At 47.9% G+C, this 144,179-nt stretch overlaps 3 protein-coding genes and 2 long non-coding RNA genes across 5 annotated transcripts; 1 reads left to right on the forward strand and 4 right to left on the reverse strand.

Moving 5' to 3' along the window:
• Nucleotides 1-5,744: 5,744 nt before the first annotated feature.
• LOC142908592 (uncharacterized) lies at nucleotides 5,745-10,457 on the reverse strand. Its single transcript, XR_012931879.1, has 3 exons — nucleotides 9,921-10,457; nucleotides 9,207-9,288; nucleotides 5,745-8,375 (listed from the first exon to the last, which is right to left on the reverse strand). It is a non-coding gene; the product is annotated as an uncharacterized LOC142908592 (long non-coding RNA).
• Nucleotides 10,458-14,971: 4,514 nt separating this feature from the next.
• On the reverse strand, nucleotides 14,972-18,561 carry LOC142908593 (gap junction gamma-1 protein-like). The gene is made up of 3 exons (XM_076059360.1): nucleotides 18,161-18,561; nucleotides 17,671-18,012; nucleotides 14,972-15,734 (listed from the first exon to the last, which is right to left on the reverse strand). Exons 1-3 carry the CDS (start codon nucleotides 18,361-18,363, stop codon nucleotides 15,299-15,301), a joined length of 981 nt encoding a protein of 326 aa, XP_075915475.1. The 5' UTR covers nucleotides 18,364-18,561; the 3' UTR covers nucleotides 14,972-15,298.
• Nucleotides 18,562-21,179: 2,618 nt separating this feature from the next.
• On the forward strand, nucleotides 21,180-27,743 carry LOC142908642 (uncharacterized). The gene is made up of 3 exons (XR_012931892.1): nucleotides 21,180-21,283; nucleotides 24,551-24,615; nucleotides 27,367-27,743. It is a non-coding gene; the product is annotated as an uncharacterized LOC142908642 (long non-coding RNA).
• Nucleotides 27,744-34,130: 6,387 nt separating this feature from the next.
• Nucleotides 34,131-47,690, reverse strand: LOC142908624 (E3 ubiquitin-protein ligase COP1-like). The gene is made up of 10 exons (XM_076059392.1): nucleotides 47,611-47,690; nucleotides 46,554-46,697; nucleotides 45,947-46,055; nucleotides 44,280-44,361; nucleotides 39,996-40,112; nucleotides 38,545-38,662; nucleotides 37,786-37,910; nucleotides 36,925-37,082; nucleotides 35,370-35,414; nucleotides 34,131-34,359 (listed from the first exon to the last, which is right to left on the reverse strand). The coding sequence occupies exons 1-10, from the start codon at nucleotides 47,688-47,690 to the stop codon at nucleotides 34,342-34,344; spliced, it is 996 nt and encodes a 331-aa protein (XP_075915507.1). The 3' UTR covers nucleotides 34,131-34,341.
• A 1,455-nt stretch (nucleotides 47,691-49,145) lies between these two features.
• Nucleotides 49,146-99,285, reverse strand: LOC142908625 (E3 ubiquitin-protein ligase COP1-like). Its single transcript, XM_076059393.1, has 12 exons — nucleotides 99,222-99,285; nucleotides 90,564-90,775; nucleotides 86,455-86,514; nucleotides 81,521-81,618; nucleotides 81,015-81,079; nucleotides 58,200-58,319; nucleotides 56,645-56,713; nucleotides 54,703-54,762; nucleotides 52,513-52,583; nucleotides 51,933-51,987; nucleotides 51,155-51,272; nucleotides 49,146-49,282 (listed from the first exon to the last, which is right to left on the reverse strand). The coding sequence occupies exons 2-12, from the start codon at nucleotides 90,764-90,766 to the stop codon at nucleotides 49,146-49,148; spliced, it is 1,056 nt and encodes a 351-aa protein (XP_075915508.1). The 5' UTR covers nucleotides 90,767-90,775; nucleotides 99,222-99,285.
• Nucleotides 99,286-144,179: the final 44,894 nt, after the last annotated feature.

Raw genomic sequence — 144,179 nt, forward strand, 5'->3', positions numbered from 1 at the left:
CCCAGTTGTGTGTCTATCCATTCCCAGTTGTGTGTCCATCCATTCCCTATTATGTGTCCATCCATTCCTGGTTGTGTGTCTATCCATTCCTTGTTGTGTGTCTGTCCATTCCCAGTTGTGTGTCTATCCATTCCCAGTTGTGTGTCTATCCATTCCCAGTTGTGTGTCTATCCATTCCCAGTTGTGTGTCCATCCATTCCCCATTATGTGTCCATCCATTCCTGGTTGTCTGTCTATCCATTCCCGTTTCTCGACCTACTTCACCGCCAAACAACACAACGTGGCAACTGAACTCCCCTCCACACCGCAACCTCTTTCTCTCTCTCTCCCCACCACCACCACTAGCCTCATCCCTCTAATTCCCAGCTCCCCATCACTACATCCCCTCAGCCCCACCTCCCCATCACTACATCTCCCCAGCACCCCCCCCCCCCCACAACTCACCCCCACAAATAGTACCGCAGCCGCTTTCTCCCATACAGCCAGACCTGCTGCAATGGGAACTCGTGGGGTTACCGCGAGGTCAGGCTGGGTGGCAGAGTAACCTTTCTCAATCCAGAAACGTTTCACTACAAGCTCTATCGGAGGCTGGCTTGGAGAATTTGCGATATTTAAGGCGGGCTTCGTGCCACAATATTTACTGCAAAGACGTCTCGAGGAATCATCTCTGGAATGGTTGTACGCACCAACCAGATTGATATTTTGATTTAAAGCTTTCGTGACTGCAGTAATTCGTATTCTTAGCTCTTTCGGTAAAGTCACGTTGAAGGGAAACAATAAAATATATATAAAACAATAAAAATTCTCACGACGTTTCGACCATAACACAAACGATCGTCACCTGATGACGTTTCGACCATAACACAAACGGTCGTCACCTGATGACGACCGTTTGTGTTATGGTCGAAACGTCGTGAGAATTTTTATTGTTTTATATATATTTTATTATTTATTGTTTCCCTTCAACGTGACTTTACCGAAAGAGCTAAGAATACAGATTGATATCATTCCAATTTATATCACCTCTGGCACACGGAATAGTGCCAAATGATAAAAATGCGTTGTGTAAAAATGGTTTTCAAAATAAAATGTCTAATTCCAGAGATTTGACAGGGTGAACGACGGCGCATTTGTTCTCATATTTGATCCATTTTTAAAGCGCAATATTACATTCTTTGGACAAGCAGTTCCACCGTATAAACCTGGGATAAAGTCAGAGGTAAATAATATCCTCTATCCCACCCCATCATTGTGGACTCTTCCAAGCTACAAGCAGTGCATCCGTCTTAATCATGATGCAGGGGCTTCGGTACACTGTTTATATTGAGGCAAATCAAAAGTACGGGGAGTTCTGAATCTCTGGCAATTGCATTTTCGAACAGTTTAACCCCTGTGTAGAATAATACAGCCAATTTATTCCGTTGGTTTATTATTATTTTTATTTTGCACACCGTTAAGACAACACACGAGAGCAGGATTGGAGTGCTTTTGGAAAACCGACAACGAAAAGCAACCGTAATCGACGCGTGTCCCCGAAGAAGAAACCATTCAATCGGCGAACGTTGCCCACTACAATGAAGGGCCCTGCCTCACGTGCCGGAGTGAGACGCGTTGCGGTGTCGTCGCAACGACGACGGCACGGGGAAGAGACCTTCGTCTTCTTTGGTTCTTTCGGTAAAGTCACGTAGAATGAGAATAAAATAATAAATTGATAAAATACAATAACACAATAATATTCTCACGACGTTTCGCCCACAACGCAAGCGGCCTTCAGCACTGTCCTACCAGACATTCTCGTCCCCTTCACCTGATGAAGGCCGCTTGTGTTGTGGCCGAAACGTCGTGAGAATATTATTGTGTTATTTTATTTTATCAATTTATTATTTTATTCTCATTCTACGTGACTTTACCGAAAGAACCAAAGAAGATGAATCATTGCAGTCACGAAAGCTTTAAATCGAAATTTAAGAGACCTTCAACCCAGCGGTGGATAGACGCCAATGCGTAAACCGCGGCATCGACGGAGCAGGTTGTACGGTCACAGGTTAAATTTCGATTTAAAGCTTTCGTGACTGCAAGGATTCATCTTCTTTGGTTCTTTCGGTAAAGTCACCGCGTAGAATGAGAATAAAATAATAAATTGATAAAATAAAATAACACAGTAATATTCTCACGACGATGAAGGCCGCTTGTGTTGGTTTTATTATTTTATTCTCATTCTATGTGACTTTACCGAAGGTCACAGGTTACTCATCAAGCAGTCTTTTTTGTTTGCACTTTGACTGCTTGTGTTGTGTTTATTGCAGACACGATGCCTTGAATAAAGGTGTCAGTTTTTGTGCCAGTTAAAAGGGTAAAACCTGTTCCTAATGGCAGCGGCCTTTGCAAACAAAAGGGCATTTTGCTACTCTTTGCATGGCAACAAGTTGGAACGCGTCTGGCGGAGTGGGTTAAGTGTTTTTTTTTTAAGCTGCGCCACCGTTCACGCTGCTGCGGGGTCAACTCTCGACCTCTGAACTTCTGAGTCGAAAAGCAGGCCCTTCATAAAACATCGCCATCGCGGCCCGTTCTCGGTTGTAGTTGATGCGGGAAGATCACCGAATCCGTTCAAGAGGCTTCTGACCCATCCTGCCGCATATCGAAGCCACCTATGGAGGCCCGCCACTTCCCCCACAATCCCCCTGGGTCTTTCCACACGGCGTCAGCCACAGAAAAAAACGAGGATTTGCTTCTGCAATTACAAACGGCATGCTCCAAAGTGCTGCCCCCCCCCCCCTTTTATATTGACTCGTGATGTGCACCTATGGAGCAATGGTTAGTTGGCACACTGTGTTATAAACCTGGCGATCCGAGTTCGGATCGCCAGGTCAGCGGTGGTCGGGTGATATATGAAACCAGTCTTGGACACGGCCCCCACTTCCTTCACCAACCCGCACTGCCCAGCGTGGTGAAGTATGTTCATGAACAACCACCCTCACGACCGAAACAGTCGTGGGCTGACACAGGTAAAAGATGAATTCGGATTAAGGCTCCGCTATTTGATGTGTCCACAAACGAGACAGACTCGATGAGCATTCGGCAATATTCCTCAGTTGGAGGTTGACCAGCAGCGACCGATTGCCGCTGTGATTGACAAAGAATGCGGTACATTTATTTTGGAGACCTTTCTCAACCCGCTGCTGGACGGAGACCTTCCCACTCTCGTGTTCCCTGCTACACTTACGAACGTGCCTCATCAGTGTTGTACCATGTAAATGCCAGAAGCGTAGACATCTCTGGAACACATGCATCCAATCCATCCACCTTCTTAAACCATTTTCACCGCTGAAGTGTACACCCTAACCTCCCCATACATTTCAGCTCCCTTCAAAGTTTTATTCACCAGAACCATAATCGCACAACGCTGCTATCCCAACGATGCAAGACACTGCTATTGCCGCCATATTGCAATTACCCAGACTGTTTTGCGCAGCTGTGATGCCACTCCACCAAGGATTTGCCAAATTTTGGCCACTGCCACTTACACACAAATTTGAAGCAGTGCTCTATCGACCGTTATTTTAAGACTGTCTACGCCCAAAGTGTACGGGTTAACCTTGAAAGAACATTGTTGGTTATGTTACCATTAAAGCTCCCACATTTCTAATTAAGTAAAAAGAGGCATGAAAAGCACATCAAAACATAACAATTGAGCGTCTAAGAGTCCGTACGGGACCTATCAGCAATGCGGAACATTAATGGGCCCACCACGGAAGTCTTTGATGGAGTGTAAAGATGTTAACCTTTTGCCGAGAAATCTTTTGCGGGTCAACCTTGGCCAACAATCCCCGCAAATGCTGTTGCAAACATGAATTATCCTGGTTATTGGCACACACGCACGTAATCCGCAACGTAAAGTTCTCCTTATTTTAAATACGTTGCAATATTTACTCCCCGAAAAACAATTTGAGAGGATTTTTTTGCTAAGTTGGTTTGGGTTAATGAGTCAACTCCTGCTTGGCGCACTGAGCCGCTGCATGACCTCCACTTCCGCTTTGTAATGAGCGTAAGTACGTGGCTGGAACGCGTAAAAATATATATGATAATAATTACAACAGAGTAACAAAAAAATGTAATTCAAAAAAATTCCAGGATTTGAAATTTAAACTTTTTCTGACCTTTTAAATATTCGTGCTCGAGCTAATTAGCACTGCCACGAAAAACCAAGATGACCGATTGGTGGGATTATAAGCTGTGTTGTAATAAGAGCGAACTTTTTCTCTACCCCCTCTTCTTCCACTCCACCCTTTTCAAACGAATTCAATGTCACTGCAGAAGCACTCGAAGCCTGTCTGCAAATAGTAATGGTACCGGGTTACTTTTGTACACAATGTTCCCGCTGTTACCTGCAGCGCAAACACACCTAATATAACTCCATGTTAATAGACACACGGTATGTAACTATGTTCGCAGTACGTAACTGCAGTGCGTTTGTATACACATACACAAACAGCGGGGGAAAAAAAACGCATCTGCGTAATCACTTACACGAGTTATTTTATTTTTTTACCATCAGAATTGACCCTGAATGCAGGTCAGCTGTAACAAAAAGGCAACCTGTGACCTGCACGGTTGGCGTTATTTATTTACTTTAAAAAAATGTTCTCTTTAAACATTCGGTGAGCGTGGAGGGAATGGTTTGGGTGGTGGTGTAAGAAATAGCGGTAGTTATTTCGCTCAGCGATGGAAATCGGCGCGAGCACCTTGGCGTTTCCGTGGCAGCATCAAAACCTCACCACTGTGATTTGTCAAAGTGATCCCGGCAGTCTGACTGCGGTTACCATGAAAATGTGGAAACGTGCGCCTCCGATCTGGGATGCAATGACTGCGATGCCGTGGGGAATTCGTGTTTAAAATTTGCAACATCAAACCCCTACTCTCCTCTCTTCCTAGCCCGCCCACCCCCACCTCCACCACAATTCCTTGATTCGCTATTCCCGTGCAAGCCCCCGCATAGCAAATTCCACCAAGTAGGGCGCTGAATCGCAAAATTGCCACAAATTGAGATGCGCCCCTGCAGGTTACAAAAGCAACAAATATTTATGAATACATGGGAATTATTTACTTGGCCGCTATGTCAGTTAAGCGGAGGTTGTTTGAACATACTTCACCACGCTGGTCATTGTGGGTAGGTGAAGAGAAGGGCCTAGCAGCGGTTCAGACATCGAATGCCACCGATTTTAACTGGGTTTTTTTTACAATATACTAAATATCAGAGTGCTGCACTGCAAATTCTATTGTTTTATTTAACTTCCATGCTCTCACAGCTATGCTTCCTGATTTCAACAACCTGTACTGACCAGTGTGGTGAAGTATGGTCAAACGACCCCACCCACGGCCGACCGAAACATAAAAAAGGTGTGGATTTATTTTCTCGGCTCCGATGCCACCGCCGCCCGAGCGCCCCGTCTGAATGAGCATCTGTGGACTCGTTCCGGCGTCTTCGCCGATCTTGAGCTGTGTGTAGGCGAGCTCTCGACTCACTCGTTCGTCCACTGCGCAAAGATCCCCCCCCCCCCCCCCCCCGTATAGCCTTAACAGACAGGTGGGACAAGTGCTGTTAGCGAGCAGCACACGCGAGGGGGTGGGTGGCCAGCACCACACCTGGCCGCTTTAGTCTCTTCAGTGCTGATTTATATACAGTGAGGGAAAAAAGTATTTGATCCCCTGCTGATTTTGTACGTTTGCCCACTGACAAGGAAATGATCAGTCTAAAATTTTAATGGTAGGTTTATTTGAACAGTGAGAGACAGAATAACAACAAAAATCCAGAAAAACGTATGTCAAAAATGTTATAAATTTATTTGCATTTTAATGAGGGAAATAATTATTTGACCCCTCTGCAAAACATGACTTAGTACTTGGTGGCAAAATCCTTGTTGGCAATCACAGAGGTCAGACGTTTCTTGTAGTTGGCCACCAGGTTTGCACACATCTCAGGAGGGATTTTGTCCCACTCCTCTTTGCAGAGCTTCTCCAAGTCATGAAGGTTTCGAGGCTGACGTTTGGCAACTCAAACCTTCAGCTCCCTCCACAGATTTTCTATGGGATTAAGGTCTGGAGACTGGCTAGGCCACTCCAGAACCTTTGATGTGCTTCTTCTTGAGCCACTCCTTTGTTGCCTTGGCCATGTGTTTTGGGTCCTTGTCATGCTGGAATACCCATCCACGACCCATTTTCAATGCCCTGGCTGAGGGAAGGTTCTCACCCAAAATTTGACGGTACATGGCGCCGTCCATCGTCCCTTTGATGCAGTGAAGTTGTTCTGTCCCCTTAGCAGAAAAACACCCCCAAAGCATGTTTCCACCTCCATGTTTGACGGTGGGGATGGCGTTCTTGGGGTCATAGGCAGTATTCTTCCTCCTCCAAACACGGCGAGTTGAGTTGATGCCAAAGAGCTCTATTTTGGTCTCATCTGACCACAACACTTTCACCCAGTTGTCCTCTGAATCATTCAGATGTTCATTGGCAAACTTCAGACGGGCATGTATATGTGCTTTCTTGAGCAGGGGGACCTTGCGGGCGCTGCAGGATTTCAGTCCTTTACGGCGTAGTGTGTTACCAATTGTTCTCTTGGTGACTATGGTCCCAGCTGCCTTGAGATCATTGACAAGATCCTCCCGTGTAGTTCTGGGCTGATTCCTCACCGTTCTCATGATCATTGCAACTCCACGAAGTATGGTCAAACTAGCCACGCGACTGAAAAGAACGAGAAGGCCTCCATCGTAGCAGTGGATTGACAAAGAGCTTCAAATTATAATTATTACCAATACACTTATATTTATATAACTCCATGTTAATAGACATACGGGTGAACTCTGGTTATCCGTCTCTCATTTGGGGAATGTTGAGTTTATCCACTTCTAATTTGGGGAATGTGGCATTGCAACACCAAGCCCTGAACAGAGACGGCTAATTTATTGTCACGCACAGCGATGTTAGTGTACAAATTACCGTGAAAAAACACGGCGACAGTCAGAGGAACAGTGGCAACACAAGCCAACAATCTTGTCAGAACTATAAAATTGTACATTTACACGCGATAACAAGTGCATGTTCAAAACTTTGTGACGTAGGGGTTGGAATTCAAGCATACTTTCATGGTGACACTGCAACACACATGCTAACAGACTATACAATTGTTTAAAATGCAAACGTAATTGCAATACTCAGGCATGTTTTTTTAACAGTTTGAATGTGTCTCAGGGGAAACATTCAAACTGAGGCCATTCGATATCGCAACGAAATCCACGCAAACATTACTGGGATTGAGTAAAATTGCATTACAATTTCGATTTAAAGCTTTCGTGACTGCAAGGATTCATCTTCTATGGTTCTTTCGGTAAAGTCATGTAGAATGAGAATAAAATAATAAATTAATAAAATATTATTGTGTTATTTTATTTTATCAATTTATTATTTTATTCTCATTCTATGTGACTTTACCGAAAGAACCAAAGAAGATGCCTTAGAATCATTACGTAGAGAACACAATCATCTCCACGCTCGTACTCCAATGTGGGAATCACAGCCTTAGGGCAAAGGTATTGCCTCGGGGATTTTACCACGGGGCCTAGGGGATTTTACCATGGGGCCTAGGGGATTTTACCACGGGGCCTCGGGGATTTTACCGCTGGGCCAAGGGGATTTTACCGCTGGGCCTCGGGGATTTTACCGCTGGGCCAAGGGGATTTTACCGCTGGGCCAAGTGGATTTTACCACGGGGCCAAGGGGATTTTACCACGGGGCCAAGTGGATTTTACCACGGGGCCTCGGGAATTTTACCACTGGGCCTTAGGGATTTTACCACGGGGCCTCGGGGATTTTACCACGGGGCCTAGGGGATTTTACCACGGGGCCTAGGGGATTTTTTGCGCGGTTTCTGCTCCGATGGCAGCCAATGGTATGGGCCCCCGCTCAGGGTGATCCTACATCACTCCCTGAGGGGGACCCTTCGCCGTCTCTCTCTGGGTTCCAGCACCGCCATCGTGCCAACCGCGGAGCCTTCAACGGAGCCCCCCCACCACCACCGCCGCCGCCGCCGCCGACCCGGCGAAGATGAAGCCCGCGTTGATCGCCGTGCCCGGGGGCTCGGCGCCCGTCAGCGGCGCCGGCTCTTCCGGCGGCGTCCCCAAAGCGTGGGGGGCGCTTCCTGGTCGGGTGAGAAGAGACGCCTCTGCAGACGCCGCCATGGGCGTCCGGACTGGCGGCCACCTTGTACTCGCTCGACTGCCACGGGAGTGTAGCGTGACAACCTCCGTCAGCTGGGCGTCCCGGCCCACCCGAGGCCTCCTCCTCCTCCTCCTCCTCTCACGGAGTCGTGGGCTCTCTCGGACCTGTGGATGGGTGAGTGGGTGAGTGAGTGGGTGAGTGGGTAGGTGAGTGGGTGGGTGAGTGAGTGGGTGAGTGGGTGGGTGAGTGAGTGGGTGAGTGAGTGGTTGGGTGAGTGGGTGAGTGAGTGGTGGTTGAGTGGGTGGGTGAGTGAGTGGTTGAGTGGTTGAGTGGGTGAGTGAGTGGGTGAGTGGTTGAGTGAGTGGGTGAGTGGGTGGGTGAGTGGGTGAGTGGGTGAGTGAGTGGGTGGTTGACTGGGTGAGTGAGTGGGTGATTGTGGGTGTGTGGATAAGTGGGTGGGTGAGTGGATAAGTGGGTGAGTGGTTGAGTGGGTGGTTGACTGGGTGAGTGGGTGGGTGTGTGGATGAGTGGGTGGGTGAGTGAGTGGGTGAGTGGTTGAGTGAGTGGGTGAGTGGTTGAGTGAGTGGGTGAGTGAGTGGTTGACTGGGTGAGTAAGTGGGTGAGTGAGTGGGTGAGTGGGTGAGTGGGTGGGTGAGTGGGTGAGTGAGTGGGTGGTTGACTGGGTGAGTGAGTGGGTGATTGTGGGTGTGTGGATAAGTGGGTGGGTGAGTGGATGAGTGGGTGAGTGGTTGAGTGGGTGGTTGACTGGGTGAGTGGGTGGGTGTGTGGATGAGTGGGTGGGTGAGTGAGTGGGTGAGTGGTTGAGTGAGTGGGTGAGTGGGTGAGTGAGTGGGTGAGTGAGTGGTTGACTGGGTGAGTGAGTGGTTGACTGGGTGAGTGGGTGAGTGAGTGAGTGAGTGGTTGACTGGGTGAGTAAGTGGGTGAGTGGGTGAGTGAGTGGGTGAGTGGTTGACTGGGTGAGTGGGTGAGTGAACCAGAGAATCAACCCCCTCCTACGGGGGGAGGGCGTTCCGACGGCGTCTGCAGGCCGCCTCTACCGGTGACTCCACCTGCACACTAGAACATCGGATCATGGTGTAAGTATTTGTACTACAATATACACTGCACCATAGACTCAACACTGCACCATAGACTCAACACTGCACCATAGACTCAACACTGCACCATAGACTCAACATTGCACCATAGACTCAACATTGCACCATAGACTCAACACTACACCATAGACTCAACATTGCACCATAGACTCAACACTACCCATAGACTAAACATTGCACCATAGACTCAACACTGCACCATAGACTCAACATTGCACCATAGACTCAACACTGCCCATAGACTCAACACTACCCATAGACTCAACACTGCACCATAGACTCAACACTGCCCATAGACTCAACACTGCACCATAAACTCAACATTGCACCATAGACTCAACACTGCACCACAGACTCAACACTGCACCATAGACTCAACACTGCACCATAGACTTAACATTGCACCAAAGACTCAGCACTGCACCATAGACTCAACACTGCACCATAAACTCAACACTGCCCACAGACTCAACACTGCACCACAGACTCAACATTGCACCATAAACTCAACACTGCACCATAGACTCGACACTGCCCACAGACTCAAAACTACCCATATGCTCAACATTGCCCATAGACTCAAGACCTCACCTCCGATTGAGTTGTAGTGGTAGTAGTAGTAATTGATGAGTAGTTATAGTGGTAGTAGTATTTTTCGTAGATATAGTGGCAGTAGTAGCAGTGGTAGTTGTAGTCGTAGTAGTACCGGTGCTAATGGTTGTAGTAGTACTGGTAGTAGCGGTAGTAGTACCAGTAGTAGTACTGGTAGTAGTAGTACTGGTAGTAGTACTGGTAGTAGTAGTACTGGTAGTAGTAGTAGTACTGGTAGTAGCGGTAGTAGTACCAGTTGTACTGGTAGTAGTAGTAGTAGTACTGGTAGTAGTAGTACTGGTAGTAGTACTGGTAGTAGTAGTACCAGTAGTAGTACTGGTAGTAGTTGTAGTTGTAGTACTGGTAGTAGTTGTAGTACTGGTAGTAGTAGTTGTAGTACTGGTAGTAGTACTGGTAGTAGTAGTACTGGTAGTAGTACTAGTAGTAGAAGTACTGGTAGTAGTACTGGTAGTAGTAGTTGTAGTACTGGTAGTAGTAGTACTGGTAGAAGTAGTAGTACTGGTAGTAGTACTGGTAGTAGTAGCAGTGGTAGTAGTAGTACCGGTGCTACTGGTTGTAGTAGTACTGGTAGTAGCGGTAGTAGTACCAGTAGTACTGGTAGTAGTAGTACTGGTAGTAGTAGTACTGGTAGTAGTAGCAGTGGTAGTAGTAGACCCGGTGCTACTGGTTGTAGTAGTACTGGCAGTAGCGGTAGTAGTACCAGTAGTAGTACTGGTAGTAGCGGTAGTAGTACTGGTAGTAGTAGTACTGGTAGTAGCGGTAGTAGTACCAGTAGTACTGGTAGTAGTAGTACTGGTAGTAGTACTGGTAGTAGTAGTTGTAGTACTGGTAGTAGTAGAACTGGTAGTAGTACTGGTAGTAGTAGCAGTGGTAGTAGTAGTACCGGTGCTACTGGTTGTAGTAGTACTGGTAGTAGCGGTAGTAGTACCAGTAGTACCAGTACTGGTAGCAGTAGTACTGGTAAGTACTGGTAGCAGTAGTACTGGTAGTAGTAATAGTGGTAGTAGTATTAGTAGTACTGGTAGTAGTACTGGTAGTAGTAGTACTGGTAGTAGTAGTACCGGTGCTACTGGTTGTAGTAGTACTGGTAGTAGTGGTAGTAGTACCAGTAGTAGTACTGGTAGTAGTACTGGTAGTAGTAGCAGTAGTACTGGTAGTAGTACTGGTAGTAGTAGTACTGGTAGTAGTAGCAGTTGGTAGTAGTAGTAGTACCGGTGCTACTGGTTGTAGTAGTACTGGTAGTAGCGGTAGTAGTACCAGTAGTACCAGTACTGGTAGCAGTAGTACTGGTAGTGGTAATAGTGGTAGTAGTACTGGTAGTAGTACTGGTAGTAGTAGTAGTACCGGTGCTACTGGTTGTAGTAGTACTGGTAGTAGCGGTAGTAGTACCAGTAGTAGTACCGGTAGTAGTACTGGTAGTAGTACTGGTAGTAGTAGCAGTAGTACTGGTAGTAGTAGTACTGGTAGTAGTACTGGTAGTAGTAGCAGTGGTAGTAGTAGTACCAGTGCTACTGGTTGTAGTAGTACTGGTAGTAGCGGTAGTAGTACCAGTAGTACCAGTACTGGTAGCAGTAGTACTGGTAGTGGTAATAGTGGTAGTAGTATTAGTAGTACTGGTAGTAGTACTGGTAGTAGTAGTACCGGTGCTACTGGTTGTAGTAGTACTGGTAGTAGCGGTAGTAGTACCAGTAGTAGTACTGGTAGTAGTACTGGTAGTAGTAGCAGTAGTACTGGTAGTAGTAGTACTGGTAGTAGTGCTGGTAGTAGTAGCAGTGGTAGTAGTAGTACCGGTGCTACTGGTTGTAGTAGTACTGGTAGTAGCGGTAGTAGTACCAGTACTGGTAGCAGTAGTACTGGTAGTGGTAATAGTGGTAGTAGTAGTTGTAGTACTGGTAGTAGTACTGGTAGTAGTAGTACTGGTAGTAGTAGTACTGGTAGTAATACTGGTAGTGGTAGTACAGTAGTAGTACTAGTTGTCATAGGCCTTGTAGTAGTACCGCTAGTACTAATACCACAACTAGTAGTATTAGTGGCACTACTACTAGTACTACTAGTAGTAGTGCCAGTACTAGTAGTACTGGTACTACTACTACTCGTGGTAGTAGTAGTACCAGTACTAGTAGTACTGGTACTACTACTCGTGGTACTCGTGGTAGTAGTACCGCTAGTACTAATACAACTAGTAGTATTAGTGGTACTACTACTACCAGTACTAGTAGTACTGGTACTAGTAGTACTGGTACTAGTAGCCGCATCTTCACTGCCCTACTGGAGGTGATCAGTCTGCAGCTGGAGACGTCAACGTGGGCACAGGAGCAGCGCCGCCATTGCGGATCGCGAATCGTGGTTTTTATCGTCGATTCCCTCTTGTCGAGTCGATCCGGAATTGCCGCAGGCATTAAACGTCGATTCTTCGGCAGGCGAATCGTTTGGTAAACGATTCATTCGACAAGCAATTCCTTTTTCTTCTTTGGTTCTTTCGGTAAAGTCACGTAGAATGAGAATAAAATAATAAATTGATAAAATAAAATAACACAATAATATTCTCACGACGTTTCGGCCACAACACAAGCGGCCTTATTTTATCAATTTATTATTTTATTCTCATTCTACGTGACTTTACCGAAAGAACCAAAGAAGATGAATCATTGCAGTCACGAAAGCTTTAAATCGAAAAAAGCAATTCCTTTGTTCACGTGACACGCACACCCCCTGATTGGCTCACATCGCCTCCCTCCTCAAAGCCCCCTCAGCACGAGACAGCCCCTCCCCCCCACCCATAGCAGAGTGTATAGTAGTGTATAGTGGTGTAGTGTATAGTGTAGTGTATAGTAGTGTATAGTGTAGTGTAGAGTAGTGTATAGTGGTGTAGTGTATAGTAGTGTATAGTCGTGTAGTGTATAATAGTGTATATTACTATAGTGTATAGTCATGTATAGTAGTGTATAGTGGTGTAGTGTATAGTAGTGTATAGTGTAGTGTATAGTGATGTATAGTGGTGTAGTGTATAGTAGTGTATAGTGGTCTAGTGTATAGCAACATATAGTGTAGTGTATAGTAGTGTATATTACTATAGTGTATAGTCATGTATAGTAGTGTATAGTGGTGTAGTGTATAGTGTGTATAGTGGTGTATAGTGGTGTAGTGTATTGTAGTGTATAGTATAGTAGTGTATATTACTATAGTGTATAGTAGTGTAGTGTATAGTGGTGTAGTATATAGTGGTGTAGTGTATATTACTAGTGTATAGTCATGTATAGTAGTGTATATTACTATAGTGTATAGTAGTGTAGTGTATAGTGGTGTAGTGTATAGTGGGGTAGTGTATAGTAGTGTATATTACTAAAGTGTATAGTCATGTATAGTAGTGTATAGTGTAGTGTATAGCGGTGTAGTGTATAGTAGTGTAGTGTATAGTGATGTATAGTGGTGTAGTGTATAGTAGTGTATAGTGTAGTGTATAGTAGTGTATAGTGGTCTAGTGTATAGCAGCATATAGTGTAGTGTATAGTAGTGTATATTACTATAGTGTATAGTAGTGTATAGTGTAGTGTATAGTGGTGTAGTGTATAGTAATGTATAGTGGTGTATAGTGGTGTTGTGTATAGTAGTGTATAGTGTAGTGTATAGTAGTGTATATTACTATAGTGTATAGTGATGTATAGTGGTGTAGTGTATAGTAGTGTATAGTGTAGTGTGTAGCAGTGTATTTTACTATAGTGTATAGTGATGTATAGTGGTGTAGTGTATAGTAGTGTATAGTAGTGTATAGCAGTGTATATTACTATAGTGTATAGTGATGTATAGTGGTGTAGTGTATAGTAGTGTAGTGTATAGTGGTGTATGGTAGTGTAGTATACAGTATTGTGTGTAGTGTATAGTGTAGTGTATAGTAGTGTAGCCTATATTACTGTGTATAGCAGCGTATAGTGTAGTGTATAGCAAGGTATATTCCTATAGTGTATAGTGATGTATAGTAGTGTATAGTAGTGTATAGTGGTCTAGTGTATAGCAGCATATAGTGTAGTGTATAGTAGTGTATATTACTATAGTGTATAGTCATGTATAGTAGTGTATAGTGTAGTGTATAGTAGTGTATAGTGTGTATAGTGGTGTTGTGTATAGTAGTGTATAGTGCAGTGTATAGTAGTGTATATTACTATAGTGTATAGTGATGTATAGTGGTGTAGTGTATAGTGTAGTGTATAGTAGTGTATAGTAGTGTATAGCAGTGTATATTACTATAGTGTATAGTGATGTATAATGGTGTAGTGTATAGTAGTGTAGTGTATAGTGGTGTATGGTAGTGTAGTATACAGTATTGTGTGTAGTGTATAGTAGTGTAGCCTATATTACTGTGGTGTATAGCAGGGTATAGTGTAGTGTATAGCAGTGTATATTACTAGTGTATAGTGATGTATAGTAGTGTATATTGGTGTATGGTAGTGTAGTGTACAGTATTGTGTGTAGTGTATAGTGTAGTGTATAGTAGTGTAGCCTATATTACTGTGTATAGCAGCATATAGTGTAGTGTATAGCAAGGTGTATTCCTATAGTGTATAGTGATGTATAGTAGTGTATAGTGCAGTGTACAGTGTAGTGTATAGTAGTGTAGCCTATATTACTGTGGTGTATAGCAGCGTATAGTGTAGTGTATAGTAGTGAATATTACTAAAGTGTATAGTGATGTAGAGTAGTGTATAATAGTGTAGTGCATAGTGGTGTATGGTAGTGTAATGTACAGTATTGTGTGTAGTGTATAGTAGTGTAATGTATAGTAGTGATGTGTATAGTAGTATAGTGTATAGTCAGGTAAAGCATAGTGCCGTGTGTAGTGTATAGTGTAGTGTATAGTAGTGCAGTGTATAGTGTTGGGAGAATAAATCCATGCTCACAATTGTTCTCTCAAACACACTGGTGGGCTGCAGTAGTAACCACCCGGCACGAGGTTTCGTCTACGTGACACAACCTTGCTGGCTGATGCCGGGTGGTGGAGTGCTCAACGACATATCTACAACTCACAGGCGAGATCTGACCCCCCCAAAAGAGAAAACCTTTATTCGTGAATAACTCGGCGTTCAACTCAAAACAGGAAACTTAAATCTCGACTTGAAGCTTTCGCGACTGCAGGGATTCACACTCTTTGGTTCTTTTGGTAAAGTCACCACGTAGAAGGGAAACAATAAAATAAAAAAATAAAAAATATAAAACAATAAGATAATTCTATTGCTTTATATTTTTATTATTTTATAGTTTCCCTTCTACGTGGTGACTTTACCGAAAGAACCAAGAATAAAAAGTAAAATGTTTATTTCTACCGACGTGACTTTACCGAAAGGACCAAAGAGTAAGGAAACTTAAACTGAGATGGTTGGATATTTCTTCGTTCGGACGGCCCTTCCCTTCCTAGAGGCGGCCTTGACCTCTCCTTGTTCTTCTCCGGAATCTCCTACTTCGTCTGCCGCCGCCGCCACTTCGTATTTCTTGCCGAGCTGCACTTGGGGGTTTTTGCTCACGGCCACCGCGGCCGAGCGTAAGGCCGGAGTCTCCCGCCGTCCTCCCTCTCCGCCTCCCCCACCTCTCCCTGCTCCGCTCTCCCCGTATCCCCGCGTTGCCCTGGCCCGTCGGGGTGGTGGGGAAACCGTCAGCTCCAGCCGCCGCTGTATCGCGCGCAGGTAACCTTGCAGCTGCGACGCAGCCGCCGGCGTTATCGCCACCTGCCGGGGGGCGGCCTCCTCCGTCTCGGCCGCGCGACGAGGAGGAGGCGGAGGAGGAGGATCGCCGTTCGCAATCCTGTTCATGGCAACGACAGTAGCAGCGGGAACGGCACGTTTTGAGCGTCAGGGAGGAAGCCCGTACCCTTTCTGGCAATAAAGCACGAGTTGTGTTCAGATGTTGGAACGCCAAATAGAAACCTTTTGCATGGAATCAAGTTCACATTAACCACACGCAGCACTTGTGTGGTGGGTTCCATTTAGGCGCACACTAGAACTGGAGGCAACAGGTAACTCTCAACAGGATGACGACATAGGGCGGTAACCACCGCTCCCAACTTAGCTAATTATATTACCGGACCAGGACAGCTCAACACGCTGCCTGGTCCACTAGCGGAGACCGGAGACCGAGGACCTTAGATGGCGGCTTCATTCCCAGAGTTGACCCAGCAGCCCCGCTCCCACCCGGGACTTGGTTTATAACTGTGTGGCCGGCTCTGCCCTTGGCCACGCCCCCTTCCAGATCCTTCCGGGAGGGGGCGTGGCCGGCTCTGCCCTTGGCCACGCCCCCTTCCAGATCCTTCCGGGATGGACCCTGGGTCCTTATCACGTAACCCTCACGTCCCCCCTTGCCCCCTCGTCCAGTCACGTGCCCTCTCGGGTTCACCCAGGATATCATGTCCTGACCCGACCTCAGCGACACCCGGACCCTGCCCTCTAGTGAGCCATTCCGTGCCGTGCTCACTCTGGTACCATAGAGCGGCACCACGCATACAGCACCACTCTTCACTCGCTACTGTCGCTACAGAGTAGTGACACCATTTATGTCGCTACACTTGTGGTGAACATGCAAACAAACATGCTCTGGTAGTATATGATGCATTGTCTTTGAAACTGATTGGTCCACACCAGGGAGAGCTATCTTTAGAGCCTAGCCTCAAACAGTGTTAGACCAGAGGATGCCAAAAGGCGAACAGCACAGACACAATGCCACTATCAGCACATTGAGAGCTCGTTGTGAGCAGCTACATCATGTGCAGCTACATCATGGGAGGTCCCATGGTGACGTCGAATTTGTTATCGGTGAAAACAAACGGCATCCCACGCGATAGCCGCGGTCAAAAAATAAATAGCGGAAGACATTTCCGCGTTCGATATTTCGAGGCTTACCTCGCGTGATATATTTTTGCTCCTCTCCCCAATGACTTCAAGTAGGAATCTGCAGAAGTGCGGGCACGCAGCGCGCCCTCCCGTCGAACGAGGGCACTGGCTAAGTAATGAACGTGTCAGCAGCGACGACGCACGTCCAGTTTCAAGTACCGCGTGAAGGAAGCCGAGTGACAGCGGAGGGAGTTAGTGACATGGGTTAGCAGCAGTAGCAGCTGTAGAACATTACCGCTGAAGGCCTACGAGATAGAAGTGTCTAGGGCCTACAAGAACCTTAATCTGGCCCTGACTGAAGGCCTACGAGATAGAAGTATCTAGGGCCTACAAGAACCTTAATCCAGCCCTTACTGAAGGCCTATGAGACAGAAGTGTCTAGGGCCTACAATAAACCTCAATCCGGCCCTGACTGAAGGCCTACGAGATATAAGTGTCTAGGGCCTACAAGAACCTTAATCCAGCCGTGACTGAAGGCCTACGAGATAGAAGTGTCTAGGGCCTACAAGAACCTTAATCCGGCCCTGACTGAAGGCCTACGAAATATAAGTGTCTAGGGCCTACAATAAACCTCAATCCAGCCCTGACTGAAGGCCTACGAGATATAAGTGTCTAGGGCCTACAAGAACCTTAATCTGGCCCTGACTGAAGGCCTACGAGATAGAAGTGTCAAGGCCCTACAAGAACCTTAATCTGGCCCTGACTGAAGGCCTACGAGACAGAAGTGTCTAGGGCCTACAAGAACCTTAATCCAGCCCTGACCGTTGCTGGCGCTTGGCTCGGCTGCCTGGCAACAAGTCAGCTCGGCCAGGTCGAGAGCCAGGCTGAGGCCGCCCACGGCGTACATCACGTACAGGAAGACGGTCTTCTCCGTGGGCCTCGACACGAAGCAGTCGACGCGGTGGCGGCAAGGGTGGCGGCGGGGGCACTCGAAGCGGGGGATCACCTCCAAGCCGTACATCACGTACTGGCCCAGAAGGAAGCCCACTTCGGCCACCGTGCGCAGGACGAGCTGCAGCGTGTATGCCCACATGAGGCCGTCGGCCGGGATCGCGCGGCGCCCGTCGTGCCATCTGTGGTCGTTCTTCTTGACCTCGCCAGCCTCGTCGGCAAACTCCCCTCCTTTCTCCGCTTGGACATTCTCCTCGGCTTGCTCGGTCCGTCGGTGCTTTTTGTGGCCGGTCGAGCCTTCTGACCTGCGGATAACGACGCGGGAATGAAAGTTTAAAAATATCCTTCTCACCAAAACAAAGAGTGGAATTAAGGTTTTTTTTTTTGGGGGGGGGGGCCTTCATCGTCATTATCATCATCACGATTATCGTCATCGTCGTAACTCTACTAGACCTCTGTATCCTGTGTATGGCGAAGGCGAGGTAGAGAATGCTGGGCGCCGCCACGGTGATAATCTGAAAAATCCAGAAGCGCACGTAGGAGAGGGGAGCGAAGGAGTCGTAGCAGACGTTTGTGCAGCCCGGCTGTTGCGAGTTGCACATGAACGAGCTCTGCTCGTCGTGGTAGATGGATTCGCCCGCCGCGATAGTCAGCATGATGCGCAAGATCAGGAACGTGGTGAGCCAGAGCTTGCCCAGGTACGTTGAGTGCAGAGATATCTCCTCCAACAGACGGGTCAGGAAGCTCCAGCTAATTGCGACCGCCGGCTCACCAAAAGCGTTGCCCGCCTGAGAATTCCAGAAGAGAGACGCGGATTTAGACGGCGCGTTGGCCGGCCGCGCGTCAACCAATGTCGCACGTTGGGCACCGCATTCAGCTCGAGACACCGTCGATCGTCATCGATTATCCGTCACCACACGATTATCATCCGACATTATCCAGCGGTCCTGGGCCGATCTGGCGAAACTGGCAAAGCCGCTCCAAAGGCCGTAGTAAACCAGTCCCGGCGATCGGCACCATTGTGCAGCGTGACCAAAAAAAAGCGTAGCCGCACTTGTGTTAGAGGATGTCTCACCCGTCCTCACACACTCTGGTGTTAAACCGGAGCCGGTCATGAGCACACTGGGCAGATGTGAGAAACTCTGCACTCTCGCCACAACTGAGCACTATTAATTCAGCAGTGCATAGTGACTGTGGTGGTCCGTGCTATTACTACAGCAGTGCATAGTGTGGTGGTACCTGCTTTCCCTGCAGCAGTGCATGCATACTGTGGTGTAAGCTGCTATGATTAGAGCAGGGCAAGCGAAAGTGGTGGTACCTGCTATGATTAGAGTAGTACATGCTGACTCTATAGCAGTATTAATGGACTGTACAGTAGTACATGCTGACTCTATAGCATTAGATATCGACTCTACAGTAGTACATGCTGACTGTATAGCAGTATTAATGGACTGTACAGTAGTACATGCTGACTGTATAGCAGTAGATATCGACTCTACAGTATTAATAGTGATTCTATAGCAGTATTAATAGTGACTCTATAGCAGTATTAATAGTGACTCTATAGCAGTATTAATAGTGACTCTATAGCAGTATTAATAGTGACTCGATAACAGTATTAATAGTCACTCTATCGCATTATTAATAGTGACTCTATAACAGTATTAATAGTCACTCTATAGCAGTATTAATAGTCCCTCTATAGCGGTATTTATAGTGACTCTATAACAGTATTAATAGTGACTCTATAGCAGTATCAATAGTCACTCTACAGCAGTATTAATAGTGACTCTATAGCAGTATTAATAGTGACTCTATAGCAGTATTAATAGTGACTCTATAGCAGTATTAATAGTCACTCTATAGCAGTATCAATAGTCACTCTATAGCAGTATTAATAGTGACTCTATAGCAGTATTAATAGTGACTCTATAGCAGTATTAATAGTGACTCTATAGCAGTATTAATAGTGACTCTATAACAGTATTAATAGTGACTCTATAACAGTATTAATAGTGACTCTATAACAGTATTAATAGTGACTCTATAGCAGTATTAATAGTGACTCTATAACAGCATTAATAGTGACTCTATAGCAGTATTAATAGTCACTGTATAACAGTATTAATAGTGACTCTATAACAGTATTAATAGTCACTCTATAGCAGTAATAATAGTAACTCTATAACAGTATTAATAGTGACTATAACAGCATTAATAGTGACTCTATAACAGTATTAATAGTGACTCTATAACAGTATTATTAGTGACTATAGCAGTATTAATAGTGACTATAACAGTATCAATAGGGACTCTATAGCAGTATTAATAGTGACTCTATAACAGTATTAATAGTGACTCTATAACAGTATTAATAGTGACTCTATAACAGTATATTTAGTGACTCTATAACAGTATATTTAGTGACTCTATAGCACAAAGTACTCACGTGACACAGTGACGCGATGTGGCCGTGAGGTCGACCGAACGCGCATCACGTGGCAGGGTCCGCCCCTCCCCACGTGGCAGGGTCCTCCCCCACGTGGCAGGGTCCGCCCCCACGTGGCAGGGTCCGCCCCCCGCCCCACGTGACAGGGTCCGCCCCGCCACGTGGCAGGGTCCGCCCCCACGTGGCAGGGTCGTGTGCCCATAGGTGGTAGTGGATGTGAAAGACCCAACGCAGAAGATCTCCGGGTTTGATAATCCGTGGGGTTACTCGCCCCCACCATAGTAATGTGGAGTTTCCACCACTGGTTCAGGGCTGTTTACAGCCCCCCCCGCCTCGCCCATACCTCCCCCCCCCACAAAACCAAGACCCCAATGAACCCCTCCCCCACACTGTCCACTCGCTCCAATTCCCACCTCCCCGTCCTACCAGACCCATCCTCACCACCTCCCTGTGATCCTTCCTAATGACCCCACAATCTTTTCATTAATCAGTCGCGACCCAGTCGCTAGGGTCCACGGTGTCTGCTCGCCACGAGCTACAATTTGCCCGGGGCTTCGATTCTCTCTGCATGCGTCGATGATCCGGCATCATAATTGTTCACCCGGCATAAAACATCCAGCCCGCATCTTTCTATGGCCCTGGTGGCTACTAGTCACGTGCCACCTAATTGGTACCTATTTTATCGACCACTCCCACCGAGGCATGATGATGATGGGCTGAGTCAACACCACCCCCTCTCCAGAGCAGGACTTGAACCTGGCCAGGCTTACGATTTTAATGACGCAGCAGAGTGGCGGCAGTCGACCTGGGCACTGAGTCACTTAGCCAGGAGCTGAACTCACCGTATCCGATACAAAGTGGAGGGGGTGCGGCGTGGGCGGTGGGGGGTGGGGGGGAAGCCGAACTTGGCCGATCCCATCTCTCAATGTAACTCGTGACCACCGAGACCCATTGTCGGGCAGGGCACTGCCCCCCCCCCCACAACGTCCAGCGGGGTGGTACAGTCCGGGTGGGTCACCAAGCCCCGCCCACGCGCCGCCAGTCGCTCGCTCCGACCGCGCGCGCGGTCGGTAATTGTCGCGGGGCGCTCCACCTGGAGTTGCCACCTGTCCCGGTTTCTCTTCCTGGTAAGTTCGCGTTTGTCGACGTCCGGGGAAGTCTCGAATCCTTTCCCGGGAAATTGAAAGTCCAGGGTCAGCTGTATCAGCAACAATAATAATAATCTCGACTTGAAGTTTTCGTGACTGCAGGGATCCACACTCTTAGTTTCTTTCAGTAAAGTGACGTAGCAGGTATAAGATAAAATGTTGTTTTAATTTAAATTATTTTATTACCTACTTGACTTTACCGAGATACCCATAGAGCGGCTCTCTGTTGATTGGTTGATGAACACGATTGTACTGTTCAGAATAAAACCTCAACCAAAATCTTCAAAAATTTAAACTACCGTATTCAACCAACCTTCACTTGATGTACTTGCAGTGTATAATAGTTTAAAACTTACAGGAATTGTAACTATTGATATATTGATAGATTTGAGCCGATTTCATAACTAAACATTAAATGTATCAGAGACCGAATGGTTAAACACTGTGTTTTGATCTTTTTTCCTTTGCATTCATTAACATTAAAAGGCATTAATCTTATAATTTGTTTTATGCAGTGTTTAAATTGGCCATACTATATATACTTCAAATTGTATTTGTACAAAAAAACGCCTTTGCACTGGCTGCTGTGTGCATTTAATCCACGTAAAAACAAATCAGCATTAGCCACTCATAACAGATTTGTAACTCGTACAGCAAGCGTAGTCATTACCTGGACCTTAATGAACCACATTAAACCAATCTATTTCGAGCAATATTAAATCACCGAGGGAGTACTCCCAAAGAAATTAAGATGCCTGGCAATGTCATTATTATTCTTGGTTCTTTCGGTAAAAGTCACGTAGAAGGGAAACACCTGATGATGACTGCTCGTGTTGCAGTCGAAACTTCGTGAGAATTTTATTGTTTTATATTTTTATTATTTTATTGTTTCCCTTCTACGTGCAGGTGACTTTACCGAAAGAACCAAGAATATGAATCCCTGCAGTCACGAAAGCTTTAAATCAAAATGTCATTATTGTTAAGTACTCACCTTTAACCTTTGCGAGTGGCGTGGCATAGCGCTGCCTACGACGCCACTACTGACGCCTGCAGGCCACGGTAGAAACTTGAGAGGGGGACATCTCGGCTAAAAGTCACAGAGGGTGCCAATCGGGAAGGGCGCTCGCAGGTTCCAGAAGGAGGGCGTGGCCGGGGAGGGGCGTGGCCTCGCTGAGAGTCCAGGAGGGGCCCCTGTGTGGGACCTCGTGGCTGTTGCTGGGAAGTGGGATGATTGCCCGTCGTGCTACTCACGTCCATCGTCGTCACCATCTCGCCGTCGCCTCCGAGAGAGAGACACAGGGATAGAGAAAGGGACAGACAGAGAGAGAGACACACAGGGATAGAGAAAGAGACAGACAGAGAGAGAGACACAGGGATAGAGAAAGGGACAGACAGAGACACAGAGAGACACAGGGATAGAGAAAGAGACAGACAGAGATAGACACAGAGAGAGACACAGGGATAGAGAAAGAGACAGAGAGAGAGAGAGAGACAGGGGTAGAGAAAGGGACAGACAGAGAGAGAGACACAGGGATAGAGAAAGGGACAGACAGAGAGAGAGACACAGAGAGAGACACAGGGATAGAGAAAAGGACAGACAGAGAGAGACACAGAGAGAGACACAGAGATAGAGAAAGAGACATACAGAGAGAGACACAGGGATAGAGAAAGAGACAGACAGAGAGACACAGAGAGAGACACAGGGATAGAGAAAGAGACAGACAGAGAGAGACACAGGGATAGAGAAAGAGACAGACAGAGAGAGACACAGGGATAGAGAAAGAGACAGACAGAGAGAGAGACACAGAGAGAGACACAGGGATAGAGAAAGAGACAGAGAGAGACACAGAGAGAGACACAGGGATAGAGAAAGAGACAGACAGAGAGACACAGAGAGAGAGAGAGGCAGACACATAGAGAGACAGAGAGAGACAGAAACAGAGACTCAGCAGGCCAAGTGTTACTAAGTAGACGTCACGAGCTGGCGTGTGTAGTAGTAGTAGTACTGTGTAGTAGTAGTACTGTGTAGTAGTGCTGTGTAGTAGTACTGTGTAGTAATAGTACTGTGTAGTAGTACTGTGTAATAGCACTGTGTAGTAGTACTGTGTAGTAGTAGTACTGTGTAGTAGTAGTACTGTGTAGTAGTACTGTGTAATAGTACTGTGTAGTAGTACTGTGTAGTAGTAGTACTGTGTAGTAGTACTGTGTAATAGTACTGTGTAGTAGTACTGTGTAGTAGTAGTACTGTGTAATAGTACTGTGTAGTAGTACTGTGTAGTAATAGTACTGTGTAGTAGTAGTACTGTGTAGTAGTAGTACTGTGTAGTAGTAGTACTGTGTAGTAGTACTGTGTAGTAATAGTACTGTGTAATAGTACTGTGTAGTAGTACTGTGTAGTAGTAGTACTGTGTAGTAATACTGTGTAGTAGTAGTACTGTGTAGTAGTACTCTGTAGTAATAGTACTGTGTAGTAGTACTGTGTAGTAGTAGTACTGTGTAGTAATCGTACTGTGTAGTAGTAGTACTGTGTTGTAGTACTGTGTAGTAGTACTGTGTAGTAATAGTACTATGTAGTAGTAGTACTGGGTAGTAGCACTGTGTAGTAGTAGTACTGTGTAGTAGTACTGTGTAGTAGTAGTACTGTGTAGTAATAGTACTGTGTAGTAGTAGTACTGTGTAGTAGTAGTACTGTGTAGTAGTACTGTGTAGTAGTGCTGTGTAGTAATAGTACTGTGTAGTAGTAGTACTGTGTAGTAGTACTGTGTAATAGTAGTACTGTGTAGTAGTACTGTGTAGTAGTAGTACTGTGTAGTAGTACTGTGTAGTAGTAGTACTGTGTAGTAGTAGTACTGTGTAGTAATAGTACTGTGTAGTAGTACTGTGTAGTAGTAGTAGTACTGTGTAGTAGTAGTACTGTGTAGTAGTGATGTGTAGTTGCACTGTGTAGTAGTAGTACTGTGTAATAGTACTGTGTAGTAGTAGTACTGTGTAATAGTACTGTGTAGTAGTAGTACTGTGTAGTAGTACTGTGTAATAGTACTGTGTAGTAGTAGTACTGTGTAGTAGTAGTACTGTGTCCTACTACCACTATAATGTAAAGTCTCCTGTATGAGTTTAAGGGGAGACGCAGCAAAAGTAGCAGCAGGAGATGTTTCATCTCTCTCTTTCGATGTCCCTCTCTCTCTCATCTCTTCCCATCTCACCCCCTCTCTCGCCACGGCTCTCCGTCGCTGAATCAACGCCAAGAAGGCCCCAGCGTGCTCCTCACTCCTCGCTTGGAGCTGTCCCTGGTGCGGACAGTTTATATACACGTAATATACAGTTTATATATACATAATATACAGTTCATATGTACATAATATACACTTTATATATACATAATATACAGTTTATGTATACACACAAAAAACAGTTTAGATTACGCATAATCATCATACATCGCCTCACAATAATTTTAATTTCACCACGTAAGGCCCCACACTCACAGAGACCCATGCTTACAAAGACCCACGGAGACTCATACCCACAGAAACCCACACTCATAGAGACCCACTGCTACCCACAGAGACCCATACCCACAGAAACCCACACTCATAGAGACCCACTGCTACCCACAGAGACCCATGCTCACAAATGCCCACACTCATAGAGACCCACTGCTACCCACAGAGGCCCATACCCACAGAAACCCACACTCATAGAGACCCACTGCTACCCACAGAGACCCATACCCACAGAAACCCACACTCATAGAGACCCACTGCTACCCACAGAGACCCATACCCACAGAAACCCACACTCATAGAGACCCACTGCTACCCACAGAGACCCATACCCACAGAAACCCACACTCATAGAGACCCACTGCTACCCACAGAGACCCATACCCACAGAAACCCACACTCATAGAGACCCACTGCTACCCACAGAGACCCATACCCACAGAGACGCACACTCATAGAGACCCACTGCTACCCACAGAGACCCATACCCACAGAAACCCACACTCATAGAGACCCACTGCTACCCACAGAGACCCATACCCACAGAGACCCACACTCATAGAGACCCACTGCGACCCACAGAGACTCATACCCACAGAAACCCACACTCATAGAGACCCACTTCTACCCACAGAGACCCATACCCACAGAAACCCACACTCATAGAGACCCACTGCTACCCACAGAGACCCATACCCACAGAAACCCACACTCATTGAGACCCACTGCTACCCACAGAGACCCATACCCACAGAAACCCACACTCATAGAGACCCACTGCTACCCACAGAGACCCATACCCACAGAAACCCACACTCATAGAGACCCACTGCAACCCACAGAGACCCATTCCCACAGAAACCCACACTCATAGAGACCCACTGCTACCCACAGAGACTCATACCCACAGAAACCCACACTCATAGAGACCCACTGCTACCCACAGAGACCCATACCCACAGAAACCCACACTCATAGAGACCCACTGCTACCCAGAGACCCATACCCACAGAAACCCACACTCATAGAGACCCACTGCTACCCACAGAGACCCATACCCACAGAAACCCACACTCATAGAGACCCACTGCTACCCACAGAGACAGATACCCACAGAAACCCACACTCATAGAGACCCACTGCTACCCACAGAGACCCATGCTCACAAATGCCCACACTCATAGAGACCCACTGCTACCCACAGAGACCCATATCCACAGAAACCCACACTCATAGAGACCCACTGCTACCCACAGAGACCCATTCCCACAGAAACCCACACTCATAGAGACCCACTGCTACCCACAGAGACCCATATCCACAGAAACCCACACTCATAGAGACCCACTGCTACCCACAGAGACCCATACCCACAGAAACCCACACTCATAGAGACACACTGCTACCCACAGAGACCCATGCTCACAAATGTCCACACTCATAGAGACCCACTGCTACCCACAGAGACCCATATCCACAGAAACCCACACTCATAGACACCCACTGCTACCTACAGAGACCCATACCCACAGAAACCCACACTCATAGACACCCACTGCTACCCACAGAGACCCATACCCACAGAAACCCACACTCATAAAGACCCACTGCTACCCACAGAGACGCATTCCCACAGAAACCCACACTCATAGAGACCAATTACTACCCACAGAGACCCATATCCACAGAAACCCACACTCATAGAGACCCATTACTACCCACAGAGACCCATACCCACAGAAACCCACACTCATAGAGACCCACTGCTACCCACAGAGACTCATTCCCACAGAAACTCACACTCATAGAGACCAGGGACGTGCGGTCAGGGGAGGCAAGGGAGGCAGAGCCTCACCTGTGATACTCCAATGAAAACAGCTGTTACGAAAAGTAAAAATAAAGAATAATCCAATAAAATAAATATTAAGATTTTTCCACTGATGTGTGTTATGAATGTAATTTCTGTACGATTCCAATCATTTTTAGAGTCAAAATCGCCAAATTTGCGGAGCTCCGCTGCAAATACAGGAAGAGACGAGAGGTGAGACAGCGACGAGCTCAGCCTCCCCTCTGATTGCGCAACCCCTCAGTAACTGGATGGAGCGTGGGCAAAAAGCACGTGCTTGTTACTATCTCAGTATGTCACCAATGTAATGTTTGTAGACCCCTTCATTTCATGTCCTCGCCTTCCATACTCCAGGTAACTTATTTCACGTGTATGTATAAAGATATGTAGGGCCGCTGGTCTCGTCGTGAAACTGCAATGAAAAAGCACCAGGGGAGGCAGCTCTCACATCTGCCTCACTGAGGGGGACGTGTCTAACACGCCCCCTCAGTGAGGCCACGCCCACATCAGTGAGGCCACGCCCCCCTCAGTGTGTGAATCTGGCTCTGACACCAGCCAGTGCCTCCCCCAGCCATTGACCTCACCGCACGTCACTGATAGAGACCCACGGAGAGCCACAGAAACCAGCACACTCACAGAGACCTACAGAGACCCACGCAGAGGTGACGGTGTTGGAGGCGATGACGGCCGCGATGGTTGCTGTGACGGCACAGGAGGGGCCGAGCAAGAATCCGACCGGTGACAACCGCCGGCCATGGAGAGGGGCCGAGGTCGAGGAGGAGAAGTCAACCGCGGGAGGATCTCCGACATCTCGGACAGGCTAAGGCAGCTGATTGACGCCGACAGGGGGCAGCAGCGGCCGCCGGACAGGGAGGGCCGGGGGCGGGGGGTCAGCAGCGGGGCCGGAGGCGACAGGGAGTCGAGGAGGGACTCACGGGTGAGGCAGAGGGAGGCGGTGGAGCAGGCGAGGGTTGCGATGGAGCGCGAGGTGTTCTTGAGGGAGCAGTTCTCGCGGCATCGGAGTTCTGTCGAGAGGCGACGGGAGCTACAGGAGCTCGCCAGCCGGGGGCGGAACGTCCACTTCAACCCGACGGAGGAGGCGTGGAGACACGCCGGGGGGGGCACGGCGGGGCGCGGGGGGAGAGGTGGAGGGAGCAGAGTTGGGGGAGGGGGGGTTATAGAGGAGGCGGAGGGAGGAGGGGTGGGTGGAGCGGGGGGAGGGGTGGAGAGAGGGGGAGGAGGAGGGAGGGCGGAGGGAAGGGGTGCAGGGGGGGGCGGGGAGAGGGGTCGGAGGGGGCGTGAGTGGATGGAGCGACTGCGACAGGCAATGACGCTGAGATGGAACCCGTATCATCAGTTTGGGAGGGGGGGGTCAGGAGGGACGAGCAGTGGGTGAGGGAGATAGGGAGGGAAGAGAGGGGTGGGAGGGAGGGGAGGGGTGGAAGGGAGGGAGGGGAGGAGGGAGGGGAGAGAGGGGTGGGAGGGAAGGGGGGAGGGAGGAAGGGGAGGATGGAGGGGGGTGTGTGCGGCCTGCTCCAAGCGTCTCAGCATCGCACCGTGCGGGGGTGGTGGGTGGTGTCAAAATGCCTCCAAGTGTCCCCAGGTCTCCACGTGGAACCCTGGGGAGGTTTCCGTCTTTTTGCGTTCGGGCCTCGGACGTGGAGTTGTTGTAGACATGTTGGGCTGAGTCGGCCCCCAACCAGGGATTGAACTGGTGTCCTTCCTCGTTTGATGGTTATCGTTTGTTTGTGGACGTTAATTATTTTGACATTAGGTTTAAAGTTACCTTTGCCGAATGCCACAATTGACACTGGGCGTGCGTTCATTAAAAGCGGTTCGAAATGTGTGGAGGATCGAACTGAATTACCTTATACAGGCTGTGTTTATCTATAGTGGGTATTACATCTGGGTGAAAGGATCCACCAGGGAAGCCTCTGAAACGTTCCCGAAGGTTCCAAGAGGGGCGTGGCCAGAGGCGGGGCTTAGCCTCCACGGAGCGAATATAAGCCGGGGGCACAGCAACGTTAGGGGTCGGTGTTGAAGATCGAGAGGAGCTCCCCATCGCTGCTGCTGCCCCGCCATCTCCGCCGGCCACGTGGCGGCGAGACCTCCAGCCGCTCAGCCGCTCCCCAGCGCGCCGTCAGCCGGCGGCGTGTTGGTGAGCGGGGTGAGCGCGGGTGGACATCCGCAGAGAGAGAGAGTGATAGAGGAACAAGTCTGTGCCGAATATTTATTAATAAACAAACTTCAAGTCTTTACCGTGTCGGAGCCAGTCATTACATGATTATAAAAATTACGTGCAGTGCAAGGGGCATGTCCCCGCAGCTGTATGAAATACACTACACTACACACTACTACACTATACACTACACTATACACTACACTATACTACTCTACACTATACACTACACTACACACTAGTGCTGTGCTAGTACACTATACACCACACTATACACTACACTACACACGAGTGCTGTGCTAGTACACTACACTATACACTACACTACACGCTAGTGCTGTGCTAGTACACTACACTATACATTACACTACTCTACACTACACACTAGTGCTGTGCTAGTACACTACACTATACACTACACACTACACTACACACCAGTGCTGTGCTAGTACACTATACACTACACTACACACTAGTGCTGTGCTAGTACACTACACTATACACTACACTACACACTAGTGCTGTGCTAGTACACTACACTATACACTAAACTACTCTACACTATACTATACACTACACTACACACTAGTGCTGTGCTATTACACTACACTATAAACTACTATACACTACACTACACACTAGTGCTGTGGTAGTACACTACACTATACACTAAACTACTCTACACTACACTATACACTACACTAGTGCTGTGCTAGTACACTACACTATATACTACACTATACACTACACACTAGTGCTGTGCTAGTACACTGCACTATACACTACACTACCCTACACTATACACTATTATACACTACACTACTATACACTACACTATACACTACACTATACACCACACTACACACTCGTGCTGTGCTAGTACACTATACTATACACTACTCTACACTACACATGCTGTGCTAGTACACTACACTATACTCTACACTATACACTACACTATACACTGCACTATACACTACACTACTCTACACTACAGACTAGTGCTGTGCTAGTACACTACACTATACACTACACACTAGTGCTGTGTTAGTACACTACACTATACACTAAACTATACATTACACTATACACTACACTACACACTAGTGCTGTGCTAGTACACTACACTATACACTACACTACTCTACACTACCCTATACACTACGCTATACACTACACTAGTGCTGTGCTAGTACACTACACTATACACTACACAATACACTACACTACACACTAGTGCTGTGCGAGTACACTACACTATACACTACACTACACACTAGTGCTGTGCTAGTACACTACACTATACACTACACTACTCTACACTACACTATACACTACACAATACACTACACTGCACACTAGTGCTGTGCTAGTACAATATACTATACACTGCACTATACACTACACTACACACTAGTGCTGTGCTAGAACACTACACTATACACTACACTACACACTAGTGCTATGCTAGTACACTACACTATACACTAAACTACTCTACACTACACTATGCACTACTATACACTACACTATACACTACACTACACACTAGTGCTGTGCTAGTACACTACACTATACACTACACTATACACTACACACTAGTGCTGTGCTAGTACACTACACTATACACTACACTATACACTACACACTAGTGCTGTGCTAGTACCATAAACTATACACTACACTACACACTACTATACACTACACTATACACTACACGCTAGTGCTGTGCTAGTACACTACTATATACACTACACTATACACTACTATATACTACACTATACACTACTATATACACTACACTATACACTACACTATACACTCGTGCTGTGCTAGTGACGAATTGGCACGTTCTGTTTACGTGACAACCCTTACTAGTTGGCTGTGTCGGGTGGTGGCGGGTTTTAACGACACAACATTTATATATTTATGCGATGAAACCCAAAAACTTCTATTATGGATTCACTACGTTATAAGCAACATATTTGCACTCATAAGTCGCTTGCCTACTCGGTGTTTCGTATCGAATCTCATCTCAAACAATCGAAGGGTGCCCCTAAGTGGCAGCTGCCCCTGTGTGGCACAAGGTGGCCCTACACCGGCCTGCACGTGGGCATGAGTCTGTCGGTAAGGAGGCGATCATTGACGCGTCATCTCCCTTGTGGAGATTCTGGATAATGTTACTGGAATTACCACAATTTTGACCGTGACACCAACACGCAATATGACCTGTGCGTTTTGAGTGACACAATACTATGTTTGACATCCGCTGTTAAGCAGACTGCGCATATTGTGGTGAATGTTACTGGGGTGGGCAGGTGTGCCTGTCAGCTTTGAACCTTAAACCTCTGCAACAAATTTGAGAATGCGCTACCATATTCCTGGTTCTTTCGGTAAAGTCACGTAGGTAGAAAACAAAAAATAAACAGAATTAAAGATAAAAATAATAAATTAACATTTTAATAAAATTCGTAACAAGTAAAAATAATAAATTGAAAATAATAAATTGATGAAAAGATGCCATGGGTCGACTGACTGAGATGACTGGCCAATGCACCACCTGTGCCCCCCACTACACACACACAGTGTACACACACACAGTGTACACACACACAGTGTACACACACACACAGTGTACACACAGTGTACACACACACACACAGAGTGGACACACACACAGAGTGTACACACACACAGTGTACACACACAGTGTACACACACACACAGTGTACACACACACAGAGTGGACACACAGACACAGTGTATACACACACAGTGTACACAGAGTGGACACACACACAGTATACACACACACAGTGTACACACACAGAGTGTACACACACACAGTGTACACACACACAGACTGTTGGGGCAAGTGCTGTTAGCGAGCACCTAACACATAGACAAAGATCTCCCGTGTAGCCTTGAACAGAATGTTGGGGCAAGTGCTGTTAGCACCCAACACAAAGACAAAGATCCCCCGTGTAGCCTTGAACAGACTGTGAATAAAAAAATATTTAAAATATCACGAAGTCGTGATTTTTTTTATATATCACGAAGTCGTTTCACATATAAGCAAGGACAAAGGATCATGCAACTTAGTCTTGCAGAGGAGAGGGGTGATGTGTTGCTAGGTGCTGACCGACAGCGTCGCTGAAAGTTTCATTCTACATTTACCCTGATATTTTGAGTCGCTTTGCAGAGTCAAGGATTTCGATGAGCGATAAGAGTTGCGAGAAGCTAAGAGCCGCGCGAATACAATTGATGAGTTCTGAGAGTGAGTGAGGAGCTGCGAGCAGAATCGTGCGCCGCCCGGAGAGAAAGACAAAGGCGGTCGGGCGTGGTGCTGGCCACCCACCCCTTCGTGTGCCGTGCCGGTCTTCATTGGTGCTGCTCGCTAACAGCACTTGCCCCTACAGTCTGTTAAGGCTACACGGGGGATCTTTTGTCTTTTGTGTGTGTGACTGCCGCGCGCCAAAGCACTTGCTCGGATGATGCCAAAAACAAACACCCCACTCACCCACCCAACCAGCCGTGTATATATGTGTGTGTATATGTGTGTGTGTATACAGTGAGGAAAAAAGTATTTGATGCCCTGCTGATTTTGTAGGTTTGCCCACTGACAAAGAAATGATCAGTCTATAATTTTAATGGTAGGTTTATTTGAACAGTGAGAGACAGAACCAAGTTCACTTTGTTGCGAGGAGTCTGCTTCAATACGCGCCTCCGAGAAAGCGCACGCGCCCAAAGGCCAACGTGGGCTCCTCCACCAGCACCAGCACCACCACCAAACTATTTGATTTTGAAAACATTGCGAAGTTTGGGGAAGGCGTGTTTAACGCATCTTGAGTCGCGTCGTATTTCAGTGACGGAAGTTATTTTTGACCGATACGGGTCAAGGAATTCTAGATTTGAAGCTTTCGTGACTGCAAGGATCCATACTCTTTGGTTCTATTCGGTAAAGTTACGTAGGTCAAAAAATAAAACAACAAAAATCACGACGTTTCGGCCACAACACCACAAGCAGCCTTCATCAGGTGAAGGGACCTTTAAGCCTCGATTACATTTTCAATTTCAAACAGCGCACGTATTGGTGTGTGTGCGTGCGTGTGTCTAATGTACTTATGCGGACACAGCGCCAATCGTACGGAATGATAGAGTAAAACCAGGAATTACAGTGCACAGCAGTGCCTCCTAACCCGGGGTGCACGGACTCCCTGTTGGGGGGGTTCGTTGGGCAGATTTCTTTTTCAGAAGGCAAAATAGAATCGAAAACACAAATTAAGCCGCGGGCACGTGTAAGTGGCAACTTGTCTCATCAAACTCTACGTATTTGTTAACAATTGTAAATATATATAAAACAAAAAAATTAACGATTGGATTCCTCCCGTGTATAAATAATCATCCTGATGAACGAATCTGATTCTCTTCTTTGGTTATTTCGGTTAAAGTCACCACCACGTAGAATGAGAATAAAATAATAGAATTTATCAAATAAAATAACACAATAAAATCTCACGACGTTTCGGCCACAACACAAGCGGCCTTCATCAGGTGAGCGTGGCTATGTTCGCTCCAGCGCTATCCTCCAGACAGTCTCGTCCCTTCACCTGATGAAGGCCGCTTGTGTTGTGGCCGAAACGTCGTGAGAATTTTATCGTGTTATTTTATTTTATCAATTTATTATTTTATTCTCATTCTACGTGGTGGTGACTTTACCGAGAGAACCAAAGAAGATGAATCCTTGCAGTCACGAAAGCTTTAAATCGGAATCTGATTCTGTGGGGCATGCGCCCGTCCGGAGGGCTCGCTGCGTCGTAAAGCGCTCGGTCCATCGCTGCCCTCTGCGTTTCCGCTTACCCGTGGTTTACAATAAAAATGTCCATCTTGACCGCATTGTAGACGTCAGCTGCGTAGACACGACACGGAAAGAAACCGACGTCCCAATGTCTAGGGCGAGATCCCGCTGTGTTTCGCGGAAACGTCTTCGTGTGATGCGGTGGGGCGGGGGGGGGGGCTTGGTTTGTGCCGGTGGTCGAGCGGTCGGGCGGTGGGCGGTGCCCACCGCCTGACCGCGGAGGGGTTTCAATTTGAAGCTTTCGTGACTGCAAGGATTCATCTTCCTTGGTTCTTTCGGTAAAGTCACCACCACGTAGAATGAGAATAAAATAATAAATTGATCAAATAAAATAACACAATAAAATTCTCACGACGTTTCGGCCACAACACAAGCGGCCTTCTTCAGGTGAAAGGAACAAACCTGTCGGGACGACAGAGCTTCAATGAATGTGTCGTCCCGACAGGTCTGTTCCTTTCACCTGAAGAAGGCCACTTGTGTTGTGGCCGAAACGTCGTGAGAATTTTATTGTGTTATTTTATTTTATTATTTTATTCTCATTCTACGTGGTGGTGACTTTACCAAAAGAACCAAAGAACCACGGCGGGGTTGTGCGTCGTACGGTACCGCGGGCCGGTCCCCGCGCAAAGTGCCGTTGCAGCGGGCGGCCCCTCACACCAGCTCCAGCACCTGAGGACAAAGAGAGTGAGGTTGGTGGTGAAAGACGGCGATGACGACGATGATGACGATGATGATGGGTACAAGCAACGGACAAGCGAAGCGCGACTGGCGAGCGCCTATTGAGACCGCCACACCGTGGCGGTGGTGGCGATGTGGCCCCGGGGTACACCCCTGGCCTGCTTTTGTCTTCCCCAGTGCCGATGTTTTACACACCGCAGCAGTCAGTGATTTCAGCTCGGGCGAGCTCAAGGGGAGGTTCCTTGAATCGGTTCAATATCACTCGTCCCCGATGTTGGCCGTGGCCGGAAATCGAACCGGGGCTCCTGCGGTTATTCAGAGCACAGCTACACCACCGCTACCCAAGTAACCACACTTACACACACAAGAAAATCCCACCCTTTAGTTATTGTAGCAGCAAGTGTTAACAAGCACCTATTAAATTTTGATTTAAAGCTTTCGTGACTGCAGTAATTCATATTCTTAGCTCTTTCGGTAAAGTCACGTTGAAGGTGACTTTACCGAAAGAGCTAAGAATAAGCACCGATTAAAGCCAACAAGACAAAAAATCAAAGGCAGATATGACCACTACGAAGATCGGAATGATTTCGTCTCCCCGATGCTGGTGTTCACGCACCACACGACATACTTATTTAAGGCGTAGCTTGACCTAGAAGGATGCCCGCTAACGTTTGATACATCGTCTCGTCTGTGACGTGAGCCGTGGCAGGGAAGTGAACCTCTCTCAATGGGCTCACAGGACAATGCACACATCACCGCACCAACATTCCCCCACCATACACACACACACCTGGACGAGCGATCGCAATTGAGCAAACAAAATAAAATCAGCGGGTCACTGCACATCTCATCATCAGCAACAGGCAATGAACAAAGTTCCCCACGAAGGTTATACCGAGTAACGATTCTACCACGCCAACACAACCAATCTTACAGATAGTGCATGGCGCATCGCCTTCCCTTCAAAAAAGCAATTGCAGTCAGTGCCACGGTACCCTTACCTTGATGGTTCCTTGATTGTTGGCTGCTACAAGTACATTGGAGTCCTGCAAGGGCGAGAATCACTTTAAGCAAAGCGATAGCAACGTCACGAATTCGAACTTTTCCACACTGATCCTGCCACACGACAGCGATGCAAACCAACGGTATACCTTTTTTATTTTCCGTACGAATAACGTATAAAGGTGAAGGTGCAGTTTCGCAATTGCTAGCACGCGTGTGCACGTTTAACTTATTTCGCTCCGCACGTAGCCAGCCATGCCACTGCTGACAAGGGGCCGCAACTAGCAATGTGCGGGCAGTCCCCTCTAGAGGATGCAATATTTGGGCCTACTCCTCCACACTGGCCAGATGTCTTTCGAAGAGCTGGGAACACCGACACACTTTCCCCCACCACGCCCACCGTGCCGATCGTACATCGACCGCGGCGCAGCCATTCGCGCCGTCGTGTGCGTGGACAGAGGAGGCGGTGGTTGAAATTCCAGATAGCTGCTGCCACGTCATTTCAAGCTGTCACGCCGGGAGATCCAACGTAACCGGTGAGCCGCTCATTTACAGCGCAGAGCAGCAGCAGCGGCAGCAGTAGCAACGTAAACCGCCGTTGAATCTTAACCCCACGGGGACAGACGCGTCAGGCACCGAAATCGTGCCGGGAAGCAAGCCAACAATACGCAGCGGGCAGCATGGAGACTCGCAACACCAGCAGGTGGCTCAACGCCGCCCTTGGCACATTAAACGTTCAATGACGCGAGAAGTCTTCTGTCCACCCCGGACCCCCGCTACCACCACCCGCTCCGTCCTCCTCGGCGGAACCGAGATTCGCCTCCTAAATATTCCCCGACCGTTGAGGTGAGCGTCGTCCTTCTCCGAGGTGGCGATGAAAGAACAACAGCAAAACAAAAACATTCTTAAATTTCCATTTGAAGCTTTCGTGACTGCAAGGATTCATCTTCTTTGGTTCTTTCGGTTAAAGTCACCACCACGTACAATGAGAATAAAATAATAAAATAAAATAACACAATAAAATTCTCACGACGTTTCGGCCACAACACAAGTGGCCTTATTCATATTCTTGTGTTGTGGCCGAAACGTCGTGATTTTTGTTGTTTGATTTTTTACCTACGTGGTGACTTTACCGAATAGAACCAAAGAGTGTGGATGCCGTTGTGCACGCGCCCGGGACAACACCGGGTTGCTTGAGGAATCTGAATATAGGAAGCCGTGAGGGTTCCACGCTTGCTCTTAAAAAAAGGCCCTCTTTGGTCGAGTGGATTTTGTGGGCGAGTAACCTTCGGCGAGTGGATTCCGCACCTTCAATTAGCACGGTTGGCCACGTACGGTACAAAAGAAGCTCAGCGTGCATACGTACGTACGTCTTGCGGGGGCGGGTGACCCCCGGGGGGGCCGAGGGGAATTTTGCGGCTGAGTAACTCCGAGGGAGCGAGCGAATCAGACGGGCGAGCATCCGCGTGTGAGGGAGCGAGCGAGTGAGCAAGCGTGAAGGGCGGCGGGCGACCGGCCCGGGCCCGCGGGCCAGGCTGCAGGGCGTGCGCTCACCCCGTCCGGCAGCAGCCGCCAGCACACGGCGCTCACAAACTCTCTCCCGTCCCCTTCACTCTCCTTCCCCAGCGCACCCGTCGCCACGTCGAACTTGAACGTGAGCGACACCTCGGAGAGGCCCTTGTAGTAGACGTACAGCGAGTTGTCCTCACTCCCTGCGTACGGAGAGGGCGGAGAGAGAGAGAGAGCGGAGCGACCGGCGGCACGGTCAGAAGGGGGGGGGGGGGGGGACACGTGAGAGACCGGCGAAGCATCACCGGTTCAAAAACGAGCGATGCCATCATCCACCCCGCCGCCGCCGCCGCCCGCCTCCACCACGCGCACGCCACGCGCAACCGACGAGACGCGAGCCAAACGCGTGTCCCGGGAAATCATCCGCGCGCATCAATTAGCCGACGCTTTCCAGCAGGCGGCCGTTCGTCATCGCAAGCGTTCAAATTGGCAATTTTGTGGGCGATTTTTTTTAAAATTCGGTACATTTCGACCGCGCGCAAAGTGACCCAACCGCTGCTTTCCCCGACGATGACTCCAACACGCGAAGCTGACCACGGGAAACGCCGCCGTTGACACGACGGCCCCCCCCCCCCCTAGGGGGGTCGCCCCCCTGGAGGGGGGGCCCTCGCCCGGCTTCAAAGGCGACAAACCCCACGGCAAGCGCCACCACCGCTCGGCCCAAAAACAAAACAAAAAATAAAAATAAAGACAGAGGTAAATCGGGGGATTGTCACGATTGAAACATGATCGCGCGCGCGTGTGTGTGTGTGTATCTGTGCACGCGATAAGCAGGGGGTGTGGGGGGGGCAGGCAAGGGTTGGGTGGGTGGGGGGGTGGGGGTCAGCGTGCGGAGGCTGCGCTCACCGCAAGCGACGTAGTCCCCGTTGGTGGCCAGCCCCCCAAAGGTCCTTTCGTTGACGTGGCCTCTGAAGGAGCGCGTGCAGCGGGGCTTGTTCACGCTCCACAGCTTCAGCTGGCCGTCTATCGAGCTGCCCCCGAACGAAACAACGTGAGCGAATGAGGCCCTCGATTTTGTAAGCGGACGCGGGCACCGGCGATTAAACAGGGCCAGTCTCGCAAGGGCGCACGCAGCAGCAGCAAAAGGCACGGCACAAGCTCAATTCGACGGCCTTTCGCGGTTTCTTGACTCCGCAGGTAAATACATTTTGAGAAAAGAAAATTCTTAGCGAACCATTTTAGATTTTTTCTTTCACAGAAATAAATAACTTTTTATATGCTTAGCTCTTTCTGTAAAGTCACGTTGAAGGTAAACAATAAAATAATAAAATATATATAAAACAATAAAAACTCTCACGACGTTTCGACCATAACACAAACGGTCATCATCAGGTGTGTTATGGTGTTATGGTCGAAACGTCGTGAGAATTTTTATTGTTTTATATATATTTTATTATTTTATTGTTTCCCTTCAACGTGGTGACTTTACCGAAAGAGCTAAGAATATGAATTGCTGCAGTCACGAAAGCTCTAAATAAAAAAATAACTTTTAATTCAAGCACAACTTTCATAACTGGCGAGCCGCGCGTGATTGGGTGGGCATTCCGAGTTGATCTGGCCCCCTGCCACTTTAAACGGCCGCGCCTTTCAATGGGCACTACTCACGCAGAGACGATCTCCTCGCCGCTCACGAACTTGGCGTACGAGACGGCTCTCCGGTGGCCCTTGAACACCGTGACGGGCAGCTCGGTGTTGCGCAGGTCGTAATAGTGGACGCAGTGGTCTGCCGAGCACAATCGGAAGGGGTCACTTCACGCTCGCGCGAGTCCCGTGCCCCCCGCCTCTCCCCGCGCCTTTCAAAGACGGCGGACGAATCGCCCGGCTCAGATTAAGCTGGCCCAATCAACCGTGCGGTGGAAAAATCACACCCAACGAGGGCTCTTGTGAAACGTTAGCCGGAAAGGAAGTGGAATAATGCCCCCAAAAGGAGGTCCATTACCGTCATTTGCTTATCATTCTCACAGTCTTAGTTCTTTATTCACAAAGTCTTATTTTTCGCCAATTAAATGTAAGGGAGGGTATAAAAGCTTACTACGCCCGCGGCAATGTCACGGAGGGTAGCGAGGACAGCTCGGCACTCTTCAGTGAGTAACGCGTTAATAGCCTGTCCACAGGAGAATACGAACAAAAAATAATGCTTCCACCGATGATTCACAATGCCCACCTTGTTGTAAAACACAACCGCCGCCGCCGCCGCTGCTACGTTCCCCATTTAATTGAAGCGTGTAGCCGTGCACATCGAGATCTGTCTGCATAACCTCTACGGCGATGAATTTTTAACCGCAGCGAGTACTCGTCACACAACGATTCACCGCCATTCCTCGTCCCCGCCGCAACAATTCAACGAACAGAGACTATTCGGGACAACGATTTGATTTAAAAATGTTTTCCCTTCTTTCTTATTTGCATCGTCTATCTCGTATGTTCCGTCTTGTTCCACATCGTTAAATCAATTAGCCCAATGGTTCGAGAGGACCCAGCGTGCATGGATTGTAAATAGATTCTTAACACGTGTGCATTTTTGCGCAGAGATCTTCCAACGGTTGCTGTTGGGGGGGCGGCACTGAGCAACACCGGGCACAGAAACGCCACGGCCCGCAAGCCGTACCCCCACACCGTAACCCCACACCGTACCCACCAATATACCTGCACACCGTACCCCCACACCGTAACCCCACACCGTACCCACCAATATACCCCCACACCGTACCCCCACACCGTAACCCCACACCGTACCCACCAATATACCCCCACACCGTACCCCCACACCGTACCCCCACACTGTAACCCCACACCGTACCCACCAATATACCCCCACACCGTACCCCCACACCGTACCCACCAATATACCCCCACACCGTACCCCCACACCGTACCCCCACACTGTAACCCCACACCGTACCCACCAATATACCCCCACACCGTACCCCCACACCGTAACCCCCCACCGTACCCCCACCGTACCCGCCGCTCGCCAAATCCCCTCTCCCCCCAAAACGAGCGCGCGATCATCAGGCGAGCGAGGTAAAACGCGCGGTGCGGACTCGAGCGCCCACCTGCGCAAGCCAACGCTAGGTGGTAGCGTGACGTGGGGCTGAACTTGACGCAGCAGACGTTGGTGTTCGCTTCGATGCACGCGACGGAAGCGTCCATGTGCGTGGACCACAGCTTGACTGGGCGGGGGGCGGGGGGGGATGGGTTTAGGTTAAGGGATGGAGGTACAGTTGTCCCTCACTATAACGCAGTTCACCTTGCGTGGCCTCGCTGTTTCGCGGATTTTTGTTTAGTGTAATTTTGCACGCTTTCTTTTCCTGCGTACAGTATGAACGCGCATTGTGTTCTGCGTCCTGATTAGCTAAGGGAGTACAGAATGCGTTCGGCTAGCCAGATTCACAAAAATGTTTTGGGCTTGAAAACAGGTTTTGATCTTTGGTTTCATTTACTAATATTGCACTTATTTTTTTAAATCTGCGAAAGTTTGAACTTTGAGAGTGTTTAAATAAGAGAGAAATGTGAGAAAATGCTAATGCCTGTCTGAGAAAAGTGTATAAAAGTGTGTGGTTAGGGGTTTCGCGGCCTTAAAATATGTATAACAATTGTAAAAAATAAAGCTGATTACTTCGCGGATTTCGTCTATTGCGGGTTATTTTTACGAGGGACCACTGTATAAGGAACAGACGGGGGTCACGTGCTGCTGCTGCTGAAGCAAAAAGGAATTGAGCGGGAAAGGGAGCGGCACACGTCATGCAAAAACCGACCGCGGGGTTGACGACGGAGGAGCGTGAAAGGAGCGGAGGAAGGCAGCGGAAGGAAGAGACGGCGCCGGCGAGATGGAGATGAGGAGGAGCAGCTGAGAGAGAGCGGCAATGGAGCCCTTCGTCGCTGAGCAGGAAGTTACGGGCCGGCAGCGACGAAGCACCGAGGGGTGGCGGGGAAGTTGGCGCGGAGTGCGACTGACGGGACGCAAATCGAATTGCGAGACCCTGGGGAAAGTGGGGGGGTCAATTTAGGGGCATGACATTTCACACCCCTATCGCCGCCACCACCACCACAACCACGACATAAAACGCAGTTTGCCAGGAAGAAAAGAGAGGCTGAGGCAAGAGATAAGAAGCTTCCAGATGCCCGCAACTCTCTCCGGCTCAATTATCGTCCAGGTTTGCGGAATTTAAAAGCTAAGCAGCCTAGCCATAGGGGGTAGGGAAGGAACCCCAAAACTGTGGAACCGACTTCAAAAGGAACGAGTCCGCCCGAACAGCTGGAAACCAAAGTGAGAAAAATAATCACTTTTAAAGAGCCCTTGGGCCCAGAAGGAACGCTGGTCATCCCTGGTGCCTCTGTGGATGTGTAAGCTTTGACTTTAACATAGCTGTTTCAGTGACCAGTCACAAGCTAATCCCTCAGTTATTTCGAAGCTAAATTCTCCTGTTTAATTTGTACTAGGTGCCTCTGTGGATGTGTAAGCTTTGACTTTAACACAGCTATTTATATGACCAGTCACAAGCTAATCACTCAGCTATTTCAATGCTAAATTCTCCTCTTTGATTTGTACTAGGTGCCTCTGTGGATGTGTAAGCTTTGACTTTAAAATAGCTATTTCTATGACCAGTCACAAAGCTAATCACTCAGCTATTTCAATGCTAAATTCTCCTGTTTGATTTGTACGAGGTGCCTCTGTGGATGTGTAGGCTTTGACTTTAACATAGCTATTTCTATGACCAGTCACAAAGCTAATCACTCAGCTGTTCCAATGCTAAATTCTCCTGTTTGATTTGTACTAGGTGCCTCTGTGGATGTGTAAGCTTTGACTTTAACATAGCTATTTCTATGACCAGTCACAAGCTAATCACTCAGCTATTTCAATGCTAAATTCTCCTGTTTGATTTGTACTAGGTGCCTCTGTGGATGTGTAAGCTTTGACTTTAACATAGCTATTTCTATGACCAGTCAAAAAACTAATCACTCAGCTATTTCAATGATAAATTATCCTGTTTGATTTGTACTAGGTGCCTCTGTGGATGTGTAAGCTTTGACTTTAACATAGCTATTTCTATGACCAGTCACAAGCTAATCCCTCAGTTATTTCAATGCTAAATTCTCCTGTTTGATTTATACTAGGTGCCTCTGTGGATGTGTAAGCTTTGACTTTAACATAGCTATTTCTATTACCAGTCACAAGCTAATCACTCAGCTATTTCAATGCTAAATTCTCCTGTTTGATTTGTACTAGGTGCCTCTGTGCATGTGTAAGCTTTGACTTTAACATAGCTATTTCTATGACCAGTCACAAGCTAATCACTCAGCTATTTCAATGCTAAATTCTCCTGTTTGATTTGTACTAGGTGCCTCTGTGCATGTGTAAGCTTTGACTTTAACATAGCTATTTCTATTACCAGTCACAAGCTAATCGCTCAGCTATTTCAATGCTAAATTCTCCTGTTTGATTTGTACTAGGTGCCTCTGTGCATGTGTAAGCTTTGACTTTAACATAGCTATTTCTATGACCAGTCACAAGCTAATCACTCAGCTATTTCAATGATAAATTCTCCTGTTTGATTTGTAGTAGGTGCCTCTGTGGATGTGTAAGCTTTGACTTTAACATAGCTATTTCTATGACCAGTCACAAGCTAATCACTCAGCTATTTCAATGATAAATTCTCCTGTTTGATTTGTAGTAGGTGCCTCTGTGGATGTGTAAGCTTTGACTTTAACATAGCTATTTCTATGACCAGTCACAAGCTAATCCCTCAGTTATTTCAATGCTACATTCTCCTGTTTGATTTGTACTAGGTGCCTCTGTGGATGTGTAAGCTTTGACTTTAACATAGCTATTTCTATGACCAGTCACAAGCTAATCACTTAGCTATTTCAATGCTAAATTCTCCTGTTTGATATGTACTAGGTGCCTCTGTGGATGTGTAAGCTTTGACTTTAACATAGCTATTTCTATGACCAGTCACAAGCTAATCACTCAGCTATTTCAATGCTAAATTCTCCTGTTTGAGTTGTACTAGGTGCCTCTGTGGATGTGTAGGCTTTGACTTTAACATAGCTATTTCTATGACCAGTCACAAGCTAATCACTCAGCTATTCCAATGCTAAATTCTCCTGTTTGATATGTACTAGGTGCCTCTGTGGATGTGTAAGCTTTGACTTTAACATAGCTATTTCTATGACCAGTCACAAGCTAATCACTCAGCTATTTCAATGCTAAATTCTCCTGTTTGATTTGTACTAGGTGCCTCTGTGGATGTGTAGGCTTTGACTTTAACATAGCTATTTCTATGACCAGTCACAAAGCTAATCACTCAGCTATTCCAATGCTAAATTCTCCTGTTTGATATGTACTAGGTGCCTCTGTGGATGTGTAAGCTTTGACTTTAACATAGCTATTTCTATGACCAGTCACAAGCTAATCACTCAGCTATTTCAATGCTAAATTCTCCTGTTTGATTTGTACTAGGTGCCTCTGTGGATGTGTAGGCTTTGACTTTAACATAGCTATTTCTATGACCAGTCACAAAGCTAATCACTCAGCTATTCCAATGCTAAATTCTCCTGTTTGATATGTACTAGGTGCCTCTGTGGATGTGTAAGCTTTGACTTTAACATAGCTATTTCTATGACCAGTCACAAGCTAATCACTCAGCTATTTCAATGCTAAATTCTCCTGTTTGATTTGTACTAGGTGCCTCTGTGTATGTGTAGGCTTTGACTTTAACATAGCTATTTCTATGACCAGTCACAAAGCTAATCACTCAGCTATTCCAATGCTAAATTCTCCTGTTTGATATGTACTAGGTGCCTCTGTGGATGTGTAAGCTTTGACTTTAACATAGCTATTTCTATGACCAGTCACAAGCTAATCACTCAGCTATTTCAATGCTAAATTCTCCTGTTTGATTTGTACTAGGTGCCTCTGTGGATGTGTAGGCTTTGACTTTGACATAGCTATTTCAATGACCAGTCACAAAGCTAATCACTCAGCTATTTCAATGCTAAATTCTCCTGTTTGATATGTAAACCCCTTTGTCAAGGTGCCTCAATTCTCTGAACCAGCTTAAAAAGACGCTACGAATCTTAACAGCGTTCATTGCAGCTCTGTCGTCCCGACAGGCCTGTTCCTTTCACCTGAAGAAGGCCGCTTGTGTTGTGGCCGAAACGTCGTGAGATATTTTATTGTGTTATTTTACTTAATTAATTTATTATTTTATTCTCATTCTACGTGGTGACTTTACCGAAAGAACCAAAAAAGATTCATCCTTGCAGTACGAAAGCTTCAATCGAAAATTAAATCCCTGATGATGTCACGCCGACAGAGTGCGGCCTTGCCATTTTACCTTTGGTGTCATCGGATCCAGACGCTAGGATCTCGGGGTCCATCAGGTTGAAGTCCACGCTCCAACATCGCTGCTCGTGTTCCTAAGGGAGCGGACATTCCGAAAGAATACAATTTCACCATGCGATCATCGCACTGCTGAGCACATCAACACCGCATGTGGACAAAGACAAAGTTTCCGCCCCGCCCACCCCCCCCCACCCTTCCAAAGGCACACAGACTGTTGGGACAAGCGCCATGTGAGAGCATCTACGAAGGCCGGAACGGTGCACGAGGGCGTGGTGTGGCTAGCAGCACGCGCAGCCACCTTTGTCTCTCTGGTACTCATGTTTAAACTCATTAAAAGCTGACCCAGAACCGGTTCAGATGTATCACCGATGATGGCCAGAGCTGGGGAATCGAACTCAGGTCATTAATCCATTCATCCAAACCTTCCAATTGATATCCCCTGCTTTATCTTTTCTGGGCATTCAAGTTTCCTTCCACATGCTCAGCACTCCTTAAAAAGATAATGAAAATATCTCAATGCAGAAGTGAGGTTTTTTCCTGGATAACAAATAACGGTATGACTATTACTAATACCATAAACATTACAAACTGCGAGACTTGAAACAAACTCTGTGCAAAGTGAACCAGTGGCAAGGGCACTGACCGATAGATTACCTTCCCGGAACATTGAAATTAATGACAAATTCAACCGAGAAGATGGTTTCAAATTAAGCAACCATTGGAAAGATGTTCTAAATTGAACCAAACATTAAACTAATTTTCAAGCTACAGTATATTTTTCAAGTAGTGGTACCCCAAACTTTCGCAGCTCTTAAATTCCCTTTTCACACCATCAATAGGTAAACTCCCCCTCCACCCCCCTCCCGCGCCAACCGGCATGTTCACCCGCACGTACACCACCTCTATGCTAAGTCGGCCTATCAAATACTAATTTTTTATGCTAATTCCTTTGTCAAGGCGCCTTGTTTCCTCGCACACAGCTTAAAGGTCGCGGTCTGAGCATGGCTGTGTTTCACTCCAGCACTGTCCTCGAGACAGCCCGGTCCCTTCACCTGATGAAGGCCGCTTGTGTTGTTCGCCGAAACGTCGTGATTTTTGTCGTTTTATTTTTTTACCTACGTGGTGACTTTACCGAATAGAACCAAAGAGTATGTTTGTCTTGGGTGTCTCGCAAAAGGCATCGCACGATTTTTTTTAATTTCCCCACCAATATTTTTTTTTCGTGGAAATGTTTCTTCTTATCATGATGGCATCACGTCACGAGGCAAGGCGTCCAATCACATCCGTCCCAGAGCAATGACGCAACCCTACGTGTTCAGCAACGGCCCAGGGAAGCGGATGTTACAGAGCCACCTCTGGGATCCCTTAAAGGTGACCTCTAATCCACACAAAGAGAAAAGGGGCAACACTTCCCTATCCCGCTCTGCTATCGAGAGAGTAATGTTCGACGCGCGGCGAGCCAAACCGACGTTGACTTCTTAAGGGCTGGAATTTAGCAAAAATTAGTTTCAGGACCGACTTTAACGTGACTGCTTTTTTTTGTGCGTACAGTCACTGGTGACCAGGCTGAGACTATCAACGGGTGGTTAAAACCTGGATTTCAACCGCCCAGGATCTCGGCGACACCAGAACAATGCTTAAGAGAACGACGCTCCACACCTGGAAAACCTTTGTCCTCTGTCCCGTGAAGCCATCCCAGAGGATCACGCTGCCCTCGTAGTCACTGCTGGCCAGGATGCCCTTGTGGTACTTGCTCCAGCTGATGCAGCTGCAGCAGCACCGGGCAGGGAAGCAATGTTTGATAATAAAAAATATATAAGGAAATAAATTAATAATAAAGTTTATTTTTTCACAAATGTACATCGGTTGATACAGCTGCTCTTGCCAGTCCTCCCCCACGCCGGTCAATGCGGGTTGACGGGGCGCCTTTTTGCCAGGACCGTTTCAGAAGCAGTTTAATCTGCATACAAGCACACCCCTCCGGGGTAAGGCCGTGTGCGCTTAGGTGCCCTGAGACATTAGCGGAAGGCACCTTACGTATAAATGTAAACTATTATAACATCCGAAGCAGTATGCTTGCAATGGAAAGGTTGCCTCCACTCTCCCCCCTCACCACTGCGTTACGTCGGCACGCTTTGCTCATACGAGGACTACCCTGGTGACAACGACGACCGTGAGCAGGGAGTAGTGGCCCCTGCGGACCGGTGCAAAGGCGTAGGCAGCGTGGGTGGACTTGGCAGTGGATTGCGGAGTGGTGGAAGCGCACCTGATCTTGGAGTCGCAGGTCATCTCGATCACGGGGTAGTGAATGTCCACCGCATCTCGGATCAGCGTGCCGTACTCAAACACCTTGATCTTCTTGGTCACTCCTGCGACGGCGAAGTAATCGCAGTCCCGATCGAAGTCGATGCTGTCGAATTAAAAGGCATCGTCATTATTATTATTAATACTTAAACAGTTATGGGGTAAAAAAAATCGTGCACGCACGCGGATTATGCAACGCCAACCGAAGCACGTTTTTGCCTTCGGAGGTAAAATGTGCTCACCTTCGATTAGCAGGTCTCAGTACGCCTTTTGGCGTCTTCTGGTCCAATACCAGTGGAGACTAGGCTCTAAGAAAAGCCGTCTCGGGTGTGGACCAATCAAATTCAAGGACAGTGCCAATATTATTATTATTATCAGAGTTGTCTTTTTTGTTTGCATTTTGACTGCTTGTGTTGTGGTTATTGCAAACACGATGCCTTGAATAAAGGTGTCAGTTTTTGTGCCAGTTAAAAGGGTAAAACCTATTCCTATATCTTGTTACTGGCAAAGGAGGTCTCATAATGTAATTGCTCACCCCGAGCCCTCAATACTCTGATAGTGCGCTGTTTTTGAGTTGTACACCTTTTGGCGTCTTCTGGTCCAACACCAGTGGAGACTAAGGGCTCTAAGAAAAGCCGTCTCGGGTGTGGACCAATCAAATTCAAGGACAGTGCCAATATTATTATCAGAGTTGTCTCTTTTGTTTGGATTTTGACTGCTTGTGTTGTGGTTATTGCAAACACGATGCCTTGAATAAAGGTGTCAGTTTTTGTGCCAGTTAAAAGGGTAAAACCTATTACTTCAATCACGGTTCTCTACGTACGGTGCAAAAGAAGTCACACAAAATTACATACGTACAATTAGCGGTATGCAACAATGCATTCGCATATTTACAAGAAGTAATTTTGTTTCCCTCTTTGCACTGCAGAGCTTTCCAGAGACAACTGGGAAGCATAACCACAGTAGTTCTGACATTTCCCCTGTCGGGAACGAGTCAACGCGCCGACTTGAACACGAACCAGACCCCACGGCCAATGACGCAGCGTGGCAAACACGAAGCCGCGTCGCCGCTATCAGGTGCCACTTGGGGACCAGCCATTGTGTCCCTTCACGTCACTCTCGGGCTTCCGAATTAGGCGTCCAAGCGTCTCTCAATGGTGCTTGTGTAGCCCAGGTCTTGCGCATTAGGCTTCATCCCAAACTCGCACTTAGCCTCGCTTTGTCAACGCAGCTTTTGCGGCACGACCGTGGAACAAAGCGCGCGGCCCGAGTTGAGTTAAATTAACTCTTTGGAAAATAAAAATAAAACTCCCCCCTCTGTCTGTGCGCGTCCGCGACTACTACAAAGCCGGCGGGTGGCAGCATCAATTCACCAACTCAGACAAAACAACTGAATTGCTACGTCACTTACAACCGAGTCTATAAAAGTTGCCCTTCAAAGGCCAGTTTGAGAGAAACTAAATTAAGTTATTTGAACCAATGTCTTTCCAGACATCAGAGACGATTTCAAGGGCAATCAATGCAGCATTTACCAAGACGTTACACGGTGTCACTGAATGTCATCAATTTACGTACTAATGACAAATTTATGTTGTTAATATTTCTCGACAAACTTTGAATATCAGGGGGGGTGTAATGGTTAATCCCTCCTGCCCCCATACAGATTTGATTAATAATCCCAATCATTGCCATTCAAAAGCAGCTTTTTTTTTCCACGATGTGACAAATGCAACGGCTACTAGTGGCTGGGGTCGGTATTACATACAAGGCGCACACATCTAAACCCACTGGCTCCTACGCAAGCAGTTCAATGAATGCATCGCGAGCTCAAGAATCAACATTAAATCGGTGAATCATTACACACACGTACTAATTTGCCCTAATTACAGGTTCATATGTTTGTTACACATCAAATTGCAAAATGGCACTCTTCAGAGTCCTGAACATCCGATTATGATGTAGATGCTCACCCCGAGCCCTCATTACTTTGATAGTGGCATTGTCTTTGAGCTGTGTGACGCCTTTTGGCGTCATCTGGTCGAGCACTAATTGGGTCGAGGCTCAAAAGAAAGCCGTCCCTTGGTGTGGACCAATCAGTTTCAAGGACAATGACACATATATTATCATAGTATGTTTTTTGTTTGCATTTTGACTGCAGGTATTGTGGTTAATGCAGTAGACATGAATCCTTGTAAAAAAGGTTTCAGTTTTGTTGCCAGAAAAAAGGGGAAAAACCACTATTATTATCCGATTACAAGGTTAAGATATTCCTGAATATAGAGAAGAAAAACATCGGTCGGGGGGGGGGTGGAAGAGACAGAGGGACATCATTACGAACCACATTCATGGAGATGATCCAAATATAGGACCACAACGCTTGGGGGCAATTGTTGCCGTGCATTCAGGCCGCCTTCCCTGCTTCTCTGTGGTTTCCCACACACCTCCGAATTATTCTCTCTCTCCGAGGGTAAACGGACGCGGGGAGACTTTATAAAATTTATTAATTCTTCCCCTCCTCATGATCAAAATGAAACGGGGGACACGAGGAGACGGGTCACCTGGACACGATGCTGGAGCCATTGTAGATGTCGCTGGTGTAGGAGAGCGTGGCGAGCGGGCGTACGGAGCTGTAGCGCGTGAACTTCGCCAGGCAGTCCTGGAACTCCTCCAGCTCTCCGCGCTTGTCCTCATCTGAGCCCCGACGGCACCGCAGAGACACGCACCGGCAGGGTTGAACGCAAAGCGGTCGGGTTTGTCAACGATTCAGACCCCCGCGAATTCACCCTCGCCACTTGCTCACCGGTGTTCCACAGACGCCTCCTTGTCACTGCCGCAGAACTTCGCTCATTGATTCACCCGCCCACGCCGAGGGCTCGGTCTACCAGGCGGGTTTGTGTCACCCATACTGTGTTCAACCACCACGATGCAGGTCACAAAACTTCTCCACAATATAGATTTTTTGGGTGAGATTGCGATATTGTCTTCTTTGGTTCTTTCGGTAAAGTCACCACCACGTAGAATGAGAATAAAATAATAAAATAACATGATAAAATTCTCACGACGTTTTGGCCACAACGCGAGCGGCCATCTTCAGGTGAAAGGTACAGAACTGTCGGGACGACAGAGCTTCAATGAATTGCGTTATTTTATTATTTTATTCTCATTCTACGTGGTGGTGACTTTACCGAAAGAACCAAAGAAGATGAATCCTTGCAGTCACGAAAGCTTCAAATCGAAATTGCGATGTTGGTCGCGAAAGCCTACGTGGTAAACTCACAAAACGTATGTTTCTCTCCTCGCTACTGCTCGACTTTGGAATTCCCTACAATCGTCTCTTTCTCAAGCTCCTGCTCAAATCCAGACAAGTGTTAACTCTATCGCAACTCCGATAGTGCCGTCCGTTGCCAGTTTATTGACGTGTTGGGTCTTAGGCCTGTGGATCACTGCCACCGGCACGGCAGACGCGAATGCCTGGGTCTTCCCGGCCACGCCGTAAGAGCCCCATGACGTATTTTTGCATTGCACCTAACCCCAGTGATTACCCACCTCCGATTAGAACGTTTGGCTATGTACGGTGACAAATAAATTTAATATACATGCACACAGAGTCTGTGAAATATACATCTGCAATTACAGAACTGCGCTGAAAAGACTGCGCAAGTCAAGGCAAAATCCAGAGTCCGCCTGCTTCAACTAATGCTGCTGCTGCTGGCAGAAACTGGTCCAAAAGGCTCATGAGATTGTGGGGCTAAATTTGTTTTATTTCACTCGGTCAAACGAATCCTCGTCTTTACTTTTAGTATTCTCCACAAACGGCAAACTTTCTCGGAATAACGTTCAGCCTCCCCGGCGTCATTTCACACCATGGTACTGCAGTTCCCCGAAGGGCTTACGAACTTGCGTTGATAAGCAGGCACTGGCCGCGTCAATGCAGTCATTTCAGACTGGAGCAAGAGCAGAGCCCTCTGCTGGTGACTGGATGATATCGCCAGGCGCGGTTAAGACCCACCGCGGCAAAGTCATCGCGTTAATGCGCTGTGTTCACACTAACGCGTTTTTGCTTTAAATGCAAGTTATTCCATCAGGGAAGACTTTTTTGCGTAACGTTGCACCGTTAAAAAGGGGAACGCGCCCGTTAAAACGCGGAATGCGCACCACTATAACGCGGTTTCTGAGAGATCTACAATGGGCGACTTTCCTGAGCCGCGTGGCTGGGTGGTACAATGCAGTACGCGAAATAACACAATAGCGTGGCGGCGTACCCCGAGTGATTTGTCCCGCCGTCTGTGTGTGCGTACATTGCATCCCACCAAACTTCATCATCGCGTTCTATTACGGCAATTTACGTTTTTTAAAAGGAACGCATCCACCGCGTCAAAGGAGGACTCGCTGTTCCACAGCACCGTTTCTTGTTCGTTGTCCTTCCCCCCCAGCACCTCCGATTAACGCGCAAGAAGTTCAACATACATAATGGACCTCGGAAAGGCGTAACACCTTTCCCCAGGTGCAACAACGGGCGGAACGGCGTTGGGGCCGGCCGCCACGCAGGGGGGATGTACCAACCCGGGGGCGACGACAGGCGGCGGGCGGAGTAGCACCGCTCCAGGCCGTCGAAATGCGCCGACAGTTTCCGCCTCCTTGCCGCCATTGAGTCAGTCCCGTGGCACGGCAACCGCTTCGCCTGCAAGCCAGCACGGAGAGAGAGAGAGGAGAGAGACGTGCTCGCCATCGGCGGCGGGGGTGGCGGCGAGGGGGGAAGTCGTCCTCGTTGGGTATTTAACGTTCCAATAGCCGATGAACAAAATGGCCGGCGACACTCCCGGCCTTGTCAGATCTTAGAGAAGCCAAGTAGAATAGTTCCTGGGCGGGAAGACCGGCCATGCACAACCGGTGTTCTAGGCCACAGCGCAGGGCCACCCCACACGGGGGGGGGGGGGGGGGGGGTGTGGCCAGTACCATGCACGGCCGCCTTTGTCTCCCCAGTGGCGATGGTTACGCACTGAAACAAGTACTAGATTGAGACTGAGTCGACCTAGGGGAGGGGACCGAGTGTTGGCCGTGAGCGGGAATCCAACTCGGGTAGGCCGGGTTTGCAGCGCAGGGCGCTAACCACTACGCTACAACAGTGCACCTATTCTCACACATGTAATCCTTGCCTTCGACATGCGCCGTGGTCAAAAAACGTCCACGACGTATTGGGGGGGGGGGGGGGGGGGGCTTTACCGCTCGTAAACATGACAAAACGAGCCGATAGAGCCGTACGTTACATATCACGATGTTACAACGAAGCTCAGGTGCCGGGTAAATCTCGCACGTGGGAGACGCTGGCATGCCGGCTCACCCGAGCGCTGTCCGTGAATGCAGGGAAGGGGTGATCCGAGTCCACCAGACAACCGCTGGAAAAAAAAAAGCACGCAAGCGCAACGTTGCAGCAACGTCAGAAGAAGTCCGCCCGCGTCAACTAACTGCACGAGAAAACGGCTTGGTTTCCCAGCGCGGGGTTTCGTACACCCAGGTTCTTGCGACCATTGCCATATTATCCGGATTATGAGGTGGACTTTTTCCCATGTCATTTAAAGGAAAGGAACGGGAGCAGGCGCGTCTTATCATCCGGAGAATGCGCCGTCTTTCAAAAAGATTTTAATTTATTTGTTAAACCGGTTGTTCAGGATAACCTTTCCCCCAGGACGTATTTGCGCAATTTAAAGGGGTGCGTTCATAAGTCACCTTCTGGAAGACGGTACTACTCCATAGGGATCTTCCGGAAGACGTGTTTTCTTATCGTTGTCGAGAACCACACTTCGAAAGACATCGATCCCCATTTTAAACCGTCTTTTTGGGGCTTTCCAAAGCAATCGCGCGCTCCCAATTCTAATACATGCCAGGGCCACGGTTCACCAAAGCCAACGGTTGTTGTTCACCTGGTCGATGGGGTCTCTGGCAACTGGGGCACTTGGGGCACCACGGCTTCGTGCTGTTTCTGCATCAGCTCCTAGATGTGCACATTACGGTGGCGGGGGGATTGAATCGAGGGGCTAAGCATCATGGGGAAGAAAAAAAACTTGCCGACATACGATTTGACGTAGAAGCCACGCCGACACCATCGGAACACTTTACAAGCAACGTCTCGGTTCGCGACGCCTTCCAACCGAAGTTAAAATAATTTACGCAAGCGCTCTAGTCCGCCTGTAACAGGGAAGGCACTCGAACCACCCTGAAGATGATCCATTAACGATGCTATGACGCAAGTCAGGACACCGGACATGCACATTAATATCAATAAAGCAGCACGAGAAAAGAAAGGCAATAAAAAGCAAAACGTACTATTCTAAACTAACAAAATGGTCATCGCACATTTACCACGGCTGAATAGATTCTCACGCATCCTCAAAAACCCATGTGTTCAATGAAAACAAATTAACTTAACACGACGCACGAATAACGCGCATGTAACAAAAACTCTTAAATATCTGTCAAAAACCCTGCCTTGAAAGGAATGATATATGATAAGCAATGCTTCTGACAACGGCCCACCCTTCTTAATCGTCGAGACCAATGCAGAGAAGCCCCCTGCCCAAAATGTATCCTATTATATAAAGACAAAGATCCCCCGTACAGGCTATAACAGACTGTGGAGACAAGTGCTGTTAGCGAGCATCTACGAAGGTCGGTACGACACACGAGGGGGGTGCGTGGCCAACACCACACCCAGCCGCCTTTGTCTCCCCAGAGGCGATGTTCACGCACCGCACCAGGTACTCATTTGGAGGCTGAGTCGACCTAGGGGGAGGCCCAGGACTGGTTCAGATAATCGTCACTGGTGTCGGCCATGAGCGAGAATCGAATCCGGGTCGCCGGGTTCGTAGTACAGCCCGCTAACCGCTACACTGCCGCTCCCTACTATCCTATTAAATAAGGATCCCCCCATATAGCCTGAAACGCTGTTGTTAGCGAACGCCTACGAAGGCCGGCACGACACATGAGGAGGTGGGTGGCCAACACGTATCCTATTATTTATACACACACACACACGTCTAGGGCCACCGTCATTGACAAACGTGTTGAGCTTTCATTACACGTGCTGGTGGTGAACCACTGCAAAAAAAACGCAGTGGTTGCAATTTTTCACGTTTCATTTTGAAGTACTCAAGATGCTGCCTAGCTGCAATGTCGCCTACACAGCCATGGGCAGGCCTGTTCACCATCGGCGGTTGTTGCAGATGCAACCCGTGGCGAGATGTTGACTACCTCGCCTAGTATACAAGGAGGCTGTGGGTTCAATCCCGACCTATGACGTTCGTATATTTGGAGTTTGCGTGTCTCCCTCCCCGGGACAACAGCGGCCGTGCGGACTTTCCTCCGGGTCCTCCGGTTTTTCCTTCCACGTTTTAGAAGCGCGCGTTTCGCCGCTATAAGTGTTCACACGATAGCCCACTTCGTTGAGCTATCATTTGTGGCCAAGGAGGCTTTTCGAAAAAGAGCTATGCAGCTCAGTAGGCCTTACCTAGTAAAATAAAAAAAAGTTTGCTTTAGTTATCGCGAGGCTGGGGCTCTCGTGCTCATTTACACACGAGTGTGGAAAACTTCTTCTTTGGTTCTTTCGGTAAAGTCACCACCACCACGTAGAATGAGAACAAAATAATAATAAATTGATAAAATAAAATAAGACAATAAAATTCTCACGACGTTTCGGCCACAACGCAAGCGGCCTTCATCAGGTGAAAGGACGAGACTGTCTGGAGGACAATTGTTATGCTAATTCCTTTCACAAGGCACCTTAATTACTCTCACACAGCTTAAAGGTCGCGGTCTGAGCTTGGTTGTGTTTCTACTCCAGCGCTGTCCTCCAGACAGTCTCGTCCCTTCACCTGATGAAGGCAGCTTGTGCTGTGGCCGAAAACGTCGTGAGAATTTGATTGCGTTATTTTATTCTATTAATTTATTATTATTTTGTTCCCATTCTACGTGGTGGCGGTGACTTTACCGAAAGAACCAAAGAAGATGAATCCTTGCAGTCACGAAAGCTTTAAATCGGAGCGTGGGACGGCTTGCGCTCAGGGCCTATTTGCAACACGTGACCCCGTGCCCACGTCCGAGGTACAGTCCCGCACCTCGACGTGCCGCATATCGCCCTGCAGGACGCTCAGCTCCTTCGACAGCTGATCCAGTTGCTGCGGGGAGGGAGGGAGAGAGAAAAAAAAACACAATCGGCCTTGGGCTGCATCACACGAAAACGGTTTGCTTGTGCGGCACCGGTAACCACAATCGCATTTGTGCAGAAGACGCAATGATAAATGCTTTGCAGTTGTCGTTATATTGCAACAGATGCCAATCACGCGTTTATTTAACAATCAACAATACGGTGAGTGAATACGTACAACAGGGTAAATGCAAATGCAATCAGGACTCTATTCTGTGCCTACACAAACCAATATCACTTCATCCACCAGCCCGCCTGGCTTTGCAGGCGAATATTATTCAGTCAGGCCTGTCAAACAAATGACTGAAAGATTACCAGAGGACAATATAAATGTGTCGTGACATACGACGTCACTACTGTCGGGACCGTACGAGCGTAGGGACATGTGATGTCACTACTGTGTAGGGACTGTACGAGCGTAGCGACATGTGATGTCACTACCGTGTTGGGACTGTACGAGCGTAGGGACTTGTGATGTCACTACCGTGTAGGGACTGTACGAGCGTAGGGACATGTGATGTCACTACCGTGTAGGGACCGTACGAGCGTAGGGACATGTGATGTCACTACCGTGTAGGGACTGTACGAGCGTAGGGACATGTGATGTCACTACTGTGTAGGGACTGTACGAGCGTAGGGACATGTGATGTCACTACTGTGTAGGGACCGTACGAGCGTAGGGACATATGATGTCACTACTGTGTAGGGACTGTACGAGCGTAGGGACACATGATGTCACTACTGTGTTGGGACCGTACGAGCGTAGGGACATATGATGTCACTACTGTGTAGGGACCGTACGAGCGTAGGGACACATGACGTCACTACCGTGTTGGCTCGGTATGGGTGCTGTAGGCGGGTGTCACGGAGGTCGTGTCAGCCCGTGGACACTCTGCGTGAAACCAACAAGGACACGTGACCGGACAAAGGGGGTGGGGCTAGGGGCCCCAGGGGGGAAGCTTGGGGGCGTGGCCTGGGGCGGAGCCACGGCAGTTACAATCGGGGGGGGGGGGGGGGGGGGTGTGAACAGAGAGCTGGGCCGTTCAACCCCGGGACGAAGACGCCGTCAGCGGTCCTCGAGTCTCCGATCGTCGTTCGTGACCAGGCAGCCCGTCACCTGCCCTGGTCACGCTGTGTAGTACTCGCCCCGAGTGTTAGCGAGATTAGGAACGGTGGTCACCACCCTGTACTTAATGTTCACGTTGGTTGTTATGCGTTAATAGATAGTGTTGCCTCCAAGTTGAGTGTGCGCCTCAATTGAACCCACTACAAACGTGAGTGGTAGTCAATGAGAACACCTCTCATGGCCACAAGGTGCGGGGGGGGGACAGTCTCGAAACTATAAATGCAAAGACATTTTTTAAAAAGTACTGTTGGTAGTACAGCACAAATATATATGGAGATAAAAAAACGTACCTCCATTATTAACACCGCCTTTGACCAAAGCATTTTGAATGCATCGAATGTTATCGAGATCTTAGAAGCTAAGTGGCGTTAAGCTTGCTAAATATGCATATCAGAATCAGAATATGTGTTTACACTGGAGGAATCCGATGAGGTATTAAGCTCTTTTTCACAGATGTCCAGTAGGGTGCGGGTGAAAACGTTACAACAAAGAACACGATAGAAGTGTACAGTAGAGGCTTGGGCTGCAAGGCTGTCAGTACAAAAATTAATTATTGAACCCACCACGATCAGTTCATCAGCTTTTATACCAGGATCGCAATAAAAACGCTTCAGAGGAAATACACATTCCATTAACTCTGTGTTTGTGCGAAACGCCAAACACGCCACGCAGTGTGGCGGAGCTTGTGATGTTGTGGAACGGCGAGTGGTGAGATGAGACAACGCACCGCCTGCTTGCCGCGCTGAACCTGCTGCAGGAATTCAATCAGCAGCTGGTGTTGTGCCACTGTAGACTCCTGGAAAAGTAAAAAAAAAGCAAAGCGCATGACAAGGTCAAATAAAATACTTTGCATCTTCACTTAAGACGTAGACGTTGTAAAATAATGCAGGGTCCTTTGTTAATACACTGACGAATAAAGGCTTCCCCACGCTGTGCCGGTCACGGGGATTGTTTGGCCATATTTCATCATGCTGCGTCAGTGTGGGTTGCTGAAGGGATGGAGCCCGGACACGGTTCAGAATTAGCTCACCGCCGATGTTAGCCACGACTGGGAACGAAACACAGGTTGCTGGGTTCATAGCGCAGTGCGCGTAAACCAATACACCGCGCTACGTGTATAAATACAATGGTGCGTCTCTAGGCGTAGATTAGACCTCTGAATTACACTCGCAGGCACGATGGCAGTGCCTTTGGATGCTGCTCAACTCTATCGCAATGTGATAAAAAAATATATTTATCCATTGTAGGACTAAACAATTAAGATTGCAACACAGGGTCCTTCTATCATGGTGATTTGCGGAATCTTCCAGCCATCCATGCCCACCACTCTTGTAGAGCATCTTTAGATGTGGTCACACACAGGCGCTTTATAAATCCTAATTGGATTGTACCAACTTGCCGCCTTTATGTAATCATGCATAGGCCCAGCTCCGTAACTACAACAACATTCGATTTCAAAGGCAATTTCGGGATCAAGATTGTGCAAAGCACTTAACAAATTCACGCGTAATGCACCGTTAAGACAAAACACAACGTATTTAAATGACTGCCGAGAATTGGTCAGTTCTTACCTAGGGTGGGAGAGAATTCCACACATTCCATCACCCTTCGTCCGCACCGGGTGGGAGAGAATTCTCTCCCTAGGGTGGGAGAGAATTCCACACATTCCATCACCCTTCGTCCACATCGGGTGGGAGAGAATTCTCTCCCTAGGGTGGGAGAGAATTCCACACATTCCATCACCCTTCGTACACATCGGGTGGGAGAGAATTATCTCCCTAGGGTGGGAGAGAATTATCTCCCTAGGGTGGGAGAGAATTCCACACATTCCATCACCCTTCGTACACATCGGGTGGGAGGGAATTCTCTCCCTAGGGTGGGAGAGAATTCCATACATTCCATCACCCTTCGTCCATATGGGTGCCGTGCAATCGCACGCTGCGTTTGCACGTGCGCGCATGGGGCACCGTCGCTACTTGTCGCGAGCAACTTACATCAGCGTGCGGATGCAAGGCCAGCGATTGCCCCGTGAGCGGAAGCTCGTGGCAGAAGCTGTGGCCGCACATGCGAACGCCTCTGCGGAACGGAACTATACCGGCGCCCTATCGCTGCGGAATTATCGCAGCGATGTCGCACCGCCTGACAACAACCGACCTCTCCGGCACCACATTCCTCCCCGACACCACACCATCGCAAATGCCACCGTGCCGCGTTCCCGTTGCCGCCGGTGGCCAAACCTGTGCAAACGCCACCAGCATTCCTCCAGGGGGCCAACAACTCACCGCTTCCAGCCGCATCTTCTTCTCCGTGAGCAGCTCCAGAATGCGGTTCACGTCGGCGAGCTCCAGGCCATCTTGTTCCAGCGCCAGCAACTCCTGGATAGGGTGCCACTGCTGGCCGCTCTGTGAGGAAGAGGGGGGGGGGGGGGTGGCAGGGTGGAAGGGTGGAAGGGTCACACAACACAGGAATCAAGAGACGCGGCCGGTCACCTTCTTTCAGCAGAGTTCACGCGTGTCCACGTCGAGGCAGGTGCAGCTAGCGACGACACCGACAGGCCCTAGCGCACAGCGCGTCTTCGGTCAGCAAACTCAACCGTGGACCACGTAGAGGAACTATTTCAAAAATGTTATATTTTCGGTTTACCAGGCAAGGTCCACTGAGCTATATACCTCTCTTTCAGTACCGATCTGGCCACAAATGAAGGATCAATGAAGTGGCTTACGTGGAAATTTACAAAAGCCAAATTCTCGTATAAAGTATATGAACCACTGCTTGCCACGTCGATCATTCGCTGTGGGATTCAGATATTCTCCAGGCGACTTGTGAAGCCGTCCACTGGCTCACCATCTAAGGAGCACCGGTGGTCGATACACAGCACAAAGATGTTAAAGGAGGGAGGATCTAATGGGTGTGCATGTCGAACTTCTTTCACGTCGTACGTAGCCAACCGTGCTAAAATCGGGAGGTGCGGGGGAAGGACAACGAACTAAACACAACAAGCGGTTCTGAAGTAGTGAGCGTGGCGGTTAGTGGTCACTTTTCTGCGTGGCATTTATATGTTCACCACGTGTTCTGCACGGGCTTCCTCCAGGATCTCCAGTTTCCTAGAACCGCTAATAAACCGTACAGTGGAACCGGCATTGGCCGAACATCCAAACGTTGAAACATTTCCCGCAAATTAATATTGCACGCAGCAAACCCTGAGGCCCGCGTGACTACAAACAAATTAATATTACACGCAGCAGACCGTGAGACCCGGGTGACTACAAACAAATTAATATTACACGCAGCAGACCCTGAGACCCGTGACTACAAACAAATTAATATTACACGCAGCAGACCCTGAGACCCACGTGACTACAAACAAATTAATATTACACGCAGCAGACCCTGAGACCCGCCAATACAAACAAATTAATATTACACGCAGCAAACCCTGAGACCCGTGACTACAAACAAATTAATATTACACGCAGCCAACCCTGAGACCCGTGTGACTACAAACAAATTAATATTACACGCAGCCAACCCTGAGACCCGTGTGACTACAAACAAATTAATATTACACGCAGCAAACTCTGAGACCTGTGACTACAAACAAATTAATATTACACGCAGCCAACCCTGAGACCCGCCACTACAAACAAATTAATATTACACGCAGCAGACCCTGAGACCCGTGACTACAAACAAATTAATATTACACACAGCAAACCCTGAGCCGGCGACTACAAACAAATTAATATTACACGCAGCAGACCCTGAGACCGTGACTACAAACAAATTAATATTACACGCAGCAAACCCTGAGACCCGTGACTACAAACAAATTAATATTACACGCAGCAAACCCTGAGACCCGCCACTACAAACAAATTAATATCACACGCAGCAGACCCTGAGACCCATGACTGCAAACAAATTAATATTACACGCAGCAGACCCTGAGACCCGCGTGACTACAAACAAATTAATATTACACGCAGCAAATCCTGAGACCCGCCACTACAAACAAATTAATATTACACGCAGCCAACCCTGAGACCCGTGACTACAAACAAATTAATATTACACGCAGCAAACTCTGAGACCCGTGACTACAAACAAATTAATATTACACGCAGCAGACCCTGAGACCGGTGACTACAAACAAATTAATATTACACACAGCAAACCCTGAGCCGGCGACTACAAACAAATTAATATTACACGCAGCAAACCCTGATACCCGTGACTACAAACAAATTAATATTACACGCAGCAAACCCTGAGACCCGCCACTAAAAACAAATTAATATTACACGCAGCCAACCCTGAGACCCGTGACTACAAACAAATTAATATTACACGCAGCAGACCCTGAGACCCACGTGACTACAAACAAATTAATATTACACGCAGCAGACCCTGAGACCCGTGACTACAAACAAATTAATATTACACGCAGCAAACCCTGAGACCCGTGACTACAAATAAATTAATATTACACGCAGCAGACCCTGAGACCCGTGACTACAAACAAATTAATATTACACGCAGCAGACCCTGAGACCCGTGACTACAAACAAATTAATATTACACGCAGCAGACCCTGAGACCCGCGTGACTACAAACAAATTAATATTACATGCAGCAGACCCTGAGACCCGCCACTACAAACAAATTAATATTACACGCAGCAAACCCTGAGACCCGCGTGAATACAAACAAATTAATATTACACGCAGCAGACCCTGAGACCCGCGTGACTACAAACAAATTAATATTACACACAGCAGACCCTGAGACCCGTGACTACAAACAAATTAATAATAGACGCAGCAGACCCTGAGACCCGCGTGACTACAAACAAATTAATATTACATGCAGCAAACCCTGAGACCCGCCACTACAAACAAATAAATATTACACGCAGCAGACCCTCAGACCCGTGACTACAAACAAATTAATATTACACGCAGCAGACCCTGGGACCCGTGACTGCAAACAAATTAATATTACACGCAGCAGACCCTGAGACCCGCGTGACTACAAACAAATTATTATTACACGCAGCAGACCCTGAGACCCGCGTGACTACAAACAAATTAATATTACACGCAGCAGACCCTGAGACCCGCCACTACAAACAAATTAATATTACACGCAGCAGACCCTGAGACCCGCGTGAATACAAACAAATTAATATTACATGCAGCAGACCCTGAGACCCGCGTGACTACAAACAAATTAATATTACACACAGCAGACCCTGAGACCCGTGACTACAAACAAATCAATAATACACGCAGCAGACCCTGAGACCCGCGTGACTACAAACAAATCAATATTACACGCAGCAAACCCTGAGACCCGCCACTACAAACAAATAAATATTACACGCAGCAGACCCTCAGACCTGTGACTACAAACAAATTAATATTACACGCAGCAGACCCTGGGACCCGTGACTGCAAACAAATCAATATTACACGCAGCAGACCCTGAGACCCGCGTGACTACAAACAAATTAATATTACACGCAGCAGACCCTGAGACCCGCGAGACTACAAACAAATTAATATTACACGCAGCAGACCCTGAGACCCGCCAATACAAACAAATTAATATTACACGCAGCAAACCCTGAGACCCGTGACTACAAACAAATTAATATTACACGCAGCCAACCCTGAGACCCGTGTGACTACAAACAAATTAATATTACACGCAGCCAACCCTGAGACCCGTGTGACTACAAACAAATTAATATTACACGCAGCAAACTCTGAGACCCGTGACTACAAACAAATTAATATTACACGCAGCCAAACCTGAGACCCGCCACTACAAACAAATTAATATTACACGCAGCAGACCCTAAGACCCGTGACTACAAACAAATTAATATTACACACAGCAAACCCTGAGCCGGCGACTACAAACAAATTAATATTACACGCAACAGACCCTGAGACCGTGACTACAAACAAATTAATATTACACGCAGCAAACCCTGAGACCCGTGACTACAAACAAATTAATATTACACGTAGCAAACCCTGAGACCCGCCACTACAAACAAATTAATATTACACGCAGCAGACCCTGAGACCCATGACTGCAAACAAATTAATATTATACGCAGCAGACCCTGAGACCCGCGTGACAACAAACAAATTAATATTACACGCAGCCAACCCTGAGACCCGCGTGACTACAAACAAATTAATATTACACGCAGCCAACCTTGAGACCCGCCACTACAAACAAATTAATATTACACGCAGCAGACCCTGAGACCCGTGACTACAAACAAATTAATATTACACGCAGCAAACCCTGAGACCCGTGACTACAAACAAATTAATATTACACGCAGCAAACCCTGAGACCCGCCACTACAAACAAATTAATATTACACGCAGCCAACCCTGAGACCCGTGACTACAAACAAATTAATATTACACGCAGCAGACCCTGGGACCCGCCACTACAAACAAATTAATATTACACGCAGCAGACCCTGAGACCCGCGTGACTACAAACAAATTAATATTACACGCAGCAGACCCTGAGACCCGCGTGACTACAAACAAATTAATATTACACGCAGCAGACCCTGAGACCCGCCACTACAAACAAATTAATATTACACGCAGCAAACCCTGAGACCCGCGTGAATACAAACAAATTAATATTACACGCAGCAGACCCTGAGACCCGCGTGACTACAAACAAATTAATATTACACACAGCAGACCCTGAGACCCGTGACTACAAACAAATCAATAATACACGCAGCAGACCCTGAGACCCGCGTGACTACAAACAAATTAATATTACACGCAGCAAACCCTGAGACCCGCCACTACAAACAAATAAATATTACACGCAGCAGACCCTCAGACCTGTGACTACAAACAAATTAATATTACACGCAGCAGACCCTGGGACCCGTGACTGCAAACAAATTAATATTACACGCAGCAGACCCTGAGACCCGCGTGACTACAAACAAATTAATATTACACGCAGCAGACCCTGAGACCCGCGTGACTACAAACAAATTAATATTACACGCAGCAGACCCTGAGACCCGCCAATACAAACAAATTAATATTACACGCAGCAAACCCTGAGACCCGTGACTACAAACAAATTAATATTACACGCAGCCAACCCTGAGACCCGTGTGACTACAAACAAATTAATATAACACGCAGCAAACTCTGAGACCCGTGACTACAAACAAATTAATATTACACGCAGCCAACCCTGAGACCCGCCACTACAAACAAATTAATATTACACGCAGCAGACCCTGAGACCCGTGACTACAAACAAATTAATATTACACACAGCAAACCCTCAGCCGGCGACTACAAACAAATTAATATTACACGCAACAGACCCTGATACCGTGACTACAAACAAATTAATATTACACGCAGCAAACCCTGAGACCCGTGACCACAAACAAATTAATATTACACGTAGCAAACCCTGAGACCCGCCAATACAAACAAATTAATATTACACGCAGCAAACCCTGAGACCCGTGACTACAAACAAATTAATATTACACGCAGCAAACCCTGAGACCCGCCACTACAAACAAATTAATATTACACGCAGCCAACCCTGAGACCCGTGACTACAAACAAATTAATATTACACGCAGCAGACCCTGGGACCCGCCAATACAAACAAATTAATATTACACGCAGCAGACCCTGAGACCCGCGTGACTACAAACAAATTAATATTACACGCAGCAGACCCTGAGACCCGCGTGACTACAAACAAATTAATATTACACGCAGCAGACCCTGAGACCCGCCACTACAAACAAATTAATATTACACGCAGCAAACCCTGAGACCCGCGTGAATACAAACAAATTAATATTACACGCAGCAGACCCTGAGACCCGCGTGACTACAAACAAATTAATATTACACACAGCAGACCCTGAGACCCGTGACTACAAACAAATCAATAATACACGCAGCAGACCCTGAGACCCGCGTGACTACAAACAAATTAATATTACACGCAGCAAACCCTGAGACCCGCCACTACAAACAAATAAATATTACACGCAGCAGACCCTCAGACCTGTGACTACAAACAAATTAATATTACACGCAGCAGACCCTGGGACCCGTGACTGCAAACAAATTAATATTACACGCAGCAGACCCTGAGACCCGCGTGACTACAAACAAATTAATATTACACGCAGCAGACCCTGAGACCCGCGTGACTACAAACAAATTAATATTACACGCAGCAGACCCTGAGACCCGCCAATACAAACAAATTAATATTACACGCAGCAAACCCTGAGACCCGTGACTACAAACAAATTAATATTACACGCAGCCAACCCTGAGACCCGTGTGACTACAAACAAATTAATATTACACGCAGCCAACCCTGAGACCCATGTGACTACAAACAAATTAATATAACACGCAGCAAACTCTGAGACCCGTGACTACAAACAAATTAATATTACACGCAGCCAACCCTGAGACCCGCCACTACAAACAAATTAATATTACACGCAGCAGACCCTGAGACCCGTGACTACAAACAAATTAATATTACACACAGCAAACCCTCAGCCGGCGACTACAAACAAATTAATATTACACGCAACAGACCCTGAGACCGTGACTACAAACAAATTAATATTACACGCAGCAAACCCTGAGACCCGTGACTACAAACAAATTAATATTACATGTAGCAAACCCTGAGACCCGCCACTACAAACAAATTAATATTACACGCAGCAGACCCTGAGACCCATGACTGCAAACAAATTAATATTACACGCAGCAGACCCTGAGACCCGCGTGACTACAAACAAATTAATATTACACGCAGCCAACCCTGAGACCCGCGTGACTACAAACATATTAATATTACACGCAGCCAACCCTGAGACCCGCCACTACAAACAAATTAATATTACACGCAGCAGACCCTGAGACCCGTGAATACAAACAAATTAATATTACACGCAGCAAACCCTGAGACCCGTGACTACAAACAAATTAATATTACACGCAGCAAACCCTGAGACCCGCCACTACAAACAAATTAATATTACACGCAGCCAACCCTGAGACCCGTGACTACAAACAAATTAATATTACACGCAGCAAACCCTGAGACCCGCCACTACAAACAAATTAATATTACACGCAGCAAACCCTGAGACCCGTGACTACAAACAAATTAATATTACACACAGCAGACCCTGAGGCACGTGCCTACAATCAAATTAATATTACACGCAGCAAACCCTGAGGCACGTGACTACAAACAAATTAATATTACACGCAGCCAACCCTGAGACCCGCCACTACAAACAAATGAATATTACACGCAGCAAACCATGAGACCCGTGACTACAAACAAATGAATATTACACGCAGCCAACCCTGAGACCCGTGACTACAAACAAATTAATATTACACGCAGCCAACCCTGAGACCCGCGTGACTACAAACAAATTAATATTACACGCAGCCAACCCTGAGACCCGCCACTACAAACAAATTAATATTACACGCAGCAGACCCTGAGACCCGTGACTACAAACAAATTAATATTACACGCAGTAGACCCTGAGACCCGCGTGACTACAAACAAATTAATATTACACGCAGCAGACCCTGAGCCGGCGACTACAAACAAATTAATATTACACGCAGCAGACCCTGAGACCCGCCACTACAAACAAATTAATATTACACGCAGCCAACCCTGAGACTCGCGTGACTACAAACAAATAAATATTACACGCAGCAGACCCTGGGACCCGTGACTGCAAACAAATTAATATTACACGCAGCAGACCCTGAGACCCGCGTGACTACAAACAAATTAATATTACACGCAGCAGACCCTGAGACCCGCGTGACTACAAACAAATTAATATTACACGCAGCAGACCCTGAGACCCGCCAATACAAACAAATTAATATTACACGCAGCAAACCCTGAGACCCGTGACTACAAACAAATTAATATTACACGCAGCCAACCCTGAGACCCGTGTGACTACAAACAAATTAATATTACACGCAGCCAACCCTGAGACCCGTGTGACTACAAACAAATTAATATAACACGCAGCAAACTCTGAGACCCGTGACTACAAACAAATTAATATTACACGCAGCCAACCCTGAGACCCGCCACTACAAACAAATTAATATTACACGCAGCAGACCCTGAGACCCGTGACTACAAACAAATTAATATTACACACAGCAAACCCTCAGCCGGCGACTACAAACAAATTAATATTACACGCAACAGACCCTGAGACCGTGACTACAAACAAATTAATATTACACGCAGCAAACCCTGAGACCCGTGACTACAAACAAATTAATATTACATGTAGCAAACCCTGAGACCCGCCACTACAAACAAATTAATATTACACGCAGCAGACCCTGAGACCCATGACTGCAAACAAATTAATATTACACGCAGCAGACCCTGAGACCCGCGTGACTACAAACAAATTAATATTACACGCAGCCAACCCTGAGACCCGCGTGACTACAAACATATTAATATTACACGCAGCCAACCCTGAGACCCGCCACTACAAACAAATTAATATTACACGCAGCAGACCCTGAGACCCGTGAATACAAACAAATTAATATTACACGCAGCAAACCCTGAGACCCGTGACTACAAACAAATTAATATTACACGCAGCAAACCCTGAGACCCGCCACTACAAACAAATTAATATTACACGCAGCCAACCCTGAGACCCGTGACTACAAACAAATTAATATTACACGCAGCAAACCCTGAGACCCGCCACTACAAACAAATTAATATTACACGCAGCAAACCCTGAGACCCGTGACTACAAACAAATTAATATTACACACAGCAGACCCTGAGGCACGTGCCTACAATCAAATTAATATTACACGCAGCAAACCCTGAGGCACGTGACTACAAACAAATTAATATTACACGCAGCCAACCCTGAGACCCGCCACTACAAACAAATGAATATTACACGCAGCAAACCATGAGACCCGTGACTACAAACAAATGAATATTACACGCAGCCAACCCTGAGACCCGTGACTACAAACAAATTAATATTACACGCAGCCAACCCTGAGACCCGCGTGACTACAAACAAATTAATATTACACGCAGCCAACCCTGAGACCCGCCACTACAAACAAATTAATATTACACGCAGCAGACCCTGAGACCCGTGACTACAAACAAATTAATATTACACGCAGTAGACCCTGAGACCCGCGTGACTACAAACAAATTAATATTACACGCAGCAGACCCTGAGCCGGCGACTACAAACAAATTAATATTACACGCAGCAGACCCTGAGACCCGCCACTACAAACAAATTAATATTACACGCAGCCAACCCTGAGACTCGCGTGACTACAAACAAATAAATATTACACGCAGCAGACCCTGAGGCACGTGACTACAAACAAATTAATATTACACGCAGCAGACCCTGAGGCACGTGACTACAAACAAATTAATATTACACGCAGCCAACCCTGAGACCCGTGACTACAAACAAATAAATATTACACGCAGCCAACCCTGAGACCCGCGTGACCACAAACAAATAAATATTACACGCAGCAGACCCTGAGGCACGTGACTACAAACAAATTAATATTACACGCAGCAGACCCTGAGGCACGTGACTACAAACAAATTAATATTACACGCAGCAAACCCTGAGGCACGTGACTACAAACAAATTAATATTACACGCAGCAGACCCTGAGACCCGCCACTACAAACAAATGAATATTACACGCAGCAAACCCTGAGACCCGTGACTACAAACAAACGAATATTACACGCAGCAAACCCTGAGACCCGTGACTACAAATAAATTAATATCACACGCAGCCAACCCTGAGACCCGTGACTACAAACAAATAAATATTACACGCAGCCAACCCTGAGACCCGCGTGACCACAAACAAATTAATATTACACGCAGCAGACCCTGAGACCCGCCACTACAAACAAATTAATTTTACACGCAGCAGACCCTGAGACCCGTGACTACAAACAAATTAATATTACACGCAGCAGACCCTGAGACCCACGTGACTACAAACAAATTAATATTACACGCAGCAGACCCTGAGACCCGCCACTACAAACAAATTAATATTACACGCAGCAAACCCTGAGACCCGTGACTACAAACAAATTAATATTACACGCAGTAAACCCTGAGACCCGCCACTACAAACAAATTAATATTACACGCAGCAAACCCTGAGACCCGTGACTACAAACAAATTAATATTACACACAGCAGACCCTGAGGCACGTGCCTACAAACAAATTAATATTACACGCAGCAAACCCTGAGGCACGTGACTACAAACAAATTAATATTACACGCAGCAGACCCTGAGACCCGCCACTACAAACAAATGAATATTACATGCAGCAAACCCTGAGACCCGTGACTACAAATAAATTAATATCACACGCAGCCAACCCTGAGACCCGTGACTACAAACAAATTAATATTACACGCAGCCAACCCTGAGACCCGCGTGACTACAAACAAATTAATATTACACGCAGCCAACCCTGAGACCCGCCACTACAAACAAATTAATATTACACGCAGCAGACCCTGAGACCCTTGACTACAAACAAATTAATATTACACGCAGCAAACCCTGAGACCCGTGACTACAAACAAATTAATATTACACGCAGCAAACCCTGAGACCCGCCACTACAAACAAATGAATATTACATGCAGCAAACCCTGAGACCCGTGACTACAAATAAATTAATATCACACGCAGCCAACCCTGAGACCCGTGACTACAAACAAATTAATATTACACGCAGCCAACCCTGAGACCCGCGTGACTACAAACAAATTAATATTACACGCAGCCAACCCTGAGACCCGCCACTACAAACAAATTAATATTACACGCAGCAGACCCTGAGACCCGTGACTACAAACAAATTAATATTACACGCAGCAAACCCTGAGACCCATGACTACAAACAAATTAATATTACACGCAGCAAACCCTGAGACCCGCCACTACAAACAAATTAATATTACACGCAGCCAACCCTGAGACCCGTGACTACAAACAAATTAATATTACACGCAGCAAACCCTGAGACCCGCCACTACAACCAAATTAATATTACACGCAGCAAACCCTGAGACCCGTGACTACAAACAAATTAATATTACACGCAGCAGACCCTGAGGCACGTGCCTACAAACAAATTAATATTACACGCAGCAAACCCTGAGGCACGTGACTACAAACAAATTAATATTACACGCAGCAGACCCTGAGACCCGCCACTACAAACAAATGAATATTACATGCAGCAAACCATGAGACCCGTGACTACAAACAAATGAATATTACACGCAGCAAACCCTGAGACCCGTGACTACAAATAAATTAATATCACACGCAGCCAACCCTGAGACCCGTGACTACAAACAAATTAATATTACACGCAGCCAACCCTGAGACCCGCGTGACTACAAACAAATTAATATTACACGCAGCCAACCCTGAGACCCGCCACTACAAACAAATTAATATTACACGCAGCAGACCCTAAGACCCGTGACTACAAACAAATTAATATTACACGCAGCAGACCCTGAGAACGGTGACTACAAACAAATTAATATTACACGCAGCCAACCCTGAGACTCGCGTGACTACAAACAAATGAATATTGCACGCAGCAAACCCTGAGACCCGCGTGACTACAAACAAATTAATATTACACACAGCAAACCCTGAGACCCGCCACTACAAACCAATTAATATTACACACAGCCAACCCTGAAACCCGCCACTACAAACAAATTAATATTACACGCAGCAGACCCTGAGACCCGTGACTACAAACAAATTAATATTACACACAGCCAACCCTGAAACCCGCCACTGCAAACAAATTAATATTACACGCAGCAAACCCTGAGACCCGCCACTACAAACAAATTAATATTACACGCAGCAAACCCTGAGACCCGTGACTACAAACAAATTAATATTACACACAGCAGACCCTGAGGCACGTGACTACAAACAAATTTATATTACACGCAGCAAACCCTGAGGCACGTGACTACAAACAAATTAATATTACACGCAGCAAACCCTGAGACCCGTGACTACAAACAAATTAATATTACACGCAGCAGACCCTGAGACCCGCCACTACAAACAAATGAATATTACACGCAGCAAACCCTGAGACCCGTGACTACAAACAAATGAATATTACACGCAGCAAACCCTGAGACCCGTGACTACAAAGAAATTAATATCACACGCAGCCAACCCTGAGACCCGTGACTACAAACAAATTAATATTACACGCAGCCAACCCTGAGACCCGCGTGACTACAAACAAATTAATATTACACGCAGCCAACCCTGAGACCCGCCACTACAAACAAATTAATATTACACGCAGCAGACCCTGAGACCCGTGACTACAAACAAATTAATATTACACGCAGCAAACCCTGAGACCTGCGTGACTACAAACAAATTAATATTACACGCAACAGACCCTGAGACCCGTGACTACAAACAAATTAATATTACACGCAGCCAACCCTGAGACCCGCGTGACCACAAACAAATTAATATTACACGCAGCAAACCCTGAGACCCGTGACTACAAACAAATTAATATTACACGCAGCAGACCCTGAGACCCGTGACTACAAACAAATTAATATTACACGCAGCCAACCCTGAGACCGGCGTGACCACAAACAAATTAATATTACACGCAGCAGACCCTGAGACCCGTGACTACAAACAAATTAATATTACACACAGCTAACCCTGAGACCCGCGTGATCACAAACAAATTAATATTACACGCAGCAAACCCTGAGACCCGTGACTACAAACAAATTAATATTACACGCAGCAAACCCTAAGACCCGTGACTACAAACAAATTAATATTACACGCAGCAAACCCTGAGACCCGCGTGACTACAAACAAATTAATATTACACGCAGCAGACCCTGAGACCCGTGACTACAAACAAATTAAAATTACACGCAGCAGACCCTGAGACCCGCGTGACTACAAACAAATTAATATTACACGCAGCAAACCCTGTGACCCGTGACTACAAACAAATTAATATTACACGCAGCAGACCCTGAGACCCGCGTGACTACAAACAAATTAATATTACACGCAGCCAACCCTGAGACCCGCGTGACTACAAACAAATTAATATTACACGCAGCCAACCCTGAGACCCGCCACTACAAACAAATTAATATTACACGCAGCCAACCCTGAGACTCGCGTGACTACAAACAAATAAATATTACACGCAGCAGACCCTGAGGCACGTGACTACAAACAAATTAATATTACACGCAGCAGACCCTGAGGCACGTGACTACAAACAAATTAATATTACACGCAGCAAACCCTGAGGCACGTGACTACAAACAAATTAATATTACACGCAGCAGACCCTGAGACCCGCCACTACAAACAAATGAATATTACACGCAGCAAACCCTGAGACCCGTGACTACAAACAAACGAATATTACACGCAGCAAACCCTGAGACCCGTGACTACAAATAAATTAATATCACACGCAGCCAACCCTGAGACCCGTGACTACAAACAAATAAATATTACACGCAGCCAACCCTGAGACCCGCGTGACCACAAACAAATTAATATTACACGCAGCAGACCCTGAGACCCGCCACTACAAACAAATTAATTTTACACGCAGCAGACCCTGAGACCCGTGACTACAAACAAATTAATATTACACGCAGCAGACCCTGAGACCCACGTGACTACAAACAAATTAATATTACACGCAGCAGACCCTGAGACCCGCCACTACAAACAAATTAATATTACACGCAGCAAACCCTGAGACCCGTGACTACAAACAAATTAATATTACACGCAGTAAACCCTGAGACCCGCCACTACAAACAAATTAATATTACACGCAGCAAACCCTGAGACCCGTGACTACAAACAAATTAATATTACACACAGCAGACCCTGAGGCACGTGCCTACAAACAAATTAATATTACACGCAGCAAACCCTGAGGCACGTGACTACAAACAAATTAATATTACACGCAGCAGACCCTGAGACCCGCCACTACAAACAAATGAATATTACATGCAGCAAACCCTGAGACCCGTGACTACAAATAAATTAATATCACACGCAGCCAACCCTGAGACCCGTGACTACAAACAAATTAATATTACACGCAGCCAACCCTGAGACCCGCGTGACTACAAACAAATTAATATTACACGCAGCCAACCCTGAGACCCGCCACTACAAACAAATTAATATTACACGCAGCAGACCCTGAGACCCTTGACTACAAACAAATTAATATTACACGCAGCAAACCCTGAGACCCGTGACTACAAACAAATTAATATTACACGCAGCAAACCCTGAGACCCGCCACTACAAACAAATGAATATTACATGCAGCAAACCCTGAGACCCGTGACTACAAATAAATTAATATCACACGCAGCCAACCCTGAGACCCGTGACTACAAACAAATTAATATTACACGCAGCCAACCCTGAGACCCGCGTGACTACAAACAAATTAATATTACACGCAGCCAACCCTGAGACCCGCCACTACAAACAAATTAATATTACACGCAGCAGACCCTGAGACCCGTGACTACAAACAAATTAATATTACACGCAGCAAACCCTGAGACCCGTGACTACAAACTAATTAATATTACACGCAGCAAACCCTGAGACCCGCCACTACAAACAAATTAATATTACACGCAGCCAACCCTGAGACCCGTGACTACAAACAAATTAATATTACACGCAGCAAACCCTGAGACCCGCCACTACAACCAAATTAATATTACACGCAGCAAACCCTGAGACCCGTGACTACAAACAAATTAATATTACACGCAGCAGACCCTGAGGCACGTGCCTACAAACAAATTAATATTACACGCAGCAAACCTTGAGGCACGTGACTACAAACAAATTAATATTACACGCAGCAGACCCTGAGACCCGCCACTACAAACAAATGAATATTACATGCAGCAAACCATGAGACCCGTGACTACAAACAAATGAATATTACACGCAGCAAACCCTGAGACCCGTGACTACAAATAAATTAATATCACACGCAGCCAACCCTGAGACCCGTGACTACAAACAAATTAATATTACACGCAGCCAACCCTGAGACCCGCGTGACTACAAACAAATTAATATTACACGCAGCCAACCCTGAGACCCGCCACTACAAACAAATTAATATTACACGCAGCAGACCCTAAGACCCGTGACTACAAACAAATTAATATTACACGCAGCAGACCCTGAGAACGGTGACTACAAACAAATTAATATTACACGCAGCCAACCCTGAGACTCGCGTGACTACAAACAAATGAATATTACACGCAGCAAACCCTGAGACCCGCGTGACTACAAACAAATTAATATTACACACAGCAAACCCTGAGACCCGCCACTACAAACCAATTAATATTACACACAGCCAACCCTGAAACCCGCCACTACAAACAAATTAATATTACACGCAGCAGACCCTGAGACCCGTGACTACAAACAAATTAATATTACACACAGCCAACCCTGAAACCCGCCACTGCAAACAAATTAATATTACACGCAGCAAACCCTGAGACCCGCCACTACAAACAAATTAATATTACACGCAGCAAACCCTGAGACCCGTGACTACAAACAAATTAATATTACACACAGCAGACCCTGAGGCACGTGACTACAAACAAATTTATATTACACGCAGCAAACCCTGAGGCACGTGACTACAAACAAATTAATATTACACGCAGCAAACCCTGAGACCCGTGACTACAAACAAATTAATATTACACGCAGCAGACCCTGAGACCCGCCACTACAAACAAATGAATATTACACGCAGCAAACCCTGAGACCCGTGACTACAAACAAATGAATATTACACGCAGCAAACCCTGAGACCCGTGACTACAAATAAATTAATATCACACGCAGCCAACCCTGAGACCCGTGACTACAAACAAATTAATATTACACGCAGCCAACCCTGAGACCCGCGTGACTACAAACAAATTAATATTACACGCAGCCAACCCTGAGACCCGCCACTACAAACAAATTAATATTACACGCAGCAGACCCTGAGACCCGTGAATACAAACAAATTAATATTACACGCAGCAAACCCTGAGACCCGTGACTACAAACAAATTAATATTACACGCAGCAAACCCTGAGACCCGCCACTACAAACAAATTATTATTACACGCAGCCAACCCTGAGACCCGTGACTACAAACAAATTAATATTACACGCAGCACTGCAAACAAATTAATATTACACGCAGCAAACCCTGAGACCCGCCACTACAAACAAATTAATATTACACGCAGCAAACCCTGAGACCCGTGACTACAAACAAATTAATATTACACACAGCAGACCCTGAGGCACGTGACTACAAACAAATTTATATTACACGCAGCAAACCCTGAGGCACGTGACTACAAACAAATTAATATTACACGCAGCAAACCCTGAGACCCGTGACTACAAACAAATTAATATTACACGCAGCAGACCCTGAGACCCGCCACTACAAACAAATGAATATTACACGCAGCAAACCCTGAGACCCGTGACTACAAACAAATGAATATTACACGCAGCAAACCCTGAGACCCGTGACTACAAATAAATTAATATCACACGCAGCCAACCCTGAGACCCGTGACTACAAACAAATTAATATTACACGCAGCCAACCCTGAGACCCGCGTGACTACAAACAAATTAATATTACACGCAGCCAACCCTGAGACCCGCCACTACAAACAAATTAATATTACACGCAGCAGACCCTGAGACCCGTGAATACAAACAAATTAATATTACACGCAGCAAACCCTGAGACCCGTGACTACAAACAAATTAATATTACACGCAGCAAACCCTGAGACCCGTGACTACAAACAAATTAATATTACACGCAGCAAACCCTGAGACCCGCCACTACAAACAAATTAATATTACACGCAGCCAACCCTGAGACCCGTGACTACAAACAAATTAATATTACACGCAGCAAACCCTGAGACCCGCCACTACAAACAAATTAATATTACACGCAGCAAACCCTGAGACCCGTGACTACAAACAAATTAATATTACACACAGCAGACCCTGAGGCACGTGCCTACAATCAAATTAATATTACACGCAGCAAACCCTGAGGCACGTGACTACAAACAAATTAATATTACACGCAGCCAACCCTGAGACCCGCCACTACAAACAAATGAATATTACACGCAGCAAACCATGAGACCCGTGACTACAAACAAATGAATATTACACGCAGCCAACCCTGAGACCCGTGACTACAAACAAATTAATATTACACGCAGCCAACCCTGAGACCCGCGTGACTACAAACAAATTAATATTACACGCAGCCAACCCTGAGACCCGCCACTACAAACAAATTAATATTACACGCAGCAGACCCTGAGACCCGTGACTACAAACAAATTAATATTACACGCAGTAGACCCTGAGACCCGCGTGACTACAAACAAATTAATATTACACGCAGCAGACCCTGAGCCGGCGACTACAAACAAATTAATATTACACGCAGCAGACCCTGAGACCCGCCACTACAAACAAATTAATATTACACGCAGCCAACCCTGAGACTCGCGTGACTACAAACAAATAAATATTACACGCAGCAGACCCTGAGGCACGTGACTACAAACAAATTAATATTACACGCAGCAGACCCTGAGGCACGTGACTACAAACAAATTAATATTACACGCAGCAAACCCTGAGGCACGTGACTACAAACAAATTAATATTACACGCAGCAGACCCTGAGACCCGCCACTACAAACAAATGAATATTACACGCAGCAAACCCTGAGACCCGTGACTACAAACAAACGAATATTACACGCAGCAAACCCTGAGACCCGTGACTACAAATAAATTAATATCACACGCAGCCAACCCTGAGACCCGTGACTACAAACAAATAAATATTACACGCAGCCAACCCTGAGACCCGCGTGACCACAAACAAATTAATATTACACGCAGCAGACCCTGAGACCCGCCACTACAAACAAATTAATTTTACACGCAGCAGACCCTGAGACCCGTGACTACAAACAAATTAATATTACACGCAGCAGACCCTGAGACCCACGTGACTACAAACAAATTAATATTACACGCAGCAGACCCTGAGACCCGCCACTACAAACAAATTAATATTACACGCAGCAAACCCTGAGACCCGTGACTACAAACAAATTAATATTACACGCAGTAAACCCTGAGACCCGCCACTACAAACAAATTAATATTACACGCAGCAAACCCTGAGACCCGTGACTACAAACAAATTAATATTACACACAGCAGACCCTGAGGCACGTGCCTACAAACAAATTAATATTACACGCAGCAAACCCTGAGGCACGTGACTACAAACAAATTAATATTACACGCAGCAGACCCTGAGACCCGCCACTACAAACAAATGAATATTACATGCAGCAAACCCTGAGACCCGTGACTACAAATAAATTAATATCACACGCAGCCAACCCTGAGACCCGTGACTACAAACAAATTAATATTACACGCAGCCAACCCTGAGACCCGCGTGACTACAAACAAATTAATATTACACGCAGCCAACCCTGAGACCCGCCACTACAAACAAATTAATATTACACGCAGCAGACCCTGAGACCCTTGACTACAAACAAATTAATATTACACGCAGCAAACCCTGAGACCCGTGACTACAAACAAATTAATATTACACGCAGCAAACCCTGAGACCCGCCACTACAAACAAATGAATATTACATGCAGCAAACCCTGAGACCCGTGACTACAAATAAATTAATATCACACGCAGCCAACCCTGAGACCCGTGACTACAAACAAATTAATATTACACGCAGCCAACCCTGAGACCCGCGTGACTACAAACAAATTAATATTACACGCAGCCAACCCTGAGACCCGCCACTACAAACAAATTAATATTACACGCAGCAGACCCTGAGACCCGTGACTACAAACAAATTAATATTACACGCAGCAAACCCTGAGACCCGTGACTACAAACAAATTAATATTACACGCAGCAAACCCTGAGACCCGCCACTACAAACAAATTAATATTACACGCAGCCAACCCTGAGACCCGTGACTACAAACAAATTAATATTACACGCAGCAAACCCTGAGACCCGCCACTACAACCAAATTAATATTACACGCAGCAAACCCTGAGACCCGTGACTACAAACAAATTAATATTACACGCAGCAGACCCTGAGGCACGTGCCTACAAACAAATTAATATTACACGCAGCAAACCCTGAGGCACGTGACTACAAACAAATTAATATTACACGCAGCAGACCCTGAGACCCGCCACTACAAACAAATGAATATTACATGCAGCAAACCATGAGACCCGTGACTACAAACAAATGAATATTACACGCAGCAAACCCTGAGACCCGTGACTACAAATAAATTAATATCACACGCAGCCAACCCTGAGACCCGTGACTACAAACAAATTAATATTACACGCAGCCAACCCTGAGACCCGCGTGACTACAAACAAATTAATATTACACGCAGCCAACCCTGAGACCCGCCACTACAAACAAATTAATATTACACGCAGCAGACCCTAAGACCCGTGACTACAAACAAATTAATATTACACGCAGCAGACCCTGAGAACGGTGACTACAAACAAATTAATATTACACGCAGCCAACCCTGAGACTCGCGTGACTACAAACAAATGAATATTGCACGCAGCAAACCCTGAGACCCGCGTGACTACAAACAAATTAATATTACACACAGCAAACCCTGAGACCCGCCACTACAAACCAATTAATATTACACACAGCCAACCCTGAAACCCGCCACTACAAACAAATTAATATTACACGTAGCAGACCCTGAGACCCGTGACTACAAACAAATTAATATTACACACAGCCAACCCTGAAACCCGCCACTGCAAACAAATTAATATTACACGCAGCAAACCCTGAGACCCGCCACTACAAACAAATTAATATTACACGCAGCAAACCCTGAGACCCGTGACTACAAACAAATTAATATTACACACAGCAGACCCTGAGGCACGTGACTACAAACAAATTTATATTACACGCAGCAAACCCTGAGGCACGTGACTACAAACAAATTAATATTACACGCAGCAAACCCTGAGACCCGTGACTACAAACAAATTAATATTACACGCAGCAAACCCTGAGACCCGCCACTACAAACAAATGAATATTACACGCAGCAAACCCTGAGACCCGTGACTACAAACAAATGAATATTACACGCAGCAAACCCTGAGACCCGTGACTACAAATAAATTAATATCACACGCAGCCAACCCTGAGACCCGTGCCTACAAACAAATTAATATTACACGCAGCCAACCCTGAGACCCGCGTGACTACAAACAAATTAATATTACACGCAGCCAACCCTGAGACCCGCCACTACAAACAAATTAATATTACACGCAGCAGACCCTGAGACCCGTGACTACAAACAAATTAATATTACACGCAGCAAACCCTGAGACCTGCGTGACTACAAACAAATTAATATTACACGCAACAGACCCTGAGACCCGTGACTACAAACAAATTAATATTACACGCAGCCAACCCTGAGACCCGCGTGACCACAAACAAATTAATATTACACGCAGCAAACCCTGAGACCCGTGACTACAAACAAATTAATATTACACGCAGCAGACCCTGAGACCCGTGACTACAAACAAATTAATATTACACGCAGCCAACCCTGAGACCGGCGTGACCACAAACAAATTAATATTACACGCAGCAGACCCTGAGACCCGTGACTACAAACAAATTAATATTACACACAGCCAACCCTGAGACCCGCGTGATCACAAACAAATTAATATTACACGCAGCAAACCCTGAGACCCGTGACTACAAACAAATTAATATTACACGCAGCAAACCCTAAGACCCGTGACTACAAACAAATTAATATTACACGCAGCAAACCCTGAGACCCGCGTGACTACAAACAAATTAATATTACACGCAGCAGACCCTGAGACCCGTGACTACAAACAAATTAAAATTACACGCAGCAGACCCTGAGACCCGCGTGACTACAAACAAATTAATATTACACGCAGCAAACCCTGTGACCCGTGACTACAAACAAATTAATATTACACGCAGCAGACCCTGAGACCCGCGTGACTACAAACAAATTAATATTACACGCAGCCAACCCTGAGACCCGCGTGACTACAAACAAATTAATATTACACGCAGCCAACCCTGAGACCCGCCACTACAAACAAATTAATATTACACGCAGCAGACCCTGAGACCCGTGACTACAAACAAATGAATATTACACGCAGCCAACCCTGAAACCCGCCACTACAAACAAATTCATATTACACGCAGCAAACCCTGAGACCCGTGACTACAAACAAATTAATATTACACGCAGCAAACCCTGAGACCCGCCACTACAAACAAATTAATATTACACGCAGCAAACTCTGAGACCCGTGACTACAAACAAATTAATATTACACGTAGCAGACCCTGAGACCCGTGACTACAAACAAATTAATATTACACGCAGCAAACCCTGAGACCCGTGACTACAAACAAATTAATATTACACGCAGCAGACCCTGAGACCCGTGACTACAAACAAATTAATATTACACGCAGCCAACCCTGAGACCCGTGTGACTACAAACAAATTAATATTACACGCAGCCAACCCTGAGACCCGCCACTACAAACAAATTAATATTACACGCAGCAGACCCTGAGACCCGTGACTACAAACAAATTAATATTACACGCAGCCAACCCTGAAACTCGCCACTACAAACAAATTCATATTACACGCAGCAAACCCTGAGACCCGTGACTACAAACAAATTAATATTACACGCAGCAAACCCTGAGACCCGTGACTACAAACAAATTAATATTACACGCAGCAGACCCTGAGACCCGTGACTACAAACAAATTAATATTACACGCAGCAGACCCTGAGACCCGCCACTACAAACAAAAAGACTTGTTGGGACCCTCCTGGAAAAAAATGTGTGACTCGGTCAAGCTTTCACGGATAAGCAAGTTGCAATAATAATAATAAAATAACCGTCTAGGACAGGGGTCACCAAACTACGGCCCGCGGGCCGGATTCAGCCCGCGACATCAGTCCATCAGGCCCGCCGACGGTACTTGAATCTGGTTGAAAAAACGTACGGATACAATTTAAATATTATGTTTAGAATACTGGAAGATCTTCACGTGTGCGGAGACCTCCTTACTGCTATGTGCCTTAAATGTACTATATTAAATTGTAAATTATTGCATCTAGATGTTCTTGTTTATTGTAACGTTTGCTTATTTCGCGCCATCCCAAGTGGTAGCTCCGCCTACGCTCTGACGTTACCGTGGTTTCCATGGCAACGTCATGGCAACACGTTACCATGGTTTCCATGGCAACACATTACCATGGTTTCCATGGCAACACACACACAAACACGCATCTTTCCCGCCCCCCAAGTATTGAACGGAATGTTTATGCGGCCCGCGATCGTCATTCTATCAGTTATCCGGCCCGCTGTGAAAAAAGTTTGGTGACCCCTGGTCTAGGACAAAGGGCTGCACTTATTCTGTGAGAGTTCCGATCAGATTAGTTGTCCCAAGGACATCCTGCCCATTGCACAGAATAAAACTTGGGGATAATTTAATTTAAAGTTAATGCAACAAAATGTGCCGGTTATGTTTTTTCCCTGCACATCTCCGGCCAAGGCAAGACGTGCACGTGGGACACTTACCGGTTGTTCCATCTTAATTCTCTTCTCCTTAAGCCGCTGACGCTGCTTCAGGATCAGCTCATTCACTGCGGACAAAACGCGCGTGGAACAAAAAGCCGTTAAATATTCAATGATGCGAGCATCTTTCTTTCGGTAAAGTCACGTTGAAAGGAAACAATAAAATAATAATATATATAACAATAAAAATTCTCACGACGTTTCGACCATAACACAAACGGTTGTCATCAGGTGTGTCATGCAAACCGACACACCTGATGACGGCCGTTTGTGTTATGGTCGAAACGTCGTGAGAATTTTTATTGTTTAATATATATTTTATTATTTTATTGTTTCCCTTCAACGTGACTTTACCGAAAGAGCTAAGAATATGAATAACTGCAGTCACGAAAGCTTTAAATCAAAATTTAATGCGAGCATCGTTAATTGAAGGCGTGTGTTGCATTGTGGTGAAACAAATATATGCAACAAAAATGCAGGTGGAAGGAAGATAAGTGAAAACAACTCACAGAGGAAGTTGGGAAATATGTGGGTTGGATGCTCAATGAGGTATCTGCAATTTGGGCAACGATTCGTCTCCTCCAGACTCCGACGGATGCATTTGCCACTGAAACAGACAAAATGCAACGGCGAGGAAATTGGCAATCATCGTTATTAGCATTTTCGGAAAGTTTACAAATCACCGAATATTGTCGTGCATTCATCAGACGGCGGAGCAAAAAATGGAACGCAATAACAAACTACTTCAGCATCCGCATTGCGTTAGCTCTGACCGGGCGAGACTCTGGCACAAAAGCCAAATTAAAGGGGCTGCAGTGCGTTCTATTCGGCTTGAACAAAAAAAACAAGTTTCCCGGCAATTATCGGACGTGCGAAACGCAAACCGTGCCGCGCCACTCGAAGCCAGCACAACCGCAATTGTTGGCAGGCAACACGGGGAAGGAGCGTGGGAAGCAGTGGTTAGGCAACTATGCGGTGAACCCGGCAGCCCGAGTTGGATTCTAGGCCAAGGCTAACATCAGTGGCACGTCATATCCAAACCGGTCCTGGGGACCTGAGAACTAACTTCAATAAGCACTCTGACCGGAGTGGCAACGTACAGTAAAACAAACCCCCCACGACCGACAACACATGGCGAGGCCTCCATCCAGCAGTGAATTGAAAAGGGCTGTGAATTTGTGAGTTTTAATAGGAGGTGGTTTTCCTGCAAACCCTATCTGCTTTCTCCCAACAAAACTGGAAAAAAATACGTCGGACATTGAGGTCACCGAATACTGGGGCTCTTTTAAAAATGGGAGTTAAAAAAAGCATCTGGCTTCGATGTGTATGGCTTACGTATTCAATTGCCTATGATGTAGCCTGCAAAAATGCCACAGCTGTCAATTCATTAACGTAAAAATTACAATTTTTAAAAGTGGACGTTACTACGATCACGCGAATGCTAAGTGTTTAAAGGTGCCTGCCTGCAAACCAAGCAAAGTTCAATATTAAATAACAATGCGCCGAGGAATCATGATACATCGCTATGCATTCCTCTTGAAATGTAGAGAACTATGCACACATAACTACATTCTGCTTCCACACGTGTATATATTCTAAATGCCCACTGGCTTTCCAGACGCATGTTCAACCAACTATGGACCAGTTTACACGTTTGAGGTCTCATCAGCAGTTAGGGCTTGCAAGGCAAATGTTGCTGGGTTGTCATATGTGGCAAATGCACTCCATCTAAATAATGGGGTCCATTCCAAATAAAATGAGTGCGTGTGTGTGTGTGTGTACTACTGCTCAGCAAGAAGTAAACTTTGAAGTACTTTGAAAAGAAAGCTTATCAGTAAGAGTTAACGGGCACAATTTCACCAAAGGCATTTTAGGACTCAGACTTTTGCTATAAACATAGAAATAAAACACCCAGGGTAGTTCCTTATTAACAGAACGCTTGGCTTCATCTTATAATGCACTGATAACGCTGCATTTTCGTAAACAAACTCACAACGGTGTTCGTTCGCAAGGCTTGATTAATCATTAATTACACTGAAAATTGTGAGCCGCTCTATTTTGCAGTGGACACCAAAGCAACATCACTTTGCACATTTACGACATGTGCACTTAATCTTGTACACACCAGCTGTTGATAGCTTCGGTAAATACATCTTTTGTAGCAGAAATAAATTTCTGTATTTTATGTACCGTGCCAAATCTGACTCGGATGTTTTGTTTTTCCAAACATCTGGCTAGTTTATCAGTTACTCCCGCAATGTGCGGTATTTTAATCGTTTTCATTACTTGGTGCAGTTTCAATAGCAAGAGCATTGAAAAAGATGTATTACCGAAGCTATCCAAAGAAGGTGTGTACAGGATTAACTGCACGTGTGGTAAATGTTATGTTAGGCAAACAGGACGAATGATCAGCACAAGACTAAAAGAACATCAGAGGAATATTAAATTCTCCCAAATGCAACTGTCAGCAGTAGCAGAACACGCCTGCCAATAATATTGAAGTGTTGTGCAAAACGAGCGACTACTGGCCAAGACTAATTAGAGAATCTATCGAAATTGAAAGAAATCAAAATAACTTTAACCGTTGTGATAGCTACCGCCTGAGTGCTGCGTGGAAGCGAATCATCAAATAATACATTAGTTAAATGCATGCCTACAAAGGGCAGCGTACTCCAATAGGGATTACCGTTGGTAATAAACACAATGGACAGGAAGGACTGGTTCAAAGGGCCTGCATAATGCACATGCATCATGTACGTTGCCTCAGTGATCCCCCCTCCCCCATCATTGTGCAAGAGCGCAGAAGCGTGGTCACCACATCTACGCCTCTATATAAGGTAACGAGACAGTAAGACTTCTCCACAAATCTGTCTGTCGCCTGATGAAGCTAGTTGTGATTACTGGCGAAACGTCGTACTCAGATTGTTAATGTTGTGGCTTGGCTATCCAACACACCGGTGAGCTGTACTAGTATACTACATTATACACTACACTATACACTACACTATACACTACACTATACACTACTACACACTACACTATACACTACACTATACACTACACTATACACTACACTACACTACACACTACACTATACACTACACTACACGCTACACTACTACACACTACACTATACACTACACTATACACTACACTATACACTACACTATACACTACTATACACTACACTATACACTACACTATACACTACACTACACACTACACTATACACTACTACACACTACACTATACACTACACTATACACTATACAATACACTACACTATACACTACACTATACACTACACTATACACTACACACTACACTATACACTACACTATACACTACACTATACACTACACTATACACTACACACTACACTATACACTACACTATACACTACACTACACACTACACTATACACTACACTATACACTACACTACTATACACTACACTATACACTACACTACTATACACTACACTATACACTACTATACACTACACTATACACTACACTATACACTACACTACACTATACACTACTACACACTATACTATACACTATACACTACACTATACACTACACTATACACTACACACTACACTATACACTACACTATACACTACACTATACACTACTATACACTACACTATACACTACACACTACACTATACACTACACTACTATACACTACACTATACACTACACTACACACTACACTATACACTACACTATACACTACTATACACTACACTATACACTACACTATACACTACACTACACACTAAACTACCCACTACACTATACACTACACTATACACTACACTATACACTACTATACACTACACTATACACTACTATACACTACACTATACGCTACACTATACACTACACTATACACTACACTATACACTACACTACACACTACACTATACACTACACACTACACTATACACTACACTATACACTACTATACACTACACACTACACTACACTATACACTACACTATACACTACACTATACACTACACACTAGTGCTGTACTAGTGACGAATTGGCCACGTTCTGTTTAGGTGACAACCCTTACTAGTTGGCTGTGTCGGGTGGTGGCGGGTTTTAGCGACACAACATTTATATATTTATACGCGCTCTACCTCAAAAACCTCTATAATGGATCATATTGGTCGTGAAAGCCGACGTGTTAAGCAGAATTTGGTTAAAAAGCTAATTTAATATGAAGAATGTATATAGTGCTGTCACTGGCAATCAGGATTTGACCATTAACCAGCTAGATGGGAGACCAAGGTTAAAACATGGATGGATGCCCAGTTACAAACCCAGGATATCTCAGCAGTGCTGGCTTGGAACTCTGACCCGACCTTAGCAACCTGAGCCCTCCAGCCATTTCTATCCTCGAAACAGTCTTAAGAATACAAATTCAAAGACCGCCGATTAAGCCTTCAAGGGCTGTTGGGGTAAGCGTTGTTAGCAAGGACCTATGAAGGCCGGTACTGTTGTACACGATGGGGTGGGTGGCCCAGGTCTCGGCTCAGATATTCGTCACGGGTGTTAGCCACGAGCGCGAATCGAACTCTGGTCGCCAGGTCCGTAGCACAGTACGCTAACCACTACACTACCGCTAACCACCACACTGCCGCTAACCACCACACTGCCGCTAACCACTACACTGCCGCTAACCACTACACTGCCGCTAACCACTACACCACCGCTAACCACTACGCTACCGCTAACCACTACACTACCGCTAACCACTACACCCCCGCAAACCACTACACTACCGCTAACCACTACGCTGCCGCTAACCACTACACTACCGCTAACCACTACACCACCGCTAACCACTACACTACCGCTAACCACTACGCTGCCGCTAACCACTACACTACCGCTAACCACTACACCACCGCTAACCACTACACTACCGCTAACCACTACGCTACCGCTAACCACTACACTACCGCTAACCACTACACTACCGCTAACCACTACACTACCGCTAACCACCACACTACTGCTAACCACTACACTACCGCTAACCACTACACCACCGCTAACCACTACGCTACCGCTAACCACTACACCACCGCTAACCACTACACCACCGCTAACCACTACACTACCGGTAACCACTACACTACCGCTAACCACTACACTACCGCATCCCACACGGACCATGCACAGCGTACCAAGTATGCATGAGGCGCCTAAATGTAATGTAACATTGCGCGATGCCGTGTCTTTCCTCGCAAGAACAACTATCCAGTGCCACGCGGTGCACCGCACGACATCCTTTATTCATCAACGTGCATGCACGGCCACTGAAGCGATCGTTGCCGCCTGCCGCGTACAATTCAACCTCGAGCGTGCGGCCCCCCCAACAAGTGAACGTAAGCAATTCTCCGCCAAGCAGAAGCACGTACCAGAAGCTGTGGCCACACTTGGTGATGTACGCCTCTTCCATTGTGTCGAAACAGATGGGGCTGAAAATGCAACGGCACAAGCAATCATCAGGTTAGCAACACAAGCAATCAGACTGCAACACAAGCGATCATCAGGTTGCTTGCGTTGCAGTCGAAACGTCGTGAGAATTGTGTCGTTTTATATTTTTATTATTTTATTGTTTCCCTTCTACGTGGCGGTGACGTTACCGAAAGAACCAAGAATATGAATCCCTGCAGTCACGGAAGCTTTAAATCAAAAAACATTCACATTTACGCGATCTAACCCAAAAAAAACCTACAGCATGGATTTGGTCAAACATCCTCATGCAAGATCCTTCTTTTATACGAAAAAAATATTTGATGTTTACACAGCATCATATATACTACGCAGTCTTGTCGCTCACTTAGGCTTTAACAGATGAAGAGCATTACGAACAGACTAAGACAGCTGACGCAGTCGGACAATTAAGGATTCTATAGCTACGATTTGCCAATAAAGTACTCCACACAGAAGATGCTCTAGGGCAGTGGTTCTTCTTAACCCGGGCACCTCCTGGGGGTGCGAGATTACCGTTCTGGGGGTGCGAGGCATGGCCACATTGTTTTTAAAGGTAAATCGTTGAAACGCGTACGTCAGCGCGGGCACGTAATTACAACTACTTTATAATAATAGGGTTTTTTCCCCTTTTTTCTGGCGACAAAATTGAAACCTTTTTTTACGAGGATTCATGTCTACTGCATTAACCACAATACCTGCAGTCAAAATGCAAACATAGTATGTGTCTGAATTAACCACAATACCTGCAGTCAAAATGCAAACATAGTATGTTTATTGTATTGCATTTTGACTGCAGGTATTGTGGTTAATGCAGTAACATGAATCCTTGTTAAAAAGGTTTCAATTTTGTTGTCAGAAAAAAGGGGAAAAACCCCTATTATTATATTTTGTTACTGGCAAAGGAGGTCTAATGATGTAGATGCTCACCCCGAGCCCTCATTACTTTTGACAGTGCATTGTCTTTGAGCTGCAAGCCTCGTGGCGTCATCTGGTCGAACACCAATTGGGTCGAGGCTCAAAAGAAAGCCGTCCCTTGGCGTGGACCAATCAGTTTCAAGGGCAATGCATCATATATTATCATAGTATGTGTTTTGTTTGCATTTTGACTGCAGGTATTGTGGTTAATGCAGTAACATGAATCCTTGTAAAAAGGTTTCAGTTTTGTTGCCAGAAAAAAGGGGAAAAAACCCTATTATTATATTTTGGTACTGCCAAAGGAGGTCTAATGATACAACTACTTTGCTTTATCAAGTCGATGTTTTATTCACGTCATAAAAATACAATTGAGAACCAATTTGGTGCAAGGTTGCAGTTAAGGTTAAGAACGACTTCTCGAGGACAGACAGATAGCTGTGGCAACTTCAGCACATCTTCTTTAGTTCTTTCGGAAAAGTCACCACCACGTAGAATGAGAATAAAATAATAAAACAACACAATAAAATTATCGCGACGTTTCGGCCACAATGCAAGCGGCCGTCTTCAGGTGCTTAAGGTTGTGTGAAATCCCTCCCCGCAGAGGCGGTTAAATTTCGATTTAAAGCTTTCGTGACTGCAAGGATTCATCTTCTTTGGTTCTTTCGGTAAGGTCACCACCACGTAGAATGGCCGAAACGTCGTGAGAATTTTATTGTGTTATTTTATTACTTTATTCTCATTCTACGTGGTGGTGACTTTACCGAAAGAACCAAAGAAGATGAATCCTTGCAGTCACGAAAGCTTTAAATAGAAACTTCAGCACACTGAGACATCAATCAGCTTTAGCTTTTAGGACTAACAGAGCATCCACTAAAGCAATTACACAGCTATGGCAATTATAGTAATGGTGTATTAGAACGTTACCGAGCTCAGATGTCCCCGATAAAATGTTCCTTGGAAACACGAATACTTTGTTGTCGTTATTATAGGACCCAAAAAAAACTGTTAAAAATAATACATTTTTAGTACAACTAAGTCCAGTCTGCCCTGTAAAGCGCCAACAATTATTTTTAAAAACAAAGCAAACGCGGGACAATGGCTAACATAACTTCTGCAAAATTTGTCGAATAATTTCACTGTAGAAGTAGACTGGAGTGACGGAACGAGTCCAATTGCGATGTTAGTACCGTTTGCATAAACATCTAAAACATCCTTGAAACTCAATTAAGCATCCCCGGATAAACGTAAACAATAAACGTCGTTATTGGCATTCACCCACCGAACACAAACACAAACTAAGCGCAATCAATACTGCATTAAACCAATGACGTAAATACTTTTTTTAAGTAAAGTGTCTCACCGATATTCGTACAAGGGTCTTTAAATGACCAAAAGCCATGCCAATGATCAACTGGTGGCCGAGTGCCTCCCCACACTCGCACCCTGCCGCCTGCCCGTCCACGACGATGTCTATACTCTTTGGTTCTTTTGGGTAAAGTCACGTAGGTGAAAATAAAATAACAAAAAATCACGACGTTTCGGCCACAACACAAGCGGCCTTCATCAGGTGAAGGGACGAGACTATCTGGAGGACAGCGCTGGAGTGGGAGAAGCCACGCTTAGATCACGACCTTTAAGCTGTGTGAGAAGAAAAACACCAAGCGAGTTGACAAAGACGACGATATTCTTAGTTCTTTCGGTAAAGTCACGTTGAAGGGAAACAACAAAATAATAAAAAATATATAAAACAATAAAAATTCTCACGACGTTTCGACCATAACACAAACGGTCGTCTTCAGGTGTTGGTTTGCATAAATGTATTTTTAAACGGTGCATTTATTTATTTATAAAAAAACGTTAGCGCCACGCGCAGCGATTTGGCAGTTTATTTAGGACTAGTCCATCTATATTCTGAAAAGAGGAGGGGGGAGACGAATTTTTTTTGGAGATCTTTTTTGTGATCCCTGTAATGTAGGGTAAAGTGATGGTTTTGAAAGGCTCCTCAAGAGGGTCCTTCTTCATGGTTTGAGTGATAGCTTTGCGGATTGTATAGTCTTTGTAAGCCACCTGGCTACCATGAGAGATTCGTTCATGAGGCTATCCACATATACAAGCACAGATACAATTTCAACCGATAAGATGGATTCTATTTTAGCAATCATTGGAAAGTTTTGATAAACCATTTCAGGTCTTAATTGATTGTTCACGCTTACAGTGGCTTTCAGACAGCATACATAAAAAAAAATTCGTCTCCCCCCTCCTCTTTTCAGAATATAGATGGACTAGTCCTAAATAAACTGCCAAATCGCTGCGCGTGGCGCTAACGTTTTTTATAAATAAATAAATGCACCGTTTAAAAATACATTTATGCAAACCAACACACCTGAAGACGACCGTTTGTGTTATGGTCGAAACGTCGTTATAATTTTTATTGTTTTATATATTTTTTATTATTTTGTTGTTTCCCTTCAACTTGACTTTACCGAAAGAACTAAGAATATGAATTACTGCAGTCACGAAAGCTTTAAATCAAAAGGCGACGATGTTTGTTCGATCATCCTCCAGCGCACTGCTGCTGCTGCTACTTCATTTGCGGCTTTGTACAGAAGCCAAGTTCCAGAACCGGTTCGGGGCATCTCTCTCTCTCTCTCGGCACTGAGGTTTAGGCCGTTGCCTGGAATCAAACTCGGGGGGGGGGGGGGAAAAACGGGGTCACGGAGCGCCGTAACCACTCAATCCACGGGTAGCTACTCCCTGTACCTGGGATAGAATCCCGGCGACGGCTTACATCGGTGGCAAGCGATACTTGAACCAGTCCTGCCCAGCCACCCCCCCCCAAGTACTTCCCAAACACGCACTGACCAGCGTGGTGAAGTATGGACAAGCAATTCGCACGGAGCGACACTGCGTATTCTAGATTTAAAGCTTTCGTGACTGCAAGGATCCATACTCTTTGGTTCTATTGGGTAAAGTCACGTAGGTAAACAGAACCAAAGAGTATCGACACCGCGTAATTTGGAGGCCTTCATCCACGAGTAGATTGGGGTTCTGTCGCGTACGCGAATGAACAGTCGACAAACCGCCATGCCGCCCGCGCGCGTCAAACCCAACCCACCACAAGAAGTCTTTGACCTTGTCTTCGTACGAGTTCACGAGGCCGTCACGGATGGCCGCTTGCGCCGGCCGCTTGCGCCGGCCGCCTCGAGGCGAGCCTCTCCCGGCCGCCCCGCTAGATGAGCCCGAGGCTCCGTCCGAAGAGCAGGACGACGAAGAGCCGGACGACGAAGAGCCGGACCCCATCACCGACGCCGTTGACATCGCCGAGGTCTGACAGAGGCGGATGCGAGACGTTAATAACAATGACAGTAAGACATTATTATTTGTTATTGTAATTCAAACGTCGTGAAGGAGAAACGAGGCAAACGTCTCCACCGCCCCCCCCCCCCACCACGCTAGAGGCGACTCGGTAGAGGCCCTGGCGTGGATCCCATCCCACCCCCCCCGCGCCGAGAACAAAATGGACTAATCCGAGCGGGGGGACCACGTGACTGGCGCGTTTTTTGGGTTAGATCGCGTAAATGTAAATGTGTTTCGATTAAAGCTTTCGTGACTGCAGGGATTAATCTTCTTGGTACTTTCGGTAAAGTCACCACGTAGAAGGGAAACAATAAAGTAATAAAAATATAAAACAACAAGAACATTTTCTTGCTGTGGGTTTTACACCTGATGATGATTGTTTGTGTTGCGGTCGAAACGTCGTGAGAATTGTATTGTTTTATATTTTTATCACTTTATTGTTTCCCTTCTACGTGGTGGTGACTTTACCGAAAGAACCAAGAATACGCACCGATACTCTTCGGCTCTTTTCGTAAAGTCACGTGGTAGGTATAAAATAAAATAAATCACGACGTTTCGGGCGCAACACAAGCGTCCGTCATCAGGTGAGAAAGCATTCTCTGAGAAAGCATTCTCACAAGCGTCCGCCATGAGGTGAGAAAGCTTTCTCTGAGAAAGCATTCTCACAAGAGTCTGTCATCAGGTGAGAAAGCATTCTCAGAGAAAGCATTCTCACAAGCGTCCGCGATGAGGTGAGAAAGCTTTCTCTGAGAAAGCATTCTCACAAGCGTCCGCCATGAGGTGAGAAAGCATTCTCACAGAAAGCATTCTCACCTGATGGCGGACGCTTGTGTCGCGCCCGAAACGTCGTCATTTATTTTATTTTGTACCCACTATGTGAAAGAACCAAAGAGTATGGATTCCTGCAGTCACGAAAGCTTCAAATCAAGATTAAATCACACCTATCCAAGACGATTTATCGTTGAACTCTGGGCGCATTCACCAAGTGGTTAAGTCACATTCGCCTATTGCTCTGCCACACAAATTCAATGAGACGAGCCCTTGCCTCCATGACAGTTAACTATATCTGCGCCTCGGTTTTCTCGGGTTTCTCTCGGTTCATATGGGGCTCTCTCTCTCTCTCAGGTTATTGGGCTTTCTACCAAAGGGGTTTTTTTCCCATTCGGGGACTCGCGGATTTGAACCCCTTTCAGGATGACACGGGTGAACTACATTAATACGCAAACGCTGCTTTAGAACGTTCGCCACAGCTACATGAGCTCGCAAGTAAGAGTGTACGGAAAATACAGCCTTTTCTCAATCCTGCCATGAAGTTTTAATCCCGAACGAAAACTAAACCATTTTAATTGTATCCACGATGACGATTGCGGATCTTATATCGCGCGATCTATCGTAGTATCGTCGCAAAGCGGTAATCCCACTTGGAACCCAACACTGGGCCACCAATGACCTCTAGATTGCAGGTCCGGTGTGCTAACCATGACACCATGGCAGGATTCCATATACTGTACTTTAGTATGACATTTTACTACAATTTTTATTTTACCAGGCAAGGCCCACTGAGCTGTATAGCTCTTTTTCAGAAGCGACCTGGCCAAAAAAATTATTGCTCAATGAAGTGGCTTATCATGTGGCGTTGTATAGCAGCCAAATACTCTAAACGCACGTTTCTCTAAATACTCTAAACGCATTCACAGGTGCAGGGGACCATGGTCCTTCCTATCTGCTCATCAGATTTTGTTTTCTTCCAGGGTTAGGAATGCGCGGATTTCTACGCGTGATGTGTTTTTGGCTCCCTCCACTCCCCCCGGGAACATGGGAGTCTGCCGAGTTGAAGCTCAAAGTAAAATACTGTGGAGATGCAAAGATGTTAATTGCTATACACCGCAGGAGGATCACGAGAAATGACGGCGGCTTAGGAGAGGCCTTCATCCAGCAGTGGATTGCATATTACAATTTAGAGCTGGGACGATGAGTCCATGAAGGTGATTAATCGCCAAAAAATTGTAATCGACTACATCTTTTTAAAGTCGATTACTCGGGCCTCAAGTCACCTCTCCGGCAGTGTGCGGCGACTGCGGTCACCACCCAGAACAGAATAACCACGGAACGTGGAACTGAGTGCCCCGATTCACAAACACGGAGAAGGAGGAGGAGGCATCGTTGTCATCACAGCGATGATTCACCACTCCGCTGCTCCCTGACCCAATTACCCGGCTCGACCACCTCGGTATAAAATTATAGTTTGTTGATCTACACCAGGGGTCACCAAACTTTTTTAACACTGGGCCGGATAACTGAAAGAATGACGAGCGTGGGCCGCATAATAAATAAATATTTCTGGAGCGTCGGAACCTTTGTTGACAGCCGGAAAATCTGGGGGCGGGAAAGATGCGTGTTTGTGTGTGTTGCAATGGAAACCATGGTAACGTGTTGCCATGACGTTGCCATGGAAACCACGGCAACGTCAGAGCGTAGGCGGAGCTACCACTTGGGATGGCGCGAAATAAGCAAACGTCACAATAAACAAGAACATCTAGATACAATAATTTACAATTTAAAACAGTACATTTGAGGAACATAGCAGTCAGGAGGTCTCCGCACGCGTAAAGATCTCCCAGTATTCTAAACATAATATTTAAATTGTATCACAACGTCTCGTGTTCCAATACGTTTTATCAACCAGATTCAAGTACCGTCGGCGGGCCTGACGGACTGACGTCGCTGGCTGAATTCGGCCCGCAGGCCGTAGTTTAGTGACCCCTGATCTACACCAACGTCGGCCCTACGAAGGAGAAGAAGCCTCTGGCCCCTTACATTATAGTGGCAACCCCCTCACGGTGCCTCGCCATCGTGAGAGACCCAGCAGGTTCATGACGGAACTGAGCTGAGACTTTTCTCCCCAACCTTCTTCAAGGCCGAATGGTCGGGGAACGGCACACACCAATGACACGAACACGTGCCATGGCCTGATACGTAGCTTATCATGTGTATATTTTATCTTCAGAGCAGTGTTATTGAGTCACGTGTTGAGCGTGTTTGTTGATTGTACGCTGAATCCTCGATCTACCATGCTATTCGGCCAGATATGTATATTTATACACACACTGCTGAAATTACACAACCGTAAGTTTGCTATTGATTTAAACGTAGTTTATTTATGTACTTATTTATTTATCTCTTTGGGAAGTCAGTGGCCAGCTGTTTGGCACAGATAAAGGGATTAAGAGCAGCTTAGCTGGAGGGGGGAGATGCTGCTGCACAAGGCAGGCAGCAGCGCTTCATTCATTAAAAAGCTGCTTTGAGGGCAGATGCAATTCATGCGAAACACCACCACCAACAACACCACCACCAACACCACCACCACCAACACCACCACCAACACCACCACCACCAACACCAACACCACCAACACCGCGCACACCACCACCACCAACACCACCAACACCACCACCACCACCTCCACCACCACCACCACCACCTCCACCAACACCACCACCAACACCACCAACACCACCACCAACACCACCAACACCACCACCACCAACACCACCACCAACACCACCACCAACACCACCACCACCAACACCACCACCAACACCACCACCACCACCAACACCACCAACACCACCACCACCACCACCACCTCCCCACCGCGCACCCTTGCACGTTCAGCTTCTTTCGCACCGTGCGTTGCCAACCGTGCTCCTCGGAGGTGCTGGGAAGGACGACGGGACTACACACACACACATCAGCTCCACGTGGGGCACTAATTGTCGTTTTGCTCAACGTCACTTCTACTTTACATTCGATGCTACGGTTCATTATCAGCACACCGCTCGTATCGAGGGGTAAACTGGTTCGTTTTCCCGACGCGGCAGTCGAAACAACGGAACTGCACGGGCACGTCTTAAACCGCCACGCGCCGCCTCTGCGCACCCGGCATCAGCACAACCGCGGTTAGCGGAGGAGTAGGCCAAAGTTCCCCGCGAGAAGGGATCTCTATAACCCCCCCTCCCTCTACTGGAGACCCTTCCGCCAGCAGTGGCAGGAGCAGGTCGTTGCAGGGAAGCACCTTGACCGTTACATTTTTATTAGAAACTAGCGGTAAGTACCCGGCGTTGCCCCGGGTCAAAACATAGTTTAGAACTACTCTTAAAAACCTTCCAAATACACACACAGATACTAAGGTATTGTGAAAGCCCGGTGGGCCATTTGTCCATGTCACCACCAACAAAATTATAAGAGGCTTGCAAAAGTCCAAAAAGTCATAGAAAGTGTGGGGTAAAGTTGATCTAAAGGTTTCCGAAAATTGTGGATCACCCCCCCCCCCCCAAAAAAATATATATTTACCCCCGCGTAGGTATAGTTAGTTCATAGTTCATTTATTTGGTATAGCCCTGTGAGCCATTCGGCTCTTGAATCGGGTGCAACCGCAACAAACAAAAAATAAGAACAAGAAAACATCTTAAAGTGATTATGTGACTGTGCAAACAGAAAATACAGGAAAAAAATATCAAAATATTCCTGAAATAGCACCGTACACCAACGCTGTGTGCAAAAATCCCAGTGGGATGCAAGTCAAATAACAACAACAACAACCACAAGACAACTAAGATTTAGGCCATCAGTCTAACTCCGTACTACAATAAACAAAAACATGGCCAAAACAAAAAAAACTTTTCGAAATCACCAAAATAAAAGCCATGAATGCAATGTAACAGTGATCATAGGGACTGTGTCCGAATTTTTAACAATAAACTACGTAAATAAATTATAACACCAAAATCTAGAGCCATATTTTAGGCCACTGAATAGCAGTGGCAGCTAGGGTTGTACAACTCCTCTAGAGCAGTTTTGAGTGAAGGTCTCATAGGTAGTGATTCAAGTTGCAGTTTATTGGCAATAGCATTCCAGACCCTGGGGGCATCAATAGCAAAGGCCCTTCCTCTAGGTATCTATACGTACACACCATACATACAACAGAGTAAGTAGTATCTATTGACTCTGTAGTTGTATCTACTGACTGTACAGTAGTATCTACTGAGCCAGTAGTAGCCACTGACTGTGTAGTAGTATTTGCTGATTGTAGCAGTAACTACTGACCGTAGTGGTATTTACTGGGCCTACAGTAGTGTCTACCGACTCTATAGTAGTAACGACTAACTGTATAGTAGTATCTGCTGACTCTATAGTAGTATCCACTGACTATAGTAGTAACTATTAACTCTACAACAGTATCTACTCATCTTCTTTGGTTCTTTCGGTAAAGTCACGTGACTTTACCGAAAGAACCAAAGAAGATGAATCATTGCAGTCACGAAAGCTTTAAATCGAGTATCTACTCACTCTATAGTAGTATCTACTGACTCCAGTAGCTACTCACCGTAGTAGTATGTACTGACTGTAGCAGTATTGGCTGATTGTAGTGGTATATACTGACTGTTTTAGTATCTTCTAACTCTATATAGTAGTATCTACCAACTCGATAGCAGTATCTACTATCACTACAGCAGTGCATACCGACTGAGGTGGTACCTGCTATCACTACAGCAGTGCATACTGACAGTGGTGGTACCTGCTATGATTACAGCAGTGTATACTGCTGTGGTGGTACCTGCTATGATTACAGCAGTGCATATTGTGGTGGTACCTGCTATGATTACAGCAGTACATACTGTGGTGGTGGTACCTGCTATGATGACAGCAGTACATACTGTGGTGGTGGTACCTGCTATGATGACAGAATTACATACCGAGTGTGGTGGTACCTGCTATGATGAGAGCAGTAAATACTGTGTGGTGGTACCTGCTATGATTACAGAATTACATACTGTGGTGGTGGTACCTGCTATGATGACAGCAGTACATACTGTGGTGGTGGTACCTGCTATGATGACAGAAGTACATACTGTGGTGGTGGTACCTGCTATGATGACAGCAGTACATGCTGTGGTGGTGGTACCTGCTATGATGACAGCTGTACATACTGTGGTGGTGGTACCTGCTATGACAGCAGTACATACTGTGGTGGTACCTGCTATGATTACAGCAGTACATACTGTGGTGGTGGTACCTGCTATGATGACAGAAGTACATACTGTGGTGGTGGTACCTGCTATGATGAGAGCAGTACATACTGTGGTGGTACCTGCTATGATGACAACAGTACATACTGTGGTGGTGGTACCTGCTATGACAGCAGTACATACTGTGGTGGTACCTGCTATGATGACAACAGTACATACTGTGGTGGTGGTACCTGCTATGATGACAGAAGTACATACTGTGGTGGTGGTACCTGCTATGATGAGAGCAGTACATACTGTGGTGGTACCTGCTATGATGACAACAGTACATACTGTGGTGGTGGTACCTGCTATTACAGCAGTACATACTGTGGTGGTACCTGCTATGATGACAACAGTACATACTGTGGTGGTGGTGGTGGTACCTGCTATGATGACAGAAGTACATACTGTGGTGGTGGTACCTGCTATGATGACAGCTGTACATACTGTGGTGGTACCTGCTATGAAGACAGCAGTACATACTGTGGTGGTACCTGCAATGATAACAGTACATACTGTGGTGGTACCTGCTATGATTACAGCAGTGCATACTGACTGTGGTGGTACCTGCTATGATGACAGCAGTACATACTGTGGTGGTACCTGCTATGATGACAGCGGTACATACTGTGGTGGTACCTGCTATGATGACATCAGTACATACTGTGGTGGTACCTGCTATGATTACAGAATGACATACTGTGGTGGTGGTACCTGCTATGATGACAGCAGTACATACTGTGTGGTGGTACCTGCTATGATGACAGCAGTTCATACTGTGGTGGTGGTACCTGCTATGATTACAGAATTACATACTGTGGTGGTGGTACCTGCTATGATTACAGAATTACATACTGTGGTGGTGGTACCTGCTATGATTACAGAAGTACATACTGTGGTGGTGGTACCTGCTATGATGACAGAAGTACATACTGTGGTGGTACCTGCTATGATTACAGAATGACATACTGTGGTGGTGGTACCTGCTATGATGACAGCAGTACATACTGTGTGGTGGTACCTGCTATGATGACAGCAGTTCATACTGTGGTGGTGGTACCTGCTATGATTACAGAATTACATACTGTGGTGGTGGTACCTGCTATGATTACAGAATTACATACTGTGGTGGTGGTACCTGCTATGATTACAGAAGTACATACTGTGGTGGTGGTACCTGCTATGATGACAGAAGTACATACTGTGGTGGTGGTACCTGCTATGATTACAGCTGTACACACTGTGGTGGTGGTACCTGCTATGATGAGAGCAGTACATACTGTGGTGGTGGTACCTGCTATGATTACAGAATTACATACTGTGGTGGTGGTACCTGCTATGATTACAGCAGTACATACTGTGGTGGTGGTACCTGCTATAATTACAGCAGTACACACTGTGGTGGCACCTGCTATGATGACAGCAGTACATACTGTGGTGGTACCTGCTATGAAGACAGCAGTACATATTGTGGTGGTACCTGCTATGATTACAGCAGTACATACTGTGGTGGTACCTGCTATGATTACAGCAGTACATACTGTGGTGGTGGTACCTGCTATAATTACAGCAGTACACACTGTGGTGGCACCTGCTATGATGACAGCAGTACATACTGTGGTGGTACCTGCTATGAAGACAGCAGTACATATTGTGGTGGTACCTGCTATGATTACAGCAGTACATACTGTGGTGGTACCTGCTATGAAGACAGCAGTACATACTGTGGTGGTACCTGCTATGATGAGAGCAGTACATACTGTGGTGGTACCTGCTATGATGACAGCAGTACATGCTGACGTGATGTATCTTAAATGTGAAAGGTAAATGTGTGAGTGTGTGTGTCTGTTCTAAATGTTTAAGCATACTTGGCGACATGCAAGCAAGTTTTGTGAACGGGAATAGGCCGATTCTAAAGGAATCTACAACCTTCGATTCCTTTGCGCGATTTAAAGAATCGATTCTTGGCGCGCTCTGGTTTTAATTTTATTCTAAATTAATTCGTTATCTTTTAATTTGTATGTTGTTGTTTTTTAAGTTTTCAGACGTTTTTTTATATATTTCCCCGCTAGTAGCAGTATATATGTATCGACTTTATTGCACAAGGTACTCCCTGGCAGATTTGCCGTGACGAGGCCTAGTCCCCGTGCAAAGCCTCCGTCTCGCCTAGATTCCCCGGCCGGCCGAGGCTGGGGCCTGGGCCGCTACCCCCCCCCCCCCCATGCCGCGCTACAATAATCCTATTTAATCGCTATAATTTTAGAATCTACCGAGCCTATAACAGTAAGTGCACAACATTGGGGTGGAGGGGGAGAGAAGAGGACGTGACACTTTGATGAATTTACCTCAGCGTCGCGTGTAAAAAAAATTGCATTTCGAATGAGCAATGGCGTCCCCCACCTGCGGCTGCGGCGGTGACGGCGTCTGCGCGTTGCCAGGGGCAACAACTCGCGCCTGCGCGTTGCCAGGGGCAACGGCGTTTTCGCGCATGCGCAGCAGCGAGCCGGTAGGTTCAACACAACAACACAACACACCACGTGGAACGGTGCGCCCACGCCGACGAACGGCGCTGTTCACTCGTTGCGACGAAGCAACTCATTCCGGCAGGTTGGCGGCAACTCTGTCACTACTCGATTGATGCTCGCAAACATTGAGGATTGTTACCGCCGCCGCCGCCACCACCACCACGATCCTCATCATCATCATCAGATCGGTGGCGAGACACAAGCAGCCGATACAGACAACTACCCCCCCACCACCACCTCTAACGTTCTATTATAATCGAGCTGTAGTATACATCTATAATTACATAACACAATCTATTTTGGTACCTTTCCTACGAATGGACGCGTTGATTCTCTCCATTAGACGTTCTTGCATAGACAGCATCGCGTTTGATGTCGCATTCCCCGGTGGCTTTCGCAGTCCTGCCGTGCCGCTCGCTGCTCTGCCTGGTTTGCCGATAGGTTTGAGCGTGACATGTCCCCTTGATTGAGAGCGTGGCCGCCCCGAATGTAACCCCATCGTGTGCTAGGAGGCAGGGGGCACCCTGTTGTTGTTGGGATGGGTACAGCGACCGTGCGCCACGTGGTTTAAGTGCTGTAGTTGTTGAGGCTTGCTGTAAGACCGTGCACCACGTGGTTTAAGTGCTGTAGTTGTTGAGCTGTGTTGTAAGACCGTGCACCACGTGGTTTAAGTGCTGTAGTTGTTGAGCTGTGCTGTAAGACCGTGCGACACGTGGTTCAAGTGCTGTAGTTGTTGAGGCTTGCTGTAAGACCGTGTGCCACGTGGTTTAAGTGCTGTAGTTGTTGAGCTGTGCTGTAAGACCGTGCGACACGTGGTTCAAGTGCTGTAGTTGTTGAGGCTTGCTGTAAGACCGTGTGCCACGTGGTTTAAGTGCTGTAGTTGTTGAGGCTTGCTGTAAGACAGTGCACCACGTGGTTTAAGTGCTGTAGTTGTTGAGCTGTGCTGTAAGACCGTGCACCACGTGGTTTAAGTGCTGTAGTTGTTGAGCTGTGCTGTAAGACCGTGCACCACGTGGTTTAAGTGCTGTAGTTGTTGAGGCTTGCTGTAAGACCGTGCACCACGTGGTTTAAGTGCTGTAGTTGTTGAGCTGTGCTGTAAGACCGTGCGACACGTGGTTCAAGTGCTGTAGTTGTTGAGGCTTGCTGTAAGACCGTGTGCCACGTGGTTTAAGTGCTGTAGTTGTTGAGCTGTGCTGTAAGACCGTGCGACACGTGGTTCAAGTGCTGTAGTTGTTGAGGCTTGCTGTAAGACCGTGTGCCACGTGGTTTAAGTGCTGTAGTTGTTGAGGCTTGCTGTAAGACCGTGCACCACGTGGTTTAAGTGCTGTAGTTGTTGAGCTGTGTTGTAAGACCGTGCACCACGTGGTTTAAGTGCTGTAGTTGTTGAGCTGTGCTGTAAGACCGTGCACCACGTGGTTTAAGTGCTGTAGTTGTTGAGGCTTGCTGTAAGACCGTGCACCACGTGGTTTAAGTGCTGTAGTTGTTGAGGCTTGCTGTAAGACCGTGCGCCACGTGGTTTAAGTGCTGTAGTTGTTGAGCTGTGCTGTAAGACGGTGCACCACGTGGTTTAAGTGCTGTAGTTGTTGAGGCTTGCTGCAAGACCGTGCACCACGTGGTTCATGTGCTGTAGTTGTTGAGGCTTGCTGTAAGACCGTGCACCACGTTGTTTAAGTGCTCTAGTTGTTGAGCTGTGCTGTAAGATCGTGCGCCACGTGGTTTAAGTGCTGTAGTTGTTGAGGCTTGCTGTAAGACCGTGCACCACGTGGTTTAAGTGCTGTTGTTGTTGAGGCTTGCTGTAAGACCGTGCACCACGTGGTTCAAGTGCTGTAGTTGTTGAGGCTTGCTGTAAGACCGTGCACCACGTGGTTTAAGTGCTGTAGTTGTTGAGGCTTGCTGTAAGACCGTGTGCCACGTGGTTTAAGTGCTGTAGTTGTTGAGGCTTGCTGTAAGACCGTGCACCACGTGGTTTAAGTGCTGTAGTTGTTGAGGCTTCCTGTAAGACCGTGCACCACGTGGTTTAAGTGCTGTAGTTGTTGAGCTGTGTTGTAAGACCGTGCGCCACGTGGTTTAAGTGCTGTAGTTGTTGAGGCTTGCTGTAAGACCTTGCGCCACGTGGTTTAAGTGCTGTAGTTGTTGAGCTGTGCTGTAAGACCGTGCGCCACGTGGTTTAAGTGCTGTAGTTGTTGAGGCTTGCTGTAAGACCGTGCACCACGTGGTTTAAGTGCTGTAGTTGTTGAGCTGTGCTGTAAGACCGTGCGCCACGTGGTTTAAGTGCTGTAGTTGTTGAGCTGTGCTGTAAGACCGTGCACCACGTGGTTTAAGTGCTGTAGTTGTTGAGGCTTGCTGTAAGACCGTGCGCCACGTGGTTTAAGTGCTGTAGTTGTTAAGCTGTGCTGTAAGACCGTGCACCACGTGGTTTAAGTGCTGTAGTTGTTGAGGCTTGGTGTATGACCATGCACCACGTGGTTTAAGTGCTGTAGTTGTTGAGCTGTGCTGTAAGACCGTGCGACACGTGGTTTAAGTGCTGTAGTTGTTGAGGCTTGCTGTAAGACCATGCGCCACGTGGTTTAAGTGCTGTAGTTGTTGAGCTGTGTTGTAAGACCGTGCGACACGTGGTTTAAGTGCTGTAGTTGTTGAGCTGTGCTGTAAGACCGTGCGACACGTGGTTCAAGTGCTGTAGTTGTTGAGGCTGGCTGTAAGACCGTTCGGCACGTGGTTTAGTGCTGTAGTTGTTGAGCTGTGCTGTAAGACCGTGCACCACGTGGTTTAAGTGCTGTAGTTGTTGAGCTGTGCTGTAAGACCGTGCGCCACGTGGTTTAAGTGCTGTAGTTGTTGAGGTTTGCTGTAAGACCGTGCACCAAAAAGTTCAAGTGCTGTAGTTGTTGAGCTGTGCTGTAAGACCGTGCACCACGTGGTTTAAGTGCTGTAGTTGTTGAGGCTTGCTGTAAGACCGTGCACCACGTGGTTTAAGTGCTGTAGTTGTTGAGCTGTGCTGTAAGACCGTGCACCACGTGGTTCAAGTGCTGTAGTTGTTGAGGATTGCTGTAAGACCGTGCACCACGTCATTTAAGTGCTGTAGTTGTTGAGCTGTGCTGTAAGACCGTACACCACGTGGACGTCTCTCTCTCTCCCCGTGTCTCTCTCTCGCCGTGTCTCTCTCTCTCTCCCCGTGTCTCTCTCTCCCCGTGTCTCTCTCTCCCCGTGTCTCTCTCTCCCCGTGTCTCTCTCTCCCCGTGTCTCTCTCTCCGTGTTTCTCTCTCTCCCCATGTCTCTCTCTCCCCGTGTCTCTCTCTCCCCGTGTCTCACCACCCCGTGTCTCTCTCTCCCCGTGTCTCTCTCTCCACGTGTCTCTCTCTCCGTGTGTCTCTCTCTCCCCGTGTCTCTCTCTCCCCGTGTCTCTCTCTCTCCCCGTGTCTCACCACCCCGTGTCTCTTCCAGATGGTGCCGCTGTCTCTCTCTCGCCGTGTCTCTCTCTCTCTCCCCGTGTCTCTCTCTCCCCGTGTCTCTCTCTCTCCCCGTGTCTCTCTCTCCCCGTGTCTCTCTCTCCCCGTGTCTCTCTCTCTCCCCATGTCTCTCTCTCTCCCCATGTCTCTCTCTCCCCCCGTGTCTCTCTCTCCCCGTGTCTCTCTCTCCCCATGTCTGTCTCTCCCCATGTCTCTCTCTCCCCGTGTCTCTCTCTCTCCCCGTGTCTCTCTCTCCCCATCTCTCTCTCCCCGTCTCTCTCTCCCCGTGTCTCTCTCTCCCCGTGTCTCTCTCTCCCCGTGTCTCTCTCTCCCCGTGTCTCTCTCTCTCCCCGTGTCTCTCTATCTCCCCGTGTCCCTCTCTCTCCCCGTGTCTCTCTCTACCCGTGTCTCTCTCTCCCAGTGTCTCTCTCTCGCCGTTTCTCTCTCTACCCCGTGTCTCTCTCTCCCCTTGTCTCTCTCTCCCCATATCTCCCCGTGTCTCTCTCTCCCCGTGTCTCTCTCTCCCCGTGTCTCTCTCTCCCCGTGTCCCTCTCTCTCCCCGTGTCTCTCTCTACCCGTGTCTCTCTCTCCCAGTGTCTCTCTCTCTCGCCGTGTCTCTCTCTACCCCGTGTCTCTCTCTCCCCTTGTCTCTCTCTCCCCGTATCTCCCCGTGTCTCTCACTCCCCGTGTCTCTCTCTCCCCGTGTCTCTCTCTCTCCCCGTGTCTCACCACCCCGTGTCTCTCTCTCCCCGTGTCTCTCTCTCCCCGTGTCTCTCTCTCCCCGTGTCTCTCTCTCCGTGTGTCTCTCTCTCCCCGTGTCTCTCTCTCCCCGTGTCTCTCTCTCCCCGTGTCTCTCTCTCCCCGTGTCTCTCTCTCTGTGTTTCTCTCTCTCCCCGTGTCTCTCTCTCTCCGTGTCTCTCTCTCCCCGTGTCTCACCACCCCGTGTCTCTCTCTCCCCGTGTCTCTCTCTCCCCGTGTCTCTCTCTCCATGTGTCTCTCTCTCCCCGTGTCTCTCTCTCCCCGTGTCTCTCTCTCTCCCCGTGTCTCACCACCCCGTGTCTCCTCCAGATGGTGCCGCTGTCTCTCTCTCGCCGTGTCTCTCTCTCTCTCCCCGTGTCTCTCTCTCCCCGTGTCTCTCTCTCTCTCCGTGCCTCTCTTTCCCCGTGTCTCTCTCTCCCCCTGTCTCTCTCTCTCCCCATGTCTCTCTCTCTCCCCATGTCTCTCTCTCTCCCCCCGTGTCTCTCTCTCCCCGTGTCTCTCTCTCCCCATGTCTGTCTCTCCCCATGTCTCTCTCTCCCTGTGTCTCTCTCTCTCCCCGTGTCTCTCTCTCCCCGTCTCTCTCTCCCCGTCTCTCTCTCCCCGTGTCTCTCTCTACCCGTGTCTCTCTCTCCCCGTGTCTCTCTCTCCCCGTGTCTCTCTATCTCCCCGTGTCCCTCTCTCTCCCCGTGTCTCTCTCTACCCGTGTCTCTCTCTCCCAGTGTCTCTCTCTCGCCGTGTCTCTCTCTACCCCGTGTCTCTCTCTCCCCTTGTCTCTCTCTCCCCGTATCTCCCCGTGTCTCTCTCTCCCCGTGTCTCTCTCTCCCCGTGTCTCTCTCTCCGTGTGTCTCTCTCTCCCCGTGTCTCTCTCTCCCCATGTCTCTCTCTCACCGTGTCTCTCTCTCCCCGTGTCTCTCTCTCCGTGTTTCTGGACCCGCCCCTCGGCACCAATCGGCACCGCCCCTGGACCCACCCCTCGGCACCCCTCGGCACCGCCCCTGGACCCGCCCCTCGGCACCCCTCGGCACCGCCCCTGGACCCACCCCTCGGCACCCTCGGCACCGCCCCTGGACCCACCCCTCGGCACTCCTCGGCACCCCTCGGCACCGCCCCTGGACCCACCGCTCGGCACCCCTCGGCACCGCCCCTGGAACCACGCCTCGGCACCCCTCGGCACCGCCCCTGGAACCACCCCTTGGCATCCCTCGGCACCGCTCCTGGACCCACCCCTCGGCACCCCTCAGCATCGCCCCTGGACCCACCCCTCGGCACCCCTCGGCACCGCCCCTGGACCCACCCCTCGGCACCCCTCTGCACCCTTCGGCACCGCCCCTGGAACCACCCCTCGGCACCCCTCGGCACCCCTCGGCACCGTCCCTGGACCCACCCCTCGGCACCGCCCCTGGACCCACCCCTCGGCACCCCTCGGCACCGCCCCTGGACCCACACCTCGGCACCGCCCCTGGACCCACCCCTCGGCACCCCTCGGCACCGCCCCTGGACCCACCCCTCGGCATCTCTTGGCACCGCCCCTGGACCCACCCCTCGGCACCCCTCGGCACCGCCCCTGGACCCACCCCTCGGCACCCTCGGCACCGCCCCTGGACCCACCCCTCGGCACTCCTCGGCACCCCTCGGCACCGCCCCTGGACCCACCGCTCGGCACCCCTCGGCACCTCCCCTGGAACCACGCCTCGGCACCCCTCGGCACCGCCCCTGGACCCACCCCTCGGCACCCCTCGGCACCGCTCCTGGACCCACCCCTCGGCACCCCTCGGCATCGCCCCTGGACCCACCCCTCGGCACCGCCCCTGGACCCACCCCTCGGCACCCCTCGGCACCGCCCCTGGACCCACCCCTCGGCACCCCTCGGCACCGCCCCTGGACCCACCCCTCGGCACCCCTCGGCACCGCCCCTGGACCCACCCCTCGGCACCCCTCTGCACCGCCCCTGGACCCACCCCTCGGCACCCCTCGGCATCGCCCCTGGACCCACCCCTCGGCACCCCTCGGCACCGCCCCTGGACCCACCCCTCGGCACCCCTCTGCACCCTTCGGCACCGCCCCTGGAACCACCCCTCGGCACCCCTCGGCACCCCTCAGCACCCCTCGGCACCCCTCGGCACCGCCCCTGGACCCACCCCTCGGCACCGCCCCTGGACCCACCCCTCGGCACCGCCCCTGGACGCACCCCTCGGCACCGCCCGTGGACCCACCCCTCGGCATCCCTCGGCACCGCCCCTGGACCCACCTCTCGGCACCCCTCGGCACTGCCCCTGGACCCACCCCTCGGCACCCCTCGGCACCGCCCCTGGACCCACCCCTCGGCACCCCTCGGCACTGCCCCTGGACCCACCCCTCGGCACCCCTCGGCACCGCCCCTGGACCCACCCCTCGGCACCCCTCGGCACCGCCCTTGGACCCACCCCTCGGCACCCCTTGGCACCGCCCCTGGACCCACCCCTCGGCACCCCTCGGCACTGCCCCTGGACCCACCTCTCGGCACCGCCACTGGACCCACCTTTCGGCACCGCCCCTGGACCCACCCCTCGGCAACGCCCCTGGACCCGCCCCTCGGCACCCCTCGGCACCGCCCCTGGACCCGCCCCTCGGCACCCCTCGGCACCGACCCTGGACCCGCCCCTCGGCACCCCTCGGCACCCCTCGGCACTGCCCCTGGACCCGCCCCTCGGCACCCCTCTGCACCGCCCCTGGACCCGCCCCTCGGCACCCCTCGGCACCGCCCCTGGACCCGCCCCTCGGCACCCCTCGGCACCGCCCCTGGACCCACCCCTCGGCACCCTCGGCACCGCCCTTGGACCCACCCCTCGGCACTCCTCGGCACCCCTCGGCACCGCCCCTGGACCCACCGCTCGGCACCCCTCGGCACCGCCCCTGGAACCACGCCTCGGCACCCCTCGGCACCGCCCCTGGAACCACCCCTTGGCACCCCTCGGCACCGCTCCTGGACCCACCCCTCGGCACCCCTCAGCATCGCCCCTGGACCCACCCCTCGGCACCCCTCGGCACCGCCCCTGGACCCACCCCTCGGCACCCCTCTGCACCCTTCGGCACCGCCCCTGGAACCACCCCTCGGCACCCCTCGGCACCCCTCGGCACCGCCCCTGGACCCACCCCTCGGCACCGCCCCTTGACCCACCCCTCGGCACCCCTCGGCACCGCCCCTGGACCCACCCCTCGGCACCGCCCCTGGACCCACCCCTGGACCCACCCCTCGGCATCTCTTGGCACCGCCCCTGGACCCACCCCTCGGCACCCCTCGGCACCGCCCCTGGACCCACCCCTCGGCACCCCTCGGCACCGCCCCTGGACCCACCCCTCGGCACCCTCGGCACCGCCCCTGGACCCACCCCTCGGCACTCCTCGGCACCCCTCGGCACCGCCCCTGGACCCACCTCTCGGCACCCCTCGGCACCTCCCCTGGAACCACGCCTCGGCACCCCTCGGCACCGCCCCTGGACCCACCCCTCGGCACCCCTCGGCACCGCTCCTGGACCCACCCCTCGGCACCCCTCGGCATAGCCCCTGGACCCACCCCTCGGCACCGCCCCTGGACCCACCCCTCGGCACCCCTCGGCACCGCCCCTGGACCCACCCCTCGGCACCCCTCGGCACCGCCCCTGGACCCACCCCTCGGCACCCCTCGGCACCGCCCCTGGACCCACCCCTCGGCACCCCTCTGCACCGCCCCTGGACCCACCCCTCGGCACCCCTCGGCATCGCCCCTGGACCCACCCCTCGGCACCCCTCGGCACCACCCCTGGACCCACCCCTCGGCACCCCTCGGCACCGCCCTTGGACCCACCCCTCGGCACCCCTTGGCACCGCCCCTGGACCCACCCCTCGGCACCCCTAGGCACTGCCCCTGGACCCACCTCTCGGCACCGCCCCTGGACCCACCATTCGGCAACACCCCTGGACCCACCGCCCGGCAACGCCCCTGGACCCGCCCCTCGGCACCCCTCGGCACCGCCCCTGGACCCGCCCCTCGGCACCCCTCGGCACCGCCCCTGGACCCGCCCCTCGGCACCCCTCGGCACCCCTCGGCACTGCCCCTGGACCCGCCCCTCGGCACCCCTCTGCACCGCCCCTGGACCCGCCCCTCGGCACCCCTCGGCACCGCCCCTGGACCCGCCCCTCGGCACCCCTCGGCACCGCCCCTGGACCCACCCCTCGGCACCCTCGGCACCGCCCCTGGACCCACCCCTCGGCACTCCTCGGCACCCCTCGGCACCGCCCCTGGACCCACCGCTCGGCACCCCTCGGCACCGCCCCTGGAACCACGCCTCGGCACCCCTCGGCACCGCCCCTGGAACCACCCCTTGGCACCCCTCGGCACCGCTCCTGGACCCACCCCTCGGCACCCCTCAGCATCGCCCCTGGACCCACCCCTCGGCACCCCTCGGCACCGCCCCTGGACCCACCCCTCGGCACCCCTCTGCACCCTTCGGCACCGCCCCTGGAACCACCCCTCGGCACCCCTCGGCACCCCTCGGCACCGCCCCTGGACCCACCCCTCGGCACCGCCCCTGGACCCACCCCTCGGCACCCCTCGGCACCGCCCCTGGACCCACCCCTCGGCACCGCCCCTGGACCCACCCCTGGACCCACCCCTCGGCATCTCTTGGCACCGCCCCTGGACCCACCCCTCGGCACCCCTCGGCACCGCCCCTGGACCCACCCCTCGGCACCCCTCGGCACCGCCCCTGGACCCACCCCTCGGCACCCTCGGCACCGCCCCTGGACCCACCCCTCGGCACTCCTCGGCACCCCTCGGCACCGCCCCTGGACCCACCGCTCGGCACCCCTCGGCACCTCCCCTGGAACCACGCCTCGGCACCCCTCGGCACCGCCCCTGGACCCACCCCTCGGCACCCCTCGGCACCGCTCCTGGACCCACCCCTCGGCACCCCTCGGCATCGCCCCTGGACCCACCCCTCGGCACCGCCCCTGGACCCACCCCTCGGCACCCCTCGGCACCGCCCCTGGACCCACCCCTCGGCACCCCTCGGCACCGCCCCTGGACCCACCCCTCAGCACCCCTCTGCACCGCCCCTGGACCCACCCCTCGGCACCCCTCGGCATCGCCCCTGGACCCACCCCTCGGCACCCCTCGGCACCGCCCCTGGACCCACCCCTCGGCACCCCTCTGCACCCTTCGGCACCGCCCCTGGAACCACCCCTCGGCACCCCTTGGCACCCCTCAGCACCCCTCGGCACCCCTCGGCACCGCCCCTGGACCCACCCCTCGGCACCGCCCCTGGACCCACCCCTCGGCACCGCCCCTGGACGCACCCCTCGGCACCGCCCGTGGACCCACCCCTCGGCATCCCTCGGCACCGCCCCTGGACCCACCTCTCGGCACCCCTCGGCACAGCCCCTGGACCCACCCCTCGGCACCCCTCGGCACCGCCCCTGGACCCACCCCTCGGCACCCCTCGGCACTGCCCCTGGACCCACCCCTCGGCACCCCTCGGCACCGCCCCTGGACCCACCCCTCGGCACCCCTCGGCACCGCCCTTGGACCCACCCCTCGGCACCCCTTGGCACCGCCCCTGGACCCACCCCTCGGCACCCCTCGGCACTGCCCCTGGACCCACCTCTCGGCACCGCCCCTGGACCCACCTTTCGGCACCGCCCCTGGACCCACCCCTCGGCAACGCCCCTGGACCCGCCCCTCGGCACCCCTCGGCACCGCCCCTGGACCCGCCCCTCGGCACCCCTCGGCACCGCCCCTGGACCCGCCCCTCAGGACCCCTCGGCACCCCTCGGCACTGCCCCTGGACCCGCCCCTCGGCACCCCTCTGCACCGTCCCTGGACCCGCCCCTCGGCACCCCTCGGCACCGCCCCTGGACCCGCCCCTCGGCACCCCTCGGCACCGCCCCTGGACCCGCCCCTCGGCACCCTTCGGCACCGTCCCTTGACCCTCCCCTCGGCACCCCTCGGCACCGCCCCTGGACCCGCCCCTGGACCCACCCCTCGGCACCCCTCGGCACCGCCCCTGGATCCGCCCCTGGACCCACCCCTCGGCACCCCTCGGCACCGCCCCTGGACCCGCCCCTGGACCCACCCCTCGGCACCCCTCGGCACCGCCCCTGGACCCGCCCCTGGACCCACCCCTCGGCACCCCTCGGCACCGCCCCTGGACCCGCCCCTGGACCCACCCCTCGGCACCCCTCGGCACCGCCCCTGGACCCACCCCTGGCCCCACCCCTCGGCACCTCTCGGCACCGCCCCTGTACCCGCCCCTGGACCCACCCCTCGGCACCTCTCGGCACCGCCCCTGGACCCACCCCTCGGCACCCCTCGGCACCGCCCCTGGACCCACCCCTCAGCACCGCCCCTGGACCCACCCCTGGACCCACCCCTCGGCACCCCTCGGCACCGCCCCTGGACCCACCCCTCGGCACCCCTCGGCACTGCCCCTGGACCCACCCATCGGCACCCCTCCTCACCGCCCCTGGACCCACCCCTCGGCACCCCTCGGCACCGCCCCTGGACCCACCCATCGGCACCCCTCGGCACCGCCCCTGGACCCACCCCTCGGCACCCCTCGGCACCGCCCCTGGACCCCTTCATTTCATGTCCTCGCCTTCCATACTCCAGGTAACTTATTTCACGTGTGTGTATAAAGATATGTAGGCCCGCTGGTCTCTTCGTGAAACTGCAATGAAAAAGCACCAGGGGAGGCAGCTCTCACATCTGCCTCACTGAGGGGGACGTGTCTAACACGCCCCCTCAGTGAGGCCACGCCCACATCAGTGAGGCCACGCCCCCCTCAGTGTGTGAATCTGGCTCTGACACTAGCCAGTGCCTCCCCAGCCATTGACCTCACCTCACGTCACTGTTAGAGACCCACGGAGAGCCACAGAAACCAGCACACTCACAGAGACCTACAGAGACCCACACAGAGGTGACGGTGTTGGAGGCGATGACGGCTGTGATGGTTGCTGTGACGGCACAGGAGGGGCCGAGCAAGAATCCGACCGGTGACAACCGCCGGCCATGGAGAGGGGCCGAGGTCGAGGAGGAGAAGTCAACCGCGGGAGGATCTCCGACATCTCGGACAGGCTAAGGCAGCTGATTGACGCCGACAGGGGGCAGCAGCGGCCTCCGGACAGGGAGGGCCGGGGGCGGGGGGTCAGCAGCAGGGCCGGAGGCGACAGGGAGTCGAGGAGGGCTCACGGGTGAGGCAGAGGAAGGCGGTGGAGCAGGCGAGGGTTGCGATGGAGCGCGAGGTGTTCTTGAGGGAGCAGGTCTCGCGGCATCAGAGTTCTGTCGAGAGGCGACGGGAGCTACAGGAGCTCGCCAGCCGGGGGCGGAACGTCCACTTCAACCCGACGGAGGAGGCGTGGAGACACGCCGGGGGGGGCACGGCGGAGCGCGGGGGGAGAGGTGGAGGGAACAGAGTTGGGGGAGGGGGGGTTATAGAGGAGGCGGAGGGAGAAGGGGTGGGTGGAGCGGGGGGAGGGGTGGAGAGAGGGGGAGGAGGAGGGAGGGCGGAGGGAGGGGGTGCAGGGCGGGGCGGGGAGAGGGGTCGGAGGGGGCGTGAGTGGATGGAGCGACTGCGACAGGCGATGACGCTGAGATGGAACCCGTATCATCAGTTCGGGAGGGGGGGGTCAGGAGGGACGAGCAGTGGGTGAGGGAGATAGGGAGGGGAGAGAGGGGTGGGAGGGAGGGGAGGGGTGGAAGGGAGGGGAGGAGGGAGGGGAGAGAGGGGTGGGAGGGAAGGGGAGAGGGTGGAAGGGGAGGATGGAGGGGGGGTGAGAGCGGCCTGCTCCAAGCGTCTCAGCATCGCACCGTGCGAGGGTGGTAGGTGGTGTCAAAATGCCTCCAAGTGTCCCCAGGTCTCCACGTGGAACCCTGGGGAGGTTTCCGCCTTTTTGCGTTCGGGCTTCGGACATGGAGTTGTTGTAGACATGATGGGCTGAGTCGGCCCCAACCAGTGATTGAACTGGTGTCCTTCCTTGTTCGATGGTTATCGTTTGTTTGTTGACGTTAATTATTTTGACATTAGGTTTAAAGTTACCTTTGCTGAATGCCACAATTGACACTGGGCGTGCGTTCATTAAAAGCGGTTCAAAATGTGTGGAGGATCGAACTAAATTACCTTATACAGGCTGTGTTTATCTATAGTGGGTATTACATCTGGGTGAAAGGATCCACCAGGGAAGCCTCTGAAACGTTCCTGAAGGTTCCAAGAGGGGCGTGGCCAGAGGCGGGGCTTAGCCTCCGTGGAGCGTTTATAAGCCGGGGGCACAGCAACGTTAGGGGTCGGTGTTGAAGATCGAGAGGAGCTCCCCATAGCTGCTGCTGCCCCGCCATCTCCACCGGCCACGTGGCGTCGAGACCTCCAGCCGCTCAGCCGCTCCCCAGCGCGCCGTCAGCCGGCGGCGTGTTGGTGAGTGGGTTTATGGCCACATGGCGCTTACCCCGCTCACCCCACTCACCAACACGCCGCCATCAGCCGGCGGCGTGTTGGTGAGCGGGGTGAGCGCGGGTGGACATCCGCAGAGAGAGAGAGGAACAAGTCTGCGCGAATATTTATTAATAAACAAACTTCAAGTCTTTACCATGTCGGAGCAACTCATTACATGAATTTAAAAATTGTGTGCAGTGCAAGGGGCATGTCCCCGCAGCTGTATGAAATACACTACACTACACACTACTACACTATACACTACACTTTACACTACACTATACACTACACTACTCTACACTATACACTACACTACACAGTAGTGCTGTGCTAGTACACTATACACTACACTATACACTACACTACACACGAGTGCTGTGCTAGTACACTACACTATACACTACACTATACACTACATGCTAGTGCTGTGCTAGTACACTACACACTACACGATACATTACTCTACACTACACTATACATTACACTACTCTACACTACACACTAGTGCTGTGCTAGTACACTACACTATACACTACACACTACACTACACACTAGTGCTGTGCTAGTACACTACACTATACACTACACTACACACTAGTGCTGTGCTAGTACACTACACTATACACTAAACTACTCTACACTATACTATACACTACACTACACACTAGTGCTGTGCTATTACACTACACTATAAACTACTATACACTACACTACACACTAGTGCTGTGCTAGTACACTACACTATACACTAAACTACTCTACACTACACTATACACTACACTAGTGCTGTGCTAGTACACTACACTATATACTACACTACACACTACACACTAGTGCTGTGCTAGTACACTGCACTATACACTGCACTACTCTACACTACACTATGCACTATTATACACTACACTACTATACACTACACTATACACTACACACTCGTGCTGTGCTAGTACACTACACTATACTCTACACTATACACTACACGATACACTGCACTATACACTACACTACTCTACACTGCAGACTAGTGCTGTGCTAGTACACTACACTATACACTACACACTAGTGCTGTGTTAGTACACTACACTATACACTACACTATACATTACACTATACACTACACTACACACTAGTGCTGTGCTAGTACACTACACTATACACTACACTACTCTACACTACCCTATACACTACGCTATACACTACACTACACACTAGTGCTGTGCTAGTACACTACACTATACACTACACAGTACACTACACTATACACTACACTAGTGTTGTGCTAGTACACTACACTATACACTACACAATACACTCCACTACACACTAGTGCTGTGCGAGTACACTACACTATACACTACACTACACACTAGTGCTGTGCTAGTACACTACACTATACACTACACTACTCTACACTACACTATACACTACACAATACACTACACTACACACTAGTGCTGTGCTAGTACACTACATTATACACTACACAGTACACTACACTACACACTAGTGCTGTGCTAGTACACTAAACACTACACTACACACTGCACACTAGTGCTGTGCTAGTACAATATACTATACACTACACTATACACTACACTACACACTAGTGCTGTGCTAGTACACTACACTATACACTACACTACACACTAGTGCTATGCTAGTACACTACACTATACACTAAACTACTCTACACTACACTATGCACTACTATACACTACACTATACACTACACTACACACTAGTGCTGTGCTATTACACTACACTATAAACTACTATACACTACACTACACACTAGTGCTGTGCTAGTACACTACACTATACACTAAACTACTCTACACTACACTATACACTACACTAGTGCTGTGCTAGTACACTACACTATATACTACACTATACACTACACACTAGTGCTGTGCTAGTACACTGCACTATACACTGCACTACTCTACACTACACTATGCACTATTATACACTACACTACTATACACTACACTATACACTACACTACACACTCGTGCTGTGCTAGTACACTATACTATACACTACTCTACACTACACATGCTGTGCTAGTACACTACACTATACTCTACACTATACACTACACTATACACTACACACATGCTGTGCTAGTACACTATACTCTACACTATACACTGCACTATACACTACACTACTCTACACTGCAGACTAGTGCTGTGCTAGTACACTACACTATACACTACACACTAGTGCTGTGTTAGTACACTACACTATACACTACACTATACATTACACTATACACTACACTACACACTAGTGCTGTGCTAGTACACTACACTATACACTACACTACTCTACACTACCCTATACACTACGCTATACACTACACTACACACTAGTGCTGTGCTAGTACACTACACTATACACTACACAGTACACTACACTATACACTACACTAGTGCTGTTCTAGTACACTACACTATACACTACACAATACACTCCACTACACACTAGTGCTGTGCGAGAACACTACACTATACACTACACTACACACTAGTGCTGTGCTAGTACACTACACTATACACTACACTACTCTACACTACACTATACACTACACAATACACTACACTACACACTAGTGCTGGGCTAGTACACTACATTATACACTACACAGTACACTACACTACACACTAGTGCTGTGCTAGTACACTAAACACTACACTACACACTACACTGCACACTAGTGCTGTGCTAGTACAATATACTATACACTACACTATACACTACACTACACACTAGTGCTGTGCTAGTACACTACACTATACACTACACTACACACTAGTGCTATGCTAGTACACTACACTATACACTAAACTACTCTACACTACACTATGCACTACTATACACTACACTATACACTACACTACACACTAGTACTGTGCTAGTACACTACACAATACACTACACTACACTATACACTACACGCTAGTGCTGTGCTAGTACACTACTATATACACTACACTATACACTACTATACACTACACTATACACTACACTATACACTACACTATACACTCGTGCTGTGCTAGTGACGAATTGGCACGTTCTGTTTACGTGACAACCCTTACTAGTTGGCTGTGTCGGGTGGTGGCGGGTTTTAACGACACAACATTTATATATTTACGCGATGAAACCCAAAAACTTCTATTATGGATTCACTACGTTATAAACAACATATTTGCACTCATAAGTCGCTTGCCTACTCGGTGTTTCGTATCGAATCTCATCTCAAACAATCAAAGGGTGCCCCTAAGTGGCAGCTGCCCCTGTGTGGCACAAGGTGGCCCTACACCGGCCTGCACGTGGCATGAGTCTGTCGGTAAGGGGGGGCGATCATTGACGCGTCATCTCCCTTGTGGAGATTCTGGATAATGTTACTGGAATTACCACAATTTTGACTGTGACACCAACACGCAATGACCCGTGCGTTTTGAGTGACACAATACTATGTTTGACAGCGGCTGTTGAGCAGACTGCGCATATGGTGGTGAATGTTACTGGGGTAGCCAGGTGTGCCTGTCGGGTTTGAACCTTAAACCTCTGCAACAAATAGAGAATGCGCTACCATATTCCTGGTTCTTTCGGTAAAGTCACGTAGATAGAAAACAAAAAATAAACAGAATAAAAGATAAAAATAAAAAAATAACATTTTAATAAAATTAATAACAAGTAAAAATAGTAAATTGAAAATAATAAATTGATGAAAAGATGCCATGGGTCGACTGACTGAGATGACTGGCCAATGCACCACCTGTGCCCCTCACTACACACACACAGTGTACACACACACAGTGTACACACAGTGTACACACAGTATACACACACACACAGTGGACACATACACAGTGTACACACACACAGTGTACACACAGTATACACACACACAGTGTACACACACACAGTGTACACACACACACACACAGTGGACACACACAGTGGACACACACACAGTGTACACACACAGTGTACACACAGTGTACACACACACAGTGTACACACAGAGTGGACACACACAGTGTACACACACACACAGTGTACACACACAGTGTACACACACACAGTGTACACACACAGTGTATACACACAGTGTACACACACACACAGTGTACACACAGTGTACACACACACAGTATACACACACACAGTGTACACACACACAGTGTACACACACACAGTGTACACACACACAGTGTACACACAGTGTACACACACACAGTGTACACACAGTGTACACACACACAGTGTACACACAGTGTACACACACACAGTGTACACACAGAGTGGACACACACAGTGTAGACACACACACAGTGTACACACACAGTGTACACACACACACAGTGTACAGACACACAGTGTACACACACACACAGTGTACACACAGAGTGGACACACACAGTGTACACACACACACAGTGTACACACACACACAGTGTACACACACACAGTGTACACACACACAGACTGTTGGGGCAAGTGCTGTTAGCGAGCACCTAACACAAATACAAAGATCCCCCGTATAGCCTTAACAGACTGTTGGGGCAAGTGCTGTTAGCACCCAACACAAAGACAAAGATCCCCCGTGTAGCCTTGAACAGACTGTGAATAAAAAAATATTTAAAATATCACGAAGTCGTGATTTTTTTTATATATCACGAAGTCGTTTCACATATAAGCAAGGACAAAGGATCATGCAACTTGATCTTGCAGAGGAGAGGGGTGATGTGTTGCTAGGTGCTGACCGACAGCGTCGCTGAAAGTTTCATTCTACATTTACCCTGATATTTTGAGTCGCTTTGCAGAGTCAAGGATTTCGATGAGCGATAAGAGTTGCGAGAAGCTAAGAGCCGCGCGAATACAATTGATGAGTTCTGAGAGTGAGTGAGGAGCTGCGAGCAGAATCGTGCGCCGCCCGGAGAGAAAGACAAAGGCGGTCGGGCGTGGTGCTGGCCACCCACCCCCTCGTGTGCCGTGCCGGTCTTCATAGGTGCTGCTCGCTAACAGCACTTGCCCCTACAGTCTGTTAAGGCTACACGGGGGATCTTTTGTCTTTTGTGTGTGTGACTGCTGCGCGCCAAAGCACTTGCTCGGATGATGCCAAAAACAAACACCCCACTCACCCACCCAACCAGCCGTGTATATATGTGTGTGTGTATATGTGTGTGTATATGTGTGTGTGTATATCCGGCAAAACAACCCCCTACCTCCTCGCGGTGCCGGACGGGCAACTCTGTCGTGGACAGTGCTATGGGGGGAGATCCAATTTTGATTGGCTCCTCCCCTCATGGCATATGTGTCCACCACAGGGGCTAAACGGGGGCTCTGGACGGGTGCGAGGGGCTGGTAACCCCTCCACCTTCAATTAATTACCACGAAACCAGGAATTCAACTGAAATATGTAACTAATATGCTTGTGCCGAAGGCCCCGGGGGGCCAGGCGTCTATGACGTCTCCTGGCCAAACCCCAATTGGCGGAGCCAGGAGATTGAATACCTACCCTCGGGGCTACTCCAGAAACAACGAAAAGCCACTACGGGTGGCCACGTGGAATGTTCGAACGCTCACTGCAGAAGAGAGGCTGCCACTCCTCTGTCGGGAGCTGGACCGGTACCGCCTGGATCTATGCGGCATTCAGGAGATCCGGTGGACCGGCTCTGGCTCCTGCCACCATGAGGGGTGGACAGTCCTCTACTCGGGGCAGCAGACTGCCAAACAACAGGGTGTGGGTCTTCTTTTGAACAAAAGAATGAAGGGGGCGTGGGAGCATGGCGGTGAGGTGTGGGAAGCTGTAAGCCCCAGGCTACTTTGGGCTCGCATTCCCATCAACCGGAGGCGAGGAATGGTGGTCGTGGTTACTTATGCCCCCACCGAAGATGAACATCCGTGGAGGGATGCATGCAAAGCCGATGAGTCAGATGCCTTCTATGACCTCCTGTCACAGGTGCTGGCTAAAGAGGCCTCTCGGGATAGAGTCATCATGTTGGGTGACTTCAATGCCCGAGTTGGTCATGATACTGGCACCTGGTCTGGAGTGATTGGAGGGCATGGGCCAGATCAGCTCAATAACAACGGTAGGAGGCTGCTAGATTTTTGTGCAGCCCATGGGCTTGTAATTACCAACACGCTGTTCCGGCATCGGCGCATCCACACAACATCATGGATGCATGCCGGGTCCAAGCAAGAACATCTGCTGGACTACATAGTGACGGACCAGCGAATGCGAGCCCATGTCCTTGACACCAGGACCTACCGTGGAGCTGATCTGCCCTCTGACCATCGACTAGTCATCTGTAAGATGCGTCTGCCATTCTTCCACTCCGGTGGTGGGTGTACACCCAGGACCCCATTCCAACATAAAGTGGCCTGGTCTCAGTGATCTGATGAAAGTTGCAAGCGAGAATTTCATCATCGCTTGCGGCTGGGATTGGCATCGTCCCCGACTCCTCCTGATGTCGAGGGTAAATGGGCGAGGTTTAGGACTGTGACTCATGCAGCTGCAATGGCTGCTTTGGGTACGCTGTCCAGACCTCCCCAGAGACCCTGGCTGACAGAGGAGGTGTTCAGGATGGTTGAGAAAAAGCGACAGGCCCACTGTCATCGGCTACAGAATCCCACGTCAGAGAATGAGGAGGCTTACCGCAGCCTTCGCTCGGAGGTTCGGAGAGCCGTGAGGCGCTGCAAGGATGGGTGGTGGTCGCGGGTTGCTGAGGAGATGGAGTCTGCCTCAGTGGCCCGTGATCACAAATCTCTATTTAACTCCATCAAAAAAGTAACCTGCAGCGCCACACCTATTACCATCATTAGGGGAAAAAACGGTGATCCAATCTCCGACCCCCAGGAACAGGTTCGCAGATTTGCTGAGCATTTCTGTGAGGTACTGGGGGAGGGAAAATCCCTCAGCCAGGAAAACATCGTGGCACAAAGTGAGGATGACCCTGCTGAGGCTACAGAGCCTCAAATATTGGAAGAGGTCGCCCCCTGTGAGTGGCTGGCTGAGGTGCCATCTGCTGAGGAAGTATTGAAGGCGATCAGGAGTCTGAGACCAGGAAAGGCAGCGGGCAGAGATGATCTCCCAAGCGAAATGCTGAGGGAGGGTGGCGTTTGTGCACAGACTGCCCTATATGACATCATAACAACAGTCTGGACCACTGGACGGGTTCTGCAGGATTGGAAGGATGCCCTGGTGGTCCCCCTTTTTAAGAAGGGGGACCGCACAGACTGTAACAACTACAGGGGCATCTCACTCCTCAGTGTGCCGGGAAAGGTCCTGGCAAGGATTATTCAGCATCGCCTTGCCAGGCACGCTGAGGAGAGGCTTGCGGAGCCCCAATGCGGTTTCAGGAAAGGGCGGTCCTGCACAGATGCCATATTTTCTGTCCGTCTGTTACAGCAGAGGTGTAGGGAATTCCAACAAGACCTACATCTCTGCTTTATTGACCTGGTCAAGGCCTATGATACCATCAGTAGGCCTGGGCTCTGGGTCGTTCTTCGTGCTTTTGGAGTACCTGACCCTCTGCTCACGATCATTAAGGACCTTCATGATGGTGAGCAGGCCCAGGTAAAACTACGTGGCCGGGAGTCAGAGCCATTCCCTGTACACCTTGGGGTGCGACATGGATGTCCTCTGGCTCCCACATTATTTAACATCTATTTTGACCACATAGTTCGTGAAGCCTTCAATAGCTGTACCGGGGGAATCTCCATATGGTACAGATATAATGGGAGGCTAATCGATGCCCGGGTGCGGTCAAGGGATGGCTCCTTATTGCTCAACCACGTTATGTATGCTGATGATTTGGTAATTGCTGCTCAGTCAGAGGAGGAGTTGGAGACGCTGCTGCTGAGACTGGAGCGTGCCACTAAGAGGTGGGGCCTTACCATCAGCCCCACCAAAACTAAGCACCTGCCTGGGTATTTTGTACCATCGGACACTCCACCTCCACAACTCCGAATCGGTGATGGGGCAGTTGTGGAGAGAGTGGAGAGTTTCCCATACCTGGGCAGTGTGCTTATGACTGGCTCCAGTTTAACAGCAGAGGTCTCACTCCGAATCAGTCGAGCGGCAATATCTTTTCATCGGTTGCGTAACGCTGTGTGGAAGCTACCTGGTCTGTCGCTCCGCACTAAGCTTCAGGTCTTCTCGGCCACGGTCATTCCCTCCCTTCTCTACGCTTGCGAAACGTGGACCCCCCTAATGGAATATCTTCGCCGGTTAGAAACATTTAGGCTGGCCTGCCTACGATCCATCCTGGGTTTAACCAGACTGGATTGTGTGAGGAGCTCACAAATCCTTGAAAGATCTGGGCAGGGTCCCATCGGTGAGCTCCTCCGGCAGGCAAGGCTGCGATGGCTGGGTCATGTAGCCCGCATGCACAGCCACCGCATGCCGAAACAGCTTTTGTTTGGCCGGATTGAGGGGGCTAAGCGGGCGCGGCACGGGCTAGAGAAGAGATGGAGTGATGTGGTACAGGAGGACGTGGAGCTGAGTGGACTTGCCGATGACTGGTACCAGCGGTGTCAAGATCGGCCTCTGTGGAGGAGGCTCGTGAAGGATGCTACTGGGCAGTTGGAGGCAGTCGCCCTCCAACAACAACGGAGGGCGGAGGAGCGACGCTCAGAACAACGAGCGGAGCGCCGGGTGGCTAAAGCACAGCAGGTTGGCACAGTAGGGGGCACAGGTGGTGCATCAGCCAGTCATCTCAGTCAGTCGACCCGTGGCACCTGGGTCTGCCCCGTGACCTCCTGCCAGCGGGCGTTCGACACTTCACGTGGCCTCAGGGTGCACTTAGCCTGGCACAAGCGTCGTGGTGACGTCACCGCCACTTAGTGGCGAATGGCGGTTGTTGTTGTTGTTGGCACAAGCTTCGTGGTGACGTCACCACCACTTAGTGGCGAATGGCGATTGTTGTTGTGTCACTGTGTCACAGTGCGTGTACACTGTGTGTGTGTGTACACTGTGTGTGTACACTGTATCACTGTATCACTGTGTGTCACTGTGTGTGTGTACACTGTGTGTGCACTGTATGTACACTGTGTGTACACTGTGTGTGTGTACACTGTGTTTATGTACACTGTGTATACACTGTGTGTGTACACTGTGTGTGTACACTATGTGTACACTGTGTACACTCTGTGTGTACACTGTGTGTATACACTGTGTGTGTGTACACTGTGTGTGTACAGTGTGTGTGTACATTGTGTGTGTACACTGTGTATACACTGTTTGTACACTGTGTGTGTGTACACTGTGTGTACACTGTGTGTGTACACTGTCTGTGTGTACACTGTGTGTACACTGTTTGTGTACACACAGTGTACACTGTGTGTACACTGTGTGTACACTGTATAAACTGTGTGTGTACAGTGTGTATGTGTACACTGTGTGTGTGTACACTGTGTGTACACTGTGTGTATAGACTCTGTGTGTACACTGTGTGTGTGTACACTGTGTGTGTGTACACTGTGTGTGTACACTGTGTGTGTGTGTGTACATTGTTTGTGTCCGCATTGAACCGAACCCCCGGCAAGGCCATCTACTTAATGACGAGAGAAAATTCACACGAAATGTCCTTTTCAATGAAGTCTTCCAGATGTAAATTGATACAAGTTTTTAATGAGGAAATAAAATCATCTAATTCAAAACACAACACAATTCCAAGATGTTTCATTTTAAAACTTCAAAACGGAGCATGGGGTACTTGCGTGAATGCGTCTTTCGTGTTCAAATGTTGTGACTTTCCTGGCCTGAAGGCCGTCAATGTGTTGGACCCTTATTGGTGCACAGCGTCTCAACAACAGTAGTGGGGTTTGCTTCAACCGATGGTCACGAACATCCAGATGTGAATCAGCAAGGTGCATTTCTAGTCCCAGTTAGACAAAATCTACGTCAACACGTAAGACAAAACTACAATTCGTGTTGTAGAGAATGTACCTCCTCCTATACGTGTAACTTTTAAGTGGTATGCCTTGTAACTGATGAATGATCCGAGCGTGCTCCCTATTTCAAAGACGATGAGTTGCTCCAGAGGCAGACGCTTCGTGAAACACAAAAGTACCCTTTGACCTGTATCACAAGAACAACGGGTCTCACCTGAGTTCTCTGTACAGGTTACTTCCAAACACACACACACACTTTGTCCTAACATCACTTATTCAATGTTTGACCCTCAGACAAAATATTACATGTACGCGCACAATCAGACAAGTATTAATTCTAAATTATTGACGGGCATATTAACAACATTGAATTACTGCAGCGAAATTGACTGCATCACGTTACATCGTATTAACAAGAAGTTATTTTACAAATACGCACCGTCTGCTTAACAGTGTATGTACAACGTACTATTGTTGCATCATTCAAAACGAGTAGGCCGTTGCATGCTGGCATCTGGGTCAAAATGTAGCAAATTCTAAACATTACGCTACAAATAATAGATCACGGCACTTCGATGGCAACACAAGCAATCGTCATCAGGTGGGACAAGCACAGCAGCAATAAGAAGAAACTGCTGGAGTAGGCGCCTACTACTTCAGCAGTTTCTCTTGCTGTGGTTGTCCCACCTGATGACGATTGCTTGTGTTGTGATCTAAACGCCGTGATCTGTTATGTTTCTACCCACGTGGTGACTTTACCGAAATAACTCAACAGTGTGGATTCCTGCAGTCACGAAAGCTTCGAATCAAGATTGCCTACAAACTACACAACTGAGATGACGCATCAATCATCGCCCCCTACTGATAGGCTCTTGTCCACATGCAGGCCGGTGCAGGGCCACCACCTTGTGCCACACAGGGGCAGCTGCTACTTGGGGATGCTCTTCGAGTGTTACAGACGAGGTACGACATAAAACTCCGAGTTGCCGAGGCGATAAGGCAAGCACCGTGTAAATGCAATTATGATAACATAGTGAATGCTTGGGGGCTTATTGTCTCTCGCTCCTGGTAAAAGATCTACCCAACCCACAGGTCTACAAAGACTGGCCGCTCTTACTCTGCAGGTTGAACATAGCCATTGAGTGTCCAACTTCACGTTCTTGTCATTAAAGGCCTGTGACAAAGGTGCATCTATTGGAGCGACATCGTCTGAAGCTTACACATCTACCGGGTCTCCACTTGACTTTGTATTGTCTCGGAGGAAGTCCACCCACACCTCCACTTCCACAAACTGCTGGGAGTTGCCTCGCTCTGCCTCACAGTCAGAATTCTCCTCCTGCTTTACGTTGCCTCCATCGATGTGAAGGTCCCATTTTGGAGTTGAATCTTCATCTTCACATTTTACCTTCACTTCTTCCCTCTTCACCATCACTTCTTCACATTTCACCTCGATACCTTTAAAAGTGTCCAAGCTGGGATTTTTTTCCGGTTCGTGTTTCATGAGGGATGGGCTCATTGCGGCACTTTGACTTTCACAAGCTGATTTCAGACTGCACTCCTTGTGGATCTTCTGATGCTTCTGTGTACTCTGGTGTGTTTTAAGAGCAGATGACTGTACAAATGCCTTCCCACATACAGTGCACTTGAAGGGTTTCTCTCCCGTGTGTGTTCTCTGTTGTGTTTAAAGAGCAGATGAATCTGAAAATGTCTTCCCACACACAGTGCACTTGAAGGGTTTCTCTCCCGTGTGTGTTCTTTGGTGTTTTTTAAGAGCAGATGACTGTGCAAATGCCTTCCCACACACAGTGCACTTGAAGGGTTTCTCTCCCGTGTGTTCTCTGGTGTGTTTTAAGAGCAGATGAATCTGAAAATGCCTTTCCACACACACTGCACTTGAAGGGTTTCTCTCCTGTGTGTGTTCTCTGGTGTGTTTTAAGAGCAAATGAATCTGAAAATGTCTTCCCACACACACTGCACTTGAAGGGTTTCTCTCCCGTGCATGTTCTCTGGTGTCTTTGAAGATGAGATGAATCTGAAAATGCCTTTCCACACACACTGCACTTGAAGGGTTTCTCTCCCGTGTGTTCTCTGGTGTGTTTTAAGAGCAAATGAACCTGAAAATGTCTTCCGACACACACTGCACCTGAAGGGCTTCTCTCCCGTGTGTGTTCTCTGGTGCTTTTTAAGAGTAGATGAATGTGAAAATGTCTTCCCACACACTGCACCTGAAGGGTTTCTCTCCCGTGTGTGTTCTCTGGTGCTTTTTAAGAGTAGATGAATGTGAAAATGTCTTCCCACACACACTGCACAAGGGTTTCTCTCCCGTGTGTGTTCTCTGGTGTGTTTTAAGAGTAGATGAATCTGAAAATGTCTTCCCACACACAGTGCAATTGAAGGGTTTCTCTCCTCTGTGTGTTCTCTGGTGTGTTACGAGTAGATGACTGTGCAAACGCCATCCCGCACATCGTGCACCTGAAGGGTTTCTCTCCTGTGTGTGTTCTCTGGTGTGTTACAAGATCAGATGACTGTGCAAATGCCTTCACGCACACACTGCACTTGAAGGGTGTCTCTCCTGTGTGTGTTCTCTGGTGTTTTTTAAGAGTAGATAAATCTGAAAATGTCTTCCCACACACACTGCACTTGAAGGGTTTCTCTCCCGTGTGTGTTCTCTGGTGTTTTTTTAAGAGTAGATAAATGTGAAAATGCCTTCCCACACACTGCACTTGAAGGGGTTCTCTCCCGTGTGTGTTCTCTGGTGTGTTTTAAGAGCAAATGAATCTGCAAATGTCTTCCCACACACACTGCACTTGAAGGGTTTCTCTCCCGTGTGTGTTCTCTGGTGTCTTTGAAGATGAGATGAATACGAAAATGTCTTCCCACACACAGTGCAATTGAAGGGTTTCTCTCCTGTGTGTGTTCTCTGGTGTGTTACAAGATTACATGACTGTGCAAACGCCATCCCGCACATCGTGCACCTGAAGGGTTTCTCTCCCGTGTGTGTTCTCTGGTGTTTTACAAGATCAGATGACTGTGCAAATGCCTTCCCACACACAGTGCACTTGAAGGGTTTCTCTCCCGTGTGTTCTCTGGTGTGTTTTAAGAGCAGATGAATCTGAAAATGCCTTTCCACACACACTGCACTTGAAGGGTTTCTCTCCTGTGTGTGTTCTCTGGTGTGTTTTAAGAGCAAATGAATCTGAAAATGTCTTCCCACACACACTGCACTTGAAGGGTTTCTCTCCCGTGCATGTTCTCTGGTGTCTTTGAAGATGAGATGAATCTGAAAATGCCTTTCCACACACACTGCACTTGAAGGGTTTCTCTCCCGTGTGTTCTCTGGTGTGTTTTAAGAGCAAATGAACCTGAAAATGTCTTCCGACACACACTGCACCTGAAGGGCTTCTCTCCCGTGTGTGTTCTCTGGTGCTTTTTAAGAGTAGATGAATGTGAAAATGTCTTCCCACACACTGCACCTGAAGGGTTTCTCTCCCGTGTGTGTTCTCTGGTGCTTTTTAAGAGTAGATGAATGTGAAAATGTCTTCCCACACACACTGCACAAGGGTTTCTCTCCCGTGTGTGTTCTCTGGTGTGTTTTAAGAGTAGATGAATCTGAAAATGTCTTCCCACACACAGTGCAATTGAAGGGTTTCTCTCCTCTGTGTGTTCTCTGGTGTGTTACAAGAGTAGATGACTGTGCAAACGCCATCCCGCACATCGTGCACCTGAAGGGTTTCTCTCCTGTGTGTGTTCTCTGGTGTGTTACAAGATCAGATGACTGTGCAAATGCCTTCACGCACACACTGCACTTGAAGGGTGTCTCTCCTGTGTGTGTTCTCTGGTGTTTTTTAAGAGTAGATAAATCTGAAAATGTCTTCCCACACACACTGCACTTGAAGGGTTTCTCTCCCGTGTGTGTTCTCTGGTGTTTTTTTAAGAGTAGATAAATGTGAAAATGCCTTCCCACACACTGCACTTGAAGGGGTTCTCTCCCGTGTGTGTTCTCTGGTGTGTTTTAAGAGCAAATGAATCTGCAAATGTCTTCCCACACACACTGCACTTGAAGGGTTTCTCTCCCGTGTGTGTTCTCTGGTGTCTTTGAAGATGAGATGAATATGAAAATGTCTTCCCACACACAGTGCAATTGAAGGGTTTCTCTCCTGTGTGTGTTCTCTGGTGTGTTACAAGATTACATGACTGTGCAAACGCCATCCCGCACATCGTGCACCTGAAGGGTTTCTCTCCCGTGTGTGTTCTCTGGTGTTTTACAAGATCAGATGACTGTGCAAATGCCTTCACGCACACACTGCACTTGAAGGGTTTCTCTCCTGTGTGTGTTCTCTGGTGTTTTTTAAGAGTAGATAAATCTGAAAATGTCTTCCCACACACACTGCACTTGAAGGGTTTCTCTCCCGTGTGTGTTCTCTGGTGGTTCTGAAAAACTGATGGCCATGCAAATGCCTTGTTACACACAGTACATTTGAAGGGTTTCTCTCCTGTGTGACTTCTCTGGTGCCGTGTCAAATTTCCAGTCCGGTCCGTGCTGTATGCACGCTGGTCGCATTGTTGACGTGTCGTACCGAGCTGCTGTGCTGACTGCCTTTGCTCCATCAGACCAATTCTGCAGAGGAAGCGTCAGCTGCAGACAGAAAAAAAGAATATCCACACCATCTACACGTCAGGCACAGAGGAATGCACACGTGACTTATACGTCTATACTTATTAATATATTCATGATGTAATGAAAAGTTTCTCAAATTCATCAGATTTGATGAACGTGCAAACGCCTTCCCGCACAGAGTGCACCTGAAGGGTTTCTCTCCACGGGCTGTTAGGGCACACAATGAGAGGGAAAATGTCATTAATATGCCTGGAAGCCTTCATATCTTCAAGATGAATGTTAACTCAAAACTCTAAGCACACAATTTCGGCTGTCTGACTACAAAAGGAATATTTATGATAGCTAAATTCAGCTGACATAGCAAAGGGTGTTGAAATAATACTATATGTGTTATGCAGAAATTAATGTTCAATCGCAACTTAGGTGTGAATCCAGGCTCAGATGTCCTTGAATGCTGGGATGAACAGTTCCGAATTCAGCTGCATGTGTGTGCTGTGTTCACCTCCTGTTTCCATTCTTATAAAGCGTTCCAGAGGAAAACAAAAATAAACTATTGTTTTGATATAACCTCCGTGTTCAACAGAGTTAATAGACTTTACTGCAAACACAAACTTGACACTGTCACACACTGCCATGAGTAAACAGGTGGTGGTGTGACCAGCACCATGCCTGGCCACCTTCATCTGCTCAGCATTAATTCTTCCTCACTACACCAAGTAATGAATCGAGGATCAATCAACATAGCCGAGGCTATCCGTGTCTCTGTCTCTCTCTCCCCGTGGTGAAGGTGTTCCCCTCCACACATTCAGAGTCAACAGCGGCACGCGCTTAGCGTCTTTGACCGATAGATACATTGACACACGTATTGTTGGTTCTTTCAGTAAAGTCACGTAGATTGAAAATAAAAATAACAGATTAAATTTAATAAGATAAAGACCACTTGTGTTGCGATCGAAACGTCGTGGGTTTTTTGCTTTATTTTCAATTTTTTATTTTTCATTTAATTTTATTATTTTTATTTTATTTTCTATCTACGTGAGGTTACCGAAAGAACCAAGAATATGAATTCCTGCAGCCACCAAAGTTGTAAGTCAAAACATTCACACACGTTGACAAAGCCTCACCTTGTGTTGTTGTGGGCAGGTCGCTTCTGATAACAAGAGCGGTATAGCAGCTCAAGCGGGCTTGGCCTGCTAACAAAAGAAAATAAAAACTGCGTGAATATTTACAATAAAACAAAGTTACAAAGTGACCAGCCGGGTGAAGACAAATTAAACTTAAGCGAGATAATTAAAGTGAATGCAATCAGGCTAGGGCAGGAGGCAAGGCCCCACGTGGCTAGGCCCCGCGTTGTAAAATTCCAACCCGGACATCGATTCCCATGCTCGCTGCTACTCAACTGACATCCCTACGAGAGAGAGGCTCTACCTTGGTAAACAACAACAACCACCACCACAACAACAACCACCACCACAACGATGAGAATTTCTCACCTCGGATTTCAGTGCAAGCGCGCACACGGCAGCTTCCTGTTACCTCGCGACAGCAGGAAGTAGTATGACGTCACTTCTCTCCCAAGAGCGGCTCTCCAACAGAATAAATTATGTTAATGCGGCCGTCCCATATGTGGAGCGATGGGGGCGTGGGCGCTGAACCCGTCGCTATAAACTCGCGACGGCTTTAACGGATGCATTATGTTAATGAGCCGCCAGTCACTGGGCGTGATGAGTACTAGGTGCCTCGGTGAATGTATATGCTCTGACTTTAACATAGCTATTTCTGTGACCAGTTACAAGCTAATCACTCAGCTATTTCAATGCTAAATTATATGCTAATTCCTTTGTCAAGGGGCACATCTGCGGATGTGTATATTTTAACTTAGCTATTTCAATGAGCCATTTCAATGCTAAATTATATGCTAATTCCTTTGTCAAGGCACTTGGTCTTTTTCTTCTCACACAGCTTAAAGGTCGTGATCTAAGCGTGGCTTCTTCCACTCCAGCGCTGTCCTCCAGACAGTCTCGTCCCTTCACCTGATGAAGGCCGCTTGTGTTGTGGCCGAAACGTCGTGATTTTTTGTTAATTTTGTTATTTTATTTTCACCTACGTGACTTTACCCAATAGAACCAAAAAGTATGGATCCTAGCAGGCACGAAAGCTTTAAATCTAGAATTTACCCAATAGAACCAAAGAGTACTGGGCGTAGCTTTGCCCAAATAAGGATTGCCACTGGAATGATATCGGCAGTGACCCAAGCGGAGGTGACGTCATGCTCAAGAGCGCGGTGGACGGGGTTGGGGTGAATACCTTGGTGACATGACGTCACTAGCGAGGTACACCTCGCCCTGGCATTTCACGCCGATGAGGTAATGCAGAGTGGTGATGTCACAGAGTTGGAGTTTAAGGTGATTTAGATTCATTTTCCATTGCTCCCTCCCTTGGGTGCGTGAGCTCAGCAACAACGTGGACATTATTGTGTATACACTGTGTGTGTGTACACTGTGTGTGTGTACACTGTGTGTATGTGTACACTGTGTGTGTGTACACTGTGTGTGTACACTGTGTGTGTACACTGTGTCACTGTGTGTCACTGTGTGTGTACACTGTGTGTGTACAGTGTGTGTATGTACACTGTGTGTACGTATATACATTGTGTGTGTACACTGTGTGTACACTGTGTGTGTGTACACTGTGTGTCACTGTGTATACACTGCGTGTGTATACACTGTGTGTACACTGTGTGTGTACACTGTGTGTATACACTGTGTGTGTCACTGTGTGTCGCTGTGTGTCACTGTGTGTGTCACTGTGCCTGGCACAAGCGTCGTGGTGACGTCACCGCCACTTAGTGGCGAATGGCGGTTATGTCACTGTGTCACTGTGTGTATGTCACTGTGTCACTGTGTGTACACTGTGTGTGTACACTGTCACTGTGTCACTGTGTGTGTCACTGTGTGTGCACACTATGTGTCACTGTGTCACTGTGTGTGTACACTGTGTGTGTGTACACTGTGTGTGTGTGTACACTGTGTATACACTGTGTCACTGTGTGTGTACACTATGTGTATACACTGTGTGTCACTGTGTGTCGCTGTGTGTGTCACTGTGTCACTGTGTGTGTGTGTCACTGTGCCTGGCACAAGCGTCGTGGTGACGTCACCGCCACTTAGTGGCGAATGGCGGTTGTTGTGTCAGTGTCACTGTGTGTCACTGAGTGTGTACATTGTGTGTCACCGTGTGTACACTGTGACACAGTGTGTACACTGCGTGTGCACTGTGTCACTGTGTGCCACTGTACACTGTGTACACTGTGTGTATACACTGTGTATGTACCATGTTTGTGTCCACATTGAACCAAACCCCCGGCAAGGCCATCTACTTAATGACGAGAGAAAATTCAGACGAAATGTCCTTTTCAATGAAGTCTTCCAGATGTAAATTGATACAAGCTTTTAATGAGGAAATAAAATCATCTAATTCAAAACACAACACAATTCAAAGATGTTTCATTTTAAAACTTCAAAACGGAGCATGGGGTACTTGCGTGAATGCGTCCTTCGTGTGCAAATGTTGTGACTTTCCTGGCCTGAAGGCCGTCAATGTGTTGGACCATTATTGGTGCACAGCGTCTCAACAACAGCAGTGGGGTTTGCTTCAACCGATAGGTAGCAACATCCAGACGTGAATCAGCGAGGTGCATTTCTAGTCCTAGTTAGACAAAATCTACGTCACCACGTAAGACAAAACTACAATTCGTGTTGTAGAGAATGTACTTCCTCCTATACGTGTAACTTTCAAGTGGTATGCCTTGTAAGTGATGAATGATCCGAGCGTGCTCCCTATTTCAAAGACAATGAGTAGCTCCAGATGCTTCGTGGAACACAAAAGTACCCTTTGACCTGTATCACAAGAACAACGGGTCTCAACTGAGTTCTCTGTACAGGTTACTTCCAAACACACACACACACTTTGTCCTAACATCACTTATTCAATGTTTGACCCTTACAGATCAAATGTTACAAGTATGCACAAAACCAGACAAGTATTCATTCTAAATTATTGACAGGCATATTAACAAAATTGGATTACTTCAGTGAAATATCCTGCATCACGTTACATCGTATTAACAAGAAGCTTTTACAAAAAAGTTGCAAAGTCTGCTTCACAGTGTATGTAAAACATACTATTGTCATTCAAAACGAGTAGGCCATTGCATGCTGGCGTCTGAGTGAAAATGTAGCAAATTCTAAACATTAAATACAAACTACACAACTGAGATGACACATCAATCATCGCCCCCTACGGACAGGCTCTTGTCCACATGCAGGCCGGTGCAGGGCCACCACCTTGTGCCACACAGGGGCAGCTGCTACTTGGGGATGCTCTTCGAGTGTTTCAGACGAGGTACGACACAAAACTCCGAGTTGCTGAGGTGGTTAAGCAAGCACCATGAATGCTTGGGAGCTTATTGGCTCTTGCTCCTGGTTAGAGATCTACCCAACCCACGGGCCCACAAAGACTGGCCGCCCTTACTCTGCAGGATGAACCTAAGAAATGAGTGTTCAACTTCACGTTCTTGTCATTAAAGGCCTGTGACAAAGGTGCATCTATTGTAGCGACATCGTCTTTGGCTTACACATCTACCAGGTCTCCACTTGACTTTGTATTGTCTAGGAGCAAGTCCACCCACACCTCCACTTCCACAAACTGCTGGGAGTTGCCTCGCTCTGCCTCAGTCAGAATTCTCCTCCTGCTTCACGATGTGAAGGTCCCATTTTGGAGTTGAATCTTCATCTTCACATTTTACCTTCACTTCTTCGCTCAACACTTCTTCACATTTCACCTTCACCTCTTCATATTTCAGCTTCACTTCTTCATATTTCACCTTTATACCTTAAAAGTGTCTAAGCTGGGATTTTCGTCCGGTTCTTGTTTCATGAGGGATGGGCTCATTGCGGCACTTTGACTTCACAAGCTGATTTCAGACTCCACTCCTTGTGGATCTTCTGATGCTTCTGTGTTCTCTGGTGTACTTGAAGATTTGATGACTGTGCAAACGCTTTCCCGCACAGAGTGCACTTGAAGGGTTTATCTCCCGTGTGTGTTCTCTGGTGTATTACAAGATTACATGAATCTGAAAATGTCTTCCCACACACACTGCACTTGAAGGGTTTGTCTCCCGTGTGTGTTCTCTGGTGTTTTTAAAGAGATGACCGTGAAAATGCCTTCCCACACACACTGTACTGGAAGGGTTTCTCTCCCGTGTGTGTTCTCTGGTGTAATACAAGATTATATGACTGTGTAAACGCCATCCCACACACACTGCACCTGAAGGGTTTCTCTCCCGTGTGTGTTCTCTGGTGTTTTACAAGAGCAGATGAATCTGAAAATGTCTTCCCACACACACTGCACTTGAAGGGTTTCTCTCCCGTGTGTGTTCTCTGGTGTACTTTAAGATGTGGTGACTGTGCAAACGCCTTCCCGCACAGAGTGCACCGGAAGGGTTTCTCTCCCGTGTGTTCTCTGGTGGGTCTGAAGAACTGATGGCCATGCAAATGCCTTTTTACACACAGTACATTTGAAGGGTTTCTCTCCTGTGCGCGTTCTCTGGTGCCGTGTCAAATTTCCAGTCCGGTCGGTGCTGTATGCACGCTGGTCGCATTGTTGACTTGTCGTACCGAGCTGCGCTGAGTGCCTTTGCTCCATCAGACCAATTCTGCAGAGGAAGCGTCAGCTGCAGACAGAAACAAAGAATATCCACACCATCTACACGTCAGGTACAGAGGAATGCACACGTGACTTACACGTCTATACTTATTAATATATTCATGATGTAATGAAAAGTTTCTCAAATTAATCAGATTTGATGAACGTGCAAACGCCTTCACGCACAGAGTGCACCTGAAGGGTTTCTCTCCACGGGCTGTTATGGCACACAATGAGAGGGAAAATGTCATTAATATGCCTGGAAGCCCTCATATCTTCAAGATGAATGTTAACCCAAAACTCTAAGCACACAATTTCGGCTGTCTGACTAAAAAAGGAATATTTATGAGAGCTAAATTCAGCTGACATCGCAAAGGGTGTTGAAAACAATACTATGTGTGTTATGCATAAATGCATTAATCAACGTTCAATTGCAACTCAGGTGTGAATCCAGGCTCATATGTCCTTGAATGCTGGGGATGAACAGATCCGACTTCAGCTGCATGTGTGTGCTGTGTTCACCTCCTGTTTCCATTCGTATAAAGAGTTCCAGAGGAAAACAAAAATAAACTATTGTTTTGATATAACCTCCGTGTTCAACAGAGTTAATAGACTTTACTGCAAACACAAACTTGACACTGTCACACACTGTCATGAGTAAACAGGTGGTGGTGTGACCAGCACCATGCCTGGCCACCTTCATCTGCTCAGCATTAATTCTTCCTCACTCCACCAAGTAATGAATCGAGGATCAATCAACATAGCCGAGGCTATCCGTGTCTCTGTCTCTCTCTCCCCGTGGTGAAGGTGTTCCCCTCCACACATTCAGAGTCAACAGCGGCACGCGCTTAGCGTCTTTGACCGATAGATACATTGACGCACGTATTGTTGGTTCTTTCGGTAAAGTCACGTAGATAGAAAATAAAAATAACAGATTAAATTTAATAAGATAAAGACCACTTGTGTTGCGATCGAAACGTCGTGGGTTTTTTGCTTTATTTTCAATTTTTTATTTTATTGTTATTTTAATTTTATTTTCTATCTACGTGACTTTACCGAAAGAACCAAGAATATTAATTCCTGCAGTCACCAAAGTTTTAGGTCAAAACATTCACACACGTTGACAAAGCCTCACCTTGTGTTGTTGTGGGCAGGTCGCTTCTGATAACAAGAGCGGTATAGCAGCTCAAGCGGGCTTGGCCTGGTGAAAACAAAAGAAAATAAAAACTGCGTGAATATTTACAATAAAACAAAGTTACAAAGTGGCGAGCCGGGTGAAGACAAATTAAACTTAAGCGAGATAATTAAAGTGAACGCAATCAGGCGAGGGCAGGAGGCAAGGCACCGCGTGGCTAGGACCCGCGTTGTAAAGTTCCAACCTGGACATCGATTCCCATGCTCGCTGCTACTCAACTGACATCCCTACGAGAGAGAGCGAGGCTCTACCTTGGTAAACAACAACAACCACCACAACGACCACCACCACCACAACGATGAGAATTTCTTACCTCGGATTTCAGTGCAAGAGCGCACACGGCAGCTTCCTGTTACCTCGCGACAGCAGGAAGTAGCATGACATCACTTCCCTCCCACGAGCGGCTCTGTAACTGAATAAATTATATTTTTATTTAAAGCTTTCGTGACTGCAGTAATTCATATTCTTAGTTTTTTCGGTAAAGTCACGTTGAAGAGAAACAACAGAATAACAAAATATATATAAAACAATAAAAAATTCTCACGACGTTTCGACCATAACTCAAACGGTCATCATCAGGTGTGTCGGTTTGCATAAATTTATTTCTAAAACGGCATATTTATTTATTTATTTTTAAAAAACGTTTGCGTCACGCGCAGCGATTGGCAGTTTGCCCAGGACTAGTCCATCTATTTTTTGAAAAGAGGAGGGGGGAGACGAATTTTTTTTTATGTATGCTGTCTGAAAGCCACTGTAAGCGTGAACAATCAATCAAGAACTGAAATGATTTATCAAATCTTTCCAATGATTGCTAAGATAGAATCCATCTTCTCGGTTGAAATTGTCTCTGTGCTTGTATATGTGGATAGCCTCATGAACGAATCTCTCATGGAAGCCAGATGGCTTACAAAGAACCTCCGTCTTGGAAAAGTCAATGGCATGTGAGCCTACTGAATTAGAACAATGATCTGCTACGGCCGAGGTGTTGGTCCTACCGTGTTTAAGGTCTGCTTTATGTTCACGAATGCGGTCCGAGATATGGCGTTTGGTTTCTCCAATGTAACTACTACCACAGAGGCAACTTAGTTTGTAGACACCAGGGTATTGTATGTCCGGAATCACATCTTTTACAGACGGAACCAGATCACGGATTTTATGTAATGTGTTGAAACGGACCTGGATCTTGTGTTTATTCAAGATTTTGGAGATCTTTTTTGTGATCCCAGCAATGTAGGGTAAAGTGATGGTTTTGAAAGGCTCCTCAAGAGGGTTCTTCTTCATGGTTTGAGTGATAGCTTTGCGGATTGTATAGTCGGAGTAACCATTAGCTCTAAGAGCGTGGTGTACGTGCTTGAGTTCACTGCTTATGTGTTCCTGGTCGGATATGCATTGGGCTCTATGATACAGAGTCTTGATGAGAGAATTCTTCTGTGATGGATGGTCTGAAATCCGTTTTAGCTAAAGGTCTAAACTTTGCAGTCACACCTAAACACATACCAGTTAATGATATAATTGCCCAAGTAGACGTTGCTCTCAGGGGCCTGGGTCACATCGCTGCAGACGTAGCAAGATCTGAAATCGCTGCAACCCTCAAAAACGCTAAGATGCCAGCTAGCAACCTCAGCAAAGATGAGCGTTTTGAATTATATAAATTAAAAAAGAGGAATGATATTGTAGTTCTCTCAGCTGACAAAGGCAATGCTACTGTCATCATGGATAAAATAGAATACAACCACAAAATTAAAGAATTACTCGACGATGGTAGTTATACAAAAATAAAAAGAGATCCCACCAACAGCCTCGTCACACAAACCAACAAAATAATTTCTGATTCAACCGCATTAATTGATCAATCTAAACAGTTTTCGTTGAAACCTTCTGCTGCCAGGCCACCAAGATTATACGGCTTGCCAAAAATACATAAAGTTGATACACCTCTTCGTCCCATAGTCTCTACTATCAGCTCCCCCACCTACAAACTAGCTCGTTTTTTGTCTGAAATCCTGCGTCCTTTCACTGGAAAGACCACCTCTGCGGTACAAAATTCTACTCACCTGGTATCAACAATCAAGGGTATTTCCCTGTCCCCAGACGACCTGCTTGTCAGTTTTGATGTAGTTTCCTTATTCACCAAGGTTCCTGTACCTGACACCATTGCAATCATTGTAGACTTGGTTCATCAAGGACTAAACACTGAGGTACCCCCCCTGGTGAGACACTGTTTAACCAATACATACTTCACTTGGAATGGAACTTTCTACAAACAAACTGAGGGCACCCCAATGGGCTCCCCCCTTTCTCCAGTTATAGCTAACATTTTCATGGAGAAATTTGAGACTGACGCCATCCAGACTGCCACTCTGCGCCCAACCTTATGGAAGAGGTACGTGGATGACACTTTTGTCATCTGGCCACATGGCCGGCCTGCTCTAGACCAATTCTTCGACCACATCAATTCCATACACCCAGCCATCAGATTTACCATGGAAGTCGAAATAGATGGCAAGATACCTTTTTTGGATGTCCTAATTAAAAAGAGACCTGATGGTTCAATGAGCCACTCTGTCTACAGGAAAGCTACCCATACGGATGCTTATCTGAAACCGGATTCCCACCACCATCCATCACAGAAGAATTCTCTCATCAAGACTCTGTATCATAGAGCCCAATGCATATCCGACCAGGAACACATAAGCAGTGAACTCAAGCACGTACACCAAGCTCTTAGGGCTAATGGTTACTCCGACTATACAATCCGCAAAGCTATCACTCAAACCATGAAGAAGAACCCTCTTGAGGAGCCTTTCAAAACCATCACTTTACCCTACATTGCTGGGATCACAAAAAAGATCTCCAAAATCTTGAATAAACACAAGATCCAGGTCCGTTTCAACACATTACATAAAATCCGTGATCTGGTTCCGTCTGTAAAAGATGTGATTCCGGACATACAATACCCTGGTGTCTACAAACTAAGTTGCCTCTGTGGTAGTAGTTACATTGGAGAAACCAAACGCCATATCTCGGACCGCATTCGTGAACATAAAGCAGACCTTAAACACGGTAGGACCAACACCTCGGCCGTAGCAGATCATTGTTCTAATTCAGTAGGCTCACATGCCATTGACTTTTCCAAGACGGAGGTTCTTTGTAAGCCATCTGGCTTCCATGAGAGATTCGTTCATGAGGCTATCCACATATACAAGCACAGAGACAATTTCAACCGAGAAGATGGATTCTATCTTAGCAATCATTGGAAAGATTTGATAAATCATTTCAGTTCTTGATTGATTGTTCACGCTTACAGTGGCTTTCAGACAGCATACATAAAAAAAAATTCGTCTCCCCCCTCCTCTTTTCAAAAAATAGATGGACTAGTCCTGGGCAAACTGCCAATCGCTGCGCGTGACGCAAACGTTTTTTTTTTAAATAAATAAATAAATATGCCGTTTTAAAAATACATTTATGCAAACCGACACACCTGATGATGACCGTTTGAGTTATGGTCGAAACGTCGTGAGAATTTTTTATTGTTTTATATATATTTTGTTATTCTGTTGTTTCTCTTCAACGTGACTTTACCGAAAAAACTAAGAATATGAATAAATTATGTTAATGAGGCCGGCCCATATGTCGAGGGATGGGGGCGTGGGCGCTGAACCCGTCGCAATAAACGCGCGACGGCTTTAACGGACACATTATGTTAATGAGCCGCCAGTCACTGGGCGTAGCTTTGCCCAAATAAGGATTGCCACTGGAACGATATCGGCAGTGACCCAGGCGGAGGTGACGTCACGCCACGAGCGCGGTGGACGGGGAGGGGCGAATACCTTGGTGACATGACGTCACTAGCGAGGACACCTCCCCCTGGCGTTTCACGCCGATGAGGTAATGCAGAGTGGTGACGTCACAGAGTTGGAGTTTAAGTTGATTTAGATTAATTTTCCATTGCTCCCTCCCTTTGGTGTGTGAGCTCAGCAACAACGTGGACATTATTGTGTATATACCGTGTGTGTGTGTACACTGTGCGTGTACACTGTGTGTGTGTACACTATGTGTATACACTGTGTGTGTCACTGTGTGTCGCTGTGCCACTGAGTACCTGGTGCGGTGTGTAAATATCGCCACTAGGGAGACAAAGGCGGTCGGGCGTGGTGCTGGCCACCCACCCCCTCGTGTACCGTTCCGGCATTCATAGGTGCTCGCTAACAGCACTTGCCCCTACAGTCTGTTAAGGCTATACGGGGGATCTTTATCTTTGTGTACACTGACTGGCTCCAGTTTAACAGCAGAGGTCTCACTCCGAATCAGTCGAGCGGCAATATCTTTTCATCGGTTGCGTAACGCTGTGTGGAAGCTACCTGGTCTGTCGCTCCGCACTATGCTTCAGGTCTTCTCGGCCATGGTCATTCCCTCCCTTCTCTACGCTTGCGAAACGTGGACCCTCTTAATGGAACATCTTCGCCAGTTAGAAACATTTAGGCTGGCCTGCCTACGATCCATCCTGGGTTTAACCAGACTGGATTGTGTGAGGAGCTCACAAATCCTTGAAAGATCTGGGCAAGGTCCCATCGGTGAGCTCCTCCGGCGGGCAAGGCTGCGATGGCTGGGTCATGTAGCCCACATGCCCAGCCACCGCATGCCGAAACAGCTTTTGTGCGGCCGGATCGAGGGGGCTAAGCGGGCGCGGCACGGGCTAGAGAAGAGATGGAGTGATGTGGTACAGGAGGACGTGGAGCTGAGTGGACTTGCCGATGACTGGTACCAGCGGTGTCAAGATCGGCTTCTGTGGAGGCTCGTGAAGGATGCTACTGGGCAGTTGGAGGTAGTCGCCCTCCAACAACAACTGAGGGCGGAGGTGCGACGCTCAGAACAACGAGCGGAGCGCCGGGTGGCTAAAGTACAGCAGGTTGGCACAGTAGGGGGCACAGGTGGTGCATCATCCAGTGATCTCAGTCAGTCGACCCGTGGCACCTGGGTCTGCCCCGTGACCTCCTGCCAGCGGGCGTTCGACACTTCACGTGGCCTCAGGGTGCACATAGCTTGGCACAAGCGTCGTGGTAACGTCACCGCCACTTAGTGGCAAATGGCGGTTGTTGTTGTGTACACTGTGTGTGTACACTGTGTCACTGTGTGTTTGTACACTCTGTGTGTGTACATACACTGTGTGTGTACCCTGTGTTTGTACACTGTGTGTGTACACTGTGTGTACACTATGTATATACACTGTGTGTGTGTACACCTTGTGTGTACACTGTGTGTACATTGTGTGTGTACACTGTGTATAAACTGTGTGTGTACACTGTGTGTACAATGTGTGTGTACATTGTATGTGTACACTGTGTGTATACTGTGTGTACACTGTGTGTGTGTGTACACTGTGTGTGTATACTGTGTGCACACTATGTGTGTACTCTGTGTATACACTGTGTGTGTGTACACTGTGTGTGTACACTGTCTGTGTACACTGTGTGTGTACAGTGTCTGTGTACACTGTGTGTACATTGTGTATACACTGTGTGTATAAACTGTGTGTGTACACTGTGTGTATACTGTGTGTACACTGTGTGCACTGTGTGTACATTGTGTGTACACTGTGTGTGCACACTGTGTGTGTATGCTGTGTGTGTGCACACTGTGTGTGTGTGTACACTGTGTGTACACTGTTTGTGTCCGAACCCCCGGCAAGGCCATCTACTTAATGACGAGAGAAAATTCACACGAAATGTCCTTTTCAATGAAGTCTTCCAGATGTAAATTGATACAAGCTTTTAATGAAGAAATAAAATCATCTAATTCAAAACACAACACAATTCAAAGATGTTTAATTTTAAAACTTCAAAACGGAGCATGGGGTAAATTTTGATTTAAAGCTTTCGTGACTGCAGTAATTCATATTCTTAGTTTTTTCGGTAAAGTCACGTTGAAGAGAAACAACAAAATAACAAAATATATATAAAACAATAAAAAATTCTCACGACGTTTCGACCATAACTCAAACGGTCATCATCAGGTGTGTTGGTTTGCATAAATTTATTTTTAAAACGGCACATTTATTTATTTATAAAAAACGTTGGTGTCACGCGCAGCGATTGGCAGTTTGCCCAGGACTAGTCCATCTATTTTTTTGAAAAGAGGAGGGGGGAGACGAAATTTTTTTTATAATGTATGCTGTCTGAACTGAGATGATGGATTCTATCTTAGCAATCATTGGAAAGATTTGATAAATCATTTCAGTTCTTGATTGATTGTTAACGCTTACAGTGGCTTTCAGACAGCATACATTATAAAAAATTTCGTCTCCCCCCTCCTCTTTTCAAAAAAATAGATGGACTAGTCCTGGGCAAACTGCCAATCGCTGCGCGTGACACCAACGTTTTTTATAAATAAATAAATGTGCCGTTTTAAAAATAAATTTATGCAAACCTACACACCTGATGATGACCGTTTGAGTTATGGTCGAAACGTCGTGAGAATTTTTTATTGTTTTTATATATATTTTGTTATTTTGTTGTTTCTCTTCAACGTGACTTTACCGAAAAAACTAGGAGCATGGGGTACTTGCGTGAATGCGTCCTTCGTGTGCAAATGTTGTGACTTTCCTGGCCTGAAGGCCGTCAATGTGTTGGACCCTTATTGGTGCACAGCGTCTCAACAACAGCAGTGGGGTTTGCTTCAACCGATAGGTACGAACATCCAGACGTGAATCAGCAAGGACCATTTCTAGTCCCAGTTAGACAAAATCTACGTCAACACGTAAGACAAAACTACAATTGGTGTTGTAGAGAATGTACCTCCTCCTATACGTGTAACTTTTAAGTGGTATGCCTTGTAACTGATGAATGATCCGAGCGTGCTCCCTATTTCAAAGACGATGAGTTGCTCCAGAGGCAGACGCTTCGTGAAACACAAAAGTACCCTTTGACCAGTATCACAAGAACAACGGGTCTCACCTGAGTTCTCTGTACAGGTTACTTACAAAACACACACACACACTTTGTCCTAAGATCACTTAATCAATGTTTGACCCTCAGACAAAATGTTACATGTACGCGCACAGTCAGACAAGTATTCATTCTAAATCATTGACGGGCATATTAACATTGAATTACTGCAGCGAAATTGACTGCATCACGTTACATCGTATTAACAAGAAGTAATTTTACAAATACGCACCGTCTGCTTAACAGTGTATGTACAACGTACTATTGTTGCGTCATTCAAAACGAGTAGGCCGTTGCATGCTGGCGTCTGGGTCAAAATGTAGCAAATTCTAAACATTACGCTACAAATAATAGATCACGGCGTTTCGATGGCAACACAAGCAATCGTCATCAGGTGGGACAAGCACAGCAGCAATAAGAGGAAACTGCTGGAGTAGGCGCCTACTACTTCAGCAGTTTCTCTTGCTGTGGTTGTCCCACCTGATGACGATTGCTTGTGTTGTGATCTAAACGCCGTGATCTGTTATGTTTCTACCCACGTGGTGACTTTACCGAAATAACTCAAGAGTGTGGATTCCTGCAGTCACGAAAGCTTCAAATCAAGATTACCTACAAACTACACAACTGAGATGACGCATCGATCATCACCCCCTACTTACAGGCTCTTGTCCACATGCAGGCTGGTGCAGGGCCACCACCTTGTGCCACACAAGGGCAGCTGCTACTTGGGGATGCTCTTCGAGTGCTTCAGACGAGGTACGACACAAAACTCTGAGTTGCCAAGGCGATAAAGCAAGCACCGTGTAAATGCAAATATTATAACATAGTGAATGCTTGGGAGCTTATTGTCTCTCGCTCCTGGCTAGAGATCTACCCAACCCACAGGTCCACAAAGATTGGCCGCCGTTACTCTGCAGGTTGCACCTAGGAACTGAGTGTTCAACTTCACGTTCTTGTCATTAAAGGCCTGTGACAAAGGTGTATCTATTGGAGCGACATCGTCTGAAGCTTACACATCTACCGGGTCTCCACTTGACTTTGGATTGTCTCGGAGGAAGTCCACCCACACCTCCACTTCCACAAACTGCTGGGAGTTGCCTCACTCTGCCTCCGTCAGAATTCTCCTCCTGCTTCACGTTGCCTCCATCGATGTGAAGGTCCCATTTTGGAGTTGAATCTTCATCTTCACATTTCACCTTCACTTCTTCGTTCTTCACCATCACTTCTTCCCTCTTCACCTTCACCTCTTCACATTTCACCTGCACCTCTTCATATTTCACCTCGCTACCTTTAAAAGTGTCCAAGCTGGGATTTTCTTCCGGTTCGTGTTTCATGAGGGATGGGCTCATTGCGGCACTTTGACTTTCACAAGCTGATTTCAGACTCCACTCCTTGCAGATCTTTTTATGCTTCTGTGTTCTCTGGTGTAGTTGAAGATTTGATGAATGTGCAAAAGCCTTCCCGCACACACTGCACTTGAAGGGTTTCTCTCCCGTGTGTGTACTCTGGTGTACTTGAAGATTTGATGAATGTGCAAATGCCTTCCCGCACACACTGCACTTGAAAGGTTTCTCTCCCGTGTGTGTTCTCTGGTGTGTTTTAACAGATGAATCTGAAAATGAATTCCCACACACACTGCACTTGAAGGGTTTCTCTCTCGTGTGTGTTCTCTGGTGTGTTTTAAGAGTAGATTAATCTGAAAATGTCTTCCCACACACACTGCACTTGAAGGGTTTCTCTCCCGTGTGTGTTCTCTGGTGTTTTAAGAGCGGATGACCGTGAAAATGTCTTCCCACACACACTGCACCTGAAGGGTTTCTCTCCCGTGTGTGTTCTCTGGTGTTCTTTAAGAGTAAAGTTCCAACCTGGAGCAAAGTTCCAACCTGGACATCGATTCCCATACTCGCTGCTACTCAATTGACATCCCTACGAGAGAGGCTCTACCTTGGTAAACAACAACCACCACAACCACCACCACCACAACGATGAGAATTTCTCACCTCGGATTTCAGTGCAAGCGCGCACATGGCAACTTCCTGTTGCGTCGCGACAGCAGGAAGTAGTATGACGTCACTTCCCTCCCAAGAGCGGCTCTCCAACTGAATAAATTATGTTAATGAGGCCGGCCCATATGTCGAGGGATGGGGGCGTGGGCGCTGAATAATCTCGCGACGGCTTTAACGAACACATTATGTTAATGAGTCGCCAGTCACTGGGCGTAGCTTTGCCCAAATAAGGATTGCCACTGGAACGATATCGGCAGTGACCCGAGCGGAGGTGACGTCACGCTCAAGAGCGCGGTGGATGGGGGAAGGATGAATACCTTGGTGACATGACATCACTAGCGAGGTACACCTCCCCCTGGCGTTTCACGCCGATGAGGTAATGCAGAGTGGTGACGTCACAGAGTTGGAGTTTAAGTTGATTTAGATTCATTTTCTATTGCTCCCTCCCTTGGGTGCGTAGGCTCAGCAACGTGGACATTATTGTGTATACACTGTGTGTGTACACTATGTGTATACACTGTGTGTGTCACTGTGTGTGTGTACACTGTGTGTGTGTACACTGTGTGTGTGTACACTGTTTGTGTCCACAATGAACCAAACCCCCGGTAAGGCCATCTACTTAATGACGAGAGAAAATTCACACGAAATGTCCTTTTCAATTAAGTCTTCCAGATGTAAATTGATACAAGCTTTTAAAGAGGAAATAAAATCATCTAATCCAAAACACAACACAATTCAAAGATGTTTCATTTTAAAACTTCAAAACGGAGCACGGGATACTTGCGTGAATGCGTCCTTCGTGTGCAAATGTTGTGACTTTCCTGGCCTGAAGGCAGTCAATGTGTTGGACCCTTATTGGTGCACAGCGTCTCAACAACAGCAGTGGGGTTTGCTTCAACCGATGGTTACGAACATCCAGACGTGAATCAGCAAGGAGCATTTCTAGTCCCAGTTAGACAAACTCTACGTCAACACGTAAGACAAAACTACAATTCGTGTTGTAGAGAATGTACCTCCTCCTATACGTGTAACTTTCAAGTGGTATGCCTTGTAACTGATGAATGATCCGAGCGTGCTCCCTATTGCAAAGACAATGAGTTGCTCCATATGCTTCGTGAAACACAAAAGTACCCTTTGACCTGTATCACAAGAACAACGGGTCTCACCTGAGTTCTCTGTACAGGTTACTTCCAAAACACACACACACACTTTGTCCTAACATCACTTATTCAATGTTTGACCCTCAGACAAAATGTTACATGCACGCGCACAATCAGACGCGGTATTCAATCTAAATCATTGACGGGCATATTAACAAAATTGAATTACTGCAGTGAAATATCCTGCATCAGGTTACATTGTATGAACAAGAAGCTATTTTTAAAAATACGCACCGTCTGCTTAACAGTGTATGTACATATTCTTGGTTCTTTCGGTAAAGTCATGTAGAAGGGAAACAATAAAATAATCAAAATATAAAACAATACAATTCTCACTGAAGTCGAAACATCGTGAGAATTCTATTGTTTTATATTTTTATTATTTTATTGTTTCCCTTCTACGTGGCTTTACCAAAAGAACGAAGAATATGAATCCCTGCAGTCACGAAAGCTTTAAATCAAAAGTGTATGTACACCGTACTATTGTTGCGTCATTCAAAACGAGTAGGCCGTTGCATGCTGGCGTCTTGGTCAAGATGTCGCAAATTCTAAACATTACCTACAAATAATAGATCACGGCGTTTCGATGGC

The sequence above is a fragment of the Petromyzon marinus genome, unplaced genomic scaffold (assembly GCF_048934315.1).
Source record: "Petromyzon marinus isolate PM22_M1 ecotype Great Lakes invasive population unplaced genomic scaffold, UKy_Petmar_22M1.pri1.0 PM_G_Scaffold_10, whole genome shotgun sequence".
NCBI classification, from domain to species: Eukaryota; Metazoa; Chordata; class Hyperoartia; order Petromyzontiformes; family Petromyzontidae; genus Petromyzon; species Petromyzon marinus.

Excerpts from the sequence above, each read along its gene's own strand:
- LOC142908593 (XM_076059360.1), bottom strand. The coding sequence starts at position 18,363 with ATGCTGACTATCGCGGCGGGCGAATCCATCTACCACGACGAGCAGAGC. Across the intron at positions 18,013-18,160 it reads GCCATACACAGGATACAGAG|GTCAGAAGGCTCGACCGGCC; the intron begins GTCTAGTAGAGT and ends CGTTATCCGCAG. Across the intron at positions 15,735-17,670 it reads ACGGAGAAGACCGTCTTCCT|GATTGCGAACGGCGATCCTC; the intron begins GTACGTGATGTA and ends TGCCATGAACAG.
- LOC142908625 (XM_076059393.1), bottom strand. The coding sequence starts at position 90,766 with ATGTCAACGGCGTCGGTGATGGGGTCCGGCTCTTCGTCGTCCGGCTCT. Across the intron at positions 56,714-58,199 it reads AGAAGATGCGGCTGGAAGCG|GAGTCTACAGTGGCACAACA; the intron begins GTGAGTTGTTGG and ends TTACTTTTCCAG. Across the intron at positions 51,988-52,512 it reads CCAGAGACCCCATCGACCAG|CGGTTGTCTGGTGGACTCGG; the intron begins GTGAACAACAAC and ends TTTTTTTTCCAG.
- LOC142908624 (XM_076059392.1), bottom strand. The coding sequence starts at position 47,690 with ATGGCTGGTCCCCAAGTGGCACCTGATAGCGGCGACGCGGCTTCGTGT. Across the intron at positions 40,113-44,279 it reads TGGATCCGATGACACCAAAG|TCAAGCTGTGGTCCACGCAC; the intron begins GTAAAATGGCAA and ends CCCCCCGCCCAG. Across the intron at positions 35,415-36,924 it reads GGCGGCTGCTGCCGGACGGG|GACTCCAATGTACTTGTAGC; the intron begins GTGAGCGCACGC and ends TCGCCCTTGCAG.